Source organism: Apus apus, chromosome 12, assembly GCF_020740795.1.
Source record: "Apus apus isolate bApuApu2 chromosome 12, bApuApu2.pri.cur, whole genome shotgun sequence".
Taxonomy (NCBI): Eukaryota; Metazoa; Chordata; class Aves; order Apodiformes; family Apodidae; genus Apus; species Apus apus.
The window spans coordinates 7,650,648-7,792,515 of NC_067293.1; the positions used below are offsets into that span (position 1 = coordinate 7,650,648).

A 141,868-nucleotide genomic window follows, 5' to 3' on the forward strand; every position below is an offset into this window, starting at 1 on the left:
AAAAACTTTTTTAGGAAGACAGGGACAAGCTGAGGCGATGGTTGTTGGTATGAGGCTGGCAAACTGGCAGGGGACAACCTTCCCCCAAAGGAGCGAGCGCTGGCACCGCGCTGCTGTGAGGCGCTGGGCGCGGCTGGAGCCGAGGTCAGGGTCAGTCACTGGGGAGCATGAAGGAGTCCAAGGTTACTTTTGTTTTATATTATTTTCTTTATTTCTTTTCTGGGGTCAGCTCTGCTGTGGTATCAGATCCTGAGAGCAGGGAGAGGCACCGTCCCCCCAGACACGGACCAAACTAGGGCTGGCCGCGCCACCCGAGACGCTGGACACAGTTGTTTCCTAACTCAGAATTCTTCAACGTCAAAAACATTCCATGGTACCACACATCCCCTTTCCCTGAAAGCACACAGCATCAGGCAGCCAAGTGTCACTGAACCAGCACCTTGCCCTCCAGATGTGCACGGCTGCTCTTTGCACTGTGGCGATGGGCTGGTCTGGAAGGGATTTTGTTGTTGTTGTTGTTGTTATTCTTAACACGAATAATCCCCCTGGCGCCGGTGTCACCACTTCTGTATCTGTGGGCAGGGAGCAGCCCGAAGGCTCGGGCCTCTGGGATGTCTCTGGTCAGGAACGGCCACCAATCGATCACATCGATCTGCTTTGCCCTGGACGCATCTCCCGCATTTTCCTTCCCTTCCCTGCTTTTTTTTTCCCGGCTGTTTCGCTGAGGAACGCTCTGCTGGCCGAGGGAAGGTGCTGTAGCAGCTCTGCGGGGCGCCGGGCCCCGCGGCCCCTCCGCCAGAGCCGCCTCTTTCTTTCGTTCCCGCCTCTTTCGTTCCCGCCCCTTTCCCGCCCGGCTCGAGCGCCCCGCCCGCCAGGACTACAGCTCCCGGCATGCCGCGGGGCCGCCAGGACTACAGCTCCCGGCATGCCGCGGGGCGCGGCCCGGCGGCGGGGCGGGCGCGCGGGGCGCGCGGGGCGGGGAGCGCCGCACTCGGGCAGCGGCGGGGACGGCGTCGCGGTGAGTCTGCGTGGGGCCTGGCCCCGGCCCCGCACCCCCGGCCCCGCACCCCCGGCCCCGCACCCCCCGCCCCTCCCCGCGCCGCGGCTCCTTTCCTCCCGGCCCCCCGTACGCCCCGGCTGCTGCCAGTCCGGGCCTTCCCTCTGGGGCAGCCGCTCCTTCGGGGCACAGCGCACCCCGCGTCCCCCGCCGCCTGCCTCTTGGCCTGCCGGCTGGCCTGGGGCGTGGAGGGTGCTGGGGGCATTTGTGAGGGGCCTCCCTGAGTGGTGTGGGAGCCCCGCATCCCCGGCGGGCCTGCCGGGGGTCACCTGCGGCTGCCCGCGGCGGAGCGGCCGGGGGGCCCTGGGGCCGGGGGGGCTCGGCTGGGGGGGCTCGGGTTTGTTGTTGTTCGGCTCCGGCCTCTCCTGACTCACGCCCCGATGTACTGAATCCATCTGGAACCGAGACGCTGCTGAAGTGCAGAGCACAGCGTCACGGCTTAGCGAAGACAGCTTTGAATTGTGATTTTAACCTTTCCTGTAAAAAATAAGTTGCCTCCTGTCGTACGAAAATAACTGAGTGCTCGTTATTTTGCGTTCAGGCTTTGAAGCCACTGTAATATTAACTTCTGACTGGCTTAAATTTTATTCTGAAGCATGACTTTTTTCAGCGTTCACGGCTGAAAAGCTGAAACCTTCAGTTTCAGAGCAAACGTTTTTAGGTGATTTAGACAAGAAATTACTCTCGAAGGTGATAAACTGTTTCTGCTAGGTGGTCTTTGTACTGTGGCAGTCAAAAAGCATAATTCCTGCATTGTATGGTTGGTGGTGATTGGTTGGTTCGTGTATTTGTTTTGGTTTTGCATTGTGTTTTTTTCAGGCATGCATGTAATGAAGACTGTTAAGAAGGGTGTTACCTTTTTTCTTTTCACAGCCCCATTTTTCTTGGTACTACAGAAAGCAACATAGGCAACTTCAGGTTTTAAAATGTGTGTAGATGTTGTTTTGCAATAGTCCTGTAGAATGACTTGTCATGATGGGTACTAATCAGAACTAGGTATGTTTAAAAAGTGCCTTGGCTGTTTTGCATAATTACCTATTTTGGGGCAGTATTGTGCTCATTGCTTGCTAGTAGTCATATATTTGTTCAGCATTAACCAGATTTGAAAGGCAGAAATGTCACGGTGAAGGATTAGCACCCTGTAAAACCAGAAACTCTTCCCTGCTATAGTTTTCTTTTAATGTTAATTTGTAGTTAAGGTGGTTAAAAATCAGAACATTTTGGACTGTGTGTATCTTCATTGTGTGAAAAACATCTCGAGGTGAGAGATAGAGGTGCTCTCAATAAAATGCAGAACTTTCCCTTTTTGTGCTGTGTCTTTTTTTGCTTGGTCAGAAGGAAACTTCCAGAAGAAGCAGTTGCTGAAAAGCAGTGATGCTTGTAGCATCATTGAGGTTGAGCAAACTCCAGTGTTAATGTTTTCCTGATGTGTAGAGTTACAGTGTTAACTAACCATAGTTAATTTAGATTACAAGACTAATTTAATGAGAAGTAACTGTAAATCTTTAATATGGTGTGTGTCCTTTTAAAGGAGACAGCATACTCATCTTCCTAAGAACTTGATTAATGCAAAAATCAGTTATTTTTCATGGCCTGTTCTTTCTGACTTAGCCAAGTTACACAGCAGCTTTTGTATGAAAGTCATTCCTGAATGTATTTGGGAAAAGAAACAAACAAATGGCAGTATTCTTTGGGAACAGATGAGAGAGGAAATGCTTAACTGTGTATAGTAAGATGCCCAAATGTGTGTGGGGAGCATAAGCACACTTAAAAGTCTACATAAGATTTGCATATTAGAAGTATTTCAAAACTGTGTCTTTAAGTTTTTAGAAGAGAAAGTTCTAAATCCCATCTGCTTGATGCAAAAACCTCCTGACACAAGCTAAAAAATAAGAACCAGTACTGTTTGTTTCCTTTTTCCAGAATGTTTCTGTAGCAACTATTTTGTGGTTTTGCTTCCTTTCTGAAGTTGTTGGGTTTTTTTAAAAGTCGTGGCAATTGAAATACTCTGGCAGTGCTAACAATGTCTTCCTACCTGTTCCATTCTTGTCAGGGGCCAGCTACAGCAGGAAAGTGAAATGTTATTTGGATGTTGAAGGAATGAACACAGTGCTGTCTTCTCTTCTCACACTGAAGTGGATGTCTCTATTTTCTACAACTGAAATGACTTATTAAACTTGGAGGCTTCTGAGCAAGGGAAATAAGAAGTAAGTGTTTTCAAGTAGACTGGGCTACACTTGTGTAAGATAGGGTGTGTGTTTGTCAACAAATTCTAAGTAATTGGTGTGCAGCCTCTTTGTTGGGTTGTTGCATGTAGGGAATGGAAAAGCTGTATGCCCTGTGATGTGACTGGACCCATTCACGCATAACGTACAGAGCTAGATCAGGAATACAGAAGTATCAAACCTCCGTGCCCAGCAAAGTACCTCTCTGTTACTTGAAAGAGCACCCAAAAGTGTGGTGCTGCCCCACCAATGGCTTAAACAGGATAGTCCCAGTCTGCCCCTTCTTAGGGTCTGAAGCAAAGAACAGTTTGTAGATGACTTCATTGTAATCCTTATTCTACTTCTTTTTAGACAGAAATAAACTCAGAATGGTACTTTCTCAGTGGTATTGTGTGTATTCAGAGAAGCAATTCATGTGGCAGGAGAAGGAACTAAACAGCAGATTAAAGATGAGTCTGATGCATCTGTTGAACATGTTCTCAAAGGAAAGTTGGAAGAAAGCCTGAGTGGGGGATGTCATTTTAACCATTACAGTGTCATTTTTTTAAATACAGTATATCACTGTATAACAGATACAATTCCCATTTCTCTTGTGGAATCATCAGTTAAATCTTTAGCAATAGAACTCCGGTGGCCTAAGGGGATATCTTTCAAGAAGAATGAGCAGAGAGCAACTGAAGGCTCTCTTAATAGAAAACTTTGAAGCTGTATTTGCTCTCCCATAGGCTTTCCTGTCAACCACATCAGCTTCTGACAATGTGGGAGGTATACATTCCCTGCAGGCGATGCAGAGTAGAGAAAATAGACTGGGTGGGTTTAGAAAGCCACAGATCAGCCTTCAGGCATAGGTTTCCTACAGATGTAATGCTGATTCTAGAAGTAATGTGACAACTGGATCCTAAAAAAACCCTCTCACTTCTGTCATGCCACCTAATCTAGCTGAATTTAACAGCTACTTGCTGTACACGGCTACATGCATAGAGGGAAAACTGCTACTGACTTTGATCTGCTCACATGACTAAACCTGCACTTTAGAACTCATTTACCAGAGTAAATATTAAGAAAAAGAGAGGAAAAAAGATAATCATGACAAGAGAAAGATATTATGCATAGAACAAATACAGGAGAAACGACAAGCAAGCACAAGTGGACAGAAATAATTGTTAGCATAAATTACAAGGAGTAGTCCCCTGATGATTTCTAGGAAACAGGCCTAAGGAAATAATTCTATTTATTACCACTAAAATGGGTGTTGCTTTTCCTTGTTACTGTGATATAAAGCATGAGAAATATCTAACAGATCATAAGTTACTTAGTGCCTGTGATGGTGTGTGTCCTCATGTATGAGCTCCGAGAGAGAGCTTGTAATTCTTTTAAAAGGAAGCTAGACAGGATAAAAGCCAGGGATAGAATTCTAAGCTACAATACAATTTCAGAGAAGGAAGCAATTGGGTTGATAATTAGAAAACTAAAGTTATAAACTTTCATGTTAGGTCTTGTCAGAAGTTGTGATTTACTTTAAAATAGGATGGGAGTCAAATTCCATGAGAAGTCAAGACAGTGAAAGAAAACTGAAATGAAGGCAGTAGAAATATCAATAAAGACACAACTGAAGATTTTTTACTCCTTCCAGGTATTACTTATTCAATACCTGGCTTCCATGTACAAGCTTTTTTTTTTTTTTTTTTAAAAGAATCATTATCATAGAAATGCATAGGACCTGGTGGCACTGAGAATGTATTTGTCAGGCTTTCTGCTAAGCTGTTGCTACTTGCTACTATTTGTAGAACTTTATAGCCAGGATATTCTTTTTTTGTCAGTGCAAGGTCTTCTTTCCAATGTCTTCAGAAATACCTGATGCAGTGAGCCTATGAAATAGGAGTGGGCAGGCAGCTGGTGCACTTCTAATTTGTTTGCTGAATTAGCACTCACTTGGCTGTTGAGAACTTGTGTTCATTTGCACTTCTTAATATTGAGTCCTCTGGGGACAATGTCTTGCCCTTTCAACTACAGGGCACATTAGGGAATGCTTTTGCAGGGAGAGGGAGTGTTTCTGATTCTTTGCAAACACTAGTATCCATTCTACATGCACATATCCCATGGAGCTTGTGCTGCTGGCATGCTTCCTGTGTTCCACTTATGGCTTGAATTGAGGCAGCTTTCAAAGAGACTTAAAAGCTCATATGGTTTCCCTGGAAAATGTGGATTTAGTAAGTACACATGAATGGGGAATATATGTTAGATGTCAAGGTAGAACAGCCACTAGTGGCATAATCCAGTCTCAGATCGGTAGAATCATGAGGATGCACCTGAGGAAAGGTAAGGGCTGCAGATTGCGTTACTGAGAGGTCACACCTGGAAGGATTTTACACGCTGTAACTGTCATGGTAAAGAAGAAATAGGAGATGCCATAATCTAGCTATCCATGTTGACTCCAAAGTTCCACTGTGGAATAAATGCAAGTAAAGCTTATGACTTCATGTGCAAAGATGGTCTGTTGGTGTACATCAAAGGTATGATTTGCCTTTGAACTCTGATGATAAGAAATCATAAATGTGGTTTAATAGAGCCTCTTCCTTTTCCTGTTTAAATGATACTTAAACCTCACACTTAAGTTGGTTTTCCTTTCCTTCTGTTTGCCATCAGTTGCATAACAGGTGACAGGTAATTACTGGCCACAATTACATACAGGTAACTATGTTGTCTGAATTGATGTTGCTCTGGGCAACATCAGTTTTTGATGTCAGTACTGCATGACTTTTAAAATCTGTTTTTTAGTTAAATAGTCTAAAGGTACTAGGTTAGAGAGCATGACCCACATCATTATTGAAAAAAAAAAAAAGTTTTGTTTCTAAACCCCCCATTGAATTGGTATCTTTCACTGTTGAAGGAAGTTTTTATATATATATATATATATTTATATATTTAAATTTCCTTTGTAAATAAATGTAGGGAAGTATTTCTATGGTGTGGTTTTTTGGGTGGGTTTTATTTTAACTTTGAAACCAGAATGCTCTGCCTTATGCTGTTAATTATTTGTAGCTTTGTTAAACTTTGGAGACTTCTATTTTTTTGTTGTTGTTCTTTCTGTTATTGAGTGTAGTTCCTTTGTGCTAAAATATGGCTGATTAAATGAGCGTGAGAGGGATGCATTTATTTCCATGGACATGAGCAGTTTGTTGTGGCATTTTGGTCTTGCTGTGTTTCTTTTTGGTTGATTGGTGCTATTTGGTTGGGGACAGCTGGTGTTTGAAAAACTGCCCTCATTGCTGTAGATCTTTATTATGACTTTTGTACACCTGTATAACTTTATACCTAATTCTGAAATGTTGTTAACCTTTAATGAGATGAATGACTACTCTTGAATTTATGTTAAATGCTCATTTTCTGGTATTAAAGATGCTGATGCTTATTCCAGTGATGTTCTGATACAATTTAGATGTTGCTGTTGGCTTGACCCTTCAGTACTCTTACTTTTCGATGTGTTTAGTTTTGTTTTTTTTTAAGGAATTTGTTCCTTTCTTCTTAGTACTTAGAATGAAATACTTTTTCTTCTCCCTTCATGGTTTTCCTAGCTTAATTTTGCTACTATTTTAGTGAGAAATTCCTAGAGTTCTGCTCTATTTTATGTTATTTCTGAAAACCTATGTATTATGTGTTATCTCTTCTGTGCAGTTGTGGTGCTAACAGATGTGGTTTTGTTTTCAGGACTTTGAATTTTATGCTTTTTTAATGGAAAACACAAGGCAATATATTCATACAGGCTCTGTGGGTTGCTACTGTACCAAATAAAACTCTCCAATCTTTGTGTAACACCAGCATACCTTGTCATTATAAGTCTGCTTTTTCTTTTTTTGCATCTTCTGTTTAAATGAGCGTACAAGCAACTTTTTCTGTATACCTGCATTAGCTACCCTTATCTCTCAAAGACAGTGAAAAATTATTTACTAATATAATACTATTTTTCTTCTCTTTGAAATAATTCCTTATTTGGCATCAGGTCTAACTGTGAAAATAACCTCATTTTTTATCTAGACTGGCAGATGCCTTGCAGATCTTGAAAGTGATCAGGGCAATGGGTTAATTTTTTCATTGTTGTGTAATTGTAACTCTTTTTAGGGCTATAATTGTTTTCTGAACTTCTGTGAGAACAGATGAAGGGGCTTAGTAAATTTTGTAAATATACTTTCAGGAGAGACCTTGAAGATGCCCACATTTTTTTGTTCTTGCACAAGTCATGACCTGGAGCAAGACTGAGAACTTTGGCATTATTCTGTCATGGCTATTGGTGTGTGACAGAAATGGGCATGCTTCTAGAAAATGTTCAGTTGAACTTTTTGTTGTTAATTTTCAACATATTGATTAATCTGATTCTGGCAAAAGCAAATAATTTCTCATGCTTTTACAATTGCCCTTATAATCTTTTGTGTATCTATATCCACACACACAAAATAACTGTTTCAGTTATAATATGTGTCACTATGTCTTTTCATCCTATTTACCTCTTACTGAATATATTCTGTAAACATTTTTTGTGTATGGTAATTTAGCAGTTTAATTTCCTTAATCTTTCCATATTAACATAATGCACATTACAGACTATCCAAAGTTAAAAATTTTGTTTTCCATTAAGAGTTATCAGAATTGTTGTTGCTCCAAATGATTGATAGAGGTAAAATTTCAAGGCGTTTTTTTCCCTAAGTTTTAATCCACTGATGGATGATTAAAAATATTAAATACCTGGAAAGTGGTGATCACCCTTTACTTCATACAATTTACCTGATCTCAGATGTTTGTGGTAGTAATCCTGTGGCAGATGTAGATTATGTGGTGCGTGGGCACAAACTAGTTCTCTGTAGATGTAAAGATTTTAAGTTGATACAAGCATGTCTCAGTTACACAGTAGTTACAAATTACTTGGTGGGATTCTAGTGTGAAGATGAAACTTTAAAAGGACCAGTAAAATGTCAGATGAGCTTTAATTTGTTCCTAGATCATAAAAAATAAGAACTAGTTTCACTAGGCTGTTGCCAATCTAAACATGGTTGTTTAATTCATGGATATTAGAGTCATGGTGCTAAAGAGCTGCACTGCATGCATCCTCTAACCTGTTGGCAGTAATGAACCTTAAGGACAGAGTAGCTGGTCACTTCAGATTTCTTAACACTCAAAAGCTTTTAAAATTACTGTAAAGTTTATTTAGATATTCTGTGTGGGAATATTTTTCTCTCTGTTGACATTTATTCATAAAAAGCAGATAGGATCCTTGAATTGACTACTTAAAATCTGCCCTTCAGTGTCTACCCTTTCGAATGTTGTTGTGCCTCCATTCCCATGAATCCTAGGAAGTACAAGTATAAATATAATCTTTAATGAAAATACAGATCCTAAGTAGTTTAATTGTTGTTGTAAGCTCATTGGAGCCTACATTTCTTGGTAGTGTTACTATATTAAGTTCTGGTAACTTTAACAAAGCTTTGTTTATTAGTTCAAGTTAAATCCAGTAAAATTGCTTTGTCACCGTGCTATTTTATATTCAGGGAAGAATGTTCAACTGTTTATAGCTGCAGAATATCACAAACAAAGTTGTCTGATTTGTTTTAAATTTGCAGCATAGTTGTGCTTCTGTTCAGCTGCTGAAAAAGCATGAGGTTTTTTATTTTTCTGTATAGAAGTACATATGGGTGAGACTGGGGAATAAAACATCTTGGCAGTGGAAAACTACTTGCAAGATTTTTCCCTATGTGGAAGGACTACTGCTGCTCCATGATAATGAGAAAGTTGTAGCTATTTTAAGACTCTGATGGAGTGTGTTTTTGAATTGTTCATGGCAGTATTACTATGGGAGGTTGCCAGAAGCTGCTTCTACAGTTGGACAGAAAAAGAAATAATATTATTAAAGGAAATATTTCGTGCTATTTTTAAATGTTTTTGAAAACTTGTTTGCTCTTTTGATATAGAGGAATCCACTTCTTTAAGGGTGTGTCCTTGTTCGGTGGGTACTTTTAAATGAAAACTTAATAGTTTCTGTTGCCTGAAGATCACACAATCATAGAGTGATTCAGCTTGGCAGGGACTTTAGGAGGTCTCTAGTTCAACCCCTTGCTCTCAAAGCAAGATCAGACCTGGTTGCTCAAGGCTTTTTCAGCTGGATCTTAAAAACCTCTGAGCGTAGAGACTGCAACTTCCCTGGGCTCTGTTTTCACTGCCTCATTGCCCTTAGGGTGCAAAAGTAGTTTGGTTTTCGTTCTCTTTCCCCCTTCCCATCCCCTTTAATCAAGCTGGAATCTAGTTTGTTTCTGTTTCTGTTGTCTTGTCCTCTCATCACTCACCACTCTGTGAACACTTGCTCTGTCTTCTCAGTAACCACCTCAAAGGTGCTGGGGGGCAGCTGTGAGGTCCTGCTGAAGCTGTCTCCAGGCAGAGTGATTCCCACCTCCCTCAGCCTGTTGTTATAGGACAGGTGCTTCAGGTCCTGGTCCACTTGGTGTCTGGCTGAACTTGCTACAGTTTTTCAGCACCTGTCTTGGACTGTCTGAAAGTGGACACAGTTCTAAGTGCTAATGGATGTATATAATATTACATTTAATTAGTTGACTGTAGTTTACCTCTAGAAATCAGGGAAATGTGTGGTTATAAATGTGCTTATTAGTATTGCAATTTTAAATGTGTGATTAGATTTCAGAGCATAATTTAGATAGCATTGAAATAATCCACTTATGTACTGATGAAATAACTTGCATTAATTTTAGTGAAAATGCTTGATGAATTTTAAAAAATCTGACAGGTAACCTCTTACCTTCAATATGTATTTATTCAGCTTAGCCCTGAGTAAGTCCAGTTTGCATCACTGAAGTGTTGAAATGGAACAGTAGCTGGTCGTAATTCTATAATTAAATATTGTATAGAAACTGAAGTTAATGAGTAAATTTGTTTTCACTGTAAATTATGTTTAAAGAAATCAGTCTTGTGGACAGTTGGGGAAATTTTACACAAAGTAAACTTGCATATGCAGAGAAGCATGCAGAGGTCTGCTGAAGAGCTGCACAGACCATTGTCTGTTTGAAGTGGCCTAGTGGGGTCACAGCATGGAGGGGGAGACAAGCTCTGTCCTCCTGTGCTGTTGGCTTCTGTGGAGGAATTTTTCTAAGAACCTAAAATGGTAGAGCTCAGCTTATTCCTTTTACTTCACACTGAGGTTTGGACAAGTTAGAGCCGTTGTACTGGAGTCAGATGGTTACTTCAGAATCTTAACTCACCTCATGGCTACAGTTCACCCAAAACAGCGTATGTGTTGTGAGGGATGAAGTAATACAGAAAGCAAGGAGGGGCGTAGAAGGCTTTGGAAACAATTCCTTCTGTTGCCTCTGTGAGCAGCAGTGCACTACCGTTGGAGGTAGTATTGAAAGCCATGAGGAACCTCTAAACTAGCTTTTTTGTTGCATGTGTTGGCACTAAGGTGAATGTCTGGGGTCTGCGTGGGCTTGTGTGACCTTTGCTGAAGCTTCTCTGTCTTTGGCTTTGCTGGTGGAGTAGCTGTGGGTGCAAGATCAACAGCTTGGGTGTGCCTGTGTACCTGCTGCAGTCAAAACAGCCATTTAGCGGTGCAGATCTATCCGAGTTGCTGCATCTTCTAAAAATCACTTTTCTAGGGCTTGTTTATGCTCACATGTCTCTCGTGGTTGTTACAGCTTTGCTTTAAATTTGGGAGCTCTAGTTAAAACCACTTTCTATGCTGATTTAGAAAAGCTGGGGCTGCTGTGCCTTTGTCTCTTTGTTTCAACTGGTATTTCTCAGTTAAAATATGAATAAAAAACCAGTTCTTGTGGAAAACATTTTGAAACCAGTTTGAGTAAATACACCTTTTGTCTCTGGTTATTAGAAAACTTAAGCTTCTATAAATTAAGGAAAGTCATCTGAACAAGTACTGGATGTTCACAAATTAACCTAACTACGTAGAAAAAGTTAAATCTACCATAAGTTTTATAGTGTGTAAGATATTGCAAGGAAGGAAAAACTGAAAATATCTTCTCTTAATCTTCCAAGTTTTATAGTAAAAACACTAGTTTCCAGTGTTGCAGTAGCTTTTCTGTGGAGAGTAGTTTGAAAGAACAATGATTTAATGTTGATTAAGAGTAGCTTTTTTTTAATCATTGGCATTGCTCTAAAATTAGTTCAGAACCCCTTTGTTTCAGTGTTTGGAGAAGGCTGAGACTGCAGGAGACCCAGAGAGGAAGTCACACCTCCCTCTGTGTGACAGGATCACACAGGCTCTGTAGCATTCAAAAGCATTTGTCTTAATTTTTTAATTTAATGTGGGTTCCTTTTTTTATTACTGTCTGTTGTGGTTTGGGTTTTTTTGTTTTTAAGTTTTTTGTTTCTTTATTTTTCCCAGAGGGGGTGTGATTTTTTCCTACTGCTAAGCTGTATCACTGAATATTACCATTTTAAACACAATGTCAGGTTTTCTGTGTTTTCTGTATGAGATATGGAAGACTGTAAGGAGGTAAAAAACATGTAGAACTTCAGGTCGTGGTTTTCCACCTGCTTCCCTGCACAGACACATTCCTGTATTGTTACAGTAACTTCAGAGTGTTTTGGATCTTGCATTTTAATCTCCTGCTGTCACTTGAGTGGGCCTGTGACAGTCACTGTGACCCCGCTGTTGTGCAGGAGCAGGGGCTGATTTTCCGCTGTGCATAAGGCTACAATGTTTCATTATGGAACAGAAACGAAGGTTATGTGATCAGTAATCACACACACCCTGTGCAAGGAACCTAACAAAAACTCATCAAGATTGCTGGTGGATGTCAGCTCGGCTTGAAGAAGGGGTGTGTGACTAGTGAAAAGGAAATGTAATTCAGTACAAAGTTACAGTTTTGAGTAACTTAAAATAAGAGTGTTTTCCTAATGTTTGTTCTAGAGATCCCTATACAATGTCAAGAAATTATTAAGAAGATTAATGCTTTATCACGCAGTTCTGTCTTCAATCAATACCATTAAAAAAAAAAATAATAGAATATCCTTTTCCTTTAAACCTATCAAGGTTGTTCATACTAGAAGGCTGGACACTCCCCCTTCTGGTGTGCTAACTGAAGTTTCGGTTTAGGAAAGGGGGAATTGTTTTTGGATGTAGACAGTACTGTGGAACTCCTGCTTTTTCCTTCTCTCTTTTTTTTTTTTCTTTCAAGTTTCTTGAAACACTTGAGTACATTGACATGCTTGTGATTATAAGTGCTTTGCAATAATTTTATTGTTTGTTCCTGTTTTCCTAAATTAAAGTCTTGGTACAAATGCCTCAAGTAGGTTACATTTCATATAGTATATGTATCCTGTCACTTAAAACAAGCATTCTAATGTCCGTTGACTGAACTAATAATAGCATTCAAACAACTGAATCCCAAAATACAGCTTGAGTCATAATATTCCTTATAATAAGACACAATCCCAGAGCTAGTAATGAATTTCATGTTAGATTTGGATGCTTTGAAACAGTGACCTTCAATTACAAGACATTGTGTAATTAAAAAAAAAAAAAAATAGTTACTTGCAAAACATTCTTGGAAGCTTCTCATGTTTACCTGTGGACCTGTAACATCTGAATCTCTTCTGTTAATAGAATGTAGTCCAGGAGGAATTTTAAGTTTCCAATTTGTGATTTTTCATCAGATACCCGGTATGGCCTCATCATCAACACCTAAATATAATTCAAACTCCCTGGAGAGTTCCTCAAGTAAAAGGGTAAGTAACTTTTTGCATGAGTTTTATGTGAGGGGTCTCAGAGATCATTATCTTCCATATTTGGGTAGAAAAATGAGTATTTGAAATACTTTTTGAATACATGTACTTCTAAAATGCTCATGCAGCTAACTGAGTTTATTTAAATAACTTTCAGAGTGGATGAGTGAAATATTCTCTGTATCACAAGTTAAGAGAGCCTTCTTGAAATCAAGTCAAATTAACTTTTATACTTGCTTTCCACATTGAGATGTACTGTGGCTTTCTTGAAAATTTTTTGGCACTTTGGTGCAGAAAGATTCTGTGCTGCAGCTGATAAGTTCTATCTAGTTGTGTGGCTGGCTCAGTTTTAAAATGTTCTTCTGTAGTGGGAAATACATTAAAGCAATACCCTCTGCTTTTTGATGCTGCTTGGCTGAAGAAAATGTAACCTGTGTGCAAGGAACTGGGAACCGAGGTTTTATTTGGCTTTTAAAAAATTTGTTCAAAAGCAAAGATTGTTTTCTCTTCATCATTCTTAAAAACTACTGAATGTGGAAAAGTCCCAAATGAGTAGATTGTGTGTAATAGTTGTGAGCACGTTGCTTAAGTGATTTCAGTTGGTTTGTTCTTCCAGGCCCAGCATACAAAATTTTCAGTGAATTTGTGGTATAGAAATGTAATTCTGATTTAATGCAAATATAGTTAACTGTTCTTTTAGAAGGAGAAAAACATTTAATGGTTGAACAGATCTGAAACATAAGCATGTTTTGGTCTAATAGTTGCAGTTCAGGATAGCGGTGTGTTCCTGTTTTGGTTCAGTCTATCAGTTTCTACTCTGGAAAAACCCAGTCTTCCCCATGCAGAGATTACCTTTAAGATTTTTTTTTTTAATCTGGAACTTGAAGAAGGTGTAAATAAAATATGATGTGCTATTGTACTTCCCTTTAGACTCTAAAAGATGGACCTAACTGGGAGCAAAATGAAGAAATACCTCGTCTGCCAGGAGAGACTAGAGTTACAGGTACAAAGCTGTATAGCTCCATTGTGCAGTGTATATTTAGGAGTCAGGCATTTACATTTATCTTACTGGATTGTTCCTAATTTGGACTGGTTTGGGCTGAGGGTGGGCATAAGTCTTGCTAAAATGTCATGATTTTTTTTTAAGTAATTGCAGTAGGGACTTTTATCACTCATCACAAGTAACTTTTTAAGATCTTTAAAATCTAGGTTTCCACACATGGTAGTTCGTTCAATGCAAAGAATTTACAAGTCAAGATGTGTTATATCTACAAAATAAATAGCATGTGTCTAGTGACAAGATCCCATCCAAGCTTTCTGAAGTTGAGAATGCCACCCACTATGCTATGTCTTGATGCCTTGTATGTCAGTTTGGGACCTTAGCCCATACTGTGAGAACTCTACTTACAATCTTCTGCTTCCTTGAGACAACATGGCATGCACATAGCTACTGTGCCTTTAAATACTGTAATATTATAACATAAGGAAGATTCATGTATTGTCTACAGTGGTTTTTTACTTGATGGAGGCTCTTCCCGGAATGGAGCCTTCCACTCATGAAAGTTTGTGTATCAGAATGCAACTGCAAGTGGTCTGTCTTTATTTGTGAAGCTTATCCTTCCCCCCGGCCTGAGGATTTGTTAGGGGTATTTGTAAATAAGATTGACTGAGGTGAAACCCAAGTGGTGATTCAGAGGAAGTACTTACGTTTTTAATGAGGAAGGTTGTGGGGAAGGCAGGAGGGAGAGGGTGTGGGACTAAGATGAATGTTTGATATGATCCTTATTGTGCTTTGGGGCAGCACACTCAGAGGAAGGCGCTTGTTGTAGAAGGGTGGTAAATAGAGTGGGCTAAATAATTGGGTGGACAGGGAGAAATAGGTTGGTTGTAGTACTTCATTGAAGTCTTTACTGTCATTGCTTAGGTTAAATCTTTCTTTTTGAGTAGCATGTGTTAGTGCTCGTTTTGTTACTGTCCTTGCTGAAACAGTAGTGATGGCCCTGCTTGATTTGATTGCCTCAAATGTAATGTTTCTCTTAAGGATGGTGAGTTCCCTAACCACTTTACAACTTGAACTATGTACTTTAATGCAGAATTGGTTACAGAGCACTGAAAGATGTAATGGTATCAACAGAAGAATGTATTTGTTCTGGGATACTGACAGGTTCAGTGAGTGCAGAGGACTTGATTTTACTTTCTGTTCTATGTCCTGACCTCTCCCACACAGTGCTGAGAAAGAGGAGATCACAAATGTGACTAAGGAAGGCTTCTGAGATCTCTTGATTTAATTTGAAAAAGTTTAGTGTATGAAACTTTCACATTTTCTTAACTCCAGTGGGCAAAGTTAGAGTTGTGATTTCGTTTATCTCTCAGTGGCTCTTGCAAGTGCTGCTGCCTTTATTTTACTGCTACTTAAAATATCTTGTCCTTAGCTCTGATTTTTTCTTTCCACAATCTTTAAGAAATGCTGCATTTCTTACAGACAAGGATGTTATTTATATGTGTCCATTTAATGGCCCTGTTAAAGGAAGAGTGTACATCACAAACTACAGGCTGTACCTAAGAAGTGTGGAAAATGTGAGTAATATGCCCCAAGTACTACTGTGGGGTGAGTTGGCTTTAAACCCCCTTCCCTGCAACTCCACTGCCTTTGGTTTATTTTGTGGCCAGTTCATTTGGTTTTAGTTTTGGCACATGTATGCTGGTGGAATTGCATGGGAGTCTTTTCACTTTAAATGGTCTGTAATGTTTTTAATAACCATATCTTAATTATGTAGTAACTAAATAGTAGTTGCCTTTGTGCAACTGAGAAATACATAAAAAAATGGAAGTTGTGTGAAATGAAATTTGTTGTAAAGTGTGATATTTGCCTGGTAAAATTACATTTTAATTTCTTAAACTGAGCTGATATCTTTACCTTTTGTCTGTTGGAGCTTTTTCATAGCTGTTCCCTTTATACTTTCTCTGTGATAGATCAAGGACAGCAACTAATGATGTGCAATAGTTCTTAAAATGTCTATCAGTTAACCAAGATTTTGATTGTGCTTGCTGTTGGAAAGAAAAATACTTTCATCAGTAGAACCTCAGCTGGGTGGAGAGAGTAGCAGTGTGTTCAGTAAGAAGCAACATAAAAGAGAATAAATTGCTTTTTTTATCTGTTTCATAATATGTTGAATTTTTAAAATAAGGTTTTTGGACTATTGAACTGAGGTGTTTCTGGTTGCAGCTCACTCACCTAGTAGTCTCTTTTTCATTTTGTTCTTCTTTATATATCAATAAAGCAATCTTAGCAAGCAGAGGTAATCATAAGCATGTAGCAGCAGAAGGCATCTTTTAGGGTGTTGCCATCTTTTTGCCCTGCATACTGTATCAAGCATGAAGTATTTTTGTTGTAGCCTAAATTGGATGATGTTCGAAGCTGTAAAGTGACTGTACAGACATGTTAGGAAGGGAGACTCAAATACAGAAACACGCTTTTGCTTCCTGTATGTATTTAATGTCTGCTTTCTGCTTTAGAATGCATAAGACTATTTTTGCTTGAGTCTTCAGGTTAATCCTTTCCTTACTCAAACTTTTCTTGCAGGATCCAGTTGTGGTATTGAATGTTCCATTGGGTGTAATTTCAAGGATTGAAAAAATGGGAGGAGCTTCAAGCAGAGGAGAGAACTCTTATGGATTAGATATAACCTGTAAAGTAAGACTTTTCAATGATTCAGTAGGAAATGAAATCTAGCAATTCCCTTTCTCACTACTTACCTATTTATAAGAATGAAAAACTACGTGTTCCTCACAGCTGAATTTAAAAAGAGCTTTTTGGAACTAGAGGGAGAAATACCGTTTGTATAAAGGGCTACTTAACTCCTCTCTGCATGCAAGGACAGAGTTTGGGCTTCCTTTCTAAATCCCTGAGTGACAAAAGGTTTTACACAGTAGTCTTGTTTTAGGGCGTTGTTCCTGCATGGCTTCGTTATTTAATCTAAGAGGAATTTTTTGTAGTCCTAAATCTTTGAAGAACACCTCAAACAAGGGTTTTGTAAGATGCAAAGCCAGTGAAAAGCTTATGTAACAGCTATCTCTGTTTCCTTAATCTCTCAAAAAACCCCTATATTGCCATGAAGCAGTGGTCTTAGGGGAGTTCCTAATAGATAATTCAGGATCCTTTATTTGACTCATTAATGAAGTATGTACACACATTTGATTCTTAGTTAATGTGCAGATTGCTTATTTTTTATGTTGGTGATGAGCAAATAGCTAGGGATAGCCTAGTCTAGACAATTTATTGGCAAATTTTCAATTTGAAAACATAGAGTAACTCCCACCCTGCAAACATTCAATAGCCCGTGAGGCTCTTTAGTGGATCAGATAGTGTCACTTCTGATGGCTTTATGCCAAAGCAGCTTTTGCACCACACAGAATGTGATACTGCTTTATTTGTAGAACTGTTACACTCTCTTCTGTTTTATGGGATAAGAAATAAAACTGAACATTCACTACAGTCTGAGTTGTCGTGGAAGCAGGTTCTAAATCATATTTAGTGTATAATATAGCATTTGTACATTAGATAAAAGTATTACTGATTTAGTCCTCTTAAAAGATAATGCCTTTGTTTTAGGATATGAGAAATTTACGGTTTGCATTAAAACAAGAAGGGCACAGTAGAAGAGATATATTTGAAGTCCTCACAAAATATGCTTTTCCACAGTCACACAACTTGGTAAGTTAAATCCCTCATACTGTTGAGTCATCTTAATGCAGAATACTTGCCAATTGACTTTAGCTGTTTGACCTACTAATGGACACCTTGGCTGCTTAAAAAGAATAACCATAGAACCTGATGTCAGCATAAACTAATGAGAATTTAATACATTTAAAACACTTACATCTATGTATTTGTCAGATTCTCGATGCTATGTGCTGTTTTTCAGGTAAGCTACTAAGCACCTCTGATCCAAACATTTTATGGCTTAGAGACTGCAAGTTATCCTCCCTCATTAGGAAGTATAATAGTACATGGCTTACTTGGTTTATTGAAAATGTTAAAACTATTGAGCAGTCTCCAAGTCCTTGGCGAGTAAAACTCACCAAGAGTTTTACTTCAGGAAAATAAGACATAAGAAGGCATCGCTTGTTTTAGTGATGAAACTGATGAACAGTATATACAGTAATGAATTTACACAGAATAATTTCAGGTAAAAAAATAAATCTTATGGGTGGAATTGTGCAACAATGATGGGTCCATTATCTTCTGTTTCTTTGCCAAAACCTTTGTACTGTGCTTGGTGGATCATTTTGACATCTCTTTATTAAGTGCTTTGTTTTTTTCTTTTGTGAAATTCAGTTTGTTTTATTGAGGTGCTTTCATTTAGGATAATTTTGTAAGAGCTCTCTTCACAAAACATTGAAGGGTTCTTCTATGGATTTTAAGAACTTTGTTCTGAGAATTGTTGAGTATATGAGGCTGCAGCAAGAATATTATCTCCTTATCCAAAAATACATGCCAATATGTGCTATACTCTATAAATATTTAGTTCTTTAAAACTTTTTTGCAGAAATTTTGCATTCTGTAGGCTAAGTCGGTGGAATGAGAGGAAATATTTAGGAGTATTAAGGAAAAATAAATGCTTTTTCTTAGAATATTTTTTTAATGTTAAAGATAGTTCTTAAATGAAACTGAGATCTATATTTGGGTAGGTGTGAAGAGTTGTACTTAAAAACAAAATAGTTGTAGAAGTGAATATATCTCTACTGCTGTCATTTTATGCATCTGACAACAGAGGATTATTGAAAGCATAACAGGATATTTGGAGTTCAGATGGGATTTTGAAAGGATGATGGAAAAGGGAGAGAAAGCTGTATGTAGAAATACCAAATTATAAAGAAGCATAGGTAAAAATATGCTTCTGGAACTCATCTGGTCCAGGCTTCTGCTGCAAGTAGGGCCTTAGATTAGGTTACCCAGGGCACAGTCAAGCATAGTCTTGAATATTTCCTGCAAGGTAGATTCCATTATGTCTCTGTGCAATCTCATCCAATATTTGGTCTTTCTCATGGTGAAGAATGTTTTTTTCCTTGCGTTTGAGAACCTCTTTGAATTTGCTTGTGGTGAATATGGGCAAATGAAGCTGTAACTGACTTAGGGAGAGGCCCTTGTAGGATTCATTTTTTTATGGTGTCCAATCCAATTACAGGGCTTGGAATAACATGGTGATGAGGCGTGGACTTGTATTATGTTTTGTGCTCCAGAGAGACCCGGTGTTCCTGTCTAGTGGTGGTAGCGAGCAATGTGTGGAGTAGTGCACTTCCTGCTTCATTTGTTGCATCTGTTGCACATAGTGAAGCTCATCATTACCTAGCCTGGCCCATTCTGAATGTAACTTGCCAATAAAAGTTATGCCAAATAACAAGGTTCAGTCAAGGCAGAGGTAACTTTTGCCTTCGGATTCAGTAAAACACATCACTTGGGAAGATAGTGGCAGTATGGAGAAGGGCTGTATTTCCTATCTCTTAGCTGTGTCTGGAGCAGAGTATAGCCATTAGAAATAATTACTTTAGAGTGAAATAAAGTGATCCTGTGTTATATTATGAAGTTGTACTTGTCCTTACTTTCTTATGTCACAGTGTGGATGAGCCCTTAAATTTAAGATGAGCTAAGCAAGTGTGTGATAGTTTTGGTGTGCTTTCACTGTATTTCAGCAGGCAATTTAAATTGGTCCTGACAAGTGTGGGTGTTTCTGTCCGGTTGTTCATTCCTGCCTTGGTTTTCCCTGTGTGAATTTGAGGCTGCATGACGAACCAGATAGGGAACTGAAAGGGACTAAAGCTGAGCTAGGGGGGAAAAAGGAAAAGCTTTGCCCTGAGTCATTTCCTCAATCTTGTCAGCCCAGTGTGAGGATGTGGTTGAGGCATCTGTGGGTGGATGTGAATGAAGAGGGATGATGGGGACTGCCTCTTTCAGTGGCTGGTTTGGAACATGGTTTCACTGTCTGAATATGACAGTGTGTCTGGGCTGTGCATGCCTGCCTTCTCCTTGGAATGGACACTAGCACTCTGACCATGCAGCCAGCTCCATTAGGGAGATCTGTTACGAGGAATGTCCTGTGGCTTCATAAGACAGCTGTGGAGATGGCAGCCCTCTGCTACTCAAATGCTGAGGTTTTGCTTTTCTCTGGTCTTCTTCCTACCTTCCAGCCATGGTGTTCCTCTAGTACCAAACTAACAGTTGTATGATCACCAAGCCAATGAGCTCACTTATCCAGCACATAATGTCCTGTGTTTTGGCGTAATCTTGTGCCATTTCTAATAGCTTGAGGAGACCTGATTTAGCAGTGTTAAACAGGTAACTTTGCTCAGACCATCTTGTAGAACTGCATCCTTGATCTTCAGCTAGTTCAGCAACACTGATGCTTGTGCAACATACGGATTTTCATCTGTATTTTTATATTTTGTCTGGTTCTTGTCTGACTGATTTTTCTTCTCTGTAGTAAAACCAGATTCTTAGATCTGATCCTAAACAAGAACTTGTAGAGATGCCTTTCTTCTGTTTTCTTTGTGCTATACTATCCTCAGACAAATGGATGGTAAATACACCCCAAAACATTATTTCTGAGTGGAGTGTTCTTATTATTGTCAAGATTTTCCCCATCACCATCCCAACAGCAGTGACTGAGAGCCTATAATAAATCACGTCTGTTAACAACTGTTTGTCATTGTCTCAACATTGTCCTTTGTACTTAGTACAGAAGCTAATTCTTGTCTCTCTCCAGTTTGAGCACAATTTGTGTTCATATCTCCTTGGGTCAATAAGATGATATAAAATCTGATAGCTCATTTGACTGGCAGCTTGGTTGATGTGGAGCAAACAGTTGCTATCTGTAGTCCTCTGTTGCATTTGCAAATGCATGCTAATTGAAAGAAAATAATTGCTAAAAGTGTTATCAAAAAAGCTTAAAAAAAACCTACACAAAAAAACAAATGCCCAAAATTAAATTTTTGTAGTACCCCACACAAGATGAGATGTATTTAGTCTCTGTAGTTGAATTTCTGCATAGCAGCTGCTTCATTTCCTGATCTTATTTGGAAGCTACACATTATCATGTTTAACATTATTTCCTAAAATAATACCTGCATGATACGTATTTATTTTGGACCATGATAGCTCTGTGGGAATGCCAATTTTGATGAGAGACTGGCAGTCATGCTGCCTGACTTTGACCTCTCCCATGCCTGATGTAGCTGGTTATCCTGGTAATGTAAAATGTCAGTCAAATCATGCCAGTGTTGCTATTGGATCTGCAGAGATGAGTTAGATGGCAGTGAGGCCTGGCACAGGTGCCTATCCTGATGACAGTGGGTTTTGCAAAAAAACATCTTCACCTGAGGCTTCATTCTGAATGACCTGTCAGTCTTGGTGCAATAGTGGTGTGAAGTTACCATATTCATAAATGATCAAAGGTTAATTATGTAAATAATACATTACCTGATCTTAGTTTTGAGCTGAACAGGTAATGTGTAACGGTTTGAGATGTAGTAATGGCATATTAAAGGCAAAGATAACAACATTTTTATTTTTAAGCACACTGAGAAGCTCACAGCCTTTTCACTGAGTAAAAGCTTAGTGGTTTATAATGTGTGAAAAGCATAAACCAGTAAGTTAGAAAAACAATTTACTTTCTTTACATGTGTTAAACACCTCCTTGTTCTGGTTTGTTGCTTTCTTCTTTTGTAATGCATTTGTCAGATGCTTAATAAATTGTATGTTATCTGCTCATGTAAAAGTACAACATATTTATGTACTATGATTCCTTATATAGAGTAAACATACAAATATTTGTAAATAGACTGCTCACCAAACTGTAGTGTCAGATAGCAGCAACTCTCTCCTTTATCTTGCAGAACAACATTGTGTTGTGAGCAGACAGTGTATCACATTATTTGTGTGCAAAATGGTAATGATAAATTGGATATTGTAGGCAAGCACTTATTCTGTAGGAGGACTGAAAACGGGACTGTGTTTTGAAATTGTGGGTTAGCACCTGCAAGGAAGTAAACAGGATTATTTGCATAGTGAAGCATGAAAAGTAACTTACCAAAAATGATACTAGATTTGAAAGCCTTTTTTAAAAGTGAAGTAGTAGCCTTCTGCTTCAAGTTAATCAGTGGTCTTCTGCTTTTAGACTATGGGTCTGCAGTGAAATCCCTACTTGCATTCTATGCAAAAAGGCTTTAATTTGCTTTTGCAAAAATCTTAACTAATGTATTATAAACCTTAGTTGTTTTTACCAATTACAGGTATTACTGAGTCACAAGCCTTGCACCCTGTAAGTCTTCTGAGTGGTGATTTACTGTATTTTTTTGTTTGTTCTTCAATACTGCCCTTGATTTCTTCTTTGTTTCCTATGACAGATGAAAATAATGTGAAATTGGTTTTTAATTAGTTGATAGACAGGAATCAATGGGCTTCAGATATGTAGCACTATTCTCCATCAAACTTAGGACAGATACGGTCAGTACATTGGAAGTGATGGTCAACTATCCCACTTTGAGATATCACAAGATGTGAGATAAAGCCAGTATAATTTAAGATGAATCTGTGCTTTATCCAGGTGGCTTTTGGCTGGCTGGTCTCAGTGCTGCCAGGAGTGAGGCCAGCTCAGCCTCACTGCCTGAAACACTGATTTATTGAGCATGTAGCCTACCAGAAACTTGTACTGTTGTTCATACTTAGTATCCAACCAAACTAATCTAGAGTTGGCTCAGGTATACCTCTACAAACCACAGTTCTGTGTTCTGATTATATGTTCATGATATTAAAAAGCCTGATCATGATTAAAAAAACCAACACATAATAAAATGAAGCACACTTCTGTTTTACTGCAGTACTGTTCTGAATCTGAATGTTTCATGTGTAGGTTTTATTTTCTTAAATTTCCAAAACTTTTTGAGTTTAGACACAGTTGATTTAATTCCCTGGAAAATAGACTTGGTGAACAATAGGTCATGTGGAGATTTGTTTTTTGTTGGAGAGGCAGGATTAAGGATGGGAGAAGGGAATGGAATTTTGCGTGTAGAGGGAAGGAAGAAATGAGTTGAGGTTGTTAGGATGGAGGCTCCTCTAGAACACTTAAAATAGTGTTTGGAGAGAAGGAGGGTTTTTAAGGGTTGCACAATAGATGTGGAGGGAAGGAAAGACTTTCAGTAGTAACCAGATTATCTGTACAGACTGCACACAGTGTGCACACATAAATGTGTATATAATTTTCTCCCATAATTTAGTCAACCCTCAAGAAAAATAATTTTTAGTCTTGAGGTTTTTAGATACTGTTCATTTTTAAATAGTGTTCTTGTTGGAGTATACTTCAAGAGCTGTCTCTAAATTGCTCATATAAAAATCCAGTTTCTAACTTTGCTCTGTACACGTTCACATTCATTGCAGTATTCTGTTAGTTGCTGGACTTGAGGTTTTTGCTGGTTGATCCATGCTACTCATGATTCTTTTCTTGAGCAATATAGGAAGAATTTGCAGTACCTGAAAAGTCAACAGAACTGATGAAGCCTAATTGTCAATTTTAATAGTTGTGGGTTTCGTGACTTGAAAACTTGTAGTAGATGTGGTAAAGTTTCTCTAGCTAAGTGCTTTACATTAAACGTTCTGTACGTAGTAGGGCACTGTTCTTTTGGAAAGAATTCTGTCCATGTCCTCCTCATGCATAGTAAATTTAACCCTGTTTTTTTAAAAAAATGAAAACAGAATCAACTTTTCCATCTGACTTCTTGTGGATTATTTTGTGGGTGACATGAGCAGCATAGTTGCCATTTTTTAATTTCTAGTTTGGAGCAGCACCCTCTTTATCTGTAAAATCTTTGTAACAGCTATCACAGTGCACTGTAATAAACTCATGCATTTTACTTACCAGGGCTTAAGCTGGGTAATTTTTAAGTTCTCACCGGGAATCTTGCAGAAAGTAGCAACTTCAATAAATAACACATTCCTGCCTTTGAGACATCTTTTAAGTGATCTGTTAGGATTCCAGTGTTTCTGTTTCCTCCTGTTCTAAGTTTCTCCTTTGTCTCTCTGGTCCGTTGGTGAATTCTTAGCATAGTTACACTCTGGGATGTAGCAAATTCCTTTCGGGAGGAGGGGATGGTTCTATGTGTAGTTAGTTAGCTATTAATAGTTCAGCAAATCATTTGCATCTGCAGCTTTAGATAGTGATATTCCTGTTATGCTCTATTCCTGTTTGCAGTTCAAGCAACCAAGCAATCTTTTCAGTTTTTCTGCTTAACTTCTGAAACTTGCATCAAATTCTCATGGAATGTATTTTTTTTCTGATGCAGTTGATGTCCTCTTCCTTTCTTCATCTCTCCCTCCATCCCACTTGATAGAATTTGACTAAGTCAAAAGAATCTGTAATGCTTACACTGAAGGCCTACCCCTTTAAAAGTGGTGAAGATGTTCATAAAACACAACTTGGGAATGTGTTTTTTACTTCTGCAAACTTGCTTATTCATTTACTTGCTCTAAAATACCAATTCAATTTAAAATTCCAGTTTCTGAAACTAGCAGGATAGAGTATCTTATGTGAGCAGCAACATCCTTTTAAAATACTTGGTGATGATGAAAAAAACCTTCCCTTTGGAGGGCTTCAATTTAGTTTTTGGTTAGAGCTGTTACTGTTTCAACCATTGTAACATATTAGGCTAAAAAAAATTGCCTCGAGCCATTGGAGTCTGTCTCCCTAAGATCTAAGGCAACCTCCAGCCGAGCCTCTGGTGCCTTCCCTCTGTAGGCTAATGCCACCTTAGAACCACGATTTTTGTTTTTTCTTCCTTGCCAGATTTCCTGCATTTCTGCTTAGCTGACATTTATCTTGTGAAAACGTTGTGGATTTGGGATGTTCAGTTTAGCATTCAATTTCTTCTTTTAAGGTCTTTTCATAGTTAGGACACTTTCAGCTTAATTGTTACAAATGTGCTCATGAACATTTTCTGCTCTGGCTGCAGTTTCTCCCTTAGCTCAGGACAACACATTCTCCTCTGCATTTTTTTACTTTTTTTTTTTTTAAGCAACTCAGTTTCATGCTCCAGTTGGCACCCAAAGAATTCATGAGCCACCAAAATTGGTTTTCTCAATGGGGTACATTACTTTTGTTTTCAACATAAACTGTAAAAACAAGCTAAGAAAGAAAGGGGTTGGTTAGGTAATACAGCCTTTTGGACACCACTTGAAAGAGGAAGGAAACACAAACTAAAAGGTATGAAGAAGTTTTTCAGAATCCTGGGTGAGGATGCTGTGTTGTATAAATGAGTCTTGAGAGTCAGCTACAAAGCAATAGAAAAGTACACAGTATAATCTGCTGACAGCTTTTTTTTTTTGTCCTTTTAATGGAATCTTTTTAATTTTCATCAAGTTTCACACTAAACCCTTTTCTGTTAATAAGAAGCAATTAAAGAGGGGATGCAGAAAGAAGGCTACTTCCTAATGGCAATGAATAGCAATTAATTTTTTTTTCAATTTAGAGTCTAGTATTGTATGTAGTAATTGCAGCTGTGCCTATTGATGAAATTTTGGTGAGAGGAAAGTAGTTTATAAGGAAATAAACCAATATAAACTATTTTAAAACATTTCAACCTCCTGACAGTAAAAAAAAAATAATCCAGCAGTTTAAGCTTTGTAATTTTTAATATTATGTCACTTCTTGTTTCAACTATTGTCACATTTTCATTATTTCATTAGCAGATCTGTATTGTTTATTACTTCCTGCACTTTGCTTTATAGTCTGGCAACTCTTGGAGAGAAGGGGGTTGGTGTGGAAAAGTCTTATTTTGTGATGGGCATTAGGGCATACCTGACAAGGAGCCCTAATATTTGCCACTTTCAGTGAGTTTGCTGTAATAAGCTTCTTTTACATCCTACAGCTTTTCTTTGCATTTGTAAATGAAGAAAAGTTTTCTGAAAATGGATGGATGGTGTACAATCCAATGGCTGAATACAGGAGACAAGTGAGTTATTGAAGTTGCAGTTGCCTGGTCCTTTCATATCTGACAACTTACAAAGAGGAATTATTGTTTGTACATTTTTCTTATCAGCTTTTTTTGTTGGGGGCGGCTGGGAACGGGAGAAGATGGAAATACAACTTGCAAAAAAGTAAAGAAAAATAAAACACTGGAACCTTTAAAAAATTAGAATGTCACAGGAAGGTTGTCTTTGCTACTTGAGGGAATTTAGTGATACTTTTTACAATGTGCCAGAGCGGGGGCAGGACGAATCTGCCAAATATGTAAGTACAGTGTCCTAAATATAGATTTGATTTGTTCTATGTCTTCCTGAATGAAAGGAGGGAAAAAAAGCAACTTATTTTAGAAATGGTTGGTTTACAGAAGTTACTTCTATGTCTATCAGTATTCTACCTTGTTCTTTAGGTAATTTTGGAAAATTGTCAATAAAATGAGATTATATATTTAATTTTAAAATGCTTTTTTAGACAACTAATTTTTTACTTTAAATATGACTTTAAAAAAAATAGCAAGCTGACTTCCTTGGAATTGTTTTTTCTCCTCCATAGTTTTTTGGTTCAAGGTTTAGAGGCCTAAGACCCAAAAATGTTAGAATACAAACACCCACATAAACCCCACTGTGCATGGGTAGAGGGCTTATCAGTCTTTCTCAATTTCCTAGCTGCTCTTTGAAATGCCGTACTGAGCAGAGTGGTGTTTCTCAGTTAAGAGAGCCACTCCAAGTCTTATTTTTAAACTGAAGGTAGAATTGGGCTCCATGGAGAAAAGATTGAGATGAGACTTTCTCTCCCTGTCTTCTCAGCAGGCAAAATGAAAAGGGAGGAGAGAGGCAATTTGATTTCTCAATCCCACAGTTAAAAGAAATGCATCTACTAATTATAATAATTATTTTGAAACTTTAAAGAGTAGAATTGTGTATGTAAGTATATGAGAGCTATGCATTTGTTGAAGGCTGTGAATCCATCAGCAGTGACCTGCTTTGTGTGCTCTTGTAATCTTTTTTCTCCTATTGCTTTGAAACAGTGCTGTAGTTAGGTTAAATTAGTAGGTTGTTGCCACCATGTGGCCATTATGCCACCTAAAATTCAAGAGCAGAGCTATTATTTCTACATCCCAAAAAAAAAACGAACCCAACAAAACCCACTGAAAAACTTGATGTTACATTTCAGGGGCTGCCCAACGAGCGGTGGCGAGTCACCTTCATCAACGAGCACTACGGGCTGTGCGACACGTACCCGTCGCTGCTGGTGGTGCCGTATAACGCCACCGATGACGACCTCAAGAAAGTTGCTTCCTTCAGGTCCCGAAACAGAATCCCGGTGAGTGCTGTGTGATGAAAGTTACCTTGCAATGTAGCTACTTCTAAGTACGCATCAAACAACTTTTTGCTGAAGACGACACAGAGGGTGCTTTCTTGGAAATGGTTGCAGCAAAGTCGTTCTGATTGGCTGGTGGTTTTTACTGCTTGAAACAAGTGTCTCGGCCAAGCCACATTTCCCTTTTCACCCCACAACAATCGCCCGTTCCAACTTGGTTGGTTTTAATGTGACTTTTCTAGTAACAACTACCAGCACTGGAGATTCCCTTTTTCCCTTTTCTCAACGAAGTATGAGCCTTAGACTGCCGTCTGTACTGGTGTGTTGACTATTGTTGGATGCACATAAAAAGTGATAGCAAATGTTATCCTCCTGTAAGCAAACCACATGGCATTTTAACAGTTCCAAATGGTCAGTCCTAAAATAAGACACCATGCACAATCTCTGTAGTAAATTCTCAGGCTTTTTAGTTCTTTAAATTGCACTGTGTAATTTAAGATAAATCCATTTGACTTTTTTGGTATGTTTCTGTAATTAAATTTTTTTGAGGTAGTTCTTACATATCAGCTCTTCACAGCACCACAGAAAATATTAATTTATATCTGAATACAAACTGTTCTAATTAATATTTTAATTTGGCAAACTTGGAAGAGGTGTTAGATTCTTAGCCAGTACCAGAAAGCTGCCTTGAATTTCAGATAATTTCAAACAGATGTTATACTCAATAAGGTATTTATTAGGTATGGTGTTTACCAACAGGCTAGGCATGTGATTGTAAGTTTACTATATACAAACGTGTATAAGATGTGTTAAATATGTGTTGTGTGCACCTAGTTCTTATAACCTAGCTGGATCTTTGTCATCTCAAAATTCATGACAGGGTTAGTGAGAGTAGTTTCCTTGGTAATAGCAATTTTATTCTTCTCAGGAAATAACCGATCGTACTCACCTGCACACACCGACAGGTCTTCTTGCTAGATATACAACTAAGGGTTGGGTTTCAAGAATTAATACTTCCGGGGGATTTTTTCTTTTTAAAATTTTGATACTCTTTCACTCTGTAACCCACGGCTTTCAGACTGGGTGTGAATACTGTTCATTAGTATTTCTCAATGATGAAGTTTTTGCCTGCTTGGGGTGCTCATCTTTAAGCCTTTGCACTGCAATCTGTTCCTTGGGCTGCTCACTAGTTCTTGTTTGTGCTGAGTCCTCTCTGGCTCAGAGGTACAACAAAGGCAGCATGCACTCTGCTCTGGTGTCTTCTCTTGGTAAAGAGGGCTGAGGAAGAAAATGTACTTTGAAGAGCAGGGGAAATAGTCAGGATACTGCAGAAAGGTTCAATTTCCTTATCCAAAAAGAGGGAAGAGTTGTTTTTGTAGAATTCGAGCTTCTTAGTCACAATTTCTACAATGAGTTTGTTCTGAATAGTTTTCTTAGTTTCAGCAGGCATTGCTATGTTTGTTTCCAGTTTGCTTTTCCAAGTTATTTGTTCAGCCTAAGAGTTTCAGGAAAATAAAATACACTGGATTATATAGATAAGTATAATTTCAATAAGAGTTAAATATGTAAGAGAATGAACTCAAAGATTCTTATTATTAAATGTTATGAGACTGAAGTGGAAGCAGTTGAGATGTCTTGGGATAATCTCTTGAAGAAATAAAATTAAAAGTCTTAATTTTAATATTTTCCACTTTTTAAAGAGTGTAACTTTAAAATGTATAATTTTTTTTTAATAAATGTATTTCTTCTAATGTGTTTTTGACATGTGACCAGGTTCTGTCATGGATTCATCCAGAGACTCAAGCTGTTATTATGCGCTGCAGTCAGCCCCTGGTTGGGATGAGTGGCAAGCGGAACAAGGACGATGAAAGATACCTGGATATCATCAGGGAGGCAAATGGGCAGATCTCAAAACTGACCATCTATGATGCTAGGCCCAATGTCAACGCAGTTGCAAACAAGGTAAATAGATGGTTAAAAGTCTTATTTGTGAAGGGGGGTGGGAAGGAGAGCAAGTTTGAAGATTTCTGTGGGGAGGCTTTTGGGAACAGAAGTAATCATAATGTAGATATATTTACATATTCAAATGCTCAGGCTTGAGGCCATAGAAGGATGTGAGTGCCTAAAGTAGGTCATAAACAGGGTTTCAAGACCATATGTGGATTTCCAGACAGAGTTTACCCTGTCTGTTACCAGTGAAGCAGAGATCTTAGCATGGGGCTGAAATCACATATGACTACACTCGGCACGGAGAGGTAGAAGTAGGCAGAGCTGTAGAGTATGTCCTCGCTGGAATGCCATAGCACCTCTGTGCAAGCCACAGCTCTGCTTCATATCCTCTGGCAAAACTGTAGACTGGAAAGGCTGTGTGCATACAGCCAAGCCCAGTGATAGGCATCCTTTGTTTGGTTCTCCCTAACTATTAAATTAACCTCTTCAGATCTAACCAGGCATCCAGCAAATAAAGAAAAAGTGATGAATAAGTTAATCTGGGGGTTTGCACTTTAAACAGCAGTATGGGTCTGATCCTGGATACCTAGATATATGTTCTTCCCTAGGTGCCAGTAGTTGGTAAGTGCAATAACAAAAGTAGTGTTTCCGTATGACAAAGTGACCATTTCTTTGCTAATCTGCAATCAAAGCCAAAATGGGATCTGAATCATAGAACAGTCCAGGTTGGAAGGGACCTCAGAAAGTCATCTGGCCCAACCTTTCAAGAAGAAAAGCTGTCCCTTTTGCTTTGCCTTCTCCTCTGTCCTGCCTCAACTCTGGGTGAGGACCATATTGTTCAGGCATGCTCGGATAATGCCAGTCCCAGTGTGTCAGTTTTGTATTTGGCATAGAGCACAGCAGACATTGATGAAGCTCCATGTTTATATGAAAAGCCTAGTTAGGGAGAGGAGGTGAATGACACAAGCTTAATGCTTCCTACGTATGAGAATGTACCAGCTTTCCTGAGTGAGTGCAAGCCAGTGTTGATCAGCACTGAAAAAAGTTTTCTTGAACAGCTGTGAAGATGAGTATAAGGAAAATCCTGGTCTAGGCTGCTCATGCATTCTGTGTTCTTTGTACATAGGTCATAACCACACAGTCAGTAGGAGTTGCAGCAGCCCTGATGCTAAAATTACAATCATTCCTCACCAGGATTTCATAATACATAAAGGAAAAAGAAAAATACAGTCATTATTCTAGTGCAGAGCCTGGCAGCTCTGAGAATACCCCTGCATCTGAGGAAGGAGATAGAGAGCACACACTAGAGATACTCTGCTGCTATACAGAAATGTAGGTGATCCTAATAGGGGAAGGCTGTACCATACTCTAGGTTGTTGTCTGATGTGCAAGTTGGTGGCTATGACGGCTTATAAAGGCAAAACTTATTTATCACAAGTCATGGCATGGGATGTTCTTGCTGTCTGCAGGAAATGCTGTGATTTGCAGCTCTTTGAAAAACCTCATCAGTGGTACTGTGTCCTAAAATACGTGTGGTTTTTCCCTCTTCCTTTTGTGACCGAGCACATCCTCTGCTGTGGTAGTGGATAAACATTCCAAGAGAACAGCAGTAGAATAGACTTTCAGCTTATGTGGCTCTTGAATTTCTGAATGATCTGAACACATTCAATCTTCAGCAATGAAATTTAATGTTAGAAAAGTTACTGTAAAGTAAACTTTAATGTTATTGCTAATTTACTTTTTAGAGGCAGAATCTAAGATTCTTTAACTTAATTATTAAAACAATGTAGCTTATTCTTAACCAGTGTCTTGCATTTATTTGTACTTGGCCAAACATGTTATCATTTATATCTGTTTAAATATCATTTCCATTTTAGTAACAAATAACCAGGCAGTCTAAACATAGGAAAGATTTATTTATTTTTTGGTAGCAAGTTTGCAGACAAATCCTTTTGTTTTTCATTCTAACTGATACAGAACCAAAGAAATGAGCAATTTTATTCCCTGGAAGTAGTGAACTAGTATGTTATGAGTAATTGTTGTTTTGTGTGATATACTTTACATTTTAATTTAACCTTTATAATCTGTCTGGGGAGCAAGTTGATTTATATTGTATTCAGAATCATGAGTTTATTTAATTCTTGGTGGGAAAAGTGAACATAAATTAAGAAAAAAAATTGATGTCGTCATGTCAGTTGGTCAAGGAAAAACTGTTCCTGTCATGAATCACAAAAGTAATGGGGAATGTACAAAGGTCTTTCTATTTTCAAAAGCAGTCTGAGTCCTGACTTGTGATCTTGGCTATTTCAACTCCAATTGAAGGTCTCCAGGCACAACTGTATATAGCCAACCTATTAGTGTTTATCTTAAAATAATTAATTTTCCCTGTTAGGGTTACTCACTTGAGGTTTTGAAAGGAATGAGGCTCTCTGAAGCAGCTTGTATGTCTGGCCATGTGCTGTACTTACACACTTTGTCCTTTGGACACAGGAAAGCCCTTAAATGTGCTTGTCCAGCATTTGTTGTTCCAAGGCTTGTATCTGAGACGGATGTTTTAAACAGGTAACTGAAATCAGGTACTGCCCAACTACAAAATAAAATATAAATAAAACTCAGTCTCTCTCTCTGTTGAAAAGCTGATAAAACAGTGTGCATATGACTGTGAAGTGAATTTTAGATCTCTTGTTTTTAGGCAACTGGGGGAGGGTACGAAGGTGAAGATGCATATCCCAATGCAGAACTTTTCTTTTTGGACATACATAATATTCATGTCATGCGGGAATCTTTGAAGAAGTTGAAGGACATTGTTTATCCTAATGTGGAAGAATCACACTGGTTGTCAAGTCTGGAATCAACCCACTGGTTAGAACATATAAAGGTAGCTTTTTGCTGTTTGTTTGAAATAATATCCAAATCTGTCGTATCAGACTTGAATTCTTTGCTAGGCTTTGAGATAGTCCTGATGTGGAACACGTCAGACTACAGGGACTACAAAAACAGCATCACTGAGTGTTGGCTTTTTGCCAGCTAGTCTTAGGTTATGTTGAGAGATATCATTACTAAGCAGTAGTAGGTGAAATTGGCTACCTCAAGTCAAATATCAGTCTTTAATAGAAGAATGTGTTGTTAGTCTTGTCTTTTATGTGTGTGAGAAAGGATTTATTTTGGTTTCTAGCAATACAGGACTATAGATAACTGACACTGTGAAGGATTGGTAATTAGTTTAGTTGTCAGTATGTGTGATTTTTATTGAGTGAATTCTGGTTTTGTAAATAAATCCTGTAAATTTATTTGGAAATGTTGTAATTTTCATCTTCTAGCACAACTAAAGTACTTAAACTGGTAATTCACCAGTGTTCTTAGTAGTTGACCGTTGAAACTTTTGCTTCAAGTACAGCTGTGCAGAAGTAGAGTATTATGTAACGAATCCTGCTTAATAAAATTTTCATTTTAAGTTATTTATTTGAAAATAAGTATATTAGAATGATATAAGTTCCTTTTTTCAACAACTGAGATATTTCCATAATTTAGCTCAAAGAAAGGAGCCAAATGAAATACAGAATGTTTATAGAGAGTGTTTCTTATGGTAAATCCTCTCTTTCTTTAAAAAAAAAAAAAGCTTATGTTCTTCAGTTTATCAAGGTTGCTGTTTTCTGCCCCATTTCTAAAGAATTTGCAGTGAGATTAATTAGATCTTACTAAGGGATTATGGAACCAATCTGTTTCTCTATTTTTACACAAGAAATTCATTTGATCTCCTAGAAAATTCTTTTCCAATTAACTACACCAGACTCCTTAGGTCTTTTAATGGAAGCAGTATCAATTTAGACACTTTGAATCTACTGTCTAGATACAAAGAAACCAATTTATTTTTGTTAGAATGATAACATCTGTGTTTGGCATCTGTTCCTCTTTGCTAGCTTGTCTTGACAGGAGCTATCCAAGTGGCAGACAAGGTATCCTCAGGAAGGAGCTCTGTGTTGGTTCACTGCAGTGATGGCTGGGACAGGACAGCACAGCTCACCTCACTGGCCATGTTGATGCTAGACAGCTACTACAGAACTATTGAAGGCTTTGAAGTTCTGGTGCAAAAAGAGTGGATAAGCTTTGGACACAAATTTGCATCGGTAAGAATTACAAGGACCATGCAACTTTAAAAAGCTTTCCATGTTCAACTACTCAGTGTGTCAAGGTTTGATAATTCTCTTCATTATTTTGTAACTCTGATTTAAAACATTCCCAGAGCGTTTTGTTTTTTCAGACCTGTTTGGTTAATATTTTTTTTGTATTCTTTTTCTGAGAACTCCATCTTTTGTCCTTTACACTCATCTAAAAACACAGAATTGCTAGGATCACTGTGGTTGTTCAGCAAACAAAATGAGAATGCAGGAAAATTACGTCCTCCCAAACCTTTCAGACAAGATCGAATAAGGTTGGGACATGAAGCTGCTCCCTCACCTTCCATTTGGACTATTTTGAATGTCATGAGAGGCCGATGAACTGGTCTGGCCAGCGTCTCTTAAGTGCTGGTTTGAATGCCTCTTCGCAAATGTTCTAAACTTGTCCTAGTAGCTCTCAAGAGTGGTAATCACAGAATTACAGAATCCTAGGGGTTGGAAGGGACCTCGAAAGATCATCTAGTCCAACCCCCCTGCCGGAGTAGGGTCACCTAGAGTACATCACACAGGAATGCGTCCAGGCAGGTTTTGAATGTCTCCAGTGAAGAAGACTCCACAACCTCTCTGGGCAGCCTGTTCCAGTGCTCTGTCAGTCTCACAGTAAAGAAGTTCTTCCTGATATTCACGTGGAACCTCCTATGCTCCAGTTTGCATCCATTGCCCCTTGTCCTATCACTGGTCATAACTGAAAAAAGCTTGGCTCCATCGTCCTGACGCCTACCCTTTACATACTTGTAAACATGGATGAGGTCGCCCCTCGGTCTCCTTTTCTCCAAGCTGAAGAGACCGAGCTCCCTCAGCCTTTCCTCATAAGGGAGATGTTCCACTCCCTTAATCATCTCTGTGGCTCTGCACTGGACTCTTTCAAGCAGTTCCCTGTCCTTCTTGAACTGAGGGGCCCAGAACTGGACACAATACTCCAGATGTGGCCTCACCAATGCAGAATAGAGTGGGAGGAGAACCTCTCTTCACCTACTAACCACCCCCTTTCTAATGCACCCCAGGATGCCATTGGCTTTCTTGGCCACAAGGGCACATTGCTGGCTCATGGTCATCCTCCTGTCCACCAGGACCCCCAGGTCCCTCTCTCCTACACTGCTCTCCAGCAGGTCAGCCCCCAACCGGTACTGGTACATGGGGTTGTTCTTCCCCAGGTGCTGGCTCTAGCTCTGTTCAGTTGTCTTCTAGATGCTTAGAAGGCTAAGTAGAAATTGTCTTTAGCGAGTCTTAATACTCTACCCATGTGTAACGTTGTTTGTGTTAGAAAACTTTTCAGAGTCTTACTGGAAATTCTCTTAAATTTGGCACCTAACCATTTAACCAGGAAATCTGTATGAGGAACCTGGAGAAGCAGAATAGGTTGCCAGGGAGAGTGTGCTGGGTTATGAGTCTAAAACATAAGCTGGGAGTTTTCCAGCAGTGTTACTTGTTGATGCTAAACCTTGTAATTCACAGTAAGAAGCTTCCACACCTTCAGTGGAAGCTATTTCCACAATTTGTTCCTTGTGGAATATTCTAAAGGTATTATTTAATATTGCTAAAATCGGAAAAAATAGGCCATATGAAAAAAATCAGTAAATGAAAAAATACACCTATGTGTATATTTCATGCCCATTTATATTGCAAGTGTTTCAGTCATTGGGAAATTCATGTATAGCTGCTCAGCATGAGTCACTCTACCATTTAAGTGTGCTTGTAGGCTGCTGCAGTCTTTGATCTGACATTCTAAAGGTGCTTTGAGGCTTAGGAGATTTGCATGTTGATTGTTGTGAATGATATCTGCTGTAGCCCAGTTTTTTGTGTATTTACCCAAAGTCTTTCAGTAGTGAATGTATTATCTAAAGCTTTGAAGTATTCTGTCTTGGTACAGCCAGAAAACACTGACTTGCCTTTTTATTCTCATTTTATTTTGGTTTGTATTTTTAAAAAAACGTTAGAGTCATGATGCAGATAAAATTAGATTGTGTCACTAGGAGACATGTAGCCTGGCACATGTTAGGGTTTAACACAAATGTGTGTCCTTCACCATTATTAATACATTTAAATCTATTACTCTTTTTCTTAAAATACTAATTTTAGTTTGAGTAATCAAAGTAGTTTTCTCTGAACAGATTTTTTTATCCTATTAGTGAAGCAGGACTTTTACACCCCTTCCAGATGACTAGTCCAGCCCACTGGTTAATCTCTGACAATGTAGCAGCAGTGAGGCTGATGTAAATAGCTTACTCTTGCTTCAACTACCACTTTATTTTCCTGACTTGCTCACTCAAGCAATAATCTTTGGAAGTGGTTGAAGCCACTTTCCTTCAGCCATCTGCTGTTTTCTGAGTGTATCATGTATTTTTTATATGATGGGTTGTTCAGCTTATTGTGAAGACAGTACTTTTCTGGAGTGTTCTGTAGAACAAAAACTGACAATGCAAGCAGAAAATATTTTGATCACTCTTAGTTTGGTAATTATTTGATAGAACTGTGAGTTGTAATAGTGGGGACTAAACACTTCAGTGCAGTTAGCATTTCCTGAACCTCATCTCTGAAACTCTGGTTCCCCACATATGTCTTTCCTCAAGTGGAATATGTAGGATATATACGTATGGAATATCTCTGGCCAATTTTGCTGTCCATCTAGTCTGCTCCTCCGTGAAGGAAGGTTGTAGATACGACTCTTCTGTTCCTTTAGTATCCGAAGCAGCAGATTGAAAAAGCAGAGCAGTGTCCTTGGTCTCTCAGCAGTAACATGAACATTCAAGTGTTATCAGTCTACTAGCTAGAAAACTTGTGTGCTGCTCAGAAAGAGAATTCACTGAAATAAAAAAAAACAGTAAAAGGAAAATAGGCTTCATCTTGGCTCAAACCAGGAGAGTAATGTACTGGTTTTATCATTTTCATGTCCATAAGACATGATGTCTGCTATCTTACAGGCAGATAGGCAAGACGACATGTGTGCTTTTCATTTGTCTCCTCCAGGCAGGTATATTCAAGCAGAATTACAAAGTTAATAGGATGTCTTTTTCCCTGAATCTGTTATCTACTATCAGCTATCAAAGGTGAAAATGAAGGAAGCAGCTTTTACCAAACATACTTTTTGTCATTTGTTGTTGTTTTAGACTCCTCAAAATAAGCAGCTCACCTATTAAAAATGTGCATTTATTTTCTGTCAAAAACATGAGTTCCTTTGAGTTCACCTAGGTTCACTGTCTACCTCAGGGTAAATCTTTGAGTTCAAGGGTGGAGGGGGAAGAGGAGTGTGGATAGTTTGAAGAACTAGGTTCTCCAGTAGCTTAAATTACAAAAGAAGACAAAATATCTAAGTTGTCTTTTGAAACATTTGTGATGTAAATCTAGTTCAATATTTGTCTTGATTGTTGTCAAAGTAGTGAATGCTTTAACAGTTCTGCTTGTCCAGTGACTAGCAGGTTTTTATAACAGGAGCAGTTGTCACTTTGGGATTTTTCTCAGACATCTTTGGAGTACTTCTGCAGCATTACTGTGTATCTGAATCTTCCTTCCGTGGTGCAGTAACTAATTTTGAAGTCATAAGAACAGGTGGCTCGATTACAGAAGCATTAATATTCTAGTGCAAGATAGGAAACAAAGTCTGTTGGCCATAAAATAGATTGTTTTGGCTAATGGGAGGCTGTATTGCTACGTTTCAGAGAATAGGCCACGGCGATAAGAATCATGCTGATGCGGACAGATCACCCATCTTTCTCCAGTTTATTGACTGTGTGTGGCAGATGTCTAAACAGGTATGTTATATTGTTCTTCAGATGGTAACACTGTTTAGAGATTACAGAGTCTGAAACCTAGATCTTTATTCTTTAAAAAAGTATTTGAAGAGGAAAGCATACCCCTCTGCTCTGACACTGTAGTCAGAAATTTACTTTTAAACCATCCTGTCTCTCTATGCTCTTCCTGACAGTGATATACAAGCTGTAGTTGTGTTGCTTCATCTGACATTGGCTGTGCATGCAAGGCTGGTGTGTCCTGATACGGGCTTCCCAGAAACTTACTGAGATGTGACTCAACAGAAAGTTTTTACAGGAGTTACATCCAACTAGTTTAATAGGATCTGTTATTTCATTTCACTGTTTTTGTGAAGCTGTCCCTTAAACAACAAGGACAAATGTTGTTTTGTCAAAGCTTAAAAAGGAAGCTTGGGAGCTGTTGAATCCTGTGATTTAAATGTTATATTTTCAAAAAGTAATGAAATAAAGCAAACTTATTCTGTTTGCGGCCAAGGATTAGGAGCTAAACCCTTATTTTCCTGTATGGTGCTACACTACAAAGAGTGCATTATGGATGTCTTCTGTCTTCTAGTAAAAATGTAGCTGTAACCATTCAGTATTTTATTCTTTCTTTTTAGAAGTTAAAGGCAGAACATTTTTAGGAGAGTTCTTTTCAGTGACTAGTTTAAGAAAGCTGAACACCTCATAGCATCTGAACTCCCATATGAAACTATATTTATAATCATTTGTAGATGTGTTCAGGCTTCTAAATGCTGCTTTTAGCCTCTTAGAGTGTGTGCATCTCCTGGCTTTTACAATGTCAATAATTTTCTTCTCTGTTAGTTTCCTACAGCCTTTGAATTCAATGAGCAGTTCTTGATTACAATCCTGGATCACTTGTACAGTTGCCGGTTTGGTACTTTCTTATACAACAGTGAGTCTCTGAGAGAAAAAGAGGTTAGTCAAACCACTGGTTATTTAATTGAATTGCTGTCATACCTCTAGACGATTACAAAAAGGTTTGGTTATATTGTATTGGTTATATTCCTTGTATGATAGTGATTTGAACTGCCTTTATTCTTGTTGTGGAATAGTTGCGTGGTGAATTCCTTGGGTTTGGTAGCTTACAGACTTAAGCTACCAAAGCTCAAAGCAGTCACTAAGATACTTGTCAAGCACTGATTTTGGAATATTTCTAATACAGTAACTTATTTTGCTTCTAAGAAAATCAGAAGTGTATTAATTTTAGAATGTAACTATGTCTGTGATTAATTTCTTGATTTTTGTTCTGATTTCAATTTCATTTTAGAAAGTGACTGAGAAAACATTATCGTTATGGTCTCTGATAAACAGTGAAAAATCTAAATACACCAATCCTTTTTATACTAAAGAGCTAAATCGAGCACTCTACCCGGTAGCCAGCATGCGCCATTTGGAGCTCTGGGTCAGTTACTACATCAGGTGGAACCCAAGAATTCGGCAGCAAGTAAGTCATTTCTCTACAATGTAAAAAAATGCTTTTAGACTTTGGAAATAGGATTTTGTGTCATAACCCACTTGTAGAATACTGCCTGCAATCTGGTTAGGTTTGTAGTATTGTATTTGTAAGGTTGGAGAAATAAGTGAAAATGATTATTCAGTTCTCTCTCTTTTTATTTATTTAGTTCACTGAGCTTATTTCACTGCTTAGTAGTATCAAGTCATCCTCAAGCTCTTTCTAGCCCCTTTTCTTGGGGAAAGGGCTGGAGGATCATTTTTTAAGAGCATTTGAAGCTACTAAAGGGTGAGTGACAATGCTTAGAAATCAGGCTTAGTGATGCCTGAAGAGTTAGGGCATTAGCATCACAAATACGCTCAGTTGCTTTTGCTTAGTCTTTCTCCTTTTTCTGAGAGAGAGTATGAAGTCTTCTGCAAATTAAGATGACCTGTTAGGTCCTGCCTCTTTGAAAACTGCTATTGGTATTGATGGCTTATGGTGGGTTTTTTATATATACAACTTCAATGAGCCAACATTGTTTACCCTTTGTAACTGATGGATGAAAACTGTTATTGAAAATTATACAAATAGGAAACCCAGAATAGCTTTTATCATAATATCAAATAGTTCAGTTCTGTGCTTTTAATGTTTAATATATGAACACTAAGTGTTTGTTACAGTCTTGCTAGAAGTCTCAGCATGTAAAGATAGTGTACAGAGACTTGTTTTTCCTCTTTAAGTTGTAGAGTTTTGAGTAGAAAATATAGAGGCACAGTTTTGTTGACAGAAGCAGTCTTCACAATCCAGCTCCTGGAATGAATCAGGAGTTTTCAAGCCATGCACTTCCTTTTCTGCAGCTGATCTCCTGTATTATTTACAACACTTTAGAGGATGCAAGAAAGCCAAACAGTTTGTTGTATTTTCTTACAAGTACGTTGCCTGTTGTAATTTGAAGTTCTAGTTCTAAAGCTTTTGTTGCTTGCTGTGAAAGATGAAGGCATTTTGCAAAAGGTGAATCGAGAGATTTATTTTAGAAAATGAAGGATTATAGGGCATGCAAATTAGCTGTAAATCTACTTAAAAATGCGCTTTGCCATTATTCGAGAAAGGTTTTTGGCAGGAGTCTCTTATTAGAAATGCAAACCCATGTGAATAATCTTCTATGCTGCTGCTACTGGTCCCTCATTTTCACCATCTTTATATACAAAATGGAACAATTTTTTGCTGTGCACGAAATTTATGCTTCATCTTGACTTAAGCAACTGAATAGTGAGCATGTGCCCTGAACCTTTCTTAGTGCCATTAGCTAGAAGCATGTTCCACATCCGACTTCAGTCTAATGAAGAGTCTGGTCTGTCACTGGTAATGTCTTTACATCTCTAATCATCTTAGTAATTACCTTTAGTCATTGATCCAACATCCACAGCTGCTTCAGTATTCACTGCTGTCCTCATCTCAGGTGCACAGTGAGAGGTATACCTAAGAGTGCTGGTTCAGCTGGTTTTGAACTGGTGAGGCATTCACATTTGCTCCTGAAACTGTACTGCTAATAGTTTTTAATTACAGGCAGTTAACTGTGAAACAGCAGCAACTTCTTGACAGGCATACACAGCTGAAGGTAACTTTAGCCTTTGTGTCTGGCTTGGTCATTGGTCAGGCTTCTTTTCCATTTGTTTCATTACTCTATCTGAAAGAGGAGGCTAAGCATCGACTGGAAACAGTTAAGATACTTTTTCTGTGAGTGTTGAACACCTTCAGGTTTACTTTCAGAATTTCACCAATACAATTTTACATTTATTTCACCGGTTTATTTACCCAGAGTTGCAAATTTACTATTAAAAACTAAATTAAATTTCATCAGTAAGGCAAAGTTATTTAATCTGAAGACATAGATTTCATCAGCGTAGCTGAAACAGTCAGTCTGGCTAAACACTTTTTAGGGAAATTAGTGAGACTCTGGAATCTTAAACCTTTTAAATGAGGCAAGAAGAGAAAAGCTTCAGACAAGGAATTCTACACAATACTAGATATTAAGAAGGTCCATATGCTCCAGGAAGTGATGGCTGATTTAACTGTGGTAAGAAGAACTGTTTAGTGTAAACATTTTCTTTGGGTAAGAACAATGGGAAAGCAGAGCACTCTTGCATTATAGAACTATTTGTTTCTGTTTAGTTGCAACTTTGTTACATGTGTTGGAAACTGCAAATACTGAATGATGTCAGGAAAATACAAGTACTGCAGCAGCCAAACGGTGTAGAAGTAGTTGGACTAAAGTGATAAGACTAATACAGATCTCTTTCTAGCAGCCAAATCCAGTGGAGCAGCGTTACATGGAGCTCCTTGCATTACGTGATGATTACATGAGGAGACTTGAAGAACTACAGATCACAAATAATTCTAAGATAGCCAATTCATCAGCCTCTTCAGCATCTCCTTCACAAATGATGTCCCAAGTACAAACACATTTTTGAAGAAAATGTTGGCTTCTTCCCATACTGTAATAGCAAGTGGTGCTTAACATAGATCTATAGCATAAAGAGGAATATTTTAATGCCTTACATTAGACTGGCCTAACACAAATTATTTTAGACTGTCTTCAGTTGAGGAGGACTTCAGAACAAGGAAACTCAGTTCTTCAGTTACGTGCCTTTCAGAATCTGTGGACTGGGAACATTATTAATAAACTTCTAATTATGGAGGGATTTAAGAGCTATTTTGCAAAGTCTGGTACAATTGAAATGAAATTGATCTATTATTTTCATAAGGATGCTTTAATTTATTACAGTGTAGGAAATTCATGCGCAGTCTCACATGTCATGAATAACCACATTAATGGCAATAGGAACATTCACATTGTGGAAAATTAGGTATGTGTGAATTCCTGTTAGGAACAGGTGTGTGGAGTTAATGAGATAGAAACAAATTCTTTTCTAAGATTTCAGAGAGAAGTGTTGAAATATTCTGGTTACCTGAGAATTTCACATTTTCCTTTTTCAAAATAAAAATATGGAAGGGATTTCACTGATATGCTTCTAACTCAAAAGTTCAAATACGTTAGTAGATACAAAAATAAAAGAAAAATATTCTTTCTTGTAAATTATTTTTTTGGCAACAAATTACAATTGTGCTGGAGAAGTCCTGGTTTGGCTAACTGTTCACCACTAAAGCATATTACAAATGGTCACTGGTGACACTGTTGGTTCTTTGGATTAATATTGTATAACATGGTTCTAAAGAACATGCATATCATTAAAACCAGGCCCACAGAGACATCGTTTAAATGTTCAGCAAGAGCCATAGTATTATGCTTTTACCAAGAAAGGTTGGACCAGATGATCCTTGAAGTCCCTTCCAACCTCGTATTCTATAATTAAAGCCTGTTTTTTTCTTCTAAAACAAATGTGCCTGTTTGAAGGAGCTTTTATACCAAAGTAGGTAAAAAATTTTCAGCTACAAATACTGTTGAAAATTTGTAAATTTACAGCTTACTCTTTAACTTTTATTCAAGGAATTTATTCTCAAGTACTTAGGGAGACTTCAGTATACAAGATTCATCTATGGTGTGTGCACTTACATTGAACCTTCCAATGAATTCTAGTTTCAAGCCTTCATTTCAGAGGCTTCTTGTAAACCTTTAATTTGTTCATTTCAGGTATTTTTTAAAATACTTGCAAGCATTTTTTTATGATAGTGCAAACCATCGCTACTTAATATTTAATTAACATTTTGCATACTCACAGAAATTTAATGATATTCAGGCAATCCAGGAAATATTGCAGTTCAGAATCTGTAGAGGACTCTAATATTGTTATTTTAAAGGAGATGTTTTGATGCTTGAAGCTTCTGTCATTGTAAATTATTGTACATGTGGTGAGTTTTGATCTGCAAGATAAAATGGGTTTATATATAAATTAAGTTTTGTGTAAGTATATATAATATGGTTTATTAGAAATTCTGCAAGTTTATAAAGTGTAAATATTTTGCATATGAAAACTAAATTTAAAGCTATGATTCCATAAAGTAAGGCAAAGTTTAGAGGACATCTGAGTATTTTGAGAACAGTGTTTTTTCATAGGAATGAAAGTGTACCGCCTCTTGATTTAATTCAGTATATACACTGAATTGCACTATTGTTTTTCAGGGAAGCTCAGAGCATATGGCACATGTGTTCTAAATACACATGATTTATATTACCTATTTTTGTCCTCTAAATGTCATTCTCCTATTAATGTTCTTCAGTATGTGTTTCCGAAACAACATTGTCCCAAAATCTTGTCAAGGTAATTAAGATGTATTGTGTCAGATAGATGAAGAAGGATACTCAACTTCTAATGATATACTTTACATTTTGAAAGCTATGCATACTCCAGTATATTTGCCTTCTATTTGTGGTTTATAAAAAAAAGCTATTTTTACTAGACTATTTAAAATTTCTGTATTCGAGTTGAACGCGTTGGTGACATCTCTGAGCAGTGTGGAGAAGTTCAGAAAAATCTAATAGTTTTTACTGTGTAAACACTACATGATGACCTGTTGCATTTGGGAAAGTGTAATATAATGGAAAGGATCTTTTTGCACTTCATTACATATATACCAGTATTCACATTACTGCTTAAGTCGAATTTCAGTCTTGAAGCTCTCTAACATAGCTCTGTGTGGGCTTGGATTTTTTTTTCAAGTCGACAGATAAGATACTTGTTTTAATTCTATTTGTACATGGCAATGCTAGGCAAACATAGGGGTGTTTTTAATCCAGTACTTTCTGAAAATTACTACTTTAAAGTTGTTGTGAAGGCAGGCGTACAAACTGATCAATGTTAACAGAAAACTTTTCCTCTCTCCGCTGAAATGCATGGTCCAGGCTGTCATTCTGTGCTGTACCTGTGCTGCATTCCAGCCCCTTCCCTGCCTTCTGTTCCCTCTTGGAGCTGTGGCACCAAGAACAAACCTGGGGAAGCTTTTCTGGGGATGAAGGGGGGAGTTCCAGGCACCGAGTGCCTTTCCCAGGAGGGGTGAAAAACCAGGGCTGGGCTGTGAACACCAACAGCAATAAATGCACAATATCTAGAACGAAATACCCATCTTGGAACATTTTCAGGTGTTTCATTTCTGTATTCTTACTTTTGCGGTCCCCAGAGGTAACCCAGTTTTTGTTCTGGGCTTCAGTTGCTTATCTAAACAGTGTATTTGTTGAATGCCTTCTTGATTTGTTTACGCCTCACCCCCCCAGCATCACGGTTATGGGCGTACCCCAGCACGGCGTCTGTTCTACCTCCTTTTGATGTGCTTTTAAACTTGGCCTTGACTTCAGTTTTTTTTGTCTCGCAGTCAGCATTTCGTGTCGTGCTTGAGAAAACAGGTTTTTATGACTGACCGGGCTTCTCCCTGTTCTCTCGGCTGCTCCTTGAATCCCAGCGGGAGGCTGCGGGCCTGCTGTGCTGCGGGCCTGCGGTGCTGCGGGCCTGCTCTGCTGCGGGGTGCGCTTTGTCAGCCGACTTTGGGGCGGGGGGGGCTGGGGAGGAAGAGACCTTCCCATCCGCCTGCCATGTATGTGTGTGAAGGGGGGGAAAAAAAGAAATAAAGACGTCGGTTTTGAACCCTTTGCCTCTAGCAGACGTTTCAATGCCCGCTCCCATCGATGCCCCCCCCCCCCCCGGCGGGCAGACCCTCCCCGCGGCCCGGCCCGCCCTCGCGGCGGCGCGGAGGCCTCTGGGTAAGCCCCGCCGCCAGGTGACAGCTCGGGCCGCAGCCGGGCCCAGGCGGGCCGGCCGGGGGTGGCGGAGCCGGGCCGAGCCGGGGCCGCGCTGCAGGGCCGGCAGCCCGCCCTCCCGGCGCCGCGGCCAGTCCCGCCGGCGGCCGGAAGCATGGAGCGGGCGGCGGCCGGGCCGGCGGTGGAGGGCGGCGGCGGGAACCGGCGAGCCGTGCGGGCGGGGGGCGCGGCGGCGGGGGCCGGGTCGCGGCAGGCCAGTACGGAGGCGCTGGACAGGTAAGCGGAGCTGGCGGAGCGAGCGGCGCGGGCTCCGGGCGGGAGGTGGGCTCAGCTCCCCGCGCTGGGCGGGGGGCCCCGCGGCCTGCCCTCCCCGCCGGGCCGGGCGGCGACCCCCTGCCCGCCCCTCTGCCCCGCGCCCCGGGCTGGGGGGACCCCGGGCTGGGGTCCCTGGGCTGGGGGGTCCCTGGGCTGGGGGGCCGGGCTGGGGGGATCCCGGGCTATGGGGTCTCCCCGCCGCGCCCCGCCACCGGAGGGAAGCGGGAGCGGAGCCGCGGGGCAGGCTGTGACGCCGCCTGGTCACTGAAATCTGGGGGTTGGTTTTTGTGTAGCGCGGACTAAGGGCAGGTTTCCCTGGGGAGAACGGGCTGTTGTCAAAGTTTCCTGCTTGCGGTTCTCTCTTCGTCGTCGTTCGCGTCACCGGCTTTGCGAGGGCTGCGGCAGGGGGTTGGCCGGGGGTTTTTTTGAGCAGCGCACAGCTTTTTTCCAAACTCAAGCCGTTCTCAGATTTTAAGTCTTGATTCCTCATATGTTTTTTCTTTGCGTGCAAGTGCGTGTTGCCTCTTGCCGCGGAGCTGTGGCGGCCGCGGGGTGCTGGGTGCTCTGCAGGCCGCGGATCCGTGGGGTGTCACCGGGCTGGGGACACAGCAGCTCGGCCCCAGGTGTTCCTGCAGCCCGTTCGGCAGTGCCTGGCAGAGCCATTCCTTCCTTTAGAAGTTTCTGTCAGCAAAACGTGCATCTTCGTATCCATTACTAATGTGCTTTCATGCCTTTATTTTCTTCTTTCTTTTTTTCTCCTGATCTTGTTCTGCCCTGGAAAAAGTTATAATGTCCCTTTGTCCTATGATTTATTTGCCAGTACTGTGGTACCAGGCTCTGCTAATGTGTGTGAGCTCAGATGAGAGAGTATGACAAGCTGTGCACTGGTATGTGTCCTGCTTGACAGGTGGTGGTAAGTCCCACCAGTACCACCAGCATCCTCTGGTGCACTGGTACATCCCGGGGCACTGCTCACAGGAGGTGGACCTGCATGCACATCCACTTCCCTACTGGCATCAGCTTTGTTGATGTAGTGATCCCCAGCAAAGATAAGCCATAGAAAAATAAATCATTTTCTTAATTAACAAGTAAATGCTTATTTGGAAACAAACGCAGGCTAACCCTAAATAAATACACTTGGAATTAAGACATACGAGGGAAGGAGAAATAAATGAGGTCAGGAAAGGCCTGCTGTGGACTTGAGCTCTTGTGCTGTTTTGAAGAACTTAAGTGAAAAGTTTCTCTAAGTGAATTTGGTCTCGAGTTCAGCACTAACCTGAGGTTAGTGTCTGCCTTGTTCAAGCAGGGGTAAAACAGATGTGCTCTGGTAGCAAAACAACATTTTGTGATCTAGTACTGTGTAGAACTTTGCAGGTGGGGAGAAAGCTACTGCAACTACTGAAAGTTCTTAAAGAGCTTTTGTTTCAGTTCTGAAGTTGTTTCGTGCATCTTCACTTTACATCTGCCTGTCCTGGCAAGAGTTAGTGGCAGTTACCTAGTGCATCAGCTGAGGCATCGCTGGCGTGCAGGGAACTCTTCCCTCTGGCATTCTCAGTTTCTCATCAAATACTTTGAAGCAGACCTAGCACACTTCCAAGTGGCTGGCAACAAACTGTAATTGCTTCTTACTCCCTATTCCAGGTCATTTGGAAGCAGCACTAGTTCAGGCAGCTGTTTTCAAAACACATCCTCTGGGATTTAGTGCAGTTTTCTGTTGAGATGCTTTGCCTTTAGGGTTCTTGTAAACACTCTACACTACGGAATTCCTTGCTGTGGCTTTGGAATGCCTATCCTGAAGATTATCAAAAGATCGTTTTATGCATAGGAAAAATATGGTTAAATAGAAGTTATCTTGTAGAAAATACATATTTTCTATGTTTAATATAGAATACAACACTAGCGTTGTTTCTATTTTTAAATACTCACATAGAGTTATTTGATTTTGAGGTTTTACTGAATAATCAGGAAATTTTAAGGAAGGTGTAAGGAGTTTTCTAATACTTGACCAAATTCATTCCATGGATGGCTTTAAGAAAAAAAAAGCTGTGAATTATGAAAAAAGTGCACCAAATAAGGAAACAAACATTTTTATATGTTCCTAGATAAGCTAACCTTACTCCTAAGCTACTGATAGCTCTACATCTCTGATAAGATCTTGTAAAATTCAGGTCCCTGATTTGATCAGTGACATACTTGTGTTCTGCCCATAAAGCAAACTGTTTTTAATAATGTTAGTAGTCATTTATGTTCTTCCTTTCTAGGTGTGCTCAGCTGCTTTGCTTTTCTCAGTATACATTTTAAATTCTTGCTAAATAATTTGTAATATTCTGGTTTTGTAGCCCAACTGGATCCCATGTGGAATGGTGCAAACAGCTGATAGCTGCAACCATTTCTAGTCAGATTTCAGGGTCTGTCCCATCAGAAGGTGTGTCCAGAGACTACAGGGTAAGTAAGTGATTTGAGGAATGTATTGATTTGTTTAAAATAACAGAGGAAATGATCAGGAAGGTCCTTGCTACCTCGATTGTAAGGTGGTAGGTACTTAAGTGATCTCTGAATGTTTCAGGACTAGAAACATTCCATTATGCATATTAGTCTTTTGAATCTGCCTTGTGTTTAGAATAGTGGCATTAAAGTCTGCAGGATAAAAACAGAGAAGAGATGAAAGTAAAATTAAAAATCAATGGTTTGAATAAAATGCCAAAAGTGATTTGTCTTTCTGTTTGATTGCCACATAAAAAAGTTTTGGTAAGTAAATTAGTAGTTACAGGTTGAAATTATTTCTAGTGTGTATCATTCAGGGTACAGAATTCAGCTCTCCAAATTTAATAAAAAATAAATGTGTATGCCTTTGTTACTGTACAGTGAACATAAATTATTATCGTTTTTAGTGGGGGTTTCACCAGAGACAGAGAATTTAACATCAAACAAACAAAAAAAATTCACCCTTTTAATTCCATCTCAGCAACATTCTTGTAATTAGGGTAATGATTGTACCATATGATGTACCTGATAGGTGCCCTCTACTTTTTATCCCTATTCTTTTGTGCTCATTTGAGCTTTCTTTGCAGCCAGACAACTGAACTATCAAGAGTGGAGCATATGCAGCTTTCTTTCTGTTGCAAATTGACAAAAGTCAGTCACCTGTGTTTCAAGACTCTAAGAAACCCAGGCTGCTGCTATCTAGATCCTTTTTCTTCCTGTTTGAAATAGTTTTCGTGGGCTTTGTGCAAAATGGCCAAATTAAGATTTTATATTTTTTTGTTGTTGTTTTAACTAGATTTAAAATTATTTTCTGACTTGCTGTGATTAAAAAGTTAGTTGTCCAGAAACAACATCTTTTAGATTCTGTGACAGCAGATCAGATTCAGCCGAAGCTTGAAGATGAATCCAGAGAATGTTTTTGACTGTAGTCTAGTTAAAAATTCACCTCACAGAGTTTCACAGTATTGGCACAGTCAGCAGCTTATACTGATGAAAAAGTGTAGCTCTTCCATGCTACGACAGCTGAATTGCAAATGCTTACTTCAGGTCAAGGCTAACATCTTTGATAAAACATGGTGGGAAACCTTGCGTTACAGCTGTCGATGTTGTATTTGCCCTGTAGATCAAGGACTTCATTTTAGTAAAATCCATGTGTGTAAGCTTGGTGTTCAGTTTATCTCTGAGTTAGATTGCATTCCTCTGGAATGAAGGGCACTTTTTAATTCTCGATAACCTTCTTTATTCCAAACTCGTTTGGGATATTATTTAACAGGAATAAGTCTTCTAAGGCCTAATTAAAATTCTAGTTCATTCTCTGTTTCTTAGAAGTGGAAGAAAAAAAAGATAAGCCTGGTGGTATTCAGAATTTTTGTGTATAAATTGTATTTGGCATCATTGCATTGCTGTGATTTGAAATCCTGTATTTGCATATAACGTCATGGAATAAACCTAGAATATCTTTAGCCCAGTATCTTCTGAAGTGGTGTCTATGCTTTAGGGAGAGGGTTTCTTTTGCACTTCTGCTTGGCATGTTTCATCACTCAGATGAAGTGGCTAGATTTGTTTTCAGGGCAAAACAGTTCTGCATAGGAGAGCTCCTAGATCTGCATAGTTTTGTCCTTTCAAAATACATCTGTAATTAAAATGCTCAGAAGGAGAGTTGTTCTGAAAATCTGATGAAGTAAGCTGTAATATCTTGAACAAATCAAATCTGTCTGTTTTATTGGATAACATTTTATATTTTAACTAACAGGTGTACAGGAGGCCTGTTATACGGGTAAGATTACTTTTGGCTAGCAGCAAAACGGCCTCCTACCTGTTTGTCTTCTGTGCTGTGTGAGATCTTGGTGTGTCAAATGTTCTTCTTTACTTCATTAATGGTTGTTATGAGCCAGTCAGACCATTTTGCTATGCAGTGCAACAGCTTCTTTGCCATAGAAATGCTTTATATACGTTACAATGTTTTTGTGAGCAATAAAAGTCAATGTGTAAGAGAGCAGTACTTTTAAATTATGTTATGAATGTGCAATACTAACTTCAGTTTTATTACATTAATTTTGACAAAATGGTTGCTTGCAACTGGGGCTTACATGCTTCAGACTACAGAGTGCTGTATTAGCAGCTCTAACATGTTATCTGTGCTAAAGAATGTTAGTGGTAAAAGTATTATGTCTTTGTCTATCCTATTTAAATAAGATACCAATTCATACTTGCCTTTGTACATGTTTTACCTTAATTGTTACCACCCGGTAGTAGGCTTGAAAGTTAGGTTTGAAGTTAGACACTAGTGCAATGACCTGCATCTTTTTAATGATAATTTTGAGACTCGGTCTTCGCCATTATTCACTGGAGATATAAAAAGGGCATGCCTTGTTTTCTTGTCCCTCTCTCTGAGTAACATTTATGGAGTGAGAAACGATCTGGACAGTGTTCTGACATGTTCATGAAATGTGTCTAACAGTTTTATTCAAACAAAGACCTCTTGTTCAGTCTCAAACCAAGAGATGAAGTCTGAATGATTTCTTTTTCTCATCCATTGTTTACGTATTTGAAAATTATTTGTTTAGTGCAATTATAGAAATCTGCAAGTTGATTTTTAATTTTTTTTTAAATGGATAGTTCTTGAAATAATTGGTCAGGATTGAGCAACAAAAGTTGTTTGTTTTTTTTTCAGTTTTTAGTAGTTCTTTGTGAGGGCTTTGATCTTTGAATGATCTGCTGTGCTTCTCTCTCTTGTCATTTATTTAAAATCTTTTGATGTATTTGCTGGTTGTCCTTCAGGTTTTCTTCTAGAGATCACCATATCTACTTTCATTTCAGAAGCAACATTTTTATGGTCTGGTATTTAATTAATTTCTATTTAACAGAATTCCACCAGTACGTAAATGTTAGGAGTCCTTTATAATTTGGAAGGGTTTTTAATTAATTATAACTTGTAAAGTTCAAATTATCTGAAGATATCTGAAGTCCTTACTCTAACTTCTTTTTTTGAGGGTTCTGTAGAAAAACTGTAAAAATAAGAATTTGCTTTAGCAAAACATTTGTCAGCTTAGACTGGGGCTGGTTTTGCAGTCTATCAAGTGAGAAGTTCTTTGCATGGGAACTGGGAATAATAGACTGCCATGATCACAACTTCTCTCCAGTTAATAAAGAAGACAAAGAACGGTTTTGGCTGAACACATTAAAACAATTACTTCATATGACCCTATGACATTTGTGCTTCTCTCTGGAGTGCAGAAGGACCCTATCTTTATTGAAGAGATTTAATTAATATTCAGGATTTGCTGTCAATTTGATGCAAAAATAAATTAACATAAAGTGTAAATTGTTTGCATGTTTTGCTATGAGGAGTAATTTTAGGTTCTATAAAGTTACTGACAACGTTTCCAGTAATGACACAGAAGTTACTGGAAAAATATGTGAAAACATAAAACTGAAAGTTCAATTAAAACTTGTTTTACACAGTAAAGCTTTTTTTAAATTGTCCAGATAATTCTATTTGATGTTGACCTATTTTTTCCCTGAAAGATTGCATGAGTTTTCCCCTAATGCTCCCATTGCAAGTTGTACTCAGTTTCTTCTATTGATAAGCATGTGGCATACTTTGAATTAATTTTCTTCACTATCAGGTTGTTTGTCTTAAAAAGACAGTACATACTTTTATGTTCTTATCTACCAGCACTGACACTTGTGAAAAAGGGAGTAAATTTCTCATTTTGTGTTCTGCCAAATAACATTAAAGGGATAGTGCTAATGGCTTGGATTCCGTTCTGTGGAAAGTACTTTGTGCCAGGAGTGGAAGATTTTGAATAGCTCAACTGGAGTTAAAGTATATGCTGTCTTTTTGAGGAAGGAACATTTTTTTTAAAAAGGGGGGAATCAAAAAGGAAAAGATTCTGTCCTTTCACCTGTTGTCTGCATGTTTTTTCCTGTTACCTTTCTCTTGCCCTACTGCTGCCTCATGCAATGCAGGAGATTCAGGATGGACACAATGGCTATCATTCTGAAGCAGAACCTGATCAGGTGGCAAGTTTTACTCATCTTTCATTCATTCATTGTGTAGCGAGGTACTATATATTAGTACTTGTACAGTACATACAAATCTGTTATTTCTTACACAAGAGAATCCATGGAAGGCATTTAGTGAGTTGACTGGTTGTGTGCTAGGCAGGGTTTTTGTGTAATGTCCTGAAGTCTGAAATGTCACACTGCACATAAACCCCTACCTGACAGAGCACAGCTGTCCTTCTGAGTTTGTAAGTATTGGCTAATTCTTTACATGTCATCTTTTGTGATTAGGTGCTGAATATAATATTTTCGTTTCCAAGAAAATCTAAAGCCAGAGATCAGTTTAAATATCTTTGGAAGTTATTTATTAATGAGGGCTTGAGGTAGTTTGTTTGGAGGCAGATAGATCCTACCAGTTATCTGTATGTGGATCAGAACTGTAATACAAGGGAAGAATTGTTTACAGTAACGTAGCCCATTTTATATATTCTCACTTCAGAATGAAAAAAATTGAAACCTTAATAACTCATTACGTTGACCTGAGAGAGTTCACTTTCTCTCAAGGTCCTTAAAAGTCCTGTGAACCCTTTTCTTCTTAATTAAAATCTTGAGTACATTGGGTCTTTCATTGGCAGGTGAGATTTACAAAGGATTGATCTTGGATCATTCAGAAACGGAGCCATTTACCTAAATGAAAATTTATGGAACTAGCCCTTATTTTAAAATTGCTAATTCTTCTGTATTTCATTATTATTTCATTCTTAATCTGATCTTCTGGATCCAAAATTCCTATAATGGACCTCTTCCATAATCTGTGGCACTCTTAGTAGGGTATTGTTTGAAATAGAATATTGTGATGTGCTTCTGACTTCTTGCTATCAAAAATACAAAGTTGAAATATGCAATAAGTAAAGCTTCTGCTGAATAGTTCTCTCATTAAAATATTAAAATATTAAATAAACAACATTAAGAATAGAAACAAATTTAATATGAACTTTACAATGTTCTCAAGTAGATAAAATACCCAAAATAATACCTGCATTTAGCAAATGACTAACAAATTATTAATTAAAAATTTGGGCTGATCTTACTTTTCATATTTTTGTATGCAATATGTAGCCAGCATGTGAAACTAATTGTTGCATAAATGCTTTATTACTAATATGTTACTAATGTGTATGTCTGTGTAATATTTATAATACCGAGTTCTGTGGTTGTTTCTGTTTTACTATGGTGCTGCTGAATGCAGTTGTGCCCTGTAAAAAGAGGTAGACTTGTTGTGTTCCAGTAATCTGGTAGTAAAAGCACTTTGCATCCAAACCTATCGCTGTAGTACAGATGGAAAGTGAGATTTACTCATGGTTTTGGATTTCTGCCAGGCACTGCGGGATGGAAACAAACTAGCACAGATGGAAGAGGCTCCACTTTTTCCTGGAGAGTCAATCAAAGTTATTGGTAAGCATCCTGTTGGGTACTACACTGAATACTATTGAATCACTATTTATTTAAAAATATAATTTTATTTCCTTTTGACTTTTGTTATTTTAATTTAATGCCACTCTAGATTAGGTGATTTGATCTAGATTTTTTTTTCTTTGTCTTTTAAATCCAAAAGTAGGAAGGAGAAATCAGTTCCAGAGGATGACTTGCTCCATATAGATACATATTTTTTCTTTTTTTTTTTTCTTTTTTTCAAGCTTTAGTTTGTTCCATGTAGGTGTGTGGGTTGTATTTCTGCTTGGGGATGCCAAGGATAACTTAATAGATTCGAAAGCTTAAAAATGGTAATAGAAGATAATATGAATTTATGGAAAACTTAGTTTCCAGTTCCAGTTAGGGGTTGTAGGGCGGATGGTTGGACTTGATGATCTTGAAGGTCTTTTCCAACATTGATGATTCAGTGATTTCACTTAAGTGTTTGTGCCCACAAGCTCTTTGTTAGCAGTACAGTACTTGGCTGGACATGAATCCTAGCTCTTGCAAATACAAGTGAAAATGAAGGACCGAATTACTTGGAGGTTGAAAGTCATTTGTGTACACATCAGGAATTGCCCATTTGGATGCACAGCCCGGGGCAGGGAGCAGAGCTGCCCCCAGCAGGGCGCTTTGCTGTCGGCCCTTGGTGCAGCCCCTGCGGGCTCAGCCCAGCCCCCGTCGCTCAGTAGTTGCTGAGCAGCAGCAGGACTGAGGAATTTGATTGTTTTCATTGCTGAAATAAAGACAGCTCTTTCAGTCCAGACAGCGTCTGAAGAGTAGGCTTTCCTTTCTTATGGAACTGCAAAAAATCTTGCTATTTTTAAATGGAAATAGATTTTATGGAACAAATGTCTGTAATAGTAAACCAAAGCTTTAATTGGTCTGTTTTCCAGCTAAAGATGTTATGTATATCTGTCCATTTATGGGAGCAGTCAGTGGTACACTAACAGTGACGGACTTCAGAATGTTTATCAAAAGTGTTGAAAGGGTAAGACTTCGCTGTCTATCTGCATGTTGCTTCAGGTAGGAGTGTTGCTGAAGTAGATCTCAGAAAGTGACAAATATGTTGTAAGTAAAGTATGATGTTCCACAGCGGTATATTAAGCAGGAATTATAGCTGACTAAAGAAATATGCATGAATGATAATAGTTTATGTTCCTCCTAATGTAACAAAATTCATTTGTTTTGTATACAAATTTCAGGATCCACCTTTTGTTGTTGATGTTCCCCTTGGAGTCATAAGTAGAGTTGAAAAAATTGGAGTACAGAGCCACGGAGAAAACTCGTGTGGTATAGAAATAGTTTGCAAGGTACAACATTATAGAGTTTCATTTTCAAGCATTTTCGTTTTGTCTTTTGGTAAGAGGAATCTGCATGCACGTGTGCTGCATTTCGGTCTGAACAGTTCCCTGTATTTGAACCCTGCTTAATTTAGAGAATGTATTTCAATTCCTCTTGTGATACTTGTAGTCTTAAACACTTCTGCCTTTTGTCTCAAGAGTGAATTCAAAGGAAAATGGCTATTTTTATATTTATATTTAGCAACTCTAATGGCAATCCTAGTCATCTGATAGGAATAATTACAGAACTCTGTTCTAATGTGGGTTAGCTGATGGCAGTGACTTAGTGCTACATATGCTTTCCTTCAGTTACATTTCTCACAACTGCTTTTTTCAGTTTATCAGAGAGTAAAATAGTGTAACTTGTTTTTGACAGGATATGAGAAATTTGCGGCTGGCCTATAAACAGGAAGAGCAGAACAGATTGGAGATTTTTGAAAACCTTGTTACACGTGCATTTCCTGTTTCTAATGGGCTGGTAAGTTTTAAGATGTAGAGAAAGGCTGTCACTGGTTCTCCTCTTTTTGCAAAGTGTAGGTGAGGAGATACTAGGGCTGTATAACAAACATTGAAATGTTGATTCAGAACATCTGTTACAGAGCAGGGAAGCTACTCTGACCATGTTTGCTTTTTCCATTTATTTGTAAAACATGCTATGTCCTGCTGTTGTTGAAGGTAGTTAATTTGTACATAACCCCTGAGATCTAGATTTAAAACATGTATGTATTGACTGGTATTCTGCAGTAGATAATTCAATCTAGAAACTCTACCTAAAACAGCAAATGGGTACAATTAATCTTGTTATTAGTTAGCTGCAGAATGCTATTTCACTTGCTTGTATGAGTGAGGAATTGCTTGGGAGGTAGGAGACCAATTTTCTCATTCTGACTTTGCTATTGATGTGTTGTATGATCACAGGCAAGTAACTCCAACTCTTTCTGTTTCCTGTCTTGATTTTGTTAATTATTTAGCATGTACTTGAAGGAGGAAACTGTCTTTTATTTTCTTTCTAGCACAGTGTTTTCCAGTCTTGACTGGCGGTTTTATGTCTGCTGCTAAAGAGTTTTAGAAATGTTACATTTGAATCTTAGAAGGTTCACTGTTTTGGAGCTTATTGTTCACGCAGCCCATCAGACAATAACTGATACCTTTTCTTTGTTGTCTTTAGCCTCTTTTTGCATTCAGCTATAAAGAAAAGTTTGCTGTTAATGGCTGGAAAGTGTATGATCCAATGGCAGAGTACAAGAGGCAGGTAAGTTGTAGAAGTAGTTGGTGTATTAATTATTTTCTCACCATCTCCCCAAGAGCCATTTAAACAAGAAAAAAACATTTTCAGCTTTAGGTAAACACGGAGACTGTCTAGATCACATGTTTAGATAATAAAGTGCAAGTAACCTGACTTTGCTGATGTTGAGCACCTGCTAAAGTTGATGGAGATCAAAGTTGCTGAGTAGTTGAGCAAATTGGTCTGTCTTAACATGCATTCTTAAATCTGTATTTTTCCAAGTCCTGTTTCTACAATACATTGGCTCTATAATTTGGTTTTGGATAAGCAGTGGTAAACAGAAGAGTAACCATTGTTTGTCATTGTAAAAGTTTCCTAATTTCAAAAGTATTTTTATTACACTGTATGATCAGCTTTTACCTGAATGTGCACCATTCAAGTGGCTAATTTGCATAGCAGTTTTAAAGGTAATGAATAGGAAAGACTTTCAGTGTTTTGGTTTATGGTTCAATATGGAGACCTAGAGTTTGTAGCTTATTTACAATAAAAACATAGGCACACTTTTTAAACAAACTGTGTAGCATATAAAAATTTTCATTGCCCCTAACTCAGATATGTGAAGGTCTAACTTGAAAAATACAAAAAATATTTTGCTTTCATACAGGGCTTGCCTAATGAGAGTTGGAAAATATCCAAAATTAACAGCACCTATGAGCTTTGTGATACGTATCCTGCTGTTCTTGTTGTGCCAACCAGTGTAAAGGATGATGACCTCTCCAAAGTAGCAGCGTTTAGAGCAAAAGGCAGAGTTCCAGTAAGTGAAACTTTTACAAGGAGATATAAGTGCTCTACAGATTTGTAGCTTGTAAGAGTATATCAGAGTTCTTCTAGGCTTTTCCTTAAATAACCATTGGCCAGCTTCCTTCCTGAAGGGATGGAACAAAGAAAGAAAAATTAGGCTTGATCAGTTTAGAGCTGAAGAGAGCAACTCAAATGTGAGTCTCAATTGCTTGGTTATTGTGCTGTCTAATAAACCTTTGCTTGGCGTTAACACTTCTAAGCCACAGTGGTATCTGATTCTACGTCACATATTAGCTTGTATTCTGATTTGGTGTGGAATATGCTACAGCCAAAGTAGTTTTCTTGAGAACAGACAAGTTTTGTAGGTAGCACAAGAACCCTTTTACAAATGTTAGATGGTGACAGTTTTCATTCTATAGATCTGCTTAGCAAGGTAGTGTACAGGTCCATAAACTTCCACATCAAAGCAGTATTTTGTACTCCATTGTTCCTTTTTTTGGTACTCCATTGTTTTGGTGTGTTGGGTTTTTTTTTATAATTAGTGAGATACAGCAGCAGGCTTAGTTTTTATTAGAAATAAAAGCTAAGATGTTTAGAATGACCTTTGTATTTCAAGCTCAGATTTGGGATGAGCAGTGCTAGTGTGCTGTCAGTATAAGTTTGCATCAGCTTGTCCTTAAATTTGCAGGTGTTGATTTGCCGGGAAATAATGCCGTGTAGGCAGTGGGGTTGTGCTCTGGCCTCCTGCTTTTATAGTAGTACAGTACACTAAATTTTCTTTTATTTCAGGTGTTATCCTGGATTCATCCTGAGAGCCAAGCAACAATAACCCGGTGCAGTCAGCCATCAGTGGGCCCAAATGATAAGCGTTGCAAAGAAGATGAAAAATATTTGCAGACAATAATGGATGCTAATGCTCAGTCTCATAAACTTATAATTTTTGATGCCAGACAGAATAGTGTTGCAGATACAAACAAGGTAGGTTGGTATCCTAACCAGCGTTAGTAGTTCTATCTTTATTAAAAGGTTGAAGATTGAGTAAGAGATGAGGATGAGGAGAAATTCTTGTTGAAAAGAGATAAGAAAGAGTCTCTAAAGAGGGCATGGGAAGGAAGGTGAGATGCTTGTAGGATTTTGGAAAGGCCAGCAGGAATTGAAGGCAGCATGAAGGCATAGCTGAGAAGTGATGCAGTAAAGCCTGCAGAACACAAAAGGCTTCAGTAGTAAGAAGAGTAAGGTAGATGGATGTATTATCAAATGTAGCCTACTATAATTAGAATTTCTTAGAATTTCTTTCACCTTAAAAATATACTCCTAGTCCTTCTTAGAAAAACAGAAGCCAAAAAAGGTGGTTTTATTAGTGCTAAAATAATTCTTTCTCTGAGAAAATCCTGAAACCTGACCAAAACTACTCTCAGCCTTACACTGAAGTCCTGTACGTGTGCTTCTCTTTCTCTCTTTTTACTTTTTGAATGACAGGCAAAAGGTGGAGGATATGAAAGTGAAAGTGCCTACCCAAATGCAGAGCTGGTCTTTCTGGAAATTCACAATATCCACGTCATGAGAGAGTCCCTGCGTAAACTTAAGGAAATCGTTTATCCTACTATTGATGAGACTCGGTGGTTATCAAATGTGGACTCCACACATTGGCTGGAATATATAAGGGTAAATAAAATACTTTTGATGTGAAAAATTAATTTTTTTAATCACATTTTTAACTTGCATTTCTGAAAATATTACTAAAATAATGTCTAGGTTAAGCATGTTGCTTTGATCAGGATAATCTTGTGAAAAAGCTACGTTTTTAAATGGTGACTTAGAACATGGTATTTAAGTATTCCATAATAACTTAGTATTTCCAGTTTTATCTATTGGTAGGTAATGAGTTAATTCCTGATAGCACTGTATTGTATTTAGTGTTGGACAACGTTTTAGTTTCTTGTGAGGGAATGTTTGTGAGCAGTCCAGGGTTATTCCTGCTTTTTGGAAGAATGCCCTGGGAACTTCAGATTATATTTGAACAGCTGCCAAAAGCACTTTACTGTAAATTTTGCTGTCTTTCTCATCCTTCCCTCCTTCAGTGCAATGTTAGTGTTCATGTGTTCATGGGCACCTACGTTTTCATGGGCTGTTTACAGTCGGTGCTCTACTGGTTTAAAAACTGCTCTATTATTTACCATAATATTAAAATAAATCACTCCTATACTCATTTTTACAGTCTGTTTCACTAACCTCTGAAATGCTTTTAGAATACATGATTTCATTACCACGTTCTCTCCCCTGTTTATGATTAATATGGATGGAGTGGAATTTGGTTTATTAGCAACTGGCTCAAATGTCACTCACGCAAAACATGTTTGGGATTGTTCATTAGTTTTACTGTTGTGTTAACTACTGCTTGCTAGCTGCTGTAGGAGAGCCAGTAGAGGGAGCAAACACATATTAAGAATGAAACAAATTGAATGATCTTTTGGGAACAGTTAAATTTTCTTGTTCTCTTGGAGATGGACTGTTTCAGCCAGCTTTGGGAATATGAGTATCTGGAAACTTTTCTTATCAGCCTGTCCTTAAATACAATCGTCTGTTTTTAAAAGCGGAGTTGTTTGGGCCAGTGGTCACCTTTCATTAACATTGACTGCAGTGGGGTTCCTGAGGTTAGTCAGTGTTGGAAGTGGACCTTGGTAGCACTGCTGCACAGATGACAGTAGGGCAGCAATTTGAAATTTCATTTAAATTACTTTGAAGAGTTGATACACATGTACCATTCTTCATGAGTCTGTCCCTTACGTGATGCTTCACGTTATGGTATTGACAGCACAAACTGCAGCCTGATTTTTTAAAAGAATGCCTGGGGAGGGAAAAATGCGAGTAATTTTCTAGATTCCTTTTTCTGATGTTGGAATGCAAAACAGGAATTTCTCCTGTGGTGCTGGTTCTAGTGCTTGGTTTTGTCACGTATTTTCCAGATTCATGATTGGTCCCATAACAGAGACAAAGCTTCACACTGAGAGATAATTCAAGTTTTTAAAAAATCTACAGGGTGACATAAGAGAGCAAGAGGGGTTTTTTTGTGAGGGAGAAGAATAACAAGTTCTTACAGGTGGTCTCAGTCCTGTGCCATCTCTTATTGCTCTCCAATACTCCTCTGAATCCACGCTGTTAATGGTTTGAATACTGTGTGTACTTTGTGCACCAATAAATTAGACCAAACTCCCAGCCAGGGGGATCTGAGCTTGTTTGACTTGTGTTTTGGTTTAGAGTAACTGGGTGGTCACTTTCTCTAAACTTAGCAGTTGAGAATAGAAAGCTGAGGAAGAAAGAGTGATTATTATGAAAATGAGCTTAAAAAACATGAAACCTTCAGCCTTTTCCATAGGCTACAGTATTTATGTCTTTTAATAATGATACAAAATTTCAGTTTTAATATAGAGAAGGGATTCCCAGGTTCTTTTGCAGTGTGCTACTAGTAATGGAAATCTGATAAGAACTGTCTCCTGGACAACAGAGTGCACACAGTTGTTGTACCTCTAGGAGTGCACATACCACTGCTTGGCATTCTGTAATTTAAAGTGATGTCATCCAGAATATGATGTAATTAATCTGAAATTTTACAATAGATTAAGCTTAAGAGTATAACATTATAACTTTTGTTAAATGTTTGTCAGTATTTAATATGGTTGTTTATTTATTTTTGTTTCTTAAAGATGCTTCTTGCTGGAGCTGTAAGAATTGCGGATAAAATCGAATCTGGTAAAACATCAGTAGTGGTTCATTGCAGTGATGGTTGGGATCGAACTGCACAGCTTACTGCCCTAGCTATGCTGATGCTGGACAGCTATTACAGAACTATCAAGGGGTTTGAAGTTCTTATAGAGAAAGAGTGGATAAGTTTTGGACACCGATTTGCAATGGTAAGCTGAAATATTTAGCTTGCAGTTTGTCACCTTCAGGGTGTTTATTTTGAATAGCATGTTTTCTTACAGTATTCTGCTGCATTTTGGTTATGATCTGTGGTGTTTAATTGTTTGAGTGTGTCAGAGAGCTATGATTTTAACAGGAAATCTGTGTGTGAGGTATAATGTAAAGTAAATAAGAATTAAGTGGCTTGAATGTAATGATTTTTTTAAAAACCACGTAGCTTTTGTATGAGGAAGAGGGATTGTGACACATTGCTTCATCTGTAACAATCTTATGAATGGAAAAACAAGGAAAAGAGTTAAGGTGTTTAGAAGGCAAAATTGCTAGAACCATTACTCTGATTTAAGGTTGAAGTGTTTGTTTAAACACATGGGCTAGAGAGGAATTAGGATATAAATTATGATGACATTTTGTGGGCTCTGACTCTAAGGTGATTTAGGGAAAATGACGTAGTTGTAGCGGGTGGATATGCAAAAAATGTTTCACTGCAGTCCTAGTAAATGCCTACCAGTTTGTAGAAATAAACATCTGTGTAGTGAAAAATGGGGAAACAGCTGGCACAGCTTTACTGATCAGGGGCCTTTCTTCCTCTCCTCAACAGCAAAGGCATGTGCAGAAGGGAATACTGAGATGCATTTTTAGTAGTTGAAAAATACAGCTTAACATTATGGAAGATTTGCTTGTCTTGCTTGTCTTTGGAACAAATTTAAGAGTTACTCAGCTTTCAGGTATTGGGATGGTATTGTAAATAAACTAGACTGAAATGAAAAGTTTGTTTTGTCTTTCAGCGAGTAGGACATGGAGATGATGATCATGCTGATGCAGACAGATCTCCCATTTTCCTGCAGTTCATCGACTGCGTTTGGCAAATGACAAAGCAGGTAAAATACTTTATATCTATATGAAGTTTGTCTTTATATTGGAACTGTAGTTCATGTAGGAGAACATTCTTTTGCAGAGCAGTAGCATGTTTTCCTGAAGTTGGTCTTGCTATGGCTGCACAGTGCACACGTAGGGAAATTTTTTCTCAATGTGAGGTACAATGAGCTAGAGTAAAAGTATGGAGCAGAAACCAGAATATCAGGAATCCTTTTTGTTAAAAATAGACTTTCAAAGGATTACATAAATGGTTACATAAATGAGGGTTATTAATGAGATAAATTAATTGCATTGCATCTTCACTGGTCGAGTAAATGTTCGTATGGCTTTATATTGTCCTTAAGAAACAGCAAAAATCCAGGCTGGTTTTGAACTGAGGGAAGGTGAGGGTTTTATATATTTCTCAAATGTGAAACCTAAGTTAATGTACAGGACAGAATTTGCAGCATACAAGCCTATTCTCAGATAAGTTTTCTCACTTCCAGCACTGCTTTGACCTCTGGATCAGCAGAGATATTTGAAATTAATGATATTTAAGATAAAAATATTGAAATTCTCAATTTTTCCATGATTATATTTAATTATAGAATGTCTTTAACCATTAATTTTCCTCATTTGTACTTCCATGAGCATAAACTTAAGATTTTTCTGAGCTTTTATGTTGCAGTTTCTTAATCAGGTTACTGAAATAGGCTGTCCACTTGAAAGCTTTATTTCCAAGTAAATTGGAAGTGCTTGACTCCTTTTTTTTCTTTTTTTTTTCTATATAGTATGTGATTTATTTGAATAGAGGAGGGTGACAATCTGATTCCATGTGATGCTAGCACTCCTAGACCTCTTACCTTAGTCTCCTTGTTCTGAACATACTTCTTAAAAACTTAAATCATAGTTTCCAAAACTTGTATACAAACCAGTTTTCTTTGGTGTTTTCTGAAAGTTTCCTGCTGAGTCTAGTATCTGAGCAGAGTCTAATATCCTTATTCAGAGACCTGTGAAGACTTTGTCTTCCTGTGTATCTGTATTTCAGCACTAAAGTGGTGTTTATTAAGTCTGGGGAAAATAAATGAAAAATTCTGCCCCTCTTTCAGAGGAAAGCTCGTAACAATAGCAAAGAGAAGCAGTTCTAAACACCTGGTAGGAAGAAAATTCCTCTGGGGAAATCCTTAATTGCAAGCAGCCTCTTCTATTTTTGTGTTTCCCTTGCTGCCTCCTGTTTCTTGCTATAAACAGTTTAGTTCACTCTAGTTTAGAAAAAAAAAAGAGGCAGAGGAGAATCTGTGAAACATTTTGCCAATACCACATCTGTTCAAAACCTGGATCTAGAAACTGTTCTGAAATTCATAAACAGCAGTGGCATTGAAAAATCCTTGACGTTACAGCAGGAAAAAAATGGAAAATGTCATTCTTGGAGAATTCTTGCCCACTGACTTTTATTTTTTAATTAACTTCAACACCTAGAGGATAGATGTGGAGCTTGTGTTTACCTTGAAATGGACCTATGAAAAACAGGATTCTATTTTATCCTTGAGTAGATCTCTTCCTCATAAAACAGCTCTAGTTTCATGCTTTACAATCCATGGTAAACACATGTGAAATGTTCCAAAGCTCAAATAAGCATTAATGACTGCAGGAGGGTGAGAGGGCTTGGGTTTGGGCATAGGCTCAAAGCAAGCGAAGTTTCTCTGCTGAGTTCTGAGAATGACATTCTTAAAATAGTCAATTTAATACAGTGAGAGAATCTCTAATTTCCCACTAATATAAATTTCTGGATAGCTTCAGACAGTGAAACTTAATCTTTGACAGCCTTACATTTTCCTTATTTTTTTATGGTCTTCATGACACACAAATACAGTAATAGAGAACTTAAGTACATGGATCTCAGATTTTATAAAAAACATACGGTGAAGTGATTTCCCTCCTCTGTTAGTAAATTCTAGTGATTTTGAATAGCAGAAGTCGAACTGGAAAGGCCACACTTGATCTAGTGAAATACTGATGCCCTGTAAAAAATGAAACAAAGCCATAAAAATTGTGTGCAGCATAGTGGCTCAGGTAGTAATTTTCTACCTTTATGCATGGTACCCACAGGGGAGAAAGGTGTGTTTACAGTTGCTAGAAAGTTGCATCCTGTCTGTTACCAGATGTCATCTGTTGCCAGATGTTTTTTCACTAGTTTCAGTAGCATACTCTGTTATGATATCTAGTGTTCATTTAACCTGATTCAGTCCAATTCCACAATCTTAAGAACTATTCCCATGAAGTGCTTCAGCTTTAAATGTTAACTGCAGTGCAGAACAAGTTCATTTATTAAAAAGCAAGTTTATTTTGCATGTCTCTGAATCACATGCCACTTGGCATCATCAGACTTCTTAAACAAGATAATTCTTCTTTCAAACACCTCCTTTGCAAAAAAAAACCCCAACAACTCCAGCAGCATCAAGTGGGAGATTTTAATGACCCATGTATTCTCTCACAATTAGTGGATTTGACAAGAAGTAAATTTTCATTTGGGGAATTTTTCCACCTGAATCTTCAAACAGACGCTAATGGGCTTGGAACTACAGAGGAAAGCATTTTTAGGTCAGTGATTTTTTCAGCAGCAGTAATAGAAGCTTTACAGTCCTGATACATCAGCTCCAACAGTACAACTCTTGTATCCAAAGACAGGGTTTCAATAAAGTGCTATCACTTATTAATAAATTAGTTGGAGTGCAACCGCTGATGTATGGAGTTTTGAATATGCTTCACTGGGTTGGAATAGCGGCCGTGTCAGCATCCATCTGATTAGTATGGACCTGTCACAACACAGAACCCTAATGTGACAACACTCATTAAGTGCTTTCAGTTAAAGACAGGCCCTTTAGGAGGGGCTTTGTATTTTCAAATATCATTTTGATCATTTGCAAATTATTTTTGCGCTCTGTATCTGATTGCCGATTTGGGCTGGATGCAGGAGGTGGAGGTCTGAGACCCACTGAATTTTCTCCTGACCTAGTTCAGCACACCTGACAACCTATTCTGTCTACACTTTATTAAAATCACAGCCATGGTTTTAATGTTGTGGTATTGTATTGGAATTTTGACATGATTTCCTAGAGGGAAGGGGAAGCGCTGTGACTGATAACTTTTGAATGAGTGAAAAAGAGAATTTTATAATCTTAAGTTCCTGTGTGTTTTATGAAGACAAATGGCAGGTGCTTGAAAGTGAGTGATTGGAGAGAGATGTGCCCGTGTGAGCACACCATGGTGTCCAACAGGGTGTACTCCATAGCTGAGGCAGGAGAAGGAGCCTCTGCTCATCTTGGGAGCCATGATGCTGATGATTTCCTTACTCGAAATTTTTAGTTTAAAGTTGGTATAGCTTATCTTGAGAAGCCTTGGAAAGAGAGTGGGTTTGCAAGGTTTGCCTTAAATCAATCTTCTTTTAAAAGAATATTGCTTAAAACTTGGGTATTTCTGGGTTTAATAGAAGCACTCTCACTGTGTGTCATTCAGCTCTTTACTTTCAACATGAATAAACATTTGCCCTTCATAAATCACAGATGACATTGAAGAGGAATTTCTGGATCAGATAGTTCATCTGCAGTCCCAATTACTGTGTTATTCCTCCTAGCTATACTTGTAATACTTTTTATTTTAAATTTAAAGTATCTGTTTAGTCACTCATGCCAAGGTGTTCAGTATTGTTCAGTGGCACACAACAGAAACCATTGTGCTGCTTTATTCAGATCTGAATATTGACTGGAGATTTCTCCATATAGCAGGAAATTCTTCCTTAGGAATCTGTAACTTTGTATTTTAGACTTCTGCAAATATTCATTCCTTTAGTGGGAATGAAAAAAATCTTTTTCATTTGTCCTGAAAGTGAGTTTCTTTCATGGTAATGAGAGAAATGCTACTTCTTAAGTTTTCCTTTAGCCTTCTGATTTTCTTTTTCTCCCAAATGTTTATCATTCTGTATCTGTATTTGAGACTCTTGTCATACTGAATGCAAAGTTATTTTGACACATCAAGCAGTTGCCATATGTAGTCCGATCATAAAATTTGATTGAAGAAGAACCTTTTCCATCTGAATAGGTAGCAGCCCATACACTTTGCATTTCTTCCTTTATGATTTTTAGAGCACTACAGATTAAGATATATCTTAAACATTTTGTGTGTTTTCAAATTTCTAACTCTCTTTTCTACAAGGTGCCAGGTAACCTGTACTTGTGAGTAAAATACTTAGTGATGCTCAATGGAATAACGATTTTTTCATTTCATATGTAGAGGATTTGCTTTCCTATATAAAGGAAGAGGGAATAAAGGCTTATTTTACCTAGCTGCTGGTAAACTCAAGGGGTGAAATGCAGAAAAATAACTTACTTGGGTAGAAAGTGGAAGAAACATTAAATATGTGAAGCACATTGTACGTGCGTGAACTAGTTTTTATTACCCAGTTCATTGCATGTTAGAATAAGAAATAAAACTCTTCAATGTAATCATGGTTTTTAATTAAAAAAAAGATTTCTTGTCCTGTAACAAAAGAAAAAAGTGTATGTAACAGAGAGTATGGGGTGGGTTTGAACAGAACACTATTTTAGAGCTCCTTAAAGTGCATTGATTTGTGTTACCAGTTTGACATTATCTAAGGTTTCTATGTGTGGATTCTAGTATACTTGCATAATGAATGTTAGGTTTGTCCCTGAGGAGTATTTATAAAGAAATATGTAGGTGAAATGTATTACTGCAATGGGATTTAGTGAAATTGCTGAGTTTCCCTGAAAATAATCACTAAATAAGAAAAAAAATCTTACCTGAATGCTGTGCTTATTTCTTATGTCTGAATTTCTTCCTTTATACACTGCTTAAAATAAAGTGTAAAGTAATTTTACCAATTTTTTATTTCAGTTTCCTGCAGCCTTTGAATTTAATGAGTTATTTTTGATCACCATTCTGGATCACCTTTACAGTTGTCTCTTTGGGACTTTCTTATGCAACTGTGAAAGAGAGAGATTAAAAGAGGTAAATAATTAGTGTAATGCACGTTCTTCACTTGTTGATTGTGTGTGAAAATACTTAGAATACAAAACCCAAGAACACCTGAGCTGTGTTTTTGGATATAGTTGTCACATAGTCTTAACAGACAATGAGACATATTTCACAATATGAGATATATATACTGAATACCCATCTATTAAATGAGCTGGCATCTAACCTTAATTGTTATATCATCGGGGGCTGAGGTTTTTAGAAAGTCATGTTTCAGATATTTCTAGCCAACATATACCATTTTAAATAATAAAGTTATTGCATTGCTTTCTCTGTTTCCAAAGGAACTCCCATGGATGACTTTGCAGATCACTTTAGGACATAATTAGGGTAGAATTTATGGTTGAAGACTATGGAAATTTAAAATATCTAAATGAACGAGGTTAGGACTCAATGAAGTACTTTGAATTTGGAAAAAAAAACCAAACCAAAACAGAAAGTTTGTTAATATTCCAAGTACACTTTTGCTTATTTCTGGCTTTGTTGGTTTTAATACTTGATATTTTTTTAAAGCAGGTAACAATTCCTTGCCGTATTTGGCTTTGCTATTTTTTTTTGTTTGTCTCTACTGCTTCTGTAGGGAAAATGTTGCATATAAATACCACAAGATGGAGCTGAATAACATGTTCTCAGCAAATTCAGGGTTTCCAGACAGCTTTTTTTCATAAATGAATAGTCAGATTCAATTCTCAATAAAGAAATGCAATTTAAGACACAGTGGTGGTAGAAACACATGCTTTACAGCACTGAAGGAGTGTAAAATTGCAGGATGAATCTGCTAGAAGTTCACATTTCCAGTCTTTGATCTAACCATGATTATGCTGATTACATTTAGAATAATACAACTTTCAGAAGTGCAAATAGAAATGAAATAGGCATTTTAAAGCATAATTATAAATTGATAGAAGCAAATAGTGTGAGCGGGAAAATGGAATAATTATTTTTCACAGATGCTGTTGTGGATCTTCCAAAACTAGTGATCTCTTCACTGATTTTCTTGTCCAAAGCTGGTTTAATTTTTTATCTTTTTTTGGTTGATTAGTGTGTAGCCATATATTTAAGTAACTGTAAACATTGCTATAAATTATGAGCAGTACAGCCTTCTTTTGTTCAGCTAGACCTTAGTGTCTCTGAAAACAATGTGCCTGGATCTCCTTTCTCAGTTAGCCTTAGACCATAAGAAGTGTTCAATTGTTTTGCCAAAGCTTTACGGCTGTTTAATGATCAGCTGCTGGAAGTGTTCTCAGAGTGCTTGCAGTTTTCTAGAAGATAAGGTAAACTTCACAGACAAAATTACTGATATGTAGATATTAAGCTCATCTTTTAAGGTTTTGCAATCTATATAATTAATTTATGTATTTTTTTTTCAACCAGGAAGTAAGCACAAAGACTATCTCACTGTGGTCCTACATAAACAGCCAGTTAGATGAATTCACAAATCCTTTCTACGTGAACTATGAAAACCATGTCTTGTATCCTGTTGCCAGCCTGAACCATTTGGAACTATGGGTGAACTACTATGTGAGATGGAACCCCAGGATGCGACCTCAGGTAGGAGCTTTTACAAGGTGTTTAAACTTAATGGAGAGCACAGAGATACTTTGTTTTTAATATTTTTCGAAGTGTTGAATACAGCCCTGAATTTGAAAAGTGCTGATCTGTTTGTTGCACGTGTTTCAGTTGTTAGGGAAAAAGGCAATTTTCTTTAAGAAGGTGCGGGATGTGTTCAAACTCGGTAAAATGATGTTTTTCTTGAAGTCACCAGTAGAACAGGGAGCTATAGTGTCACTTCAGTAAAAGGTAACAGATTCAGAGTCTTTGGTGTCAGAAGATTACTTTTATAACACTTCGATAATACTTTGTAACACTATTAAATAGTTTTATTGTCCTAATCTTCTTGTAGAGTTTAGTGTATCTTTGGTTTTAATCATATTTTGCCCTTTACCAACAATGGTATAGCAGGAGTTTCTGAAAGAATTGGACTATGTACCAACTCATTTTGTAGACTCGCTACACTTAGTATCACGTGGATGCTTGTTTCCAATTGACCTTTACAGTTTCCAGCTGGCAGGCTGAGGATCAAACACTCCCTATACGTGCTCCTTGATTCATCCAGTGTTTGTTCTTATAAGTAATGTCTGCTATTCAGGTAAATCCCTGTATCTCATCAGGCAAATACTCTATATGCTGTTGTGCTTAGAAGTCTGAAGAAACAATGTTCAGTTTGTGTCACAACTGTAATATATCTGAGGGTACTACACCATCTCTTTATTAAGATAACATTCCAAGGTACCCCCCAAGCATATTATGATAAATTACCTGTATTAAGTGACTGCTCGAAAGCTACTTTCATCTTCTAGAGCTAGAATGAGATGTGAGTTTCAAATTTATTAGACATCTACATGTCAGAGGCTGTTGTAAAAGATAGTGTTCCAAGGTAAGTTTCAAGGACAGTACACTGGTAGAAATCCAGGCATCTGAGAAATACCTTTTGAGGTCCTGGAAAAGTCTGGATTGCTTCCTTGCTCACCGAGATATTTCCTCTGAGCTGCTTTGTTTTCCTTGTTCTATTTTGGTTGGTGTAGCCTTATGACTGTTTCATACCTGTGAGGTGTTAGCATGTGTTAAAACTGGAAAGATTATGTATTTTAATCTCTATGGATTTGAAGTAAAATTGTGAACTGCTTTTTAGCAAAATACCATCTTTCCCTTAGCCTCTGTGCTGAAAAACACTTGCCTGTTTTTGTGTGCATTTTAGTATAATCAACTTGCAGCAGTGTCAGTTTATTACTTATATGTAATTGAGATCTGTGGGCCCTGAAAGTCATCAGCAGGTGTTGTAAACACACATCAAAGGTAGTCCTGGTCCAAAAGAGATGAGGGCAGGGAGGAGATGACATAATGAGAAAATACCAGAACTGTCATGGACTTAGTGGCGAGCTCTGCTCGCTGCCTCACTGCTGCTGAGCACTCAGGCAGTAGAGCAAGTGTGAATCATTGATCTTCATTGATCTTTAAGAACAGGTCCCTCGGGTCAGCAGGTTGAAGGTAACAAAATTCAATGATCCTGGTTAACTGCCTTAACTTTACTACCAGGTTCTTTTCTTGAAGAACTAATATAACTGTTTCGACTTATTAGATCTACCACATTAGCTTTGTCTCCTGAAGATACATCATACCTTTCCTCTTGTCTCTGGCTTGAATTTATGTGATATTTATGACAGATATTCAGAAGTGTTTCACATCAACTTGGATAAATTTGCTACAAAATCAGTTTTTTGTTGCAGAACCACATTCTCCAGTCTAATTATGAAAGCACAAACTCATGCAAAGTAAATAAGTATTTGTAATCACAATATACTGAGTTTGCTTTCTTCTGTATTTGCATTGTCTAGCTTCACACCCTGATAGACCATTCAGTAGGATTCAGACCTATTCAGTAACAGCAAAAAAGGCAATCACCATTGCAATGCCCAGCAGGTCTTCACTTATCTTCACTGAAAAGATCTCTCAAACAATCAGTGGATTTATGAAAAGAATGGACATCTCCGCCTAGTGAGAGAAGGTGTTTTTGTTGAATAACTTGTAATGTGGTTCTTCTGGTTTTCAACTGCAAAGTTAAATATTTAACATTAATGAAGAGCTCTCTGATAAATAGCAGTTCAAGGCAACCTCACCTACTGTTATATCAGCTGCCAAAACTTCTTTAGAAAACTAGAAAATGTTTATTGTTTTCTAGGAGCTCATAAAAAGGAGAAATTCCTAATTACCGGGGTTTGAGGTATGAAGAATAGTCCTTTAACATAGTCAGAATGGATGTTTGATATCCATTATCAACCATCCTTGTATTATGAGAGAGGAAACACAAGAGCAAAAGGGCACTTCTTGTTTGAGGCAATACTTTGGGTTTTCTAATTTCAGCTTTATTAGTGAGTGAGGCTTGATTTTTTAAATGGACTGAGAGAAGTTAATCATTGCACTTCATTGACTTTTCTCTTGGAAATGAGCATACATCACCTTACGTTTTTTAATTTCAAAATTACTGAATGTTAACTGTATATAAGCATTTATCTTTGTATTTTTGTACTCTGCCATTAAGTGTCTGTGTTCTGTCAGACCTCTAACGTTACAGTGAAGTCTGATCATATTTGTCATTGCACTAGGATACAGAGTTCAGAATTATTCTTGCATTCTGTAAGTAAAAGATTGCTGATAACGATATGTCTTCAGTTCTGTCAGAGTTTTGTGGGAGGCTGAAGTGATGTTTTTGGTGTTTATTTGCATCAAGAGCCTTGTTTTAGGATTACAGAATCACAGAATTATGGCTGTATTGCAATAGATGTGCAATTAGTTCTATAGGGTTCAACACTCAAGTACCTTGAGAAGTGAGCAAGATGGAAAATTCTAGGTAAAATGTGGACATGTCTTGTAGATCCCCTTTTTGCCAAACTGTGCTTCAGCAAGGTCATTCTAATTCTTAAATGAAATAAAATGTTCCATGGTTTCAGTTTGGAGGTTTTACATCATTATTGACTTCTTGTCCCAAGAAAATTAGATAGATTTTAGTCCTATCTTATTTTAGTTCAATGACTGAGAAGAGGGTTTTTTCAGATTTGCCCTTTCCTTGGAGTGGTGAAACGTGTGTATGTGACATGTGGAAGACAGGCTCACTCCTTCTCTCACACAGAGGTCTGTGCTCTCTGGGTACCTGCTACTGGACTTACAGATGACTCTACTAGCCTGCAGCAGATAAGATTATGTGATGCTTTTGAATTTTTTCACATATTTCTCTTTCCTGTGCAGTCATTCAGACCTCTTTACACTGCTTTGAGGAGTTCTGGCTGCCAGATGTCAGCTAGTTCTCTGCTTGGTCAACTCAGGAAGATGGGGAGAACACAACAAATTATTTTCCTGAATATGACGTGTGCAGGGGCAGTGTTTTTGAAATAATATACTCTTATCATTCATATGTACAGGACGTGTGTAGAAGTTCTGGTCCTTTCAATTCAAGCTGTGCCTTCCTATGTGAGAGGTAAGGGAAAAGAATGCATCCTAGGCACAGAATTTACATAGTCCATTAAAATATGTTTAGGGTTTTTTATGTCTTTTGGGAAATGACATTTTAACCCTTGGAGTACAGGCTTAAATTTGTTTTGCTTTCATGGGGTTTAAAATTTTTTTTCCACATCTGCTGATTTTTCCTAAAGCTCTGTTCTGGAAATTTGGCCACTGTGGTAAAGATAATATCACAGAAATCCCTCTAAGTTTTAAAAATGCATTCTTTTCTTTGTGTCTGTGGACTTGCATCCAGAATTTAAGGCTAGCTCCATCTATAATCTAGAAATTCAATTCAGCAACTGGAGTGGGATCATCTGCTAAAGGCAATGTTCAGAGCTTCCATGAAAAGCCAGGGCAAGTCAGTTCATAGGCTTGAGAAAAGGACAGGAAAAGTAACTAAAAAGAAACATAGTTCATACATTTGATTTAACACCATTTGTGGCAAAACAAAGCCATCATATGAGTCTGGAAGTGCTTGGCATTGCTTGGTGCTGTGTCCATCTTTTTGCATTAAAGAAGGAGTCAGGAGATGTCAGGAGGAAGAATTGCCTTCTGGGTTAAACAGCTGAGTGTTTCCCTAGCTAAGGAGATTTCATCCCTGCATTTACCACAAGGTTTCCTGTGAGACAAGACAAATTTCTTACAGTACGTGATAGTTTCTATCTGGGTGTCTAAGCCAAGATTTCCAGAGTCTGATTTACTGCAGGTAACTTACAGCTGCAGGTGAAACTCTCAGTGTTCAACTGATACAAAATAAAATAAAGACTAACTGCTCATCCTGTGTGCTGAAAGTACCTGTAGTTATTTAAGGAACAACAACAAAAAAGATTGGTATCCTGTAATGAGCAGAGCAACAGAACATGCAAGGAAAGGGAGAAACTAGTGCTGCACAAATTATCTTCATCTGGGGGAGTTTCTAACATATTTTGAAGAGTAAGCACCCAAGGCATTGCTCTCAGGTATCAGATGTCTAAATCTAAATGAGCTGTAGTTTTTAACAAGCAATGGCATCAGCTTGTAGCATGTACAGTTTCTGAGTCTGGAAAATTATGCAGTTGTTTGTAAAAATCTCTGTTCCAGTTCCCACGTGTTAGGATTCGTAATTTGTTTGCTAGTCATTGCTTTTCCAGAAACCTGGGGGGGAAGTGTTTGCTAGGTTTTCCAGGAGCATATCTCTACAGTAAGTGTGGAAGTACTGATTATTACTGAAACCTCCTGTTTTCATCATTTGAGATTGCCTTTTTCTATGAGTTAACTAGTTTAAAAGCAAGTCTGTCAAGAGTTCCAGCTCTTCATGAAGAGGACCAGGAAGCTCAAGTGAAAAGATACTGTTGTCTTTCCAATGCACAGAGTAGGTTTTTGCAAAACTGACAGTCTTAAGTCAAGCAATGAATTTAAAATAACCATTTTCCTCCGCAGCCATTCTTCCCTGTTGCTAAAGTAGATAAAGACAAAATGCATTCACAGTTGAACAATTGTCATGTGAATGACTGTCCTTGAGCTAGTACAGTAATACACAGTAGATATCCATCCAATTAAGGCTTGGAGGTACTACAAGTGAGTAGCTATTAATAATTTCTTTTATACTTATCCTTGTGTTGACAAATTTTGCTATCCAAAAGCACTCCAGAATCCTGAAGGATTACTTGGGAATGAAAACCTGAAAATCAATACTGAAAGTGAACTGTGTAGTAATTCTGTGAAGAGGAAGGTTTGAATGTTTTAGGAAATAAAGCTGTCTTATGTCTGAATGTTTTTAATGTGTTGGAGTATGTATATTGTGTAATGTAATTGTAGTTTCTGTGTGGGTATGATTTAAAAAAACAACAACTCTCTTTCCTCAAGTCCTCACCTAGCAGGAATAATTTATTAAAACTGTGAAGTGTTTTTTTCTGAGCGTTACAGTACACCAGGTTCTACTTTCAGTGCACATGTAGATGATGCAATTTAAAAAATTGTTTAATATAAATTGTATTTTAAGCAATAAAGAGTGTTTCTTTAGTGGTGATGTATTTTTCAGCTCCCTGTGGGCAGTAAGTACCTTATCTTTAAGCATTGCAAAAGTATCAGCTTTTGAAGAAAATAGGCAGCAAAGCTAGCTAATCAGGAAAATAAAATGCCACCCATTTAAATTGGTTAATATTGTAGTAGTTGCAGGAATCTACAGATGGTTCTTTCTGAGTGAAGAATGTTACTGGCTCATTCAGTTTTGCAGCATTTTGCTGCTTTTTACTGGTTGGGGGCTGGTTTTCCAATGCACCATCACTAGTAGTGGGAGAATTACTGTGGAAAGAAAATGCTTGTTCCAGAAACTTTGTGGAGGGACTGGGCAGCTGGTAGTATCCAGATAAGCAGGAAAAAGGAGGAGAAGCAACTTGCAGGGAAGGGCAGGAGTAGAAGGTAGATACCCCTCTAGTACCATTGGCTACCTTTTCATTCTTTCACATTTGAATTTGCTGTTTTTTTCAAAAAAAGAGAGGTTACTGTAGTTAAACTGAAGACATCTGGGAGAAAACACATCTCCTCATGCCAGGCTGCTTCTGGGGTCTTTTTATTAGAACTTATATTTTTTATATGTATTTCAGGTGTCTTTACCACCTTTTTCTTATCCCATGAGGATGTCATTCTAACATGGACCCTTATCATTAATAAATCAGTTACTGTCAGCTACTTGAAAATACTCTGAAAGTGCTAAAGATTTCTCTAGACTGCATTTGACATGTTGTTTTATAAAATTACAGTATGTATCAGAAGTTCTGTGTGTGAAATCTATTTTTGGAATTTTATTGATTTGCATCAATGTACATCTACATGATGCTGAGTTAAGTGGCAAGCAACAAAAATCTGTTCCTGGGAAAGGTTTGACATCAGAAAACCGTTCATGTTTGCACTACCACATGAAATGGCATGATGATATTTATGTAGAACTGTCTTGCAGTGTTTACATCTAACATGCACTTACTAAAAGATGGCCAACATTTTAAAAGTGACCCTTTTTTTGTTGTTGTTTCTCCATTGTGAGACCCTACTCTGCCTTGCTTACAGCTTTTCCAGACTTTAATGATTTGTAGTGAGTTACCAAGTATGTGTCTGACTGAATTGTTTTGTAAAACTTGATCCAAGAAGGCTCAGTTGTTCATGAGAATGTGACCAAGAAAAAAAATGTTTTCCCATGTTTTCTACTGGTATTGTAGACTTCTTTGTTGGGGCAAGGGCCTGTTTTTCTGTAAGTATTCCATCTCTGGGGCAAACATGAGATTTTTAGTAAGAGAGATTATATTTCAGAAATGTGCCTGGTTATATCCTGGAATAAACTCATCCAATTTGGAGGTCTGAGGCTGGAACAGTCTCAGTGAATTCTCAAGGACTGAGAATAAATGAGAGTAAAAGGACTGAGAGATGGTTTAGATACAGAGTCTAGGAATGACTTTTGATAAAGGGGGAACAGGAGCTAGGAGTGAATGACACTCCAGATATTGGAGGTCTGTGCTTTCTGTTCAACCCATGGAATACAATCTAGGAAGGTGGGCTGGAGGAGGCACTCATGTGGGCAAAGAAATTGTTGCCTGATGGGTGAGAGAGCAGGATACTGCTCTAGAGAAAGCTTTTCCCTGCCTCTGCCTCAGGATTCCTCTGTTGTAAGGGATATCACCCAGAGCAGAGTAATCACCATGTGTGTGCTTCTTATTGCTGGGTGTCCTGCTTGGTACCCCTGAGGCTGAATTGCAGAATTCCTAGGTTTTCTGTTAAACCAATTTCAGAGCAAGCTATCCAAAATTGTGAGGTGCTCACTTCAGATCCTTGTCTGTAAAAGTGGAGTGTTACTACTCCCATACCTCATTAGAATGCTGCAGAAATAAATTTGTTTCTTGACATGAGATGAAAGTACAGAAAAGGGAACCTATGCATTTTAGATTCAGAAGAATAAATAAAGGATGGGGTCAAACATTGCAACGAAAAATAAATATTGAATAACTGTTCACTAATTGAGTAGCATCAAGCTGTGCACTGAATAAATGAGGAATACAGAGGGGAAACTAGTATTTTAATGTTTATTGAGCCAATGATTTTATACAGATGTACAGGAAGGCTGAATTGAGTTTGGAGAAGTAATCTTCATTCTGACACCTCCTAATTTTTTGAGATCATCATTTTGCAACATCAATGTTTAAGAGGTTTTTTGTGTGATTCATATATACACAAACTTCTACAATGTCGTCGTTGTTTAGCCAGATTATTTAAAGATACTCCAGTTCTTTGAGATGGAGACATGGGGAAAACAGCACTTGAGTCGAAGTTTGAGCATGTGTCTTGTTGAATGAAGTCCTGTGGGAATGCAGAAGAAGGATTGAGATGTGCAGCCACACTTTACCCCCTTGGAGCGCTTTACACAGCATGCCAAGTTCTGCAGTGGCTCTTGAGGAGTGTATCCCAAAAGGTTTTGTAGTGGGTTCCCCAAAAGCCAGTTTTATGGAACTGCTTTTTATGAGTGTTTAAGCCTTGAGCAGTGGAACACACCAGCTAATGCCCACATGAAAGGTGTCTAAGAGAAATTGGCCTGTTATGCTGAATCATGACGAAGCTGGGCAGGAATCAAGTGTACAAATCTCCCGTGACCCAGGGCTTGCATGACTAATTATACCAATGGTAAATCACCCTGTTACAGACCTAAGTGTTTCAGGAAAATGTCTTCATAAAGAAATAATTTGAAGCAGGAGCATATGAGGAAGGGAAAAAAAAATACAGGGGAGTGCTAATTCCAGAAAGCCTTGGTCTTCACTGGAATTTGAATTTTCCATAGTGTGTATTACAGCATCTTGGAGGAACTTCATCACCTGGCTCACTTTTGCCATGTTTTTAAGTGTGTACATTTTCTGCAGGCTGTCTAAGAAAAATGAGTTTGGCTTTCTGGAGGGTGTGCTTTGTGTTTGGTTAGAGGAGGAGACTGTTTGCAGCCTTGTGGCCTTACTGGCTAGAGAGTTTGTGTGGTGGATGCAGAAGAAGATTGCAAGGTTGCATGGTGAAGGTGGGACTTCAAGGTCACAGGTCACTTGGAGCCGTGCAGCGACTGTTCTGCTGCAGACTCACAAGGTCACACTTCTCTAATTGCTGTAGATGACATGCTGGGAGAATTCATGGCTCCCAGTGCCCTGGGAGCAGCACTTTGTGAATACACTGAAGTTTCTGTTCATAGGCTAAGCCACAAACAAGAAAAAGGTATATGGTCAAAAAAATGTTGACCTAAACAAGACTGGTTTATGTTATTTTATTCTTTTAAGTCAGAAGTGAAATGGTATTTTCCTGTTCCAAGAACAAGAGTGTTAGATTTTGAAAATGTCAAAACCACATGCACGGGTTTTTTTATGTACTTTCTTTAAAAAGCCAAAAATCCCCAAAAGGTAAATTGTGACTCAGTTGTGTGCTGATGGCAAGAAGAGAAACCCTTTCTGGTTGTTGTTATCTTCTTCACATAGCACCACATGTACATCCCAGCTTGTGATCACTTTTCAGCAGTAGGAAGCGATCACAGGTGAACGCAGCTCCCTGGAGCCTGGCATTCCAGAAGACCATGGTATAAATTCCTCACAACATCTAGCAATCCAAAGGTTTCCCACTGCAGCATTTCCCTGTGATAGTCTTGCCAGCCCAATTAAATTCTTTTCCCATCTTGCTCCTTCCAGAAGCTATAAACAATTAGAGGAAGATAAAATAAATTAGAAGCAATTTACAGTCAAACATTTTTGGCCTTTCTGTGGCATTTGCCAGATGGGGAGGTCTCTCTCTGCTTGTCTAAGATAACAGATCCAGCTGCAAGAATGGCTTGCATCTTCCTTAGGCCATGATACAGTTGAATGTTCCAGATGACTGAGAAAAATCCCTACTCCTCTGATGCTGAGTGTTGCATCTCTGGTGTTTGTGGGTACTGTCAGAAACAGAAACCTCTACGACTCACTTCTGTGAAAGGTTTACCAGAGTGTGACTCTGGGAGGTCCACCACAAGCACAACTCACTTGGCTGCAGCACTTTTCCCACTGACAAGCTGGAAAGGGTCAGACTCTTGGAAAGATGCCTGTTGTAGAAGAGTAACAGGATGCTCCATATGGAGCCAGCTTTGTGAACTCTACTCTCTTTACATAATAAGTTCTGTCCCAACAGGCAGGAGAAATAGTTCCCGGGAAAGGCATTTTAAGTTCAACTGAAAGTGGTACATATACAGGATAGAGGTACATTTATTGGAATGTGTTTGGTATCCCATCAAGACCATTTGCAAACAGTGTTTTGGCTGTGTTTCCTGCCAACTGTGTTGTTAGAATTGTCAGTTGCTGAAACGTTTCATGTCAAATGACTAAAGAAATACTTCCCCTAAATATTGATACCCTGAAATCTATAGCTGTTGGATTACTTGTGTTTCTGAAGGAGACAGTGGAAGTCTTGCTTGAGAAGCTAATTCACTATGAGAGTCAAAGTAAGCCTTTTCTTTCTTTACCTGGCAGGTTCCAATCCATCAAAACCTTAAAGAGCTCCTGGCCATCCGGGCAGAGCTTCAGAAGAAGGTTGAAGATCTGCAGCGTGAAGCTGCTACACGATCCATTTCTTCCTCCTCTGACAGAGGTTCATCTCCTTCCCACTCAGCCACGCCAGTGCACACCTCTGTGTGACGTGTACCAAAAGCCATGTGAAAAAATATGTGTCAGGTAACACAGAGAGGAGGGCGAAATGCTTTTCCCATCACAAAAGAATTGTGAGTGACTTGTAATTGCTATGATCTACATGCCTTACTCTGTGTCTGGTATTATCGTGATGAGGCCAAAAAGAGCTTCAATAGATGTGATGTATTTTCTTGTTGGCAGTTCCCACATGTGTTTTGACATCTCTAGCTAAATCACCAATTGTGAAATTAAACTTTCTTTTGAGCAACTAACAATTTAACCATCCTAAAAAGGAATCCATCTGCCAAGCAAACAGAAAATGCCTCTCACACTGCCTGGGTACCATGCCTGGTTGAGAGAATCAGATTAAATGCCACATGATGCTTACACAGAACGTTTTTTTCTAAATGGGAGCTCCTTATTTCACTCAGTAATATATATATATATATATTATTATTTTTTGCTAGAGCAATTTATTTTTTTTAGGTGATTAATGCACTTGGAAATTAGTTTTAAAATAAATGTTTTCCAGTGTAGTCAGTTTCACATTTTGACTAAATATGCCATTAAAAGTGGATGAAGTTAAGCTGGATTTATCAGGTACACCACACTGACTTGTATGATGTAATATATTTGGTAAAGCATGTATTTTAGGTTTTTTAATGCCTTTTGTACAAGTTGAAATAAAGTCTTTTGACTGTTTAGCTGATTGTTTTGACCTTCCCAGCGAGGGGTAAACTTACTTGTGGCAAGGTCTTGTACAAAGTAAAAGTTTGTTTTCTAGCAAATGGTAATATTTGGGGTTGGAATGACACCCAGCTGTGTAAATTGTATAGTCTGTATAGCTCCACATTTTGTTAAGCCTGTTCTGTTTTAAAGTGTACACAAAATGCAAAGCTGTGTCCAGTTCTGCACGTGTATGTGATGTGAAACACATGCAAACTCCCATGGTTTGTGCTGTTAAGTACAGAAAGTGGATCCTGCCTGTCCAAACCCTTTTGAAGACCTTAACTTGTAATGACTTTGTTTGACAAAGGTTTTAAATATACCATCTTAATTGGTTTTCTTGAAATAAAGCCTGTTGGCTTTTTGTTTTTTAAATTGCTACTAGCATTTTTTTTCTTGTGAATAATTTAACTGTATTTTCATATAAAATACACATTATTTCATCTCCCTCCCCCCCAATATTAATATTGGAGAGATTGTATTACTATAACATCCAACATTTAAAAGAGTTGTTCCATGGCCCTCTTGCAAGGCCCAGAAGTGGTGCATACTGAAATTCTCCCTGGATTGTTTTCCTTGCTGTGTTTCATGACAGTCTGGTTCTTCTTAGGGCACTGAAATACTGCAGCTCTGCTTTTTGACTCATGCTTGTATTGCTCCAAGTTCTGATGGTGCATTCTTAAGAGCCAGTTGATTTGATATGCAGATAGTGGGTTTTAATGTCCTTGGGTATTCATTAATTGCTTATTTGTACTTAATATGTAATGCCACTTCCTTGTTTCTCTGCATTTGTGTATGTGGCAGAGTCCTTGAGTAAGATGAGGTGCTGGGCCTTTTTGCAGCTTCAACTGAAAAGGCAGATGTGCTGTATCCAGTCTTACAAGTTTACTGTGCAGGGTATTTCAACATGTCCTTTTTATTCTAGTGAATGCTTTTTGTAATGGATACTCACCTACAAAAACAAAGTTTGGGATGGCTTGCAATGTTGCACCTCTTAATCGTCCTTGGGCTTGTTATGAATAGATGAAAGATGAAAAATGGGTCTGCTGAACAGTATGCCAGCAGTGAATTTTACATTGCCAAAATATGTTGAGCTGATATTGAATTAAACTCTTTCATACTTTGGATTTCCTTGACATTTTAACTGTATATTAAAGTAAAGCACATTATCTCTAAAATGCAGTGCTAGAGAAAATCTTTTGAAGTTTTCCTCTTTGTTGCTGCTAATAATCACAACAGTTTCTCTATAATTATTGTAAAAGTGATGACTGGATTAGCTTGGGCATTCTGAGATTTTTAAAGCTTAGATTCCTAGAGCTAAAATCTGAGAATTCAGCTTTGCACAGGATACCAGTTGTTTCAACTGACTGGCCCTTTAGCCACAGGTTTCAGCACAGCTTGGTGAGTCCTCTCTGATCTGAATGATGAGGGAAGGGGTTCTGCTCTGGTGGGGTCACCACAATGGATGTTCCCCTGTGTACTCAGCACAGAAATTTTCTGAAGTATTATAGAGCTCAAATTATGGTAGTTAAGGCATTGTTTTATATTGAAGAGGTGACTGTCTTTGCACTCAGATTCCTGATAATCAGAATTTCTCCTGTTGATTTTAACAACTAACTGTCGTTACCTTTCATTTTTAATGAGGCAGTATTGAACTGGTTGAGGAAAGAGCAGAACCCTGTTTCCTGTCTGATGTACCTTGGACAGAACTATCAACTTCTGATTCAAAAGCTGCATCTTCTTCTGGTTTGTTTTTTGGTTTTGACTCTGCTGAGTATAAAGAGAATGTGCAAAGACCTCAAGCAGTTAAATTGACCTGTAGGATTTTCCTATTGTCAATGACGTGAGAGGGGAAATAACCTGAATCCAGTGTCCCAGAATGGGCTGAAGCCTCAGTAACTGAAACGTTTTTGATTGTGAGGTAAGTTAAGTGAATCAGCAGCATCAGACATGTTGCCATTTTAGTCCTGATCCAGAGCTGAATTCTGTGTTTTCCTCCTTTGTAGATAAAAGTAATTTTTTGTTGTTTCATAAAAATTGAAGATGGTTTTTCCGGCTGGTAAACACTCCTGTCTGCCTGGGTTTGTTCCCTGTATAGGCAGCCTTCCTCTCAAGGAGTTAAAGCTTTAAATAAGAAATGTTTAATTTTTCTCTTATTTTCTGACAAAAGCTGTAGTAATTCCTATGCTGTGTGTAGTAACACCCAGAACAGCTGGGACTCTCAAAGCTGGAAATGAGGGATCAACAACTCCCGTTCACTGAGCCTCACAGCAGAGGATAAAGTAAAATGTCGAAGTAAAAAAAAATGCAGATTATTCCCAATGTGAAGCATCTGTGAACTAAGTGGGTGTCATATTAGAGCTCTGACTGCCAGGTCTTCTGCAGTTGGGAAGAAAGAATTTTCTGTCTGTAAGACATGTGAGTTAGAAGTAGCTGGTTTGAAATACAAACCACCTTTTTTGACTGAGAATAAGCACTGCATCATTACACAAAGGGCATACACAAATGCTTAGCTGGCACTGCATGGGAGATCCATCTACTGGATGTGGAATTCCAAAGAAAACTGCAGGAAACCTTGGACAGTAAAAAGGATCCCAAACCAGCTGTGCTGAGAGCTGCCAGGGACAGGGCACTGCCTAGAGTTTAGCTACTGGGTGACCTGAGGAGAATGTGTGTGTAGGCACGACATCATTTTTAACATTAAAGTTTTCATAATGATACTTGTTTTCTCACCAAGCCCAGTTTGGTTTGTTTCTTCAAATGAAGCTTTTAGTGTGGTTACAGACGAGTGACACCCAATAAGGATGCAGCCCACCATTCCAAGTGAGTTTACTTCCAACGTGAAAAAAGCCCCACAAAACAACAAGTCTAAAACGTCTTACTAGTCACCTTGTTTTATTTGGCATTTTCCAATGGCAGTCAAATTCTGATCTTTACCCCCATGATACTTACATGCACTGGTACAGATGCTTCTGCATCACCAAACATTGTCCCTTGCTTTTAAGTCACGACTTCACTCAAAAGAAAGGATTCTCTAATTTCACAATGTTGTTGTCTCTGAACTTCATTTGTTCCTGAACCTCCTTTGTTGCAGAGGCAGATCTTTAAAAAGCCTTAGCCTGTCGACTCAGCTTGCTTTTTCAGAATTTGAAATGGTATTATGGACTAATTCCACTTTTATCACAGCAAATGAGTAGTTAAGAATGACAATATAGCACTTAGAAGGGTTCATTAGTGGGGCTGCATGAAAATGACTGAGTTTATAGTGCCAAAATATCTGCAATTCATGTCAGAGTATTCTCAGCTGAAGGATCGAAAACAAAGAAACTACTACAGTATTGCCAAAGGAAAATAGAAGTAATTGATAGAATAAACCACAGGGAAAAAGCTAGTTCAGTTCTTCAATCTTCTACTTTTTCTGAATTATTTTGTTAAAAATAGCTTAATTAAGCTGAAGAAGTGAGGTGTGCTAAGAGTGCACAGCACAGGTAAGTACATGAACTCTCAGGGCAGCTGTATTTATAGGTTTTGGACTTGTGAAAAAAATAAATCCCAGTTTTCAGGTTTTTATGGCCTTTTTTAATAAAGGACGAGAAAGTTCATACCATGTGTACAGAACCTACAGTGCAGGATTTTTAAAAATTCCATATCCAGATTTAAAGAGACCAGACACTAATTAAAATATTTAGAGAGGTCAATGCCAGATCAGTTGTTTCAGAACCTGGATCACTACTAAGAAAATACACTGGAATCCTCTCAGTTGCTATAATACCTATAATATAGATGATGTATAAACTCCCTATTTCTCAGACTGGTCTGACAGATCAGATGGAGATGGGCTGCAATAAAAAAGCAATTAGAGCCTTTACTAACATTTAGCACATCAAGACTTTGACTTTTGACCAGTTTTGAAGAGAAGACTTAAGGATTAATTTCTTTACTGTGGTTATTTGTCAATAATGTCCTATGTTCAATCCCAGAGAAAGAGATCCTGAATTCTGTTACTGTAAATTTTTTTGAAAAGTGCTCCCTTTCACTCTACATTTATAGTTTTCCACATAACTAGAAATCACACTGAGGTGTAAGTGTTCACCAAAGTTCCACAAAGGCCTTGGGGAAAGGAGCAACTTCTGAGTTCTGAAAACTGGGGTGCTTTTGTTTCAGTGAAACAGCTTTGTGGTTGGTTGGTTTTGGTTGGTTGTTAAAGTGTAGTATTTGTGAATTAGACACGGTTCTCATCTGTTCTAGTGTATGGATTCCCAGAAGAGGGGCTGGTGCTGCATTCTTTAAGCAGTGCTGGACACCCCACTGCACTGTCCACCAGACAAACAGGGAGGGCACAGAAACAGAAATGCAGTAAACCAAATGCTCTGCACCTGCAGCAAACCTGGGCATCCACAGAAGAAGAAATGGAGTTAGGGTCACTTCATCAAAGCTAGGAAAACAGCTCCTAGTGATGGTCAATGCCATCTTGTAACACTTCACCTACAATAACTTTCTAAAAACATTTTTCATGTTATAGCTTCCAAATGTGTTTGGCTAAGACAGAAAAGCAGACAGTGGTGCTTGGGAATGGAGATGCACAAACTCAGCACCTGAGCTCCTGCACATGATGATCCCAATCCTGCAGACCATGCTTCCTCCATGAGAATCCTTCTTGGGCAGTAAGCAAACAGAGTGTAGCCCATCTCTATCTCCTCTGCTTCCATTCTCTGAGCAGCCAATAATTTGATTAATTTTGTTTTAAAGTAAAACAAAGCAGCAGTGGTTTGCAGCAGTATTGTTGTAGCCTAAGTGTTCTGGATACATGGGAGGCACCATTATATCCCTAGAACTTGTCTCCCTTACAAAACTGTTCTGCTAGAGCTTAAGGCTTTAAGAATTGTGCAGAACTGCAAAATACTTAACCATGTTACGAGGCAATTTCCTTTCAAATGGAGCTGTTAGGCAGCAGTGCTCCTAGGCTGCTTCACCTCCTGGCAAGGCCTTGTGTAAGTTGTGTCTACCTGAAAGCTGTGAATTTGTACATCAAACTGAAAATGTTCTTTTTTTTTTTCTTTTTTTTTTTTTTTAACATACATTCACAAAATACGGTATTTGCAAAACAGTACAAAATGCACACATTTCAGGTTTATATATAAAGAGCACGCAAAGTGTGTTTTCCTTCAGGCCAGAGCATGCTTTTTGAGCCATCATGGATTTGGTTAAATGTATAGTATCCACATTTTAGCAGCAAGAAGAAAGGGCTGCAGCAGGATTAAAAATATAAAGACAAATTCTTGCCACATAGCGAAGGTCAGGTGGATCAGGGTGCTGTCCTGGTGGCAGGACTGAGCACCACATGCAGTCCCATGCTTCCCAGAAAGCTGCAGGAATCCCATGCAGGATGGTGATGGAGGACCCATCCTCTCAGGAGCTTCTGCCTTTCTTAAAGGTTAGTTGGTAACAGAAAGTACGAAGTTTTAAATACTTTTTCTGCCTGAGGTTCCAGGGGGTGCTCTCAATAGTGGTGTTAATGGTTGGAGGAGAAGGTGGGGGGATTGTAGCTTGTTAAAGCTTGACTTCTCTTGTGACAGGGGAGCATTAGAAGGCTTAGTCAATGCCTACATGATGTATTTTCTTTCAGGTTAAATCTGTAATTTGTTTTTGTGTGAATAAGATCTGGCCCTGTCCTTGGAACACAAGGAGTTTTGATTTCAGTGACAATGTAGGTCTCATGTCACACAGACAGACTGTATGGCTTGGCAGGTTCAGCTCCATTCTTATCTGGCACAGCCAAGCATTCAAATGGGATTTGCTAAAAGTGAACGTTGTGTACCCTGATATTACCTGCATTTATGACTTGGCATGAAAATCAAGTCCTTTTATGTGGTTAGAAACCCAGCGCTGCGTGGTGGTGAAACATCCTCAACTCCTGACTTTGGAGCAGGGAGACACCTGCCTCAGCCCAAGGCCCCAGCTGAGGACCTACCATAGGCACTTCATTTTTTAGGTGTAGCTACAGGAAGGACTGGAATCTACCCTCCAGAAATGTGCATGTGCCCAGGTTGGCTGGAGGGGCTTTACAAAGGGCTTTGAATGCTTTGCTTTGGTTGCTATTTACAGGCACTTCTCTGCCCTCACTCCTGTAAGCTCCTTGAAAAAGACCTTCTCCCTTACTTGAAAACTGACCACTACTGAAGCACCTTCTATTGGTTTGCATACAACTGGACACCAAACCTACTATATTAATTTGATGTAAACATATACCTCAACAAAAACTAAACACAGCCACGCTCACCTAAAGCCTAGAGCAATACAAAGCCAGTTCAAGCCTAAGTACACATTAAATAGCTTTGGAGTCAAATTAAATAAAAAGCTAAATTACAAGCATGTAAGATCTCCATTTGCTGCTGACTGAGTCTTCTCTAGCCCTGGGCCACGCTTTACATCTTCACACTGTCTTGCTTTGGTGGTTGTGCTGACTGTGTTTCCAGTACTGAATATTTAACTAGGGAGAAAAAAAAAAAAAAGAAATCATGAGTAGAACAGCACACGACAGAAGTGGAGAGCAAGCAATGGGAGTCCAGTACTGGTTGGCTGTATGTGATATTGTAAAACCCTTGCATCAGCCTTGATTATCTGTCACTGAAAGAAGGATCATGCTTTTCCTGTGCATTCTCGGTGGCTGAAAATATGAAAGCTAAACATGAACTCGTCACTGTTTGCAGCATGAGCTTCTTGGTCTCCTTCCACGGCTTCCCTTTGTGTGCAATAACCGGGGGAAACACTGTGGTGGGTGTTTCACAGAAAAGCTGCAGCACCACCTCAGTGGAGTCTTCATCAAAGAGACACGGCAGCTCAGTACAGCACGAGGGGCTTTGAGATGAAGCTGCTTTTGTGGCTGGATGCAGACAGGGGAAGGAAAGCAAGGTTCTCACCTTGGGGCTCCTCGCTTACAACAGCTTCCATGTTTTCTCCTTTCACATATTCCGCGTTAAGTCCCTCTGAGAAGTAACAATAAAAACAGTGAGATGAGAGGACAGAAACTAAAAATTATTTGCTTTGATGCTTTAGAAACTCTGGTAATGGGTCTATCTGCTGTAAAAGCTAAGATGCCTTTTTGCAACCTCCTCTGCATTAGCAGCAGCACAGAGACATCAATAAACCATGGACAGTGCTGAGAAAGTGTTGCTGGATTTCAAAGTGACCACAGAGGCTTGTCCAGAAGGCACAGCTTCTAGCAGCAGCCCTTTCTTCTGAGTCTCTTGCTTCATCTTGATCATGCGAGGCAGCAAGACTAACACTGTGCTGAGGTGCTGGGGTAGGAGGGGCACGGAGCAGATCTGTGAGATGGGGCTGCTGAGCAGGCACAGAGATGGCATCGAGCTCACTTAAAAACTGAGTTACACAGAGCTGCAAGAGCCCTTTAGAGCAGGGCTGTGGTGATGAAGCAGGATCCCAGTGGGGTGTCAAATCCCCAGTAAGTCCCTTATTTAAACGCAAAGAAGTTTTCAGTGTTTGCAACAAGTTTCCCCCTGGGGGCTGCTGGGGGCAGCAAGACAGCAAAGAGGTGGCACCACTTGCCATGGCCCAGCTCAGAAGATTGAGCTAAGACTGTCCAAGGTGTGCTGTAGACCTCAGTTGTCCTCTACAGCTCTTCTAAAGGACCTCTTTGGAGCAAGGCAGACAGGGATGCTTGTGGTAAGTGCCAATTAGGGAAGGACCAAGGCAGAGGAAGGGGCTGTGCTGGCTGGCCAAGGAAGGCTGAGCTAACCCACGCTGTGGCCACGCAACACCTGATTTTTTAGGCTTCTAAACTTTCTACACATCTCAGTGCAGCACAAAGCATGGCAGGGACCCACTATGCCTCAGCAACAGGTTGGGATGGGGCTCACTGGTACCTCACACAGAAGCAAGGAGGCAGGGAACAGGGCTGGAGCAAAGCTGCACCATGGGAGCCCTCCTGCAGCAACGTGGCAGCCACAGCCTCCAGGGCATGGGAAAGAAGAAAAGTTTCTGCAACTAGCTAAAAATAAATAAATAAAAGCAAGCTGTGAAGGCAGGAGAGGAGCTGCCAGAGCAGCACCCACGGCCTCTGTCCTGCCTGAGCAGTGAGCAGCTCTGGGCAGAGGGACAAGAAGAGGCTGAGGAACAGCCCAGGACAGGGCTGGCGACAAAAGAGATGAGGTGTTAGAAAATAAAGTGGGATGAAGATTACTAGGCAGCCCTGCCCTCATCCTTTAGAGGAATCAGCAAATGCTGATCAGAAGAGACTCAAAAACAAGACCAGGAGCTCCAGCCTGGCCATGGGAGCAGGGCAGTGAGCAAGGAAGGAGAGAGGCTCAGCCTGTTCCTACATGCTTCAAGCCAATGGTCATTGCACGGCATGGCTGCCTCCTCTCAGACGTGTTTTGCTGGGATAACACCAAATGCAATTTATGTTTTTCAATAAAAAGCCACTTTTGCAGTGGCTGACGGCTCTTAGATTTCTGTCATGCACTGCAATGCATCTAAGGCCTGACATTAGCCCAGCATGCTATGTCTGATGGCTTAAATTAATCCTTCTTTATAATTAACTTTAATTTCCTGCCATCTTTCTGGGGCTTTGTGTCTCTCAGCTTCCCCTCATCAAAGTCTTTACTCTCTTTTTTTTTAATTATTTATTCTTGCCAAAATATCATTTAAGTGGGGGGAATATACAAGGGTGTTTCATTCCATCACATTCATTTGACTGTTCCTGCTGATCTAATTTACCAAAATGCTCCTGTTTGTTTCAGGCACAACTGGGAAAATAGCACGATTCCAGCAGAACTTTCCAACCCCAAACACCCTTCCCCCAGAGCTAAAGAGACTCACAGAAGATTTCATTTGATTAATTTAAAAAGAGCTGTTTCCAGCTGTTTGCAACCACCCGTAATTCTGCAGGAGCCCATCACAGCCAGGCCAATGCCCTGGGGTGAGGCTGTCAGGGAACCTCCAGCAAAAGGTGCTTTCTGGGAATAGGAAGCTTTGTTGCTTAATTTGCACTTAATTGCAGTAATTGCTGCACACCTGCAGAAGGGTGGGTTGGGTTCTACCACTCATGGCTGCCAAAGCTGCAGATGTTCCCTGGGCTTCCTCTGCTGCTGCCTGGTGAGTTTTTACCTCTTGCTGAGGTTTTGGGGTGAATTTTTTTTGTTTGCCTCTTTTGGGGTGGGATGGTATTTGGTCTTTGGCTGTGACTATGACTATCTGTGGGGGTGTGCCAGGGCTTTGTGCAGTCTCTGGGGTGGCAGCAGGTCCTGGGGTTGTTGTTGTTGGATTTCTGCCTAATAGGGCAGGGGGGGCTCCATGACCCACAACTGGGGCTTTGTTCTGTCAGCTCTGGGTCACTGGATGCCTAAAACCTCCTCCTGTCTCCACACTGAAAATGGCAGTGGGACTCAGGGGGCACATAGGTGGGTCCTTGCTCTGCGCCCCTGGGGCGCTCAGGGGGACACTTACGCTGGATGCTGAAGCAGAACTTCTTCTGCTGGTAGGAGATGTAGCTGGAGACAGCCCCGATCAGCGCCATGGCCAGGGCACTGGCGATGCCAGCGATTGTCCCCGTCTCTGCCACTGTGCCTGTGGGGTGCAGAGAGAGTGGGGTGCTGTGTGGGGGGGCACACGCCCCTCCCATCCCCTCCCACCCCACCACCAGCCCCGCTGGCACCCACCTCTGCCGTGGTCACTGTCCATCCTGCCGTCGGCACCTGCAAGAGACACAAGCCTGTCAGTGACCCCCCCAGCCCCTCTGGTCCCCCCTGCCCCTCTGGTCCCCCCACCACCGTGCTGGGCAGCCCAGGAGGGAGGGGGCAGGCAGGGTAGGGGCAGCAGTGCAACCCCAGGGACCCCTGGGCTGGGGACGAGTGTTTGCCCCTTGCTGCCCTACACCTTTGTCTGCTTGCCCTGGGCAGCTTGTTGTTGCTTCTCAGAGAGGTCTGAAGCTGCTCTGCTCTCCCACCACATACTTGGGGGGGAGCTTTGGGGACAGTCCCTGCCTGGGACACCCCTGCCTGCACCTCCACCCCGTGCTGCTCTCGGTGTAGAGAGAACAACCGAAAGGCTGCCAGGCAGCCACAGGGAGGGGACCGGCCAAGCTCTGCAATGTCAGGGAATCCTCGCTTGGCTTGAAGTCTATTTTAACATCACCTCCCCTGGAGAAACTGGCTTGGGAGGAGAAGCTGCTCCTGCTGGGAGCTGCAGTCCTTACCCAGTCACTTACATTCTGAATTTATGGAAGCAGGTCAGCATTGTATTAATCTCCTTGATGCGGTTTGTCCTTGGCACAGAGATTCATTAAATGTTGATTGGGCTTGTGGTGCTCATCTTTTTACTTGACTGCTTTTAATATTTCATGCTGTGGATCCTCGCAAACACTCAGGGCTATCGAATTGTTGCTGGTTTTTCTCCTTGTTTCAACCATTGGTGATCACATGGAGGAAGGCAAATGAAGGCAGGGGAGATGTGGGTCCTGTCTGCACTGGTGGCAGCTGGAGCTGCAGAGGCTCCATGGGATCAAAACCAAGCACCTCCAACTGCTGGCAGAAGGTGTGACCATGGAGGCCAAAAACTGTGTTCCCCTGGCCCCATGGCTAAGATCCCTTTTCCCATGCACACCCTGCTGAGAAGCTGAGCTGTGCTCTGTGCAAGGAGGTTGCTAGGAGGTTGGTCTATATGGTGGTTATTGCCCTGGAGGCAACTGCTAGAGCAAACAAACATATGTAGGTCAATGCTTACCTTTCTTCTTGTCTGGGCTGTAGCCCCCGTCCACAATGCTGGCCAGGTCATCGTCTGAAAAGCCTTTAAAAATAACAAGAACTTGGCATGGTTGGCACCCGAAGGGGGATGCAGCCCCACTGGGAGGTACTGGCCACAGGTTTCAGGTGAGCTCCGCAGCAGCAGGGGGGCTCACCCTCCCAACCTGCAAAAGCCAAATTCACCCAGCAAAACACCAAAGCTGCCTTCCTGTGAGGGCAAATGCAGCCAGAGCTGCCTGGAAAACAGTGCAATGGGAAGGAGGAATGGGGTGTGGTTTGCTTGGGATGAGAGGGATCCTGAAAAGTGAGTGCCTGTGGATGGGCCGGGCCTGGAAATTAACTGATTTATGGGCTTAGTAATGAGTGTAAAAAGAAAACCCCCTGACTATGCCAGAACCTGGTGAGGTCACAGGCAGCCCAGGTGCAACACGGCTGGGGGAAGGTGTGTGCTGGTTTTGACCGGTGCCACATTCCAGAGGCTCAGCTCCTCAACCTTTCCTGCGGGAGTCTGAAACCTCAACAAGCCCAGAATATCAAAGTGCAGACAAGTCACCTAGTTAACACAATGTAATAAAATATCTGACTGTTAATTACGTGTGTGAGCAGGGTATACGGCCATCTCGACATCAATATACAAGACATGCAAAGTCTGTTTTCTGGCTCAAGTGCTCGAGGGAACAATCCTCATAGACAAATGATTCATTCACTGGAGCATTTTAGAGATGGAAAAAATAATCTCCTAGCCCATAGCATATGTTATGCCAGGATTTAAGCCTGTTCTAGATTTATGTCTTAGCAATGACTGCAAACCCCAACACTACATACCCTGGGTTAAACAGCTGTCAGGTACAGGGAGGAGGGGAAACTTAACAAAATCACCACAATTTAATGGGTCAGAAGAGGCCCTGGGACAGGAACCTGCAGAAGGGCATTAGGCAGAGTCCCTCTCTACCAAGGACTAGTGAGGCAGGGGCTCCTTCCCTTCCTGCAGTCCCGGAGGAAGAGGCTGCACTGTCTGAGGAAACATCCCCCTCCTCTGCAGGGGCAGGGCAGAGGCAGCAGGTGGTGGCTGCAGGCAGGAGCCTGGGACATGGCAGCACCTTTTTTTCTCCTTACTGTCACTGACCTGTGTCCAGCAGTCAAGAGCCTGTACCCAGGACAGGCTGGGAAGGATCTTCCACAAGTCCCACGGGACAGGGTGGCTGGTGGCAAGGAGGATGGAGAGGGAAAGTCAACATACCTTCACCTGGCCTTACGTCCGGCCTCCCACCATCTTTCCTATCGTTCTTATCATCAAGGGCATCAGCCAAGTCAAAATCCATAGGATTCTTTGCTAAAAAAACAACACGAGTGTTAGCAGTGCTGGCCACAGGCTGGGGAGCTCTGCAGCTAACTAATGAAGGAAATGCTCAGCTTTGCCAGGGAAACGTGTCAGTGGGAGATGAAGCCCCCAAAACAAGCTATGCAGCATCGTGGCAGATCTTCTAAACCCATCCTGCTTCATACCCCCCACCGCTGCCGTGAGAAATGTCATGTTCTTCCCACAGAAAGGGTCTGGCACTGTGGCTGGAGTGCCTGGCAACTGGATAAATCAAGGGCACACACCTGGGAGGGGACAGAGGTGCCTGTGCTGTGCCAGCTGGAGTAGCCTGTCACTCAATTGCTTGGTGAGACCCCCAGGGAAGTGCAGTGTAATACTGAGAGACCCTGTGTATTGTGTGGGTTTTTATTTTATTTTTCCTAGATATCTCGTGAACAAACTAGAGGCTGGAACACCAGGCTGAGGGGCAGTGTTGCCATCACAGCACATCCCAAAGCCTCTGCACTGGCAGCAGAGCTGAGGTGGAGCCATGTGGGCCGGGGAGCTTGTCCTCACCTGGGTTAGGCTTGGGGGGGGCCCTCGTAGTTTTAGGCTGCTTGGTTGTGGTGCTGTGGATGACATCCCAAAAGCTGCTGTCTGGAGGGAGGGGGGAAAAAGAGACCAAGATGATGTTACCCTCTTAAATGTGCATTTAGAAGAGGATGGGGATGTTCCCCCCTTCCCACAGGGAGACTGGGGCTGCCCTGGGGCAGTTTGGTGCTCTGGTCTCCCCTAACACCAGGGGCACCCCCCACCCATTGGTGCCCTGGGGATGCTCAAACCCTTGGTGTCGGCGGTGGGTGCCCTTGTAGGATCCCCTGTGCCAGGGCATGTGCCAGTGGGGCTGGAATTTGAGAAGGGGACAAGTAGAGCCACCAGGAAATCCCACCCCCCCCCCACCACATTGCTGGTAAGATACATGTCACCACCCCGAGAGCAGCCCTGTGCCACGCCCACCGTGCAGGAGCAGGACCAGGCACCACTGAGATGTTCTACTTCAGCAATTAAATCTCCCATCTAAGAAGAAGCAAATGGCTTCGTTCAGGTTAAAAGCTTTTACAAATGCTGCTCAGCAAAGCCTCCCCATACAGCCTCAGAAGGGCTGCAGAGGCAGCAAGGGAGGGAGGATGACTAAATGCTGGTGACAAACCTCCTGATATATCAGCGAGAACCTGGAGCATCTCCCCTGCTGGCTCCACTAAGACAGTGGAGCAGAAGGAGGTGGTCACCTTTTAAAATAACCCATTGATGGTCATGAAAACATGCTGGAACTCATCTGTCAGTGCCTAATCTCAGCCTCCTGACTACTGGAGTGTTTTTTCCCATCCGGAGCCCAAAAGGCAAACACCCTCCAGGGGGCAAGGGGAGCTCTGCAGTACCTGGCTTCCCCGGCCTGGGGAAGGGCTTTGGAGTCGGCTTGGCTGGTTTGGTGGTGGTTTCCAGAGGGGCATCAAAGTAATCAGCCAAATCAAAGCCTGTTGTGGGAGAGAAGGGGTTGTTAAAACCTCCATTGTCCATGGGGATGGTGTGAGACTTCAGCATGTGGCCCCCCTCGCAGCAGCTCTGCTGTCCTGTGCAAGCAACATTGCACCGCTGCCAGAGGCCACCAGCACTGGTGTCAGCCTGGAGCTGAAAGGGGCATCCAGCTGCTCCACTGCCCAATCACAACCAGATTGCAGAGCCTTCAGATCAGCCTGGCCATTGTTTAACTCTCCCCATCTGAGCTGTGGCTGCTGCCCAGCCTGAGCAGCCTCAAAATACTGCAGTTCTGGGGGGAGACCTGCCGGTCTCCTCTGGCATCTCCCAAGAGGCAGAGGCTGCAGACAAGAAGGTGCTGCAGGGATCAAGCTGGTGGTGGGACATGCTCTGCTCCCTGCACAGCCCTGTGATGAGCAGAGCACGCCCAGGAGATGGGGCTAGGGCACAGGAACCTGCCACGGGAGGCCCTCACTGCCATCACTCATCCAAAGAGCATTCCCTGGGGAAGAAGAAACTTGCCCAGACGAAGCCTCGGCATGCATCCATTTCCCAGGGAGAGTTTATTGGATCAAACAGCCTCTCCTTTGGGCTGCTATCCAAACAACAAAGCCCTGCACGGGCTTCTGGCACTTGACTTTTCTTGTCCCTAGCAAAGACCATGGCCACCAAGGAGCTGGGCAGTAAGATTTGCTTTAATTTGTGCCAAGGCTCTTATGCAGGGGTGAGCGGGTTCACTTCCAAGTGCTTCCCTGCTGCAGTTTATTTCAGGCTCCTCTGGCAGGGTTGAGCAACCCCCGGCTCTTGTGACTGTGCTATATTTAAGTAGGTGTCTGTGGCCAGAACTCAGCCAGAGGAACTGCTGAAACTCGGATGAATTTAAGGGAGTTTCCTCAACCCAGGCAGATGCTGTGGAGCTGACCAGCCAGGACATCCCAAGGGCACAAACAGTTGGTGAGACAGGTTTCCCTGGATGGAGACATGTCATCAGGCTGGGGCCTTTCCCTGGAGGTTGGGAATATCTTGAGAAAAAAAAAAAGGAAGGAAAATTTCCTCTGGGCTACCTCCTGGAAGGAAAGCTAGCAGCTGCCATGCAGCCAGCAGCAAAAGCCTGCTATAGTTGAGTGGTGATTTGTGTCTTTTCCATTAGGATACTGCAAAGTGTGCAAAATCCAGCCTTGGCCATAAATGTTCCACTGCCACTCGCCTTCAGCATGGACAGAAATATTAATATTGCGTTTACTTCATGCTGCCACCAGCTTTCTCACAGGCAGGTGAAGGTTTCCCCAAGCCTCTGATAAGGCAGCAGCAGCAGCACTCACACAGCCCACAGGGGGCTGGCACGCTTCAACCCCCCGTGGGAAGCACATCCAGCCCTATGCTTAAATGATAAGCACACGAGAAGGTCTCACCTGTCCCACCTGCCGGCTTTCTGGGTCCCTTGGGTGTGGCTGAGACAAAACAGACAGGGAGGAAAACATCAGTCAGAGAAGGTGTCACTTCTGGTGGAAAAGACAGCAATGGTTTCACCCTGAGCTTCCCAGCTGACTGTCATTGCTCTGCATTTCTAAACATGGAGCTCAGAGCCACCAACCCCCCTGCAGTGGTAGGTGGACCCAGGACAGGCCATATGTGAAGGCAACCAGCTGTGGCTGCATGGGGTCAGGATCAGGCCTGGAGCTCTGCAGGCACAGCATGGCCAGGGCCCAACACTGCTTCCAAGCAGGCCAGCATCCCATCCCATGGAGAGTGGAGCTGTGATGGACCCTGAATTAACTCCTGGGGACAGCAGCAAACAAAGCAAGGATGGATACTGTATGGAACAGCATGGAAAACAGGAGCAAGCTACCAGTGTTTTGGTGTCCCCTGCCTGGTCAGTTGGCTAAATGACAGATCACTTCCATTGCTGCATTATGTACAGGAGATTCCCTGTCAGCTGGAGGAATTTTGGTGGGACCCTGATGCTCAGATCCCAGCTCCTCTGGCTCCTCCTGGTCTAAAATGAGCTACAGTCAGCCTTTGGGGAAGGTTGATTATTTTTTTCCCCTCCCTGTAAACCATTATTAATAGTGGCTAGCCCTACCAAGTATATGAATAAATTATGAGCAAGAGTTGTGGCTACTCTATTCCCATTAATTTCCATTTGCTCCTCTGAACACTCACGTGCTTCTTCTGGGCTTCATTTCCTGTGTGCTGGGTATGGTTTGATGTGACCTGTCTCCAGACCCTTTGTTTGCTTTTATTCTAGGGCTGATGTGATGAAGTCCAGAGTGGGATGCAGCAGCAGGGGAAGCTGTGTGGATGGTGCTGCTCCTTCCTCCTGCTCACAGCTGGGACTCCAGCCTGGGGAAAGCTGCTCTCCCTCTGCACAAGGCGGCTGGTAGGCATTTCTCCTCACATACTGTAGTAAAGGCCTTACAAAATCCTAGATGAGACCCCTCACACCCGTGAGCAAATCTGATACCCCATGGTCTATCCTATCGCTCTCCTGCTGAACCTGTCCTGCCACAGGAGAGACCTGTGGGGCATCCTGACTCTTTATTCCATGTAAATTCCAGTGTAACACAGCACGAGTGTCTGTGTGTTGTTAGACTATAAAGTAAGAGGTTTCAAACCCTGTGATATTTTCACTTAAACACTGGTAGGTGTATTTCCTGGGATCACAGGCACTGGCATCACTCACAGAGCCCTCCGGGCTATTGCCCAGCTGGACACTGGGTCTGGGGATGGTGACCATGATCAGCACAAGGAGGGATGGGCAGTGAGGGCACTGGCATTGGCACCTCCATGGCCAGGCAGCAAAGGGGAGCTGGTGGCATGTCTGGGTGCAGAGCCAGCTTGAGCTCAGCAGGAGGTGTGTGACATACACCCAGCAGGGAGATGAACCTCCTCCCATCAGCTCCTGCACTGGCAGTTAGGTTCTTAGGTTCTCTCTTTTTGGTGTAAAATGAGAGCTGCTCTGCTGAATTTCCACCTCCAGGGTGGTGCAAACCCCCCACTGACCCCCTGCCCTCTATGCTGTTTCTGCCAGTTCTGAGGCTGAGCTCTGGCAGGCCCCGTGCTCCCCCAGTGACACAGCCTGACTCTGGCTTCCATAAAAGTTATATATTTCAAAGCCAAAGGCTAAACATCAGCATGCCAGGAGCAAGGCATTCCCTTCAGAAGGGACCAGAGCAGGACCTAGCACTGCTCCTGCCCAGCTGAGCTCAGGGGGTGTCCTCACCTGCTGGAGAGCGGTTAACATGCTTGCTTCCAGGCACACAGGGTCATGTCAGATGGTACATGTTACTAACTCATGCAAGGAAGCCAAAACTATGCGTTCAGTGTCATTGCTACATCAAGCACTGGTGTGCCTCTGAGGCTTGCTCATGGGAATCAGAAAGCCAAGTGCACAAAGTCAGCAACCAGCGTCTCCAGGACTATGGCCAGTACCACCTGTTAGCAAGCCTGGACACTCCACGTGCCTTGGCAGACGACGGGGTCGCTCAAATCTTCCACCACCCTCCCACCAGCATCACATCCCAAAGAACAAATTGCATCTATTAACATCTATTTGTTCTGTCCTCGTGAAAAGAAGAAATGAGCGTGACTTACGTCGCTTGGTGCTGAGGTCATCAAACAGGGCATCTTCTAGGTTGAAGTCACTAGAGTCGTCCCCATGACCTGGAGACAAAGAATCAGCACTGGTTGTACTCGCTCTGCACAAAGTGAACCACCTTTAAACACAACATAGCTAGACTAGTCTGCTCAAATTGCTTTTGTTTTTAAAAGGCTTTCTGTTTTGCCTCGAGCTGACCCATCACTGCTGATGAGGAAGACAACAGCCTTCTCCAGATGCTGTGACTGGTAAATTGCAGAGCAGTCATCTCTGGATTTTCCATTTGTCTGCCCTAATGGACACGGTACAAAAACACATGCTATGCTTAAATTTGCCAAGGAGAGCCTACCAATTCATCTCCCAAGCTGCCACTCATCTGTGGCTGTGCTCACGATTATACCTTTGCTGAACACCATGAAAACATTGGGACAGCGCAGACAAATGTGGTGAGAAGCAGAAAAGCCCTACACACCTCTTCTTCACAAGTGCCTCCCAACATCAAAGGCTTCGTGTGAAATGCTGCTGCGGGCTGCCAAGCACAACTTAGCATTTTAGAGACTGCCTGCATCATTCTGCCTTGGTAACACAAACCAGGACCAAACCTCCATCCCAGGGATACACCTGACAGGCACAGGCTGATTTTTTTTGTTAGAGGTGCCTCACCACAACTCCGGTCACCTTATCATATCCCAAGAATAACTCGGCGCTGTGCCGTGTTCTCCTGTGATAGGGCCACCTAATCCTTCCTTTCTCTGCCTTATTTTTTTTGCATTGCGTTAATTACTGTTGACTTACCCTAGTTCTGAATGTATTTGTCTTGATAAATTCATGCTTTTACATCTCAGAGCATGCTGAGTAATTAATATCCTTTGGGTTTGCTAAGTACTGCAGCACTGCAAGAGAACATTAAAATGGCTTTCCCCGTATTCCTACTGCTAAATGGATTTAGCTGTTGCCACCTGAGCTCCAGCATGCTTCATGAATAAATTTAAAGCTTTACTGACAAGGACAATAACAACATGAAGGCACCAGTCCATCAGAAAGCAGGTATCAGCATTTTGGTGAAAAACTTTTACTGAGAGTGGTCACTAAGTACTGCAACACCTCCAGCTCCGGTTTCACTCACTCACACATCGCATCTCATTTCATTTGCCGTCCATTTAAATGTACACTCAGCAAACCTGAGGGTGATTTAAATGCAGGGTTTATGGCTGGAGAGTTGCTATGGGCTTCTCTCCCCTGGCAAAGCGCTGGGAATTAAACGGCTGCTGCGGAGTTGTGTAAGTAATAAGATGTCCCAGCCCAGGGCTGTTTCTCATTGAGCTGAAGGATGCCAACGCTTCCCATGGGAGTGCAGAGGAACAGATGATGCACCACTCCAGGTGGAACCCGGTTACCTCCATGAAAAATCCACAAAATGAGGCACGTGGATGAGCCCCTTGCTCAGCGCAACAAGGCTGAGCTTGGCACCCTCAGCTTCCTCACATGCCCCTCCCCTTCCTCGCCAAAATATTTGCCTTTTGCATCTTATTGCCAGTGGCAGCTTGAGAGGTGATGCTCTCCTGCTCTGACAGCCCAGATGAAGTCACAGGGTTACCAAGTGCTCTGATGGTGCAAAGGAGCAAAGTAAGGAAGGTACAAGACCACTCAGAGTGCTGTGAACATACCACCCAGCTCACACTTGGACAGGGTGCTGCCAAACCCCCAGCATGGTCCTGCTGAGACCCCACAGGCTCATTACTGTGGTGGCTGACTGTCCCAAGCTTAGTACTGTAGGTACTAATTTAATGCAGGGTCTCTTTCCCAGCACAGCTTTTTCCCCAGCCTTTACCGGATTTTCAGGAACCAGTGGGGCTCCGTCATTCTTGTCTTTCTATTTTAAACTGTGTTTTAAAAAAAGGTGGAAGGGGAAAACCGCGGCGCGTCTCTGGCAGGATGAGAGGCACTCAGACCCTACTGAGGACATGTGCTGTCATTGCCTTTCATTTTGGTTGCCCCTGCCTCCATGGTGGGCAGGGTGGGCCGGCAGGAGGGATGTGGTGGCAGCACCAAGACTCACATTGGTATGCTCAAAGCCGTCCCTTCCTTCTCTCTCTGCTCTCCGTGATTAAGTAAATGTTAAGGGCTGATTTGCTGCACGCCGAGCTCTGCTGTCAGCACATCCTCCCGTGCTTCACCTTTGATGTAGGAGACCAAGTGTGAAAGTGAGGGGGAGCAGATGGCCTGGGGGATGTGTGCAGCTCACCCGGGCTGTGGGGGTTGTGGGGCAGCGTGTGGCTACCTCAGAAAACGGGCTCTCCCCTGCCTGGCTCTAGGGGGCTGACTGGACCTGCTGGCTGAGCAGCATTTACACCTCCCTAGCTTGGTGACAGCTACCCTTGGCATCTCTTCCTGCAGGATGAGAGGAATGTTCCACTTCCAAAACCATCCTCCAAAGAGCTGCCAGTGGGTCCAGGGGGGCGAAGGGTGTTCAGGGCCCTCTGCCCTTGTGGGGTTGATGTAAAACAGCTTGGCACAGCCCATTCCCCAGGGATTTCCCACCGCTACCCACAGCAAGCTGAGATCCTTTTCCAGGGCAATATAAACCCAGGAATTCCCTAGGCGTTGGCAAGGTTTATTAATAGATTGCCACTTAATTGCAGCTGACAACAACTTTATTTCATGCAAAGGGTTTTACAGAGACATATTACACCTTTTATGGATCAATAACTAAGCGCTGCTGTCAGAGGCCCGCAAACTGGTCTGCTCCCTCCAACAGGTAAGAGCTGAACACTCTCCCCCTTATTCTTTTACTAAGTTATTAAGGGATAACAAATGCAGCATTTCATAGCCAGACACTAAAAAGCCAACCAGCACTCAGGACACATCTACCTTGATGGTTACTTGGTGTCAGGGAGCAGTACAGGATCTTTGCTGGGGTTGATGACTAGTTTGGGAGATTTTTTCCCCACCCTTGCACTGGGTCCTTGGAAGAACTTTTGTCTCTGGGTGCTGGGAGCAAAGGCAGCTGGGAGGTGATGCTGGCCCTGCGTGCCAGCTGACCGAGGGCACTGGGGCATCTCAGGTCTATGACAGGGGGAAAATGGGCAAACACGACTTGTTCTCTGTATTTTTCTTTAATATGACAATCAAAAGAAACTAAGCCGGGACATCTCATGGTACCCAACATGAATCCCCCAATGCCAGAGCAGGGAGGTGGGGGGACCCCAAGGCTGCAGCTGTGGTGGGTGGAGGCTGTAAAACAGAGGTGAGAGTTATGGCTGAGCTGGTGCCGCAGGCTCCCCTGCCTCTCGTTGCATCCCCTCGCCTTGCTGGGAGTATTTTTAATCAGAGCTAGCTGCTCTTTGAAGGTAGAAGGGTTTTGTGCCTTAATGTATTCTCTCCTCATTATTTTCTGTAGCAGACAGCTCAAACAGGCAATTGTACTCGTCAGCTTTTTAGTTTTTACAATTATATATATATTCTAATTAAGCCCCACTGTTTGACAAAGCTTGAATTACAGTATCATAATTCACACCCAGTGCATTGGTAGGCCCTCTGCAGCACTCGGAGCGAGGTGTGTTCCATTTTTAGAGCCAGCCCCCAGATCTCTTTGTGCAATATATATGTGTTTAGCTTCCCTGGGAATTGAGAGCCCGCGACGGGTACAAGATTGACAGCCTGGGAGATTATGGGAGAATGCAAAGCAGGTACAAGGGCAGCAGAAAGTAATTCCAACTGCCTGACTTGTGTGCATCTGCCTGAGGAGCGGCGCGGCGGGCAGCGGGTGGGAGAGCAGCAGGAAAGCGTGCCAAGGTAACCCAGTGCCCCAGGGTCTCCCCACAGATCAACCTTGTCTTTCTGGCTCTGGGTTGTGGTGTCAGCATGGGCAGGTGGTTCCCTGCACGGGGCACCCACGGCTGCGCTGGCAGCTCTGTGGGGCTCTGGGGACTGAGGGGTTTGGGGTGCAGGGCTGCGTTGTGCTGCTGGTGCTGGACTGTATCCTTGCAGTGACATGTCCTGCTGGCTCAGCAAAGATACAGCCCCAAAGGTCTGCAGGGGGCACATGGCTGCTCCTCTGTGGGTGCAGGTATGGTCTGCAGCAGCTGGGGTGCCTCTGGCAGCACCAGGGGTCTTCAAGGACCTCCCCTGGATCAGGCAATGGAACAATTATGCCAGCCAGAGCAGTGATCCTGGTCAGCACAGACCAGAGCTTCAGACTCCCTGATGCTCTCCACCACCTCTGCCTGGGCACTGACCCCAGCTGCCTGCCAAACACCTGGGACATTTACTTGCAAGTGCCAAGTTGCTCACAAATCTCAAGTTCTTGCTGACTACTACAGCCAAAGCACAGTCCTATGCACGAAGAGAGAACGGAGCTCCTTGGAGCTGGGATGTTACCGACAATCACTGGGAGCAGTGCTGGTGGGCCAGGAGGGTAAGGACATCCTTGGAGCAGCTGGACTTCTCTGCTGAGCCTGGGGGTGCATCATCCCAGTCCAGGGCACAGCCCCTAGCTGGGATGGCCCCTGTCCTGATGGAGGAGGAGACAATGCTGCTGCCCTCGTTCTCCATTCCCACTGAAACATTTTGATTTCCAGAAGTACTAATCAAAGTCACTCTTGATTATGGCAAAAACAACCTCTGCTGAATTTATTTTTTTTTTATGCAATTAACAAGGGTATATGGTAATTCCAAGCAATCTTGCTCTTGAGATTAAAGGAAAGCCTGCCAGGAAGCACATGAATAAAGCTTTAAGATGAGAATTTGCATAATGAAGACTTTCTCTTTGTGGAGGGACTAATGGTGGTTATGTTTGAAACCTATTAACAGAAATGTCTAAAAGCCTCTGCTAAAGTCAGCGAGTTGTTGCTGAGCCACCACAACCCACGAAGGCTCCATCCCCCCTGCTGCCCTCCACAGGGAACCTCTGACCCCCAGCATCTCCAGTTCTGCCCTATCCTTGGTCACTGAGCAGCGGGACAAGCTGGATGGGGCAGGATGGGCAGCACAGCCCTGGCTCCAGCAGTGCTGTCTGCAGCTCCAGGCACTGCATCTCCCTTGGGTTCTGAAGTCACAGGAAAACTGTGTTTCTGTGCACCAGGGCAGCCAGCTGAGGACCAGATTTCTGTTGCAATTTGATTTCAAGGCTTACTAGGAATCATTTAAATTATTTGGTGGCAGCACCTGACATGCTCAGCACCCAGCAAGAGTGAGGGAGTGGTGAGGAAAATGCACCTGACAAAACCAGCTTGCATCTAGTGGGCTCCAGGCTGCTTCTCAGCAGACACCATTAGCACCATGATGTGAGGCCAGGTCAGAAAGGCCACTGTCCCAGTGGGCACGAGAAGACAAGTTCTTGCTGGGAGCTGCCCTGCAAGGCGCTGGACACTGAGGGACACTGGTGTCCATCTCCCCAAAGGTCCTGACTCATCTTCTCCTTACTTCAGGGGGAAGGACAGGCCTCCAAGTTCCTCCTAAAGCACCTGAAGAAGCAGCACTGCCCCACGTACCCCATGGTGTCCTACAGCTTCAGGGAGCAGCCCATGGCTCAGTTTCCACCACCATGGCCACACTGGGAGCTGCCAGCAGATCACTCACAGAATCATTAAGGTTGGAAAAGACCTTCAAGTTCATCAAGTCCAACTGTCAGCCCTACACCCCGTGACCACTAAACCATCTCCTGAAGCACCACGTCTATCTGTTTTTTGAACACCTCCAGGGACAGTGCCTCCACCACCTCCCTGGGCAGCCTGTTCCAAGCCCACACACTTGGGACTGAGACATGAGGGAGCAAAGTTGCTGTCACAGCAACAAAGCACTTCTGCACACTTTACTGCTCTGTCAGTGTCAGCACCACCACATGTCAGTGTTCAAGATGCAATCTGGAGGGGGCTGCAAGCACCAATAGACCTGCTAGAGTTGGCCCTGCCAGAGATGTCCTAATCCTGGGGTAATGTACTGAGCACCTGTGGGTGCCACACAATATCTGTTTCAGGGCTGTCTGCAAAGTCAGGGGTGGGAGCAAGAGACCTGTGCCACTGTGTTGCTGCTGTGCAACATGACAAAAGTTGGTGTAAGGGGAGCAAGGCCATGGAGGGCCTCATCTGTGCAGGGAGCACCAGGGGCTTGTTCTGTTGAATAAAAGCATCTGGCCTCCAGGACACTGAAAAGCCTCAGGCTGGGCTGGAACCCTCAGCTCTGCAGGAGACCAGCAGCTCCACGACTTGCTTGTGCACCCCAGGCACCACCAGCCAGAGCAGTACCCCCCAGTGGACAGATGAACACGTCCTGGTGCTGGCAGCAACCCTCGGCAGCTCAGAGTGAAAAGCAAAGCCCCACCAAGAGAAGCAATACTGGTTCTAGGAAAGGTTTCACATCTGGGTTTCCCATGGGATGCATTGGACTAGCAGCTGCTAACCCTGTCTGCCCCACCTCTGGCTCCACAGCATCATCCTGTGTCTGACCACACAAAAAACCAAACATTTCACCAGGTCTTCCAGCCCAGAATGGTCAGAAAGCAGGAAGCCCTGTTCTGGCAATACCAGATGCCAATCGAAACAGTTTTCTTCAGCATCAGCACTCAAAGCTTTCAAGGTTTCCAAAGCTCTCTGACATGTCCACACACAGAGCAGGTGTCATTTTCTAAGTAGCTTAAATAAGATAATAGCACTTTGAGGTTTGGGTCAAAGAGGTCTCTGCCACAGCATTGCCAAAACCTGCTTTCAATTAGTCCTTGATCAGTTGCATCAGGAGCAAAAGGCTGGAAGGTTTTGAGCATGAGTATTTAAGGCTCCCCCCTTTCCAGGGAGTGCCTGAGCTGGTTGTACTTGTGGTGAGGGTGAGATGATGTCCAGCTTCCCCTGCTGGAGATGAGTCCTGGGACATTGTGACTAAGTGTTCATGAGAACAGTGGGAACTCAGCCTGTCTCAGCCCTCCCTGGAGCTCTACTGCTGAGCCTGGAAAGCAAACCTCACCTTCTTTGGGACTCTAGGAAAATGTGCCAGGTCGCCTTCAAGAATTCAAGTGTGTGTCTGATAGGAAAGGGAGTTGTTTCTTCTTTTCACTCTGTAGCTGTTTGTTTGGTTTGGGTGTGTTTTTTTAAGGAAGCACAATTTATTATACCTAAAGGTGGAAAAGATCTGGGTGTCATCAGTTTTTACTCCCAGACCTCAACCACTTTGCAAATGGTGAAGGGGAAATTTAGCACTGACTCACTGCCCAGGTTAGCAAATAGTTAAAGATGACTTTGTCAGCTAATATTGTCATGCAGGATCTAATGTGCAGGGGTCTACTGGAAAACTGGATTACTGCTCCTGCAGCAAGAGAAGGGGAGATGTGGGGTCAGAAAGCACAGCAACTTCCTTTTCCTCTTATGACTGTGGGTGCAGGGCTGAAAAATGGGGTGCCTTTATGTTTGCCTGCATGCTACCCAGAAACATTATGAGGCAGGCTTACATGAGCCACTTGATTTCCACTTACATGATAAGTAATGACTATGAATTTGCCTAGGGCCAAAGATGCCTGTTTATCAACCAGACAACAAATTGTGGCATGAAAGTATTTTGTTCATAACCTAGTGTGAACAACTGATGACAAAGCCAGCAACGCAGGAGCCCAAAGAAATCCAAAGCAGGTGATTAAATGCTTATCACCTGATTCCTGATGGAAAGTGATTGCTCTCATCAGATAAAGATCAAGAGGAGATGCTGTAGTTAAAAGTAAGTAAATAGGGAATTACACGGTAAAAATGCTGGTTCATCACTTGGGACGTGCTGCTCCTGTCGTACTGTGCTATTTAAAATTGTAAGCAGAGCAGCAGTGGAAAAGAAGACTTGGGCAACAGCGACAGATGGAGCCAGGCCCTGGGAGAGCACAGGGGGTGACAGCCCTCTCCTCTGGCTGAAGGCATTTGTCTGCTCCCTGTCACAGCAGCCTGCAATGCAGGGCTCCTGCCCGCCCGCTGCTGCAGCGCGGCGCCTGCAACCGCCAGCTCGCCTTTCCATGGCACCTCACCCTGCACCTGCTGGGTATTCGGGACCAGGGTGGGGAATTGCTGAGGATCCAGCCCCAGCTGACTGCTCTCTGCATCAGATGTGCTGGGATGTGGAGGGCTCCCACTCCCCCTGCTTTGGGCTACTTCCTGGAGCACTGGAGATCCAGGTGGTGCTGCCAAGGGACTGCCCTGTCTTGCCACAGGTGGGGGATTCCTGTATGGAGACAAAACGGGGAGGCAGGCTCCCACCCACCCCACAAATAGGAAGCGGCAGCAGAGATCTTGTGGATAACCAGAGAAGCTGTGGACGCCCCCTCCACAGAGGTGTCCTAGGCTAGGTTGGATGAGGCATGGACAGGAAGGTGTTCCTGTCCATGGAAGGGGGTTTGGAGCTGGTTGATCTCTAAGGTCTCTTCCAACTCAAACCATTCTATGATTCTACCTGCTGGAAGTAATTTGGAGCAGGTGCTGCAGGACCTGGCAGTGATCCTTAACCAACACCCAGCATGCCAGCAAGCCCCCCCTTCCTGGCTCACATGCAGCAAGGGAAGCTGCTGGCCCAACCTGTGGTGGGAAGCCATGCCATGTCCCTCAGCGTTTGCACCAGCTCATTTTCAATAAGGTGGGTTTGTCTCTTTGATTTCAGAGAGGAGTTTGGAGACTTCCCCTGCGAAGTGGAGTTTGGGGTGTGCATCCAGCCCTGGCTGCTTCCCGTGCCCAGGATAGGCTGGGACTGCAACTGGGGAGGTAAAGGCAGCTTCACCCAGAGCCTGCAGCCTGCCTCTGGCTGGGATCACCTGCCATGTTCCCATTGCCTCCTGGATGGGCTGCTAGGAGGCATCACCAGAGTCCTCTGTTACAAAGGTGGGAAAGGTCTTTCTGTTTCTTCTGGCAGGGAAAAAAGTGGCTCTATTAAGTCAATGATAATTTATCAGGAAAAATTCTGAAAGTTTTTGTTACAGAATGTCATAGGTCTAAAAAAATTATTTAATGACTATAATTTTTAGAATGACATTTTAAGTCATGAAAGACAGCTTAATTCTGAGATAAAGTACTTTTCTAGATGGAGGTGCACAGCTGCTTGCTTTTGTCTCCCATCACCAGCGGAACAGTTGTCTTTATAACCAGAGCACTGTTTGCTGTTGGTATGAAATGAAATAATTTAAACATAGAAATAAGAGCTCTCCGAGTTCAAAGAGAAATCCATTGACAGGTACCTCATTCTCTCTGGTCTTACTTGTGGAGGAAATAGCACCAACAGTTTGCAAACTGTTTTTTTTTAATTCAAGTGTTATGGCACTGAGATTTCCTCTGCAAAAGTATTTAAATAATTCGCTGAGTTAAGACCACCATTACCTCACTTAAAAATGCTCTATTTTCTGCATGAGGCTAAAGACATGTATTGGGATCTGTGTGCATTTTGAAAAACATGGGCTCAAAGCTTAGTGCTGTCCTACGGATTTTTGGAAATAACAAATTCTGGTTTCCTGGCAAATGATTACACACAAACTGCATGGCATCCACTCAGCCTCTCTTGACAGTGCGTGAGACAGTCTGTCACCAGCAGCAGTGGCTGATGCCTGGTGAGCAGGGCTAGGCTGAATGCCTGTCCCAGCTGAAGCACCTGGCTTAGAAACCAGCCCGTGTCTGGGTCAGAGAGCAGGGCTTTGCCTGGAGGCAAAGGGCGATTACCCCACAAAACGCTGCAGGCTTGGGGCAGAGTGGCTGGAAAGCTGCCCGGTGGAAAAGGACCTGGGGATGTTGGTCGATAGCCTGCTGAACATGAGCCAGCAGTGTGCCCAGGTGGCTGAGAAGGCCAAGAGCATCCTGGCTTGTATCAGAAATAGTGTGGCCAGCAGGAGCAGGGAAGTGACTGTGCCCCTGTACTTGGCACTGGTGAGGCCACACGCTGAGTACTGTGTTCAGTTCTGGGCCCCTCGCTACAAGGAGGACACTGAGGTGCTGGAGCGAGTCCAGAGAAGGGCAACAAAGCTGGTGAAGGGTCTGGAGCACAAGCCCTGTGAGAAGTGGCTGAGTGAACTGGGGTTGTTCAACCTGGAGAAAAGGAGGTTGAGAGGAGACGTTATTGCTCTCTATAACTACCTGAAAGCAGGTTGGAGAGAGGTGGTTTCTTTTCCCAAATAAGAAGCAATAAGACAAGAGGAAATGGGCTAAAGTCATGCCAGGGGAGGTTTAGATTGGATATTAGGAAACATTTATTTGCTGAAAAGATTGTCATGCACTGGAACAGGCTGCTTTGGGAAGTGGTGGTGTCCCTATGCCTGGAGGAATTTAGAAGATGTAGATGCTGTGCTTAGGGAGCTGGTTTAGTGGTGGACTTGGCAGTGTGCTAGGCTAACAGTTGCGCTTGATGACCTTAAAAAGTCTTTTCCAACCAAAATTATTCTGATTCTGTTCAGGACAGACTTGCACCAGCTGGAAGAATCACCTTGGATGGTTCAGTTTTAGGGGGCTGCAACCTCTTCAGCCCAGTGTTGTGTTGGGGTCAAGTTGCATGGAGATTTCTCTAGCCAAAAAAACTTCCAGGGTGGTGAAAATGTGCTGGGAAAGGGTTAAGTTTCACCAGTTCTTGGTCTTTCTACCTACTCATGGCATGAAAGCATATCTCAGGCTATGCTTGAGTGAAAATTAGGCAAATCTCCTGAGTGGAATTCTATGTACTGGATGGCAGGATGGGACCTGGGGAGGTTCTTACTCCAAATGAGGTAGATGGGGTCTGGCATTAGCTTTGCTCCAATTGTATTGTCTGGAAAGATGGCTCAAGTCCTGCAGTAGCAGGGACACCTGAGTGGAGGTGGCTGGTCAGCATGGAGACAGTGTGCTCCACCAAGCTGCTTGCTTTCATCCCACACAGGTCACATAGAGATCTGATATAGAGACTTTTTCTTAAGTTCCTACCCCTAAAAGCACTTTTGTCAGCAGACAATGCCTTGTGGTCACAGATTAATGTGCTGCTCAACAGCTTATCACATACCTAATGTTCCTTCTGCAATACATGCACCTTCTTTGTCACCCACAGGTGGGTCTGGAAATGTGCTTGTTTTGCTTTTGCCTCCCACCTCCCTGAAGCCCAAGCTGCCATCACCCCTGAACACCCAGCCAGGAGTGCATCTGTCTAAAGTGGGATTTCAGTAAGAGTCTTCCAACTTTGGCAAGTTTTTTTTTATCCAGATTTCTTTGCTCAGGCAAAACTCTGAGCAATTGTCTTTCCCCAGCACCTTGTTCACTGAAGACAGACAGCCCTGTGCCAGAGCCCTTCCTTGCCTGAGCCTTCATCTCCAAATCTTGCCAATGCCTCTGATTTTGCTTTATTTGGCTTTTCTACATGTATATGACGTGCCAGCACTGAATCCCTACAGCAGACCTGGCCCACTCCTTCACGTGGTTGGGTGTCTCTGGGAAGAGGAACTTGTACTCAGCATCAGCCTTCAGCCTGTGGCCCCAGTACTCCTATTGCAGTAATTGTTCTGTCTCTTAGACAAGGTTGGAAAGCAATGAAAAAGGATTTTGGAGTGACTGCAAGGCACTGCAAGGGTAAATAGGTATTAGCATTAACTTCACATAGCACCAGCAAGCTGAGCTTCAGAGGATCAAAACCAAACCTGACCCTGTGCAGCTCCACTGAAATCCCTGCCAGTGCACAGAAAGAGTTCACCTCTCACTCTGCGACAGCGAAGGGACTTGTTTTGGGGCTCTGTGTTTGCTTCTAAAAAGCTCCATTCACTCAGCAAAAACATCCTTGTGCTTGCATCCCAAATCACAGCTAGTTACTCCAGCATCTGCATCCCCAACTTTGAAGTCTCCCTTTCAAAAAAAGTCCTTTCATGTTCTGTGTTTTGATATGCCATGTTCATATTCCCCAGTTTTTCTCTATTCAGTTTCTTCCACCAGTTGTGAATTGTATCAGTGAATCAAATTACAAAGGAATTATTGCAAAGGTTTTCTTTTTGCCATCAGTGTTATGTAGTTTGCTAAACATATATTTTGTTTTTAGCATGGCTTCAGAAGCACTGTCTGACAAAACCCCAGTTTTTCCTCTAGTTAATTGTAAAGTCAATGCCTTAAACCCCCAGGAAATATTTTTCCAAGGAGAAACAAATTTATTTTTAAACCAGGCAGTTCTAAAAGTTTTTTCTAGTCAACACTGGAGATCAATAGACTGTTCTGGTTTATGTGCTTTAAGGGCTTAAGCACTTGCAACAGATGTAAGAAAAAAAATTACCTTTTGGTGGAGGGGAAAAAAAAACCACCCACGAGCTAAATGGCTGTTTCCAAGCAGAGATATCAGGAGACTGGTAGGAAAAAAAAGTTCCAAAATACAAGCAGAAGTATGGAAATTAATTATTTCCAAAGTTCTGCATATAAATATCTGGGCACGGCGTATTTAATTAATGCATATTTGTTCAAAGATCCAAGATAATTTGTAAGAAAACCAATTTAGCTTCTCCTGCTTTGTCATAGGCGCTAAAGACACTATCAAAGTAAAAATTATTCCTTAAATGTATTACTTTGACTCACTGCTGATACCTACTAATTATAAATTTAATAACAATAATGTATTATACCAAAGATTAGTAGCACAGGTAAATGCAACACTGCGATCTCCTTTAATTCAGACAGCAGTGCCAAACCAAGGCTTTTGTTTTTATTCCACGTAATTCCTCCCTGCAACTCTCCTGGCCCAATGACAGTGAATGACCTGGCATCAGCAGCCCCTTAGCTGCCAGCTGTGTCCACCACTGCCCATGGCAAAGCCAAGCCTGGACACCTGGAAAAACATCTGGAAAAGAGCTGGCTCCTTTCTGCTTTCTCTGTGCTCTCCGCTGGGCACTGTCGTGCAGAGGCTGTGCAGAGAAGCTGCCTGCAGTGACTGCAGCCATCTGTGCAACAGTTATAAATAGCTAATTATACTATCTAATATTACTTTCACATTTAAGTAATTATTGTAATTGCTGGTGGGATACTGTAGTCACACTTGAGAGGAGAGGTGCTCTCCATTAAGACACAGGATGACAACACAAATAGTTGCCCATCGCTGCTGATACTGCAACTTCGGAGGATGTGCCCAACTACTCTCAGTGCCCGTTTGTAACCATGAAGTTTTTCTTCAAACTTTTCTTACGCAATGTAAAACATCAAATCTGGACCTGCTCTTTCTGCCTGGCCTGTAAGAGGTAACCTTGCGCTCCCTGCAGGAATGCTGACCTCAGACTTGCCGTCTTTCCATGAAAACTTATCAATGCATTTCTGTGCTGGGTTACCACAAGAATGAGGACAGAAGAGAGGGGAAAAAAAACAACTGTGGATAGTTCCCTGTTTGACTGTTTTCCTTGTAACTTTGAAGAAATGTGTGGCTAACCTTGGAAGACTCAAACATAACTACTTTCTGGAAAAGCCACAGATCTGTGTGCTTAGAACATCATGCAACGAGCTGGCACAGGGCTGCTGCTCCAGCTGCAGTGAAAAGGCTTTGCAGGACATCTGGTTTCTCCAACTGTCTTGAAATTCTTCAATGCTTCTGTCTCCCACTGTACAGGGGAATACACTGGAGTTTCACAGCACTGGAAAATAGCTTGGTGCCCTGAGAACAACTATTTCCAGCATTGCACCTGCAGCCAGAGGGATGGTGAGGCTGGAGGGAGCACAGCAGCACAGCTGGATGTGTCCCACAGTAGGATCTGACCAAAGAGATACCCAAAACATACCCTGTTTTTTCAGTTAAGAAGTGGAGTTTTGTTTCTGCTTTACTGGGCAGCCCCTGCTGAGGTGCACACTACTCTTGTGTCAGTGGTGGAACCAGAGCTCAGCTGCAGGAATCATGCTAAGTACCAGTTTTTCTGTCTAGTTTGCTATTCTTGGCAATTCGTAAACCTTCAGTCTTGCAAGAGACTGGGTTGTCTTCAAGCCATCACTGGCAGTGCTGGAAAGACTGTTTCAGAACAAGAAGCCAAAAAAAAGCCACCAAATAGAGCCAATAAAAAAAAATATCTGATTTCTATTACTGCTGTACTGAGGATCTGAGGCAGAAAGCCCTGTCACACAAACCCACTCCCTTATCACTGCCCGAGATCTTCCTGTGGGTGTGAATGACAGCAGGGAAGCCACTGGTACCCAAAAGGCCAGGTCAGTGCTCAGGCAGGGCAGAGCTCTCCGAGTCTCCATCAGGGTGCTGCAAACATACTCCAAAATGTTCAGGAGAGAGACAAGAGGGAGGAGCAGGCACCCAGCTGTGGATTCAGGAGAGCTACCACGGGAGGCAGGTGGGAAGGCTGAAGCCACACACTGCTGCCTTGTCTCACCGTGCCTGGTGTCAGCAGGGCAGAAGCCATTGCAAGAGCAGAGCCCAGTTACCGTTATATAGTTATTTCCAGGGAGAGGCAATTTAAAGCAGCTCAGACAGGAGCTTAACTTAATGTTGTTCAATTACCTGTGAAGCCTCACGCTGGCAGGAATGATATATGAACGTTTCAGTGGAATTCACTCTGATACAAACAAGCCAAAGATATCTAAGAGCTGGACCCGGCAGCCCAGTGCTCCGAAATGAAACAAACGAGCCTTTTTCTTTGCCCATGTTGCAAACAATACAGAATGCAAATGTTTAGTGCTGACTAAACATATTTTGTTCACATTTTAATCTAAAATCAGGACTTTATGCAGTCTCTTAGCTCAAACTGATATCCACCAATTAAACATGTAGCCATCAAACTGGTTAGCAGAAGCAACTCTGTACCCTGCTGTTACCCTTCCCAGTGCTCGGGGGCAGGTAAGTACCTAACAGAAACATTCCAGGCTGACTCAGGGTAAACCTAAACCTAATTTCTTCCAACAGCAAAAGCTGCTGGAAGACCAGTTCACTCTTCATATTTATGTTAATATCCTCTAAACAATCTGTGTTTGATGGATGCCTCCTAGCTAATAGCAGATTATTTTTTTAAAGGAACTTTCCGGAGGCATCTTACATAATTACTGTCTATTTTCTCTGTACAACCTTTAAGAGGACTTTTTCTTCTATTCAAGCAAACAAGCTTTCTTTCTAAAGCAAACAAATAAAGGGTTATGGTAAGCCTTGCATTGATTTTAATTGTCCCTCCTCCCCCCAGAAGAAAACCCATAGGTTTTTTCCCTGTCTTCTTAGTTGCTGTCCAGCTGGGACTCATTTCTGGGTTAGATTCTTTTGATCTGCAGAAATAGCAGTGGGACTAAAAAAGAGTGAGGATACAACCAGCCTGAGAAATTTGGGTCACACAGACAATCCTCTAATCCAACAGCTCAGTAAGCTGGGAGACAAAACCCAACTCCTTTCATGACGACTCTGTGCCTCCCCGTTTTGGATTATCCGAGGCACAGGCTGCTGCTACCTGCTTTATACCTGCAGCACCGCAGCGTTTTGTTTAAAGATCTTGGAGACACTTTCTGAGGCAGAGGCATCCGCTGCATCCTGAGATGCTTTAATCACCAGTATTGTCAATTAACGACAGGTTCAGAACTGCCGTAGCCGTCAGGTACCTGTGCAGGAGCATCCCCAGCCGCCGAGCGGGGGGAGAAGGGACGGGCTCTGTCGGGGGCCGGGGAGAGCCCAGGCTCAGGGCCCTGCGACCCGTTCGATACCGTCGTGCCCCGTCCCCCCCGACACAGGGGACCCGGGAACGGCTGGGGCCGGGTCCTGGTGCCCGCTGGCAGCCCGCCATCCGCTGCGGTGTCGAGGTGCTCTGCGCAGGGTGCGGTCCCGGGCGGGTGCAGCCCCCCAAAGGGCGATCCCCCGCGACGTGCATCCTCCTCCTACAGCCCCTCCTCGGGGGTGCATCGCCCCGGCCTCGTGAGGGCCCCCCCCCCCCATCCTCCCGGGGAAGGCTGCCCGTTACCGCGGGAACCATCCAACCCGGGAAGGCTCCACGGCAAGGGTTGGGGGGCTGCAGCCTCTTCGGGACGTCCCCTGGGTGGTTCATCCTGCGGGGTGACCCCGGGCCGACGGGGAGGGGGCTTCCGCCGTGCCTGTGCCGGGCCCGGCGCCGCGATCATGCGCAAACGGCGCCTCCTCCCGCGGGACCCCCCGAGCCGCCCCCTCCCGCCGTCCCCCCGCGGTGCCTGTGCCGGGCCCCCCTACCTGCGCCCAGCAGCGCGGAGAAGGCGAGGAGCAGCCCCAGGAGGCGGCGGCCGGCCATGTCGCGGCGGGGCTGAGCGTCTGAGGCGGGCACGGCCGCCGGCCTGCGCGGGGGCGGGACGGGGCGGGCACCCGCAGCCACCGCCCCCCGCTCCCGCTGAGCCCCGGCACCGGAGCTTGCCGCGCTGCGTGGTTCCGGGCTCTCCCCGCCTCTTCCCGTCGCGCTGAAAACGTTGTCTCTGCTGCCCCGGCCTCTTGCCGCTGGGAGTGTGTGTCGTGGCTGCCCGTTGGGCTCAGCCCTGTATTTATTCGTCGGACTGAGGAGAATCTGCGCTGTGAAGAGCGATGAGGAGATGCGTGCGGGGGGTTGGGTGGCCGCTGCCTGGACGTGATGCGCTGGACCCGCGGGCGGGGAGGGCCCGGCGGGCAGCACCCCCGGGGGCTCGGGGAGCCCTGTGTGCGGGTGGGCTGCACCCCGGGGGCTGCCTGAGCCATGTGCAGAGGAGGGCAGGGCTTTCGGGTTCTGGGGGTCCTGTGTGTCGGCTGGACCGACAGCTGTGGGGCCGGGATGAGGCGATGGTGTGGGCGTGGGTGCTCCGGCCCGCTCCCGAGAAGCGGCCTCGCAAAGGTGCAAGGGAGGGAGCTGCTGCACTTTCACCCTTTCGTGCCAAGTTTTTTAGCGTGGAAGCGACGAAGCCATAGAAACGTTGGCTGGAAGCGACCTCTGGAGGTCTCTAGCCCAAACGCCCCCTCGCAGCGGGACCCACAGGCAGCAGGTCACATCAGCCAGGGCTTTGAAACCCTCCAGGGATGGAGGCTCCTCCAGCTCCCTGGGTCACCTGCGGCAGGGCCATCCCGCTGTCTAGAGAGGGTGATTCCCCTCGGTCCGGTCTGACCCTTCCACTGGCCCTGATGGCTTCTTTGGCCATCACCTGCTGTTGTGATGCTGGCTACTGCTAAGAAGAATTTGGCTCTGTCATCTTTATAACTGCCCTTAAGTAGCTGTTAGCTGTAATCAGATCTGTCCTCAGCCACCTCCTTGCCAAAGCAAACAAGCTGCCCCTTGTAGTTCATGTGCACCAGGTGCTAGGCCATCTCTGCATCTCTTCTAAATGGCAGAGGGAGTTGTTAATACAGTAAATATTTTGCTCCAGCTGAGTGTCGGGACCACCTTGGCTCCAGACAGCACTTTTCATCCTTAAGGGGAGCATCGCTTGAAAAGACAGCAAGCAAGCAGAGCATCGAGGAGTTACAGTCCACTTCAGAAGTGCCCGGGTTGAAGGATCAGGTGGGATAGCAGTGGGAAGGATGCTCTATTGCTGATTTTCCTCTATGGCTACTAGAAGATTGCAGGCTCCACGGCTCCCAGCACCTTTCCTTCCACAAACCTTCCAGTGGAAGGTCTCTAAAGCTAGCACCAGAGCAGGTTTCAGTAATTTAGCATCACTCAGAGCTCTTATATCATGCCCTTGGAGTTTCAGACACTTCTGTACTCTAGGATTCTCTCTGCTGCTGCAGCAGCTAAGGGGAGTAACAGGGGCCCCAGAGAATCTGAGCTGAAGGAAATGCAGTTCAGCTGATATGCAAGGCCGTTTGTGCGTTCACAATATTGCCTCGCTTCCTATTTAATCAGAGAGAAATTCAGGATTACAGTCCTGTTCGAGTCAAAGTAAGAAACTAGCAGGGCAACGTTTGTAACTTCCCAGTCCGGTTCCCCAATAACCCCTCCATCAGCTATTTGCATTTCAATGGCTTTCCGAGGCTCTGGTAATTGTTGGGGGAGGAGGCGGGTAAAAAGGCTATTATATTAGAGTTAGATCAGCTTTAGCAAGCCTGAAGGCATGAGCGAGCATCGCAGCAGCTGATGCAACCCGTGACAGTGTATTGTTTGCTGTTCCGTGTGAGCCCGGGGTGCGCAGCAGTGCTTGTGAGTTGATTCATAATTACCAAGAAATGTATGAATGTAGCCTTTAATTGGCAGAAGGCAGCGGCGCTGCTACGCAGGAGGGAAACGGGGCACTAGGAACTGGGAATTCATGTTAGAACCCTTCATTCGTCTAAACCCCCCGGCACCCGAGGGTGCCACCCCTGGCTGCCGTGCCCAGCCGGAGCTCGGGCTGTGCCGCTGAGGGAGGCCGAGCCCAAGGCAGCTGGAGAGCCTGGGCACTGGCCAGCGAGTGACTCAGCATCCCCTGACCTGCGCCCGGCAGTCCAGGCTATTCTTGGTTCGTGGTGTGTTTAAAGCAGGCAGCCCAGGCTTAAACGCTCCCAGTTGCTCCGCAGAGGATGTGCCCGAGCTGGGGCTGGAGCCCCGCACGCCTCGCGTTCTCCAGGAGTGCGGTGCTGCCTTCCCGTTGGATCGCTTGCGGCCGGGCTCGGTGGGGCTACGACCTTTTCATTTTTTTCGCTTGAACTAGATTAAAGCTGTAATTTTGAAATAGCGGAACAAGCAGCCATCGGAGAAACTTTCAGTGAGAAAATATACTTGCTTCCCATTATTTTTTAACAGGTATCATGCTTAACTTCTTTCTGCCTTTGAAAATCTGCTCCCACGGCTTAGCATGCTTTTTGTCTTTCTGAGCAAAACATGTTTAAAGGAAAGGGGAACCGCTGATCAGGAAAGTTAATGCTGGGTCAGACAACAATCTGATTTAAAATCTTTTTCTTCCTAAATCTATTCAAATAAGTTAGCGTGCTCAGAACGTGGAATCTGTTAGATCTCAGGACGCCTCACAGGCACTAATCAATTACCCTTGATAAGTGATGGACACATAAAAAGCATCAGTTTAGCTGGTACTGAAATGCTGCTGTTTTAAAAGCAGAATGAGTTGTCATGTAGCAAAGCATAGCCTTGACAGAGTTACCTATGACGGAAAATGAAAGTACTATATACAATTTAAAATTAACAGTTTCAGAGACTGAGTTACATTGCCACCTATGTCCATCTCCTGCCAGAGGTATTGTAGTTTACTGACCCTGTTTTCAAATACAACGATTCTTTTCTAAGAAAAAAATATAAATGCTAATTTGGGAGCCTTTTCAGTTCCCTTATGAGGCTGGAATGGATCTGGTCATATTTTCTAAATGCCTTGTTTTCTGAACTCTTGATTAAAGTTATGATCCAAGTGGTTCCTTTTTAAAAAAAAAAAAAAAACAAAACAAAAAAACGAACTAAAAAAACCCAAATCCCAAAACAGCACCCAAACAAACTCCAACCAAAAGGCAGTAGGATGAAGTGGCAATGCTGCAGTCACCAGTCTCTTCTGTCACAGCTGCATCACAGTGGCCAAGGCAGAGCAGGTTTCCCCGGGCAGTGGGCTGGTGGGTCTCCGTGCTGCCTGCTCTGGTCCTGTGCCAGAGCTGAGATCCAACAGACTTTCCTTCAAAGCCAGCAGCTGAGCTGAGGGAAGAGGCTGGGGCTGGCGGGGCTGGCTCCCCCCAGCCCAGGCATGCTGGCTGCAGTGGCTTTTCTGGTGGAGCTCACGGCTGAGCAGAGCTCCCCGTGAGCAGACGTGCTCCTCTTCTCTCCGCCTGCCAAGTGCTGAGCACCACTTGCCATGCCCGTCTTCCCAGAGAGCCTCTAGTCTGGTTCCTTTCAGAACTGATGCATTGGGGGATATCTGTACAAGCTAATTCTAAGCATGTCATTTCTCTGCCTAAATTAGGTGTCTAGACTCCAGCTATAATAAAGGGTGATAGGCAGGCTCCTAATTACAGTGCTTTGAATCACAGCCTAGAAGGTGCCTTGTCTGTGTGGGAAGCATGGGTGCCTTATGTAGGTGCTTAAAATGGGTCTGAATGGTCCCTGTGGTGTGCTAGGTCTTCCACTGCTACTGCAAACAAATACAGAACCTCATCACCTTGTGTAAATCAAATGCTTTAGCTGCACTCTCAAAGGAGAAATGTTAGTAGAACTCAGATGGAAATTAACTGGAGAGTGCATTTATTTTTGGCCAGTCCCCTGGGAGCACCTGCCAAGCACTACCTCTCATTTCAAGCCTGGCTGTTCCTGCTGAGAAAGTCTGATGGAGCTTGGAGTCTGGGTCAAGGTGAGTGCCTGGCTCTTCATCAGCTGTCTGTGCTGTTTAAAGGGGAAAGAGGAAAGCAAGCTAAGCAGCAGATTGGGTGTGAGGAATGGTGTGCTCGTGCTAGAGAGCACAGCAGTGAGAAGAAACAGGGCTGCCTGGGTATGGTTTACCTACTGAGTAAATGCATCTGCTGGTCCCCCAGTGTCACTGTGCAGTTTAGAATAAAAACCTTGAGACATAAACTAAACAGAGAAAATTAATTCTGGCCTTGTCTACTCCGGGATGATAGCCAGTTGCTTAAAACAAGGCTTACAGGTACCTGTTTGAAACTGGAGTAACTGACGTGCCCCAGTGCCTAGGTAGAAGGTTTCCCAGAGTCTTTAAAGCCATTGTGTGGGCACATTCAAGCATTGGTGATGGGGACTTCAGCATTGTGTGGACCAGGCTCCCCCCTTCCTTGGGAGCATGACCGGAGTGCACACAGGGATGTGCCTTGCAGGGTGCCTGGAGTTTCCCAGTGCAAACGAGAGGCAGCACAGCCAGGCTGCCTGCTCTCCTGCTTCCCAGTGCTGTGTCTGGTCAGGTGCTGGGTGCTGAGCTGCTCTTCTGGTGGCAGGACACAAAGGCAGAGGTGTTCAGGACTTTGTTTTCTCAGAATTTCTCATGTTTGTTCTCTAGATTCCTGAAAAGCACAAAAACCTAGTGGGTTTTTTTTGTGGGTTTTTGTTTGTTTGTTTGTTTGTTTTTGTTGTTTTGTGTTTTTTTTTAAATTTTCCACCAGAGACAAAAATTGCTGGCTGAGAAACTGAGGCTGGAACCCAAAGAAAACATGTCTCAAGAAGCAGCATAACTGCTCTGGCCAAGTTTCTCATTTCTTTCTCAGTCTACCCCAGAAATCTGCAGAATCCAAAAGGGGCTAGAGAGTGTAAGGTGACGTTCAGTGGATCAACAGGCAGCTGTAAAAGAGCTTTCTTGCCTTTCCCAGTAGTTAATAACTTCATTGCACAGAACTTAGTTTTTCAGAAAGACCTGATGTGTTTTTTGGCTGACTGAGAACTGCCGAGGAATGTTCATAGTTACAAACAGAGAATTTTAATTTTCTTTTTTCAGGGAAAAAAACCCAAACCCTCAAACAAACAAACTTGTTTTCACCCAAATCTTCATCCTTGTTGCTGAAAGGGTTCAGTATTGCCTGTAGAAATAAAAATGGGGTGTAAAGCAGCCTTGTTCAGACTAAGCCGTGTAGAAATCTGAGTGCAGGACAGGTAGTGTCAGGCAATCAAGGTGTCTGCCTGGGGCTTTTTTTCCTTGTACTGGGTGACATGATCTGTGTGGCTTGCTTAGTACAATGTTGGGGTGGGCACTGGCAAAGAGCAGGTATGACTCAGGGCTGATACTGCTTGGGAAGAAAGTGAGGTTTTTTTCCCAAATCCTGGATGCTGGCCCTTTGAGAAGAGAAATGACTCTATCTTCTTGGCTCCCGAGCCTAAAGGAGACTTTTAGTATAGCTAAATTGTATGTGTCCTTTGGGAAGGGTTTTGAGGCCAAAACTACTTAAAAATCCAGACTCTTTCATCTAAATTCAGTCTTGAGAAATTACCATGGTCTCAGTCTGTTATGCACTCCATCTTGTGCAATGTTATCCCTCTTTTGTTAATAAGATTTTGCTTGTTTACTCATCATTCTACCTGTAACAGAAAAGTTCCATCAAGTATAAGAGAAGTTATGTACAAAAAAAGGAAACTAACTTATAAAATCCAAAAAGTTTGGGGTTGTTCTTAAGTTATTGTGTGTGGGTTATGTGTTGGTTTTTTTTTTTTTTCAACGATGCCATAAAACTTTGTAATTGGGTCATGATTTTGTATTAAATTTTGTTACATGTTCAAAATCCTATTGAAAAGTGCTCATATGTCTGGTACTTTCCCTTTGACTCTCCCATAAATGTGAGAAAGCGTTAGAAACCCAAAGAGTTGGAGATGGAACAAGTTGTTCTCAGACCAGTGTACAGTTCTTCCCTAGCTGGGACTGCTCAGGCTTGCTACAGGCTGGTAGTATCTACCACGTTAGTTGGATTGATATGAAATGGATGGTTTTTATGGGGATAATTTTCTTTTTATCAAACCCTGGAGACATAGATTAAGTGCTATTAGGTATGACTTAAAAATAGGAAAATTCTATAAAATTCAGGCTCTTTTTCCATAGTTTTTGCAGTGCTCTCGGCCCAGCTCTTGGGCTGGTTTTCAGTGAATGGAGTATGTGACCTGACCTCTACTGGTGAACCTCATGGTAACATAAGTCAGTGTGGAAGAGTTCACTCAACCTGCTCCTCTTGAATAATGTTATTTGTCTACAAACCCAGTTGTTTCTACTGCTGATGACACAGAGTGGATCTCCAGGTGTAGCAGAACTCCAGGGCTAGCAAAAAGCAGTGCTGGTGGGTGTTTAACTGCTGACTTAATGAACAGAAAAAGATCTGACATTGTTTTGACATATGCCTGAAGTGATTCTGTTTTACAGTCATACAGCTTTGATTTTTTTTTTTCCTGTCTTAATTTTGACTCTTTTCCTTCCCTCTCACTGTGATGATAATGCTTTCCTTCCCCTCTTCCCTTCCCCCTCACCTCCTATGTTCTTTTACATCCTCCTGAGTCTTGGGACATTTAACAGCCTTATTCATTCCATCCCAGTCTGGTTTTGAGTGGGATGTGTGTGGCAATAATGAGCCAGATGCAAAGAGCAAACACTGCCCAGCAGCGGGCTGACATGCTGGGGAGACCTCTGGGTGCTGGAGGGTGATTGCAAAGTGTAAACCCTGCCCACAGTGAAGACAGAATGGACCCTGTGCTATCAGAAAGCACGTGTGCATGGATTTACTCAGGTCTAACAAAATTCAACCAAGGTTTCATTATCTGCTTGTCAGTCCAGGTGCTCTGAGGAGGCATGGAGAGGAACCATCTTTGTGCTAAAGATTTTACCATCAAAATAGACTCTGATTACTATACCCGAACATAACAACTGCCTTCCATGCCCAAACAGAATTCCCACTGATGTCAAAGGTTTGATTTCCACTGAGAAATTAGTAAGAGCTGCAGATTTTGGAATATTATCAACATTAGAACAACAGTCTGGACTCCGTTTTCCCTGCTGTTGTCATGTGAAACACTTAGGGTTGACTAAAAGTGTAAGTCTCTGTTACTCTTTCATTTTGTTCATTTGATGGTGGAATTGCTGTCTGCTCAGTTAATTTCTCATGCTGTGCTTTGTTCTTTCACACAACACTGGGGTGTGGGGGGAAAAGTCTTAGAGAGTGAGACAATGTGGCGTGAATCCACAAAAGTTGTTAGAGGGACCCAGGGGAGGTGAGGGGTTCTGAAAGTTGGTTTATTGTTTAAAAATGGTTTTCCAGTAGAACAGGAGTGTGTGTGCCACACATCGGTCAGAGCAGCTGAACAGGAAGGAGTTTGGTTGACCAGCTTGGAAACCCATTATGTAATTCTGTGATAATTCACTGTAAGCAAGTTCATAATTGATGGGGAAGTTGTTTCTTTCCCATTCAAAGCTGTCAGACCTTTTTACCTCTGCGATGAGCTCTGTGCTATCTCCTGCAGCTCTGCTCTGGGAGCTCAGCCTGCTCCTTGGCCTCTGTTGCTGGCCCTGCCACAGTCAGGCCATGAGCTGTTCCTCAGCAAATTGCACTGATGGTAATTAAATTTTCATTCCCTCATCCTGAGCCAACTGCAGAAGTGTAAATATTGTTACTGCTGTTTTCCAGGTGAGGGGAAGACGGGTGGGGAGAAACATGATTTGGCAAGAGAGCTCAGCCCGGTGGCCACCCTGTGAACTAAGCATCTTGCACTGATGGATTGACCCAGGAGAGGCTGGAGAGAGGGACCCCATGTGTTATTGCTGCTCCAGGAGAGGACAAGGAACCCCAAAATTCTTGGCTTTCTGTGGATCAACACCAGCTTCAATTCACGTCTTTAAACTGTTGAATTGCTGGTGGCATGAGCAGCTGCGGCCTGCCTCGAACAGGCTGTGAGCATCTGGAGCCCAGGCTGGTGGGGCTCTCACGCAGCTGGTACCAGGTGTTCAAGCCAATGCTCACCACAGTTCTTCCCTCCTTAGTGTCCCTCCATGGCCTGGGACAGTGCTTGGCCCCTTGCTGCCTGTTGGATAAAGGCTAGAAAGTGGTCCATGTCATCAGGAGTGTTTCTGTGAGTTGTGACTCCTTGGGAAGCTCAGTGCTGTCTTCCAGATGGAATGTCTGCCGTCCCTACTCCTCCCGGTGGAGCCAGCGCTGTCCCTGGTGGGAGTTCTTGCTACATCAAAGCCCTGGTTTTTGCTGTGAGCCCATGATTTCTCTGGTATATTTACACTTGTAAGGGAAGATTATTTTTTCCCCCCCCTTGCAGACATCACAGCACTTCTGTTGCTTCTATGCTGGCCCATCTGTGCACCATTTTCACTTGTACTGACTCATGTTCACAGAGTAGCAAGAATCGTCTCTAAGTGTTTTAATTTCTGCATTAGAATGGCCCATTTTGCTTTTCCAGCTAGCTCCTAGGCAGTTGAGCACTAGGTTTTCTTCTTTTTTTATCACATCTGTGGACTCTATTGGGCTGGTATAGATTTGAATGAACTAGTTTGCATTTTTTGTTCAGATTTTTCAAGACTTCCTATGTTTCTGGGGTTTGTTCTCTGTAATGAGATGTATTTTCTGTAGTCACTGAGTGTGTACTCCCTCTGGAAGTGTACACAACATCTTTAGTCTGTCATAAGCATTCAAGTTCAGATGTTCCAGAGAAGGAACGGTTAGGTTTAGGTTGTTCACACAAATCATGTTCAAGCCTGTTGAGTTGTGCTGTGCTCTTTTTAATGAGTAATCACATACTTGTTTTCTCCACCTCCAACTCTTTGGGTAAGAAAAGTAGACAGCAGCTGCTTACTGAACAAGTCTTGAATATTTTGCCTTGTTTTCACTGATCCATGTACACCCAGAGTCCTTGTTGTCTATAGGCTGGACCTTGCTCTGGAGGTAGGTGGATCACAGGCTCTTTTTAGTAGATACTCTTTCAGTATATATTGAAAGGAGGTTGGAGTGAGGTGGGTGTTGGTGTCTCATCCCAAGAAACAAGTGATAAATAAGAGGAAATGGCCTCAAGTTGTGCCAGGGGAGGTTTAGATTGGATATTAGGAAGAATTTCTTCACTGAAAAAGCTATCAGACACTGAAACAGGCTGCTCAGGGAAGTGGTGGAGTCATCATTCCTGGAGGTATTTAAGACATGTAGATGTGGTGCTGAGGGACACGTTGCTAGTGGTGGTCTTGGCAGTGCTGGGTTAGTGGTTGGACTTGATGATCTTAAAAGTCTTTTCCAACCAAAACGATTCTATGATTCTAAATTATGATCCTTTCCTCCCTCTGAGAATATGGGAAGATGTTATTTCACAGCAGTCAAGTCTGCCAGTGTTTCAAGGTACTGCTTTTAGAAGCATGGAGATGTGAGGGCATTTCTATAAATGACAAAAAGATCCTTTTAACAGGGGCAAAAGATTCTTAACTTGAGCCATTTCAGCTGAAATGAGAAGGTTTTGCCTGAGGACAAACCCAGCTGGAGACATTTTCAGCCAAAACAATTAATTATAGATGGAGTTATAAGCAACCAAAAGCAGTTATACAATACTCAACTGTAATTACAGTGGTGCTTTCAACTCTGCTGGTAACATAGTTACTTGTCAACGGAAGTTCTTGGGTGACTCTCTTAGGAAGAGCCTTCTTGCAGAGCTGTATATAACCCTGGCTTGTTAATTTGGGGGGATGGGAGCAAGTGTTTCACATCATAAACAATCTGCTTCTGAAAGACAAATTAACTGGTGACTTTCAGGGCAGCGTCTTGTGTGTGTTCAGTGTTTACCTGGGGTCAGGTTTAGCTGGGCTCTTATGTTTCTTATTGCACGTGGGAGGAAGGGTATAATGAAGAGGGAACCTCCTGTGATGGAGAACAGCTCAGGCATGAGGGAGCCAGGACGGAAGAGATTAATGAGGCTGCATCCCATCTGCAGTATCTCCACCTGAGCAATGCTTTCCTGGGAAACTGGAAGGTAAGTTCCAAATGAAGGAGGCTGTCAGTTGTAAAAGCAATTCCTTGTTTAGCAGGGAGAACACACCGAGACTGGAAGTGAGTCCTGAACGAGGGGTCCCTTGTGGAGCTGTTCATGCCACACACAATCATGGGCCAGCGTTTTAGAATCTTGCACATGGGGGAACGTTCTCGCCTCCGTCAGCTGCTAAATTGAGCTGCATGTGAACTCTCTCAGCAGTAGGGGTAGTGCTGACAAACAGTCATCATTGGTGATGAAAGGAGTGCAGGTGAGAGGAAATTTTGTGGGAGGAGATCCTGCTCTGAATTTCTTGTGGAAACCGTAATTATGTGATTCAGCATAGAGAGGTATGAAGGTTTCCAGTGTAAGCTATAAAACCACTCAGGGAAGCATCCTATGGATGAGGCTGCTCATTGAGACCTTATCTATTCATGTGGGAGTGTGGAAATCTTAGCACTCCACCTTATCTCGTCTCCCCTGCGGAGATCAGTGTTGAGAGAGTTTGACCTCTTGCTTCTCGTTTCAAATCAAACCCAGTGTAATAGTGGCTTTGGCCACTCAGTGCCTCCAACCTTAATGAAATAATCTATTCCCTGCCCTTAAGGGTGGAAATATATTTTGACAAAATACCACTTAATTGATACCTGGAGGATAGTCATAACCAAGAAGAGCTATGGCAGAAAAGTCTTCACTTCCTCCAGGCTTTCCCTGTAGGTGCAGATGCTTGAGGTAGTGGAATTTTGTCCCCTCAGAGCAGCTCCTGTTTTGTACACGGAGAGGATCCCTGTGTTTCTGTGTTCACTCCTGGGCTTTTGCAGTTCCCTGCAGACTTAAGTGAAGTTTAAATCAATGTTAATTTAAAGCATTGAGCACAAAGAGATCCCAGATCCAGAATGGATGTTCTCCAAAACAAGAGGGTCTGAGTGCCAGCACAGGAGTATCCATGCAAAGGGCTCTGAGCCAGAGCAGGCCCAGATCTGTTTTGCTTTCTCACACTTGGAGCTGGTATATTTTAGAGGATATCAAGCGGCAAATGTGGCAAAGGGGAAAAATTGTTACAGACTGTATTTGGCAGAAAACCAGCGAAGATAAAATACCATACGTTCTGTGCAATGAGCTCCTACATAAATGATTCATTCACGAGAACACAGCTGGGGTCAACACCTTCTGTTTGAAGAGGCCAAAGTTATGCAAATATTTTTATGTGCATTTTCTAAAAAAAAAGAAAAAAAAAAGACCATATATTCTGTTCCAATAAAAAAGCTCTTTATCTACGTAACTTTAAAGAATCAAAATCCCACAAGAACAGTGTCACTGTGTTATACACGTACATACAGCAGCTGAATAGCTAGAAAATGACAAGATAAGCCCTGGAGATGCAAACTCTGAAAAGATTACTTGTTTTCTTCTGTATTGTCAGCCAAGTCTGTTCTACAAATTGTGTGTGGTGGAGATCACACTATTTCAAAATATCAAATTGCTAATTAAAGAAACTACTCAAGGAAACTTTCCAGTAGAACAATATATGCAGTGGGATAATAGTAGTCACTATTTCTTTAATGAGTTTCTCTCCTAACCAGAATTTCTTACAATACATTCAGTGCAGCCATTCAGTTAGATTATTATGAATCACATGTGTATTATTTCTGACTCGACATTAACATAAAAACTTCTGATGAACCTTAGTATTACAAAAACAGGTCTAGTGTACAGAATGGCAATATCATTCCTGCAGATAAAAGCCTGGAAATGAAGGTCCTTATGCAGCAATACAATTTAATGTGTTAGTTTCAAGGCTTAATATGCAAAGGTGCTGTGAAACTACAGGTCCAGCTGAAGCCAGAAGGAGCAGGGGGTCTCTGAATGGTCAGATATGTTGATCCACAGCATGAGCATTGCTCTGCAGTGCAGCATTACATTCTGTAGGATCTGATTGAGCAAAGGGGGATGGGAGGGAGAAATCTTTCTTGGTGGGTGTTCTCATAACATGGTTGGTTGGGTTGGAAATTTTCTTGAATACTTCCATTTTGCTATAGTAAAGTAATTTAGCAATGTCATGCAAGGGACAGTGTGCACAAGCCCTCGTGAAATCATGCAGCTAGATTAAGTCAAACAAAAAGCAGTTTAGTTGTGTAGCAGAGAGAAGAGCAGAGAAAGTAAGAGATCTCTTCCCTGTTCTGTGAGAGGATGGTGGTGAAAATATTTCCTGCAGGTTCTGAATAGAAGTTGACATAATGAGGTGGTTTTCCAAAAATATTCCAAGAAGGTGGAAAGCTTTTTCTGTGGCTTGTTGGTGTTAAGTAGGTGCCTCATTTGGTATTCTTGAAAATCCTTCATTCTTGCTTAAGAGGGTCTCTTGTGTTGTCTGTTTAATTTTCTCTGGTGAACAAGAATGACTTCTTGATCTTGGGTTTTGCATTCCCAAGTAGCCATTCTTCATATTCCCTTCAAATAAAGAGAACAAACAGACTTTTAAAGCAAAGACTGCAAGAGCTTCCTAAGTATAAAGGTAAAACTTTTCTTCCTCTTGTGTTTGGAGTGGTTAGCAGGCATTAGGTAAGTAGTCAGTGATGAGTCCTTGGTTTGAATCGTATTATCTCACCACACAGTTATCCAGAGACCTGTGGAATAACTGTTCTTCAGCTGACATAAAAATCTCTTGTGTAGCCTCTGGTGTCCTTAATGACTCAGCCTCTTCTTTATCATCAGATTCAGTGATAATGGTAGTGTTTGGATAATGGCTTTGGATGATTCTTCCATAGCTGGTCCTCACCCTGGTGCTGGTTACTATGACTCTTCTGCATTATCTTGCTCTGATTGACTCCCATTTCTTTCCAAATAAGAACTGAAACAAACCCCATGGCAATCAATCACCTGGAGGAGGACAGCAGCTTGGTTTGGCTCCTACCTGAAGACAGAGTAGCCAAAGCCTTCAGGTGGGGGATCAGCATTTCTCTTCTGTGTACTTCACTAAGTTGTAATAGAAAGCTCAAAGAACTTCAATATGTGAGTTAATATGGTTCTCCATCCATTCTGGCAAGCAGAACTGGGCCAGGGTGCTGTTTCCTTTGTGTTGGTTGCAGATGGGCTGGTCTGTTAGAAAATGAAGTTGTTGCTAAACATCAGTGGGACAATATTGTGTTCAGGCTACTTGTGCTGTTGTTTTCTTGGCATCTAAACTTCACTTGGATGTTTGCCATGAGAGTTAGTGACCTGGTGAGCTATTTCCAAATACGACCTGTGGCACGACTGAGGTCAGGGGATATGGATCAGCTTAATTCCCATGTGTCCAAAGCACCCTGTCAAATACTGAGAAAAATATTGGAGAGTCTAACAGGTCAGACTTCACTCATCAAGTCCAAACTTGGCTCTTCTGTCTCTAACATCTAATAGGCAAGCCAAAATCTCGGTTCAGTCACTGCTGTCCTCAGCACTTCCAAAATGTGGGCTTGGATGTGGATTCTGTCTGCTGGGCAAATTGTTAGTCAGTGTTTTAAGAAGCAAATAAATGCTGATGGTGGGACTCCTTCATCCTAGAAAGAAGTTAGGAAAGAAAGATAGGAAGGATCAAACTTCAGCCTAATTGTCTGCTCTCATCAAAGCCATCTTCAGGCAGCTTCTCTTAGTCTGGGAAGTAAAGTGTTGGATCTGTGAGTTACTGGTCTGGGAAGCTGTTAACACCTGAAATGTGGCAAGCACAGCAAGAAGAAGTTGGTGAAGGGCAGCAAGTGACCAGAGTCCCTTGCCATTGACCATGGACCCCTTTGATTTTCTTTGTTCGGTGATGGGTATTCCCACACTACCTCAGATGTTCTCCCCTCTCCTGCCTTGCAGAGCATTGCTCTTTGCATCTCAGTCGATTTATTCTTCTCCTTATCTAATTTTAATTAAAGCTCCTTTCCCCCATTCCCTCCCCCCCAAATATAATCAACTGAAGAAAAATGTGCTGGTAAGTCATTGTTTTTACCAGTTTGGCAGCAAACGAATGTTATGTCTGGCACGCTCGGCACCAAGTCAGAAAATGAATCAGCAGCTGTTGTGACAGAAGCTTTTTCCTGAATGGGGAAACAGAGACAAAAAGAAAACAGGCCAAGGAGAGGTTTCTGCAGTGGGCATTGCCAGCGCCCCGCTGCCATGGGGAACGTCTTTATCCTTCACTGGAGAAGCCAGCCAGCTTCTGGGGAAGGCAGCCCTCTCTCCTAAGGAAGGAGGCCCTCTCCCCCCAAGGGAAGGCAGCTCTCTCCCCGCCAGGGAGGGCGGCTCTCTCCCCGGCATGGTTGTGGGTCTGTGAGGCACCATGTTATGCCTGGTGTGGGCCAGGGACCGCTGCCTGTGGCTGGGCCAGGGAAGGGAGCAGCGGGACCAGTTGCCCCGGTGCCTTGGCAGGGAAGTGGCGGTTTAGGGAAAGCTAGAGTGACCAAAAGCCCTGCAGGTCTTCCTGAAAGCCCTGTCTCTGCCAGGCTTCATCACCATGAGGTGTTTATGCAGGCACATTGATCAAGAAATGCTTATTTGTGTCAGGACTGCACTACGGCGTGGTTTGCTTTGTGGCCATCCCTGGGAAAAGGAGCAATTATTTCTTTGTGTCTTGAAGAGCTCGGATCTGTGTTTAGTTATTTTAAGTGGTTACCTTGCAAGCACTATACACAGCACACTGAGCTGCAAGGCCCCGGAGGAAAGAGTGGTTTATGGTACCTCCAGGTCATCCTAATTTATCTAATGGTGAACTTCTTGTAAGGACTCAATTTGTTTTGTGACCTTTGGCACCTGCTGCTTCTTTTACGCCAAACATCTGAAGGCATGTGAGAATCCCTTTTGACTAATATTTTGGCCTTGTTAATACACTGCAAACTATTTCTACAGGAGCAGCATCAAATTTTTATCTGCTAAATAAATATTGCCAGGCTAAGCTAATATGTAGAGTAGATGTGGAGGTATTGCCACCCTGGAGCAGACACAAGGTCTAGCTGGACAGCTGGACAACTTGGCCATGAAAAAAACTGGAGCTTCAATGGGTTTGTCTGAGAGAGGCAACCAGCCTCTGTATCTCCTTGAAAAGGGCTGCTTTTCCTGGGGTATTTTTAGTGGCGACAACATAAAGCTGAGCTGGTGGCTTGCAACCTGAATAGCTTCAGTAAAGTCCAAAGGGACAGTGTGTTGGTTGCAAGTCAGGGCAGAGGTTGTCCTGGGTTTCTGAAGACAAATATCATAATATTTATAGCTTCTTTCATGCCAAATGGACAAATGACGTTTGTCCTTTCCCTGTACCTATAAATTCCCTCCTCACTTCTGCAAAACAGGGTGTGCTTTAACACCTGCCCTGTCACAGGCTACTGGTACCGCAGGTTGTAACAGGAGTTTCTTCCATGGCACAACTGGAGGGACTCGCTCTATCTCTGGTTTTCTCTTGCTGAGCATACAGTGGTGTTCACAGTCTAGCCCGTGGTTTCACCATGCCAGAAATTCCTCGTGGGTTTGGTTGGGTTTTGTGCAGGTTGGAATGGGTCGTTTTATGTTAGTAAGACAAAGTAAAACAATTATGGGAAAAATGAAGCTGGAGGCCAGGTCTGTTTGTCAATTTGTGTATGGACTGACAAGGTTTTTGGAAGAGTTGTATGCTCCATGTTTCCATTTCAGCTCCCTTCATCCAGTGCCAGCTCCCTCATTCCTATCCAATAAAATGCTGGTTCATTTGCACCATAAAAACCTGCAGTCCTGCAGAAAAACTGGACAGAAAGAGCCTACAACTCCACACAGTTACCCAGCCAGAGGAAGAGAACATGCTATTGACAGCTTGGCCAGTCACAGTCATGGAAAGATGTTTTGATAGAGATTTGTTATTCACTGACCAAAGCACTGATGTGACAAACAGTCAAGCCTCAGAAATACCAGGCCTCAGAGTCCTCAATTAACTGACTTATATAGGAAAAAAACCCAAAACCAAACCTGAGGAAGAGAATTATTGCTCTAATGGGTGTGTGGTTACTTTTTCTTTAACTTTTGTTTTATGGCTTGTATGACAGGTGGATTTACAATCCATCAGGAGGAACCCATTAGACATCACTTTCTAGAAGCACTGCTTTTTATTATCTTATAATCTGTTTTTCACATCTTGATCCTGCAAAGCTTTTCCAACACATGTAGATGCAGTAGTGCTCTTGATGCTTAAGCAGTGGTAGCTCAAGGTACCCCAGCCCTACTGGAGCAGGGACAGGATCCAGCAACAGCCCAAGGTTGCTCCAGAGACTTCTTAGCTTCTGAGTAGCTTCACCCTGAGCTGCTGAAGTCAATGGGAAATGGGCCAGTCCTTCAAAGTAACTTCACCTGAATCTTTCCTGAGGGGACTTTAAGTTAATTGATTCCATTTGCAAATGTGAAAAAGAGGAAATGGTGTTGCTGTTGTTGAGCATGTGCTGTGCCAGTTGAGGTGGTGTAGAGGGACCTTTTCCAACCAGCCTCATGCATGTAAAAAGTGTTGGGCCTGATTCTTAAGGTGTGCCTGCAGCTTGCTTTATGGAATTTACTGAAGTTGCTCCTGATTAGCTCCAGGCTGTGACAAGGTGAGATGAAAAGTATATTTCTGTCTGAAGAATTAAAATCAGACCTGGAGGAGGGAAAAATGCAGTGAAATTTCAGGTCTGACTGGCCATCTCTGCAAGCACCAGGACTGTCCTAATCAACAGGTAGAGTCCATCTCCTTCAAACACTTATTGCTGAGCCTACTGGCTGTGCTGACAGCCCTGGGTTCTCCCCCAGCAGCACTTGTAGGCACAGCTCTGCTGCCTCAAAGGCTTTCAGGATTAGGCCAGGGCTCCTGTACAGCTGTGATGCCTTGTCCCTATTTTACATCCATTGAAAGATGTTTGAATGGACTTCAGAAGCCATTAGGAACCCAAATGTTGACCTGCACTTGCAGAATGTCTCTGGTTAATGTTTTCCTACTGACGCTCTGCTTTGCTCCCTGCCTGCCAGAGTTTCCTGTGACCTATTTGAAATATCACTCTCCTAAGTGAAAATGTGCCTCTCTTTTTCAAACTTGCAAAACTCACAAAAATAAATAGCCTAATTTGGCCAGTTAATAGTCCTCTCCTGGGGCTCCTCTCAGCAACTAAGAGGCCTTTTAAATACAACATTTGTGACTGCGTCATTAAAACTCTGCATGATCCAAGCAGTCTAAACCAAAAAGAAAAAAATGGCTTATTTGATCTAAGTTTGCTTCTTTTTTTTTTTTTTTAACAGTGACACTAGAGACCCATTTATTTTTAATTACACAATTGCTTTATTAAAAGCCTAAATCCTGCAGTCCCTAGTCATTGCTCAGGCAAAACTGCTATCACTGAAGGAAGGACCTGTAGGAGTCAATCCTAAAAATAGGGCAGCTGACAAAGTCTGCCTTTCAAAACAGGTTTGCTTAATTTTTGAAGGATTTCCCAAGTCAAAGAGAACTTGCCTGTGCTTTGCTTTTCAGTTCTGTGGCAATTTGAAAGCTGAATGTAGGAAAGCAGTCACCCCAGAAAGCGAAACCAAACTTGGTTTTCCTTTCAGATTGACTGTGCTGCCCTTTCCACCCTTAGACACCACCCTCTACATAGCCACGTTAGTATTTACTGACACAAGGTACACGTGAGGGTTAGCTCTAGCTCTGGCCAAATGTTCCTCTGAGCCTGAACCAGCTTTACCTCGGTGGGCCCTGAGCAGAGGTCTCTATCACACCCACCCATGGGAGGACTTGCTCTGCACCCGTATGAGCTGTGTGATGCCCCTGAGCCATTAGCCAGGTTGCTGGCCTCTAAACCACCTGCCCTGTGCTCCTACCAAACACAGAGCCTTCTGCAAACCCTCCCTGGGATGGGGTATCTTCTGCTGTACAGTTATGAGTGTTGCTGTAGCAGCAAACATGCCCACCTTAAGTCCTGCAACACCTCTCTGCAGCCCTGCCTTACGCGTGGGGAACAAAACCAGCTGCTGGAAGACTGGGATTGATCCTGTGCTAGGACATGGCTCTGCTACCCAAGTGCATTTCTGTCTTTGGACTCCATGTGAAGGGCAGAGCTCCTCGCCAGGTAAAGACACTGCTGCTAGCAGTAGGAGAGGGAGCATGCTGGCCAGCCTCATATACTGGATTATATTCCTGGGCCAAACTCCAGAGCCTTCAATTTTATTATCTAATTACCCAACCAAACTCATTCATCTTTATTTTTCAGTCTTGCCTAGAGACCGCAGTTTAAATGCAGCTCTGCTATGTGACATGCTGCCCAGCACTCCACTTGAAAAAAATTATGATTTCTCAGCTTTATTTGCTCAAACTGTGTTTTCTTAGTGTAAAGGATGCATGGCAGGAGTCCCAGCTCTGGTCAGTGGCAGAGTTCTCTGTTAGGTTGTGCTGAGATGGAGATGGCAGCATTATCACAAGCAACTGTACCAGGCAAAGCAAGAGAGAAAATAAACCTCTACTTTCACATGAAGCCTGTGTAGCTAGATGTAGCCTTCATCACCAGTGTGACCAAGTGTCATTAGATTGCATACAGGGCTGTGTGGTGTGGCTCAGTGCAAGATATGCCTTTATTATCAGGTACAATTGCCAAGAATCAGGTAAATAAAAACAACAGGGGGAAAAACTCTCCCCAGAAGTTAATGAGACATCAGGAATATACCCTTGGAAGCTGGAGCCCACAGGGGCACCACCCCTGATGTCCAGTCCTTTTCAGGTCAAAGTGGGAGCTTAGCCTTGCTCCTCTGTTCTTGAGTGCCCATGGCTAACATGTGGCATTAAACCCTTTGGCTACATGTGCTGGGGTGGGCAGAGCCTTCCTCTGCATGTGTTACTGCTGGGTATGTGTCAGCCATGTACCATGCTGGGACAGGGGCTTGTTGATTAGCATAACCCTGCCCCTGGGAAGGGCCTAGCTTATAAATATGCTGTTTTTTCTGTGCTCCTTGCCTTTATTTCCTAAGGGAATGCAGATACTGGCAGGTTCAGTGAGCATCCAGAGCAGGTAAATGGCTAAAAAGGGCTAAAGGAGAAAACTTTGCTCCAGATAGAGCAGTATTTATGTTTGCTCTCCAGTTTGCAGGGGATGGGAGAATGGGGAGAGGAGGGAGAGGTGGCAGATGCTGCAGAGCATGAGGCTGCTGTCTCACCAGCTTGCTTTCTTCTTAGGCACAAGAGAGAAGCCCTCATGCAGCCTTTGTCCCTCTGAGACCTCTTGCAGAAGGAGCCCTCTGGGGCAGCTCTCCCAGCCCCAGTGGGCAGCCTGCTGGATTTGAGGGGCTCTGGCTCTTAGGAGACTGGGACAAAAACACAGTTGCTTTGTGGAGTTCAGTCTGCCCTCTGGGCAACCAGCTGCTCCCACTCTTCTGCAGACAGTGTGGTCAGGACGAGTGCAGGCCAAGAGCAGGGAGATGTGCTGTGCCATGCAAGGAGCCTGAAAGCCAGAGCTGCTCAACAGGGCAAGGAAGTTGTGCTGCGACTCAGGTAGATATGTGACAGGGAGGGTGGTCTGTCCTGGCCTGCTCCAGTAGAGAAAATGTTATGCAGAGAGGTGATGGCACCTTCTGCAGGACAGACCACCTTAATTCATGGAAAATAGTGTGTAGGAAGGAGCCTCCTGGGGCACACCAAGTGGAAACTCCAGGACGTGCAGCAGAAGGGGCAACAGAGATGGGTCTGGTCAAAAGGAGGGAATGAGCAGTAGCAGGAAAAGCTGCTGCATCTGGTGGTGGAGGTGCTGAACTCTCAGCATGTCTGGTAAAACCTGTCAGACTCCCAGAAGTGTGTTGTGCTCTCATAGGCTTTGCTCAGGGATGCTTTCACACATGACCACAATCCAGTTCAATCTGCTCCTCCAGTAGCAGTGTTATTTCTCCTTGCCTTGTCTCTCCACTTGCTGTTGTCTAGGCTTCAGCAAGCAGAGACCAGCTGACTTTATCTTCCCAGATGTTTCTCATGATCTCTCCCATTCTAGCTTTTATCCCTGACCACAAGCAGCACTTGAAACAATTAACACCTTGTGCTCCTAACATCTTATGGTTTACAAGGCAGCTGGTTACTAGGGCAACAACTGCACTTTTTTTCTTTCAGTGTGTTGAGTGAAAATCAACATTTTATATTAAAGGGAAAGAAAAATAATATTCTCTCTAGCCATAGTGAGTTACAACACCATCTCTCCTGTAATCAAGATATTGCTGAATTATGGTGCTATAAACAAACACTTCTGATATAACCACAAACACTGTGGGACATGTAACACATTGGCAGTATATTTCAAGTGACAAACTCATTTATTGCGGGGAGTGGAGGCAGAAAAACACCTTTCCAGAAGCTGCTGCAAGGAATTACAGCAAAGACTGACCAGAGCTTAAGGATACAGAAGCAAAGTAATTCTACCAACCTGGCTGGAATGAAGTACTTCGAAGTGTGAAGATCAGAGCAGCACCAGTAGCTCAGAAGGTGATTATTCTCTCCCTCCCACTGGCATAAATCAAGATTAATTCCATAACACTTAATGGAATCACCATGCTGTGAGATGGGTGTAACAAAGTAGCTCCCAGGAGGTTGGAGGAGCGAGCCCACAGCTATCCAGTAGCCTTAGCAGGCTGGTGTGGAGGCTTCCTTGCTTGCAGGTGGGACTTGAGTAACAATCATGAATCATTAAGGTACATAACTATCTGAGAGATCAAAGTGCTCAGGAGCTCTAGATGTGAAACTAGCTCGTGCCAGATGCCATGGAGGCAAAGAACAGGCTGGGAGCTGCTTGCCAAAGAGGTTTCATTTCTTGCTACATTCCAGGTGGCTGCCAGGTCACTTTGGTCAGCAGGATTGGAAGAAAGCCATCATATGCTTCCTCAGTGGTCTGCCAGCCCTTGTGTTTGGTGAGTTTCAGGTTGTGAGGCTTCCTTGCCCAACCAGGGTGATTTCATATACTGTTTATTATGCTACTATGTGCTTGGTGGGGATCTGCTCTCTAATTTGTTAAATACATGTGAGCTGTCAGTAGTGACTCTCTTGGCTGTAAACAGGACCAGGGATGGAGTGGGCAAACAAGACAGGCTGGGCTGCTGTACAGTAACTCCCCAGCCACATACAAAAGGACATCCATGCCATGGATGGTAACCTTGCATGGGGTTTGCTGGGCTGACTTTGAAATAAAAAAAAAACCCCAAGTGTGTGACATGTAAGGTGACATAGCTGACATTGCAGGTTCCATTGCTCCTGGAAGGTTTCCAAACGTGTCATTACAAAAACATCTCTGCTTTTAGTTTTAAGTGAGTTTGGAGTTGAGGGGAATAAAGCTCCAAGCGATCCCACTGTAGATTTTGTAAATGAGCACAAAAATGCATTGAATGGGAGCTATTCAGCTTACGGACTTCTGATGATTTTGACAGCAGAGCTCAAAGTTCCTTGAATAATAGTTCTGTGATTTCTGGCAGCCTGTAAGCACTGAACTTCTTTGGATTTCCAAGCAAATAGATACATCTTAACAAAGACCACCTTGTGTCAGCTATCCTTAAAATGATAGCACATAGATTAAAATCAAACGTGTGTGCTGGTCCCTTCTGGGACACTGGGGAAGGGAAAAACATTATCAGAATTCTTTAAACTCATCTTAATGGTATTGAACCAATTATTTTGTTAAATCTGGGTTTGTTTTCTGCCTCTCAATGAGAACATTTGGAGTCTATCATCTCTACCGTTTACGAGTTACCAGTATGCAAGTGTAAAATCTCCAATTGGAACATATGGTATCAAAGGGAACGAGGGGGAAATATCTGATTGCTCGTGCTCCCCAAACTCCAAATCTACTGCATTTAGTATTTTGCTCACAGTTCCTGCAGGGGGAAATAAAAGAAATCATCTCTGAGCTGAGACCAAGCACTGAACATTTCACCCTGAATCAGAATCTGTTTGAGAAACTTATAAGCAGCTGAAAAGGGAACAGAATAGAAACTACATCTCAGTTTCTTCACTGAGGTTGCAGCTACAGGCAGAACTTACCACCAGTAACAAAAAGCCTCTGAACTTCTCTAAGTTCTGACACCTGATTTGGGGAGGTGCCTGAAGCCCTTGAAAGACCAATTTTCCCTATAAAATGAGGGACTCTCAGTGACTAATCTAAGAGAGGAACCAACTGCTTCAGCTGTGTTAACTCAAGTGGTTTGTGGCCAGGTGCACCACTTGTCCAGAGGCTTGTCAGGGACGTGGAGCAGCCTCGTGAAGCTGTGTGTTGTGTGCCTGGTGAATGAAAACACGGCAATTGTATCCAGCTTGTGGGGATGACTGAGCTGAGGTGTTGAATGACCCTTGTTGGTGTGATGGTAGGTGTATAGTACAGGTTTGCAGTCCTCCCTCTGCCTGGAAACAGGATGACTAGGTGAAACGTGACCAGAGACTGCTTGCATCTCCAGTTGCTGTCTCTGCCGAGTGACATCAAATGCTCTGGAGAACTGGAATGTGGTTTTCTACCCTGAGGTTTCGCACATAACTAGGTTTTTTTGTTTCTGTCTGTACAAGCATGGAGACAAAGCAACACTGCTGAGGTCTGCTGTTCCTGATGATGGCTTTGCCTCCAGCCTGTGCACAAGGATAGAGCAAGGAGGAGGCCAGAGGTCAGTTGTTCTTCAACCCTGTGTTTGAGTTCCTCATCTCCCCATGACATCAGTGAGGCTGGGCAGCTCCAGGGCTGCCAGCAGAGCTGGGTGTACAGGCAGTGGGGCTGACATGGGGCTGCAGAGACCTGGAAATGTGCTCTGCCTGAGCCTTGAGGTGCTTTCAGGCTGTGCAGGACATCTTGCTGGGCATGCTGCCTGCTATGCTAACATCTTTGTATTCAGGACTGGCCTGAGTCTCACTGTGCAACAGCACAAGCCCTTTGAGAATGTTGGGCAGCACTAGCTGTTAGGTGCTGGGCAGTCATGTTGCTCCCTTGCTGGCACTGTGAAGTGTGTGGCCTCCCTGTGCCACTGCTGAGCCGAATCATTCTTGCAGGGCATCTGTTTGCCCTGTTACAGAAATTGACCATGCAGACCTTCCATCTGTGCAAGGTAGCGAGGATCCCTCTCCTTTGTTTCCCTGCACAGCCCTGAGCAACTGGGCTGTAGGGTGCAAGAAACGGGCTTTTCTCTCTTCATCCAGGCAGAATAAGGAGAGACTGAGCCTGTAGCACTGGGAGTTGATGTGACCAAATCACAGAAGAGGAACCTTTCGCTCAACAGCAGGGCTGGTTGTGTAGCACCATGTGTACAACCAAATCTGTCCTTCTTGCCATTCAGACAGAAAGCAGCATGTTTTGGAGTAACTTCCCTGGGAGGGGGAGGAACAGATGTTTGAACCAGAAGCGTATGTGACAGTTGGGAGAGACAGCGTGGAAACGCACAGTTGAAAGGAGAAGTCTGATGGGAGTGTGATGACAGCAGCAGGACTCCGGTGACAAGGAGTGGGAAGGAGAACAAGCAGGGAGGAGTGTTACTTCGAAAGCTGAGCAAAGTGCACAAGAAGATGTGTCAGGAAAGCGTCAGGGAAAGGAAGAGAGGAAATGTGAGAGTAGAGACAGGCTTTGGGATCTGTCTGCAAGCATGTGTGACCTGTTGCCTGACAAACGGAGATAGGAAGGCATTTTATTCCTCTGCCTTTGTCCACTGAGTTAACTCTTCTGGCAGCCAAACTAGCTGGTCAGCTCTATTGGAGCTCTTCAAATGCCCGGTTACCACTTGTGAAAGGTAAAGCTGCCAGTGCTGCTCCCAAGCCCTGAGGTCTGATGGCACTGTGCAGCTGAGATACCTGGACCTTTCTTCTGCCTGGTGCCTTTGCAAGGCAGCACAGGAGCCACACGCCTTGGGGTTTCTGGATGCCGCAAAAGGAGAAAGAGGAGTGGTCACAGTCTCCTAACAGGCTCGCCCTCTGCAGCTGTGCCGCGACTGCACGGGCAGGATGTGTGAGGAGAGAAAGAGAAGTGAGCGTGTGCTGCTCCTGCAGCAGGGAGGGACGCCTCCAGCAGCGCCTTGCTCTGCTGATATAAATCACAGCTCTGCAGTGTCCAGTTTTACCTTAGTTCAGCAGGCGTGCAAGGCACCCTGGGAGCCCTGCCACTGGAGTGGAAAGCCCCTGGCACTGGGGATCCTGTAAGCAGGGGGCGGGGGGACTATAACTTCTTCCACTGAGGGATTTACAAGTGCAGTTTTGCAGACCCCTGCCTGCTCTCAGATTTACCACTGGCCGCCCAGGATGCCTTGAGAGTTGCAAACTGGTGGTTCTGATTTGTTCCTCTTGTAGAGAGGGGAGAGTTTCTCCAAGTATGTGGGGAGCCTTTTCATGCATTAATGCAGTGATGGTCAGGTAGACCCAGCCATGGCTGGCTAGGCTGGGAGCTGGGACCTGTGGCTGGATGTTGCACAGCTGGTGATTCTCTCCCTCTTCATAGAAACACTGGCATTCATCACTTGCCATGAAATCCCAGCAAATTAGGGGGCAGGTGATGTCCCTTGTGTGGGTGTGAGAGGGGAAAGGCTGCACCAGGGCTAGGGGGCAAGTCAGAGGTTGCTGTGTCTGACAGCCCTGGGGGTGAGGGGCCTCTCCAGGGAGCAGCAGGGACTTGTGGTATGGATTGTGCAGGGTTGAAGCTCAGCCTGCAATGCATTTGTTTATTCATTTGAAGGAGGAAACGGATGGGGAGCAGCGTGAGGGGAAAACTGGGGAGACTCTTTCCTCCTTTTTAGGATGCATACTCTTGTCTGGAATGATTCATCCCACACCGATGCAGTGGTATCAGTTGTGTGTGCTCATTATGCCAGGGCTGCAACAGAGCCTGGTGGTGCCTCAGTAACCCCTCTGCTCTGGAGGCAGTGGCCCCTGGATGGGTGATGGTTCTTAGTCCTCTCAGTTGCACCATCTCAGAGAAATGATGAAGGTAGGAAGGAGAGGCCAGCATCATCCCTGACCTGCCATGATCCAGAGCAGCTTCACACAAAAATAAGGGGTTTCAGACCTACTGCAGTTGCTAAATTAGTGGAAAAACTGAGTTTCCTGGAGTCAGCCATGCTGGTTGTCCCTCCTAGCCTGTACTTATGGACTCCTCAACTCGTCTGGCTCCTTGTCTCTGAGCCAGTCCTTGTTGGCCCGTGTGCCGCTCTGTGACAGCACAGGATGTCTTGGGGGAGAGAACAGTGTTTCCTGATAACAAGGAGCAAGTTCCCCTTGGCTGATCCCACCATCTGCTAACCTGCTCCCACGTGGGCCAGGGGCTCTGCTGAGCCAGTCCTGATGGTACTGATTCCATGTAGGGTCAGTTTCTGAGACATCCCAGCCAACAGCTGCGGCCAGTCTGGGTGATGGAGCCTGTTGGGAAGTGCCCAAGATAGCATGGCAGTGCAAGGGGGTTGAGTGTTGTTGGAGAAACAGCTTGATTAAGGTGTGAAAAACTGAAGGATCTGTCCTTCCTTCCTTAGCAGGAGTAGAGGTGACAGGCTCATGGCAAGGGAGGAAGGTCTGGGCAGCATAAAGTCAATGCAGGCAATGTAAAGGTGATGTAGACCTCTCGGGTGCCTTTGCCCATTGACTCAGCAGCAGGACCCTTCTTGAAAGCTGGTCTGGGGGGAGCAGCCATAGGCGGTTTTCACTGATCAGTACTTCCAAAGCCTTCCACATATGCTACAAACTGGGGAGAGTGTGGCTTGTACTGGCTGTTCTTCTTCCTGAAGCTGTGGTGTGGGGTCTCATGGTGAGGGGCAGAAGGGTGCCTGCAAGCTGCTAGGGTGGCTTCAGCTAGGAGGAGCTTGCAGGAGCAGGCACCTCGGTGTTTTCACCCAGGAGTGATGAAATTTGCAGAAGGATAAGACTGAACATCCCCCAGATGCTTGGCTTTGTGTAGGAGAATCACACCTTTCTTCCTATTCACTTGCACAGGATCTTGGCCTTTGACCTCAGGAAGTCAAGGATCAGACCCAAGGTGTATTTTCTAAAGTTACTAGTGCAGCTACTGCAATTAAAACCTCACGAGTGAAGTCCTGTCTTCCCTGCAGTTTAAATTCAGAACAACAGAGCAGCCTTTAGTCTCTGGAGATAGTTTAAAAACCTTCTCAAGGTCTGTGCTCCTTGTGGAAAAAATAATTCAGATGCTACTTACCACGTCTGACAGTCGCCAGCCTTTGTTCCGTACGGTAAGGGCACTGTGTGCCGAATTAATCAGGGATTCAACTCCACACTGTCTTTTACCTGGGAAATGGCACATGCTGGAGTGTCCCTGGGAAAGCAGGCTGCAGGAGAGCATGGGTGATTTCTGCCTTGGCCCTTTGCACCCAGGCTTGTGGAGAAGGTTTCCTCAGGACCAGCAGCCCAAGTTCCTCTGGCTTCCCTGCAGCTGCGCTCCTCGCAGAGCAGAGCTGTATATCACCCGGCATTTTATGTGTGCCTGGGAAAAAGGGAGCCTGAATCACCTTCCTGCACAGAGAGCTGACAGACTGGGGGCCAACACACAACCCTCAGCATTTTTTTGTTTCCTATAAACCTCTTAAATGAAGGCTGGGGGATTTTTTTTCGTTTACCATGTTACTGTATGGAACCAATCACTATACATTTGAATGGAGAGCTCGTAGGGGCACACTTACCTTTTATATAATAATTGTGTGAGCACCCCTGCCAAACTGCTATTAGGATTATTCAGCCCTTCTCAGATTTCATTGTAAAACATTAGGCTGCAAGAGGTACCATAAGGGTGTGATTATCCAAAGAGGGTAAGTAGTAGTGAGAGTTGTCAGCCATAATTACTGCAAAGGGGAGAAATGCTGAGTAGCTGGGAGTAGAGGAAGCTGAGGAGCATAAGCTGCCATTCAGAAATACAGTGATCTGTGCATGGAGAAATGCCACCTGATTTCCACCTGGATCTGCATGGGCTCGACCAGTTTGTCTTAAACAGTCATTGGGCATGATTGGAATCTTTGGCCGAGTGTCTTAGCCCCACACTCCCCTCTGGAAACCCAAACTCAGCGTACAAGTCACACTGGTGCTCAAGATGTGCTGCATGATCCTGCCAGCATGGCCACGCTGGCTTGGGGCATGGGAAAGTCATGCTCTTCCTTTGATGGGATCAACTGGCAAGGATCTGTTGGAGGTCCAGCTGTGCTGGCAGAGGAGGTCTGCTGTGCACTCAGGGCTGGAAGGGGCTCTTGACTGCTGCCTGGGTGGAAGAGGTGACGTCTTCTTCTTGCTGCCACTGCAGCAGATGCAGTCCCCACTCCTGAGCAGTGCAGAGGAGCTGGAGGACAAGCAATTGGTCAGGTGGGTGACAGCTGGTCTGGAGCTGCAGACCTGACAGGACCAGGGATCTGGGCTAGTGGAATAATACAATCAGAATGGTTTGAGTTGGAAGGGACATTAAAGATCATCTACTTCCAACCCTCCTGCATGGGCAGGAACTCCTCCCACTATATCAGTTTGCTTCACCCTCACACTAAAAAATTTCCTACTAAAATATCTAACCTAAATCTACCCTCTTCCAGGTTAAAGCAACCACCCCTTGTCCTGTTGCTACATGTGCTTATAAAAAGTCCCTCCTCAGCTTTTCTGTAGGCCTCTTCAGGTACTGGAAGGTGGCTCTAAGGTCTCCCCTGAGCCTCCTCTTCTCCTGCACAGGCAGGGCTCAGGGTACTGAAGCCAGCTGGTGACTGGAGAATCACTGCTCACCTCCTCTGAGCAGAGCCCAAGACCATGCAGTGCTGAGGAGGGAGGTGGTGCTGGGAGGGTGCTCACCTACCCTGCTTTAGGTTCGTCTGTCTTACTGTGTCACCTTGGGAAGGACAAGGCATTTCCAATGTCTTCTGGCAGCAGGGAGAAAAGAGCAATGCTGTATGTGCGTTCCTCTGCTGCCTTGATTTTTCACCTGTGATTGAGATTTTAATTTTGTGTCCCATATGATTTTCCTGTTGTAACACATGCCTCTTGGCTGTCACTGAACAATGCCTGTTCTTGGCAGGGAAGGCAAATCTGAAAGGAAGCTCTTGAGCACTCTACTGTGTGAGTTCCTCAGATGATGGTTGTGTTTCTCCCCCTCATTCCACCCGTTTTCAAATAATTTTCATTCTGGGAATAAATCTGAGTGCATAACATTCATGTTCAGTTTATAACCAGAGAAAATTGTATATGTACAAGCAGCCATATGGAAAACAAATGAGCTGACAGAAGGACAGAAAGAGCACAAGGTGACCCAAAGACCACAGTTACAATGTTCACAGTAAGAGCAAATAACTTTGCAATTTCCATATAATTACAATTTCCCCCCACCCTCAGGAAAAGAGGATTCTAAAAAAACCTTTTTTAGTTACTAAATTGTACTTCTTACCATTTATGCAGTGGTGGGGAAAAAAAAAAACATCTCCCACCAACCAATATACTACAGGCCAATTATAACTAAGCAACGCAAAGTTGAATTCTGTCCTGCATTTCAGCTATGAAATTCCAGTGAATTCAGTGGGGTTTTGTGACTGGAGGTCAGGATTTGGACACTAGTTTATAAATTAAAGAACAGCAAGGTCTGTGCAGGGTCTGAATTATTTGGTTATTTTTGAAATGCCAGATATGCTGGACTGCTGAAAATGTGCTGTCTCTGATGATACAGGGAAAGAAGTTTGGCAGGTTTTTGATTTTTATTTTGTTTTAATCTTTTCAGTATGTTTGTCTTCCTTTTGTGATTGAAGCTGTTTTTCTTTGAAAGGCATCTACTTTTAGTTGGGAAAAAGCACAAAGCCAAGACGTTTTGGGATAATTTTATCAAACGCTTTTTTCTCGATACGAGAAGTTTTAATTAAGAAGAAAATGTTAATTGACTTCAATGGAATCTTTGATGATAGGTTTACAATACACACCCCAATCTCAATAGACAATGTCTTTTAAACTCAAAATGGGTTAACAAACCTAAAAGAAATTTGAAATAGCTGCTAATTTTTGGGGGGAAGTTCACCTTCCCTTAACTGTAAAGTGATTCTCAATGTAAGTATGCATACATGCATGTCTCTGTAAAGAATATGTGCACATATAAATTATTCAATTTTAAAAACAACTTCACTGTAAGTGTATTTGTTATTCACTAATCGTAACGTTCCTACATGTCTATGCAAAACAGGGATTAAATACCTTAACAAAGCAGATGTTCAACAAATGTAAAGCAAGAAAAGGAATTCAGGAGCACTTGGCAGAAATCGACACCCTTCATTAATAAATTTACCCCAAAATAAATTGTTCCTTTCTCATCACCAAGGACAGATGTAAGCACCTGGAGGTAGCAACCTGAATTAGATACCTTGTCACCATCTACAACTCTCCTATCCTTTTCAGAAATGTAAAGATATTCCTGTAATTCCCAGCTGTGTTGCAACACTTGCCTTCCTTGCCTTCACCCTCCTGTTCACTTCTTTGCTTCCCTGCTGTCCTGTTGAGTGTAATATCTCCATGGTCTAGCAGCCAGATTGAGCCTTCAGTTCATGCTCAGATCCATCCTCACTGCTGGGCATTGCTTGGGACTGACCTGGACTTTTGGTCTCACCAAATCTTGCCCCCAGGCTCCAGTAGCTGGGGCACCACTGGCAGCCTGGTCCATGCCAGCAGAGAACGGTGGGCAGGGGAACTGCCTGGGATGGGCATGGCTGCCCTGGGGGGTTTGGTCTGGGTCTGTCTCCAGGACTCAAGTGAGTTACTTTAAAAGCAGCTCAGTGTGTCTACAGGAGCTGCTGTCACATCTTGATTGCAGTGTAACTGAGTAAAAAGTGCAGTGACTGAAAATATTCCTGCCTTCTTGATAGTTTAATTGGTGGCATTTAGTTAATTGTGTGTATTCTCTTTTAGCAGAATTCAATCTAGAATTATGCAACTGATGTTTTTTTTTTTTCCAAAAGCAGAGTCACTCGAGTCTGCTACTGCAGGAGAGCCCACCTGAGTCAGCCAACAACTTCAGTTGTTCAACCTGCTGTTTGCTGTCTGTTGCTATGGTGAAGCGATAGCACCAAACCCATACCAAAAAGGGCATGGTATTTCTGAACAGATTTATGAGAAGAAAAAAACATGTAGAGGACAGAGAGGTCAGGGTGGGGGGTATAGCAAGCTTAAGGGACTTTGAGGGCTTTCCTGAGGCAGTGTTTCTCATTCCCTTTTTAACTGAAG

The 141,868-nt window shown here is 42.5% G+C and overlaps 3 protein-coding genes across 12 annotated transcripts; 2 read left to right on the forward strand and 1 right to left on the reverse strand.

Annotated features, from left to right (window-relative positions):
* The first annotated feature begins 978 nt into the window (after positions 1-978).
* Positions 979-44,280, forward strand: MTM1 (myotubularin 1). 4 transcript variants are annotated; one of them, XM_051630192.1, is made up of 16 exons: positions 979-1,018; positions 3,111-3,264; positions 12,952-13,023; positions 13,951-14,023; positions 15,503-15,597; positions 16,604-16,714; positions 17,633-17,734; positions 25,936-26,019; positions 27,204-27,353; positions 29,124-29,312; positions 31,993-32,178; positions 33,221-33,427; positions 37,135-37,227; positions 38,050-38,163; positions 38,516-38,692; positions 40,987-44,280. In XM_051630192.1, the coding sequence occupies exons 3-16, from the start codon at positions 12,961-12,963 to the stop codon at positions 41,152-41,154; spliced, it is 1,812 nt and encodes a 603-aa protein (XP_051486152.1). In that variant the 5' UTR covers positions 979-1,018; positions 3,111-3,264; positions 12,952-12,960; the 3' UTR covers positions 41,155-44,280. The 4 variants fall into 4 exon arrangements, with proteins under 4 accessions (XP_051486152.1, XP_051486153.1, XP_051486151.1 ...); XM_051630193.1 differs by lacking the exon at positions 979-1,018 and adding an exon at positions 1,411-2,053 and having other exon boundaries at positions 40,990-44,280; XM_051630191.1 differs by lacking the exon at positions 979-1,018 and adding an exon at positions 1,412-2,053.
* A 129-nt stretch (positions 44,281-44,409) lies between these two features.
* Positions 44,410-78,679, forward strand: MTMR1 (myotubularin related protein 1). 7 transcript variants are annotated; one of them, XM_051630128.1, is made up of 17 exons: positions 44,410-44,669; positions 47,048-47,153; positions 48,946-48,969; positions 51,165-51,218; positions 52,580-52,655; positions 53,570-53,664; positions 53,879-53,986; positions 54,393-54,494; positions 55,185-55,268; positions 55,906-56,055; positions 56,832-57,020; positions 57,522-57,707; positions 59,747-59,953; positions 60,749-60,841; positions 65,730-65,843; positions 67,245-67,421; positions 77,423-78,679. In XM_051630128.1, exons 1-17 carry the CDS (start codon positions 44,548-44,550, stop codon positions 77,585-77,587), a joined length of 2,052 nt encoding a protein of 683 aa, XP_051486088.1. In that variant the 5' UTR covers positions 44,410-44,547; the 3' UTR covers positions 77,588-78,679. The 7 variants fall into 7 exon arrangements, with proteins under 7 accessions (XP_051486088.1, XP_051486089.1, XP_051486092.1 ...); XM_051630129.1 differs by having other exon boundaries at positions 51,165-51,215; XM_051630132.1 differs by lacking the exon at positions 51,165-51,218.
* Positions 78,680-81,182: 2,503 nt separating this feature from the next.
* On the reverse strand, positions 81,183-111,716 carry CD99L2 (CD99 molecule like 2). Its single transcript, XM_051630139.1, has 11 exons — positions 111,600-111,716; positions 95,495-95,563; positions 93,313-93,351; positions 91,804-91,899; positions 90,941-91,021; positions 90,305-90,397; positions 89,045-89,107; positions 87,982-88,017; positions 87,770-87,889; positions 85,225-85,290; positions 81,183-84,794 (listed from the first exon to the last, which is right to left on the reverse strand). The coding sequence occupies exons 1-11, from the start codon at positions 111,655-111,657 to the stop codon at positions 84,730-84,732; spliced, it is 786 nt and encodes a 261-aa protein (XP_051486099.1). The 5' UTR covers positions 111,658-111,716; the 3' UTR covers positions 81,183-84,729.
* Positions 111,717-141,868: the final 30,152 nt, after the last annotated feature.

Coding starts and splice junctions, on each gene's coding strand:
- MTM1 (XM_051630192.1), top strand. CDS start 12,961: ATGGCCTCATCATCAACACCTAAATATAATTCAAACTCCCTGGAGAGT. Junction 17,735..25,935: donor TTCCACAGTCACACAACTTG/GTAAGTTAAATC, acceptor TACATCCTACAG/CTTTTCTTTGCATTTGTAAA. Junction 37,228..38,049: donor TGTGGCAGATGTCTAAACAG/GTATGTTATATT, acceptor CTTCTCTGTTAG/TTTCCTACAGCCTTTGAATT.
- CD99L2 (XM_051630139.1), bottom strand. CDS start 111,657: ATGGCCGGCCGCCGCCTCCTGGGGCTGCTCCTCGCCTTCTCCGCGCTG. Junction 91,022..91,803: donor CCCCAGGCCGGGGAAGCCAG/GTACTGCAGAGC, acceptor CCCTCCCTCCAG/ACAGCAGCTTTTGGGATGTC. Junction 89,108..90,304: donor GGACGTAAGGCCAGGTGAAG/GTATGTTGACTT, acceptor TTATTTTTAAAG/GCTTTTCAGACGATGACCTG.
- MTMR1 (XM_051630128.1), top strand. CDS start 44,548: ATGGAGCGGGCGGCGGCCGGGCCGGCGGTGGAGGGCGGCGGCGGGAAC. Junction 48,970..51,164: donor ACAGGAGGCCTGTTATACGG/GTAAGATTACTT, acceptor CATGCAATGCAG/GAGATTCAGGATGGACACAA. Junction 53,987..54,392: donor GTATAGAAATAGTTTGCAAG/GTACAACATTAT, acceptor TGTTTTTGACAG/GATATGAGAAATTTGCGGCT.